At 38.7% G+C, this 144,179-nt stretch overlaps 2 protein-coding genes and 1 non-coding gene across 13 annotated transcripts; 1 reads left to right on the top strand and 2 right to left on the bottom strand.

The window, feature by feature from the left end:
- Positions 1–44,806: 44,806 nt before the first annotated feature.
- On the bottom strand, positions 44,807–131,821 carry ELOVL7 (ELOVL fatty acid elongase 7). 11 transcript variants are annotated; one of them, XM_054252238.2, is made up of 11 exons: positions 131,711–131,821; positions 126,829–126,879; positions 88,329–88,430; positions 85,374–85,424; positions 74,703–74,794; positions 63,707–63,897; positions 59,333–59,413; positions 58,086–58,142; positions 55,775–55,880; positions 50,496–50,632; positions 44,807–47,448 (listed from the first exon to the last, which is right to left on the bottom strand). In XM_054252238.2, exons 5-11 carry the CDS (start codon positions 74,764–74,766, stop codon positions 47,239–47,241), a joined length of 846 nt encoding a protein of 281 aa, XP_054108213.1. In that variant the 5' UTR covers positions 74,767–74,794; positions 85,374–85,424; positions 88,329–88,430; positions 126,829–126,879; positions 131,711–131,821; the 3' UTR covers positions 44,807–47,238. The 11 variants fall into 11 exon arrangements, with proteins under 11 accessions (XP_054108213.1, XP_054108214.1, XP_035147424.1 ...); XM_054252239.2 differs by lacking the exon at positions 88,329–88,430; XM_035291533.3 differs by lacking the exon at positions 126,829–126,879.
- Positions 131,234–137,151, top strand: LOC144581656 (uncharacterized). The gene is made up of 4 exons (XM_078365989.1): positions 131,234–131,428; positions 131,463–132,213; positions 136,261–136,326; positions 137,090–137,151. The coding sequence occupies exons 1-2, from the start codon at positions 131,234–131,236 to the stop codon at positions 132,201–132,203; spliced, it is 936 nt and encodes a 311-aa protein (XP_078222115.1). The 3' UTR covers positions 132,204–132,213; positions 136,261–136,326; positions 137,090–137,151.
- Positions 135,664–135,770, bottom strand: LOC118151772 (U6 spliceosomal RNA). The gene has a single exon (XR_004740183.1). It is a non-coding gene; the product is annotated as a U6 spliceosomal RNA (small nuclear RNA).
- Positions 137,152–144,179: the final 7,028 nt, after the last annotated feature.

The raw sequence follows: 144,179 nt of genomic DNA, 5'->3' as shown, positions 1-144,179 counted from the left end.
GTCTCCTGAATACAGCACACTGATGGGTCTTTAGTCTTTGTCCAATTTGCCAGTCTGTACCTTTTAATTGGGGCATTTAGCCCATCTACATTGGAGTTTCATATTTTTATGTGTGAATTTGATCCTGTCATTATGATGCTAGTGGGTTATTTTCCCCATTAGTTCATGCAATTGCTTCATCGTGTCAATGGTCTTTACATTTTGGTTTGTTCTTGCAGTAGCTGGTACCTGTTTTTCCTCTCCATTTTTAGTGCTTCCTTCAAGAGCTCTTGTAAAGCAGGCCTGGTGGTGACAAAATTCCTCAGCATTTGCTTGTCTGTAAATGATTTTCTTTCTTTTTCACTTATGAAGCTTAGTTTGGCTGGATATTAAATTCTGGATTGAAAATTATTTTGTTTAAGAGTGTTGTAGATTGACTCCCACTCTCTTCTAGCCTATAGGGTTTCTGCAGAGAGATCTGCTGTTAGTCTGATGGGCTTCCCTTTGTGGGTAACCCAACCTTTCTCTCTGGCTGCCTTTAACATTTTTTTCCTTCATTTTAACCTAGGTGAATTTGACAATTATGTATCTTGGGGTTGCCCTTCTCGAGGAGTATCTTTGTAGTAATCTCTGTATTTCCTGAATTTGAATGTTGGCCTCTCTGGTAGGTTGGGAAAGTTCTCCTGGATAATATCCTAAAGTATGTTTTCCAATTTGGTTCCATTCTCCCCGTCATGTTTAGGTACACTAATCAAACTTAGGTTTGCTCTTTTCACATAGTTTCATGTTTCTTGGAGGTTTTGTTCATTCCTTTTCATTCTTTTTTCTCTAGTCGTCTTCGTGCTTTATTTCATTAAGTTGATCTTCAATCTCTGATATCCTTTCTTCCACTTGATTGATTCAGCTAGTGATACTTATGTATGTTTCATGAAATTCTCGTGCTGTGTCTTTCAGCTCCATCAGGTCATTTATGTTCTTCTCTAAACTGGTTATTCTAGTTAGCAATTCCTCTAACCTCTTTTTTTTTTTTTTTTTTTTTTTTTTAGGAGAAAACGCTGTACCTCCTCCTCGTGGCCTCTAAGCTTTTATCAAGGTTCTTAGCTTCCTTGCATTGGGTTAGAATATGCTTCTTTAGCTTGGAGGAGTTTGTTAATACACACCATCTGAAGCCTACTTCTGTCAATTGTCAAACTCATTCTCTGTCCAGTTTTGTTCCCTTGCTGGTGAGGAGTTGTGATTTTTTGGAGGAGAAGAGGCATTCCAGTTTTTAGAATTTTCAGCCTTTTTGTGCTATTTGTTCCTCATCTTTGTGTATCTAACTACCTTTAGTCTTTGATGTTGGTGACCTTCAAATGGGGTTTCTGTGTGGATGTCCTTTTTGTTGATGTTGACACTATTCCTTTCCATTTGTTAGTTTTCCTTCTAACAGTCAGGCCCCTCTGCTACAGGTCTGCATGAGTTTGCTGGGGGTCTACTACAGATCCTGATTTGCCTGGGTATCACCAGCAGAGGCTGCACAACCATAAAGATTGTGCCTACTCCTTCCTCTGGAAGCTTCATCCCAGAGGGAACCTGCCAGATGCCAGCCAGAGCTCTCCTCTATGAGGTGTTTGTCAACCCCTGCTGGGAGGTGTCTCCCATCAGGAGGCATAGGAGTTAGGGACCCACTTGAGGAGGCATTCTGTCCCTTAGCAGAGCTCAAGTGCTGTGCTGGGAGATCTGCTGCTCTCTTCAGAGCGAGCGGGCATGAATGTTTAAGTCTGCTGTAGCTGTCCCCCCAGCTGCCACTTTCCCCATGTGCTCTGTCTCAGGGAGATGGGAGTTTTATCTATCAGCCCCTTACTGGGACTGCTGCCTTTCTTTCAGAGATGGCCTTCCCAGAGAGAAGGAATCTAGAGAGGCAGGCTGGCTACAGTGGCTTTGTGGTGCTTTGGTGGGCTCCACCCAGTTCAAACTTCCTGGCGGCTTTATTAGGGCAAAGCCACCTACTCAAACCTCAGTAATATCGGGTGTCCCTCCCCTCACCAAGCTCAAGTGTCCCAGGTCGACTTCAGACTGCTATGCTGGCAGGGAGAATTTCAAGCCAGTGAATTTTAGCTTGCTGGGCTCTGTGGGGGTGGGATCTGCTGAGCAAGACCGCTTTGCTCCCTGGTTTCAGCCCCCTTTCCAAGGGAATGAATGGTTCTGTCTCACTGACATTCCAGGAACCACTGGGGTATGAAAAAGAAACTACTACCGCTAACTTAGTGTCTGACCAAATGGCTGCCCCAGTTTTGTACTTGACATCCAGGGCCCTTGTAGTGTAGGCACCTGAGGGAATCTCCTGGTCAGTGGGTCACAAAGACTGTCAGAAAAGCATAGTATCTAGGCCAGATAGCTCTGTCCCTCATGGTACTGTCCCTCACAGCTTCCCTTGGTTAGGGGTGAGGTGATGCCCTACCCTGCTTCTGCTTGCCCTCTGTGAGTTGTACCTACTGTCTAACTAGTCTTAATGAGATGAACCAGGTATCTCAGTTGGAAATGCAGAAATCCCCCACCTTCTGTTTTGGTCTCACTGGAAGCTGCAAACAAGAGCTGTTCCTATTTGGCCATCTTGCTCCAATTATTTGCCCTCATTATTTTTATTCAACATTGTATTAGAGGTTCTAGCTAGTGCAGTGAGGCAAGAAAAGAAAGAAAAGTTCTTCAGGTTGAAAAGAATAATTCAAATTGTCTTTATTTGCAGAAAATGTTATAGTCTATGTAGAAAATCTTATGAAGTTTACAAAATAGTTACTAGAATTAATAAGAAAGCTTTGCAAGATTTCAGGATATAAAATCAATAAACAGAAATCAGTTGAACTTCTATATGCTATCAATGAACAAAAATTTGAATTTTTAAAAATGCCATTTATAATAGCATCCAAAATCATAGGGTTAAATATCTAGAGGTAAACCTTATTAAAGATGTGTAAGACTCACACACTGAAACTATAAAACACTTCAAACATTAATGACACAAATTAGTAGGGAGATATATAATGTCCATGGATCAGAAAACTCATATAACAATGATGTCTTGCTCTAAAAACTGACTTATAGATTTTATGCAATCTCAAAACAGCAAGCTAATATCAAAATTTATAAGGAAATGCAAAGGACCTAGAAGAGCCACTTGAAAATGAAGAACAAATTTGGAGGACTAACACTATCTGATTTCAAACTACAGTAATCAAGAGAATGTGTGGCATTGGTGTAAAGATAGACAAATAGACTAATGGAAACTAAAAGAGTCCAGATATTAAAGTATTATACTCCCAACATTTATTTGTAAATGACTTCCTTGAACTTAAAACACATTTATTCTATATAAACTGGAAATATTATAAATTATAGAAAGATTGCCAACACTCCCAACAAAAGCCTATTGAGCTTACAATACCCCAAATTTATTGTTCTACTAGTATTACCATTGAATGTCACCACTACACTTAAATATGTTAACAAATTCTCCCATTCTTGGGTCTAACTGGCAAGCTCTATATCTCCTTCACAAAGCCCACCTGCTAGGAAATTGGAGGAGGAATTCCACTGTGTACTACTGGCATCATTCCTGTAGCCAAGGATAGAAACTATAGCAGGGTAGCGGCTGGATGATTGTAGGGGTAATGGCTCTGATATGCTTTGGCTCTGTGTCCCCACCAAAATCTCATGTTGAATTTTAATCCTCAATGTTGGGGGAGGGACCTGGTGGGCAGTGACTGGATCATGGGGGTAGATTTTATCCTTGTTCTTGTGATAGTGAGTGAGTTTGCACGAGATCTGGTTGTTTGAAAGTGTGTAGCATGTCCCCCTTTGCTTTCTCTCCTGTTTGCCATGTAACACTGTGCCTGCTTTCCCTTTGCCTTCTGCCATGATTGTAAGTTTCCTGAAGCCTCCCCAGAAACAGAAGCCTAGATAGCCCACAGAACTGTGAGCCAATTAAACCTCTTTTCTTTATAAATTACCCAGTTTCAGTTTCAGGTAGATCTTTATAGCAGTGTGAGAATGGACTAACACAGGCTCTCTATTGTAAGAGTCTATAGAGTATTTTTCTTTTTAAATCTGCATTCTATCTCAACTTGGGAGCCCCAGGTGGATTTCTTTTCTTTCTTAACTAGTGTTGAGAATGAATACCTATTCTGCTGTTAACCATATTACCACATGGAGAGATTTCCTTAGAGCAGTAGTTCTCAAGCTTGTCTGCACATTACAATCATCTGGGGAATTTCAAAACTACCGATGCCTGTATTAGACCTCCATGGATTGTAATTTAATGGTTCTGGGGTTGGGGGCATAGGATTCCCAAGTGATTCAAATGTGCAATCTAGCTTAAGAACCATTGCCCTTGAGGAGCATTTCTGGCCTTGTAACTTGTCTGAAGAGGGAGTTTAGAAAGTAAAATTGGGAAGCATGTTTCAGACACTTCTGGGTTATCTGCAGGATCTGCCTACATGTAAAGTCTACTAATTCTGTACTGCCATTCTGAGCCATTAATTTTATAAGAACAGGCTTTATGCCAGGGGCATAGGGAACAGTAAGAGGGAGAAATCTATTCTTGCCCAGGAGTGACTATTACAAGATAATTATATATAACTTAGGCATCAGGAAATCTCAGCAAGTTCATTTACTCATAAATGTAAAGCCATCTAACCACTTACCTAACCAACTTTTTATCTGAAAAAAATTCAAAGGCACAGAAAAGCTCAAATAATCCAATGATGCCTATGTACTCTCCACCTAGATTCATTAATTGTTAACACTTTGTTCCAGTTGCCAATTCTCTCTGTCTTACTCATGCTCCCATGCTCCCTCTGTGGGGTGGTTTTTTTTTTTTTTTTTCTGAACATATACAACTGACACTTGAATGACATGGGTTTGAACTATGTAGGTCCATTTTGGTGAAATTTTTCAATAAAAGTTATACCAATTGTGCCTGCCTTTCCTGCCTCCTCTTCCACCGTCTCCAACTTTTTCACTTTTGCCACCAGAGACAGCAAAACCAACTTCTTCTCTTCCTCCTCCTCTTCAGCCTATTCTATGTGAAAACAATTATAATGAAGACCTTTATGATGATCCATTTCTACTTAATAAATAGTAAATATATTTCCTCTTCCTTATGAGTTTCTTGATAACATTTCTCTAGCTTAATTCATCATAAGAACACAATATATAATACATATAAAATATAAAATATGAAAGCTGCTAGTAGTTGAGTTTCTGGAGAGTCAAATGTTATATGTGGATTTTTGACTGCACAGGGGATTAGGGGATTTTTTTGACTGCATAGGGGATTAGCACTCCTAACCCCCATATTGTTCAAGGGTGAACTATATATCTCTACAGGTATCTCCTAAGAACAAGGGAATCTTCTACTTAAACACAATACCACTTTTACAGTTTAACACTGGTAAAATAATATTATCTAATATATTGTTCATATTTAAATTTCTCCAATTTACCTCAAAAATTTCTTTATAGCTATTTTAAAGACCACATACTGCATTTGGTTTGTTTCTTTACTCTCCATAATGTAGAATAGTCTCTCTCCTTTTTACTATACATTGACACATTTGAAAAGTCCAGACCACTTTTATCATAGAATGCCCTATAATGATTGTTCCTTATGATTCAATTCATGTTGAACATTGAGCAAGATAGTATGTTGATGATTTTATGCACTTTCAATTGCATTACATGCAGAACAATGTGGTGTCAGTTTGACCCATTATCTGATGCTAAATTTAATCACTTGGATAGGATAGTGCCCACCAGATGTCCCCATTGTAAAGATAGCTTTTTCCTTTATACTTAATATGTGGGGTGATATTGTGAGACTATACAAATACCCTGTTCCCCAACAAACTTTCACTCATTTTTTTTAAAAGACAATCCTCACATGTATAAGTTAGTACATTGGTGGTTTCAAATAGTGATTTTCTAATTCCACCATTCCTCCTACATTTTTAACAGGTATTTTTCTGTTAAGAAAAGTTTTTCTCATGATTAGAAATGACAAAGGGAATATTACTACTGACCTCACAGAAATAAAAAACACCTCCAGAGATTATTAGAAATAACTCTATGCATACAAACTAGAAAACCTATAAGAAATAGATAGATTGCTGAAAACATACAGCCTCCCAAGACTGAATCGGGAAGAAACTGAAACTCTGAACAGACCAATAATGAGTTCTGAAATTGAATAACAAATAAAAAGTCTACAATCGGAAAAAATCCCTGGACCATATAGATTCACAATCGAATTCTACCAGATGCACAGAGAAGAGCTAGTACCATTGCTACTGAAACTATTCCAAAAAATTGAGGCAGAGGGGCTCCTCCCTGACACATTCTATGAGGCCAGCATCATTCTAATACCAAAACCTGGCAGAGACACAGCAAAAAAAAAAAAAAAAAAAAAAAGAAAGAAAGAAAAGAAAAGAAAAAAGAAAAAAATATTCAGGCCAATATCCTTGATAAACATAGATACAAAAATCTTCAACAAAATACTAGCAAACTGAATCCAGTAGCACATCAAAAAGCTAATCTGCTATGATCAAGAAGGCTTTATCCCTGGGATACAAGGTTGGTTTAACATATTCAAATCAATAAATGTGAATCACATAAACAGAACTGAAAACAAAACCACATGATCATCTCAGTAGATGTAGAAAAGGCTTTTAATAAAATTCAACACCACTTCATGTTAAAAACATGAACAAACTAGGCATTGAAGGAACATACCTCAAAATAATAAAAGCCATCTATGACAAACCCACAGTCAACATTATACTGGATGGACACAAGCTGGAAGTATTCCCCTTGAGAAGCAAAACAAGACAAAGATACCCACTCCCACTGCACCTATTTAACATAGTACTGGAACTCCTAGCCAGAGCAATCAGGCAAGAGAAAGATATGAAAGGGATCCAAATAGGAAGACAGAATGTGAAACTATCTCTATTTGCAGACAACAGAATATAACAGAAAACTCCATGGTCTTTGCCCAAAACCTCCTATATCTGATTAACTTCTTCTAAGTTTCAAGATACAAAATCAATGTAAAAAATTAGTAGCATTTTCATACACCAACAACTTCCAAGCTGAGAGCCACATTAAGAATACAATGTATTTTCCAACAGCCACAAAAATAAAATACCTAAGAATACAGCTCACCAGGGAGGTGAATAATCTCCACAACAAGAATTATGAAACATCATTGAAAGAAATCCGAGACCAACAAACAAATGGAAAAACATTCCACGCTCATGGATAGGAAGAATCAATATTGTTAAAATGATCATACTGCCCAAAGCAATTTATAGATTCAATGCTATTCCTATCAAACTATCAATGACATCTTTCATAAAATTAGAAAAAAGTATTCTAAAATCCCCATGAAACCAAAAATGAGCTTGAATCACCAATGCAATCCTAAGCAAGAAGAACAAAGCACTTCCCAACCTCAAACTTTACTAACAGGCTACAGTAACCAAAATAGCATGATACTGGTACAAAAACAGACATGTAGACCAATGGAACAGAATAGAGAGCCCAGAAACAAAGCCGCACACCTATAACCATCTGATCTTTAATGGTTTTGTCAATAAAGTCAACAAATACAAGCCACAGGGAAAGGACTTCTTCAAAAATGGTGCTGGGATAACTGTCCAGCCATATGCAAAAGATTGAAACTGGACCCCTTCCTTTTGCCATATACAAAAATCAACTCAAGATGGATTAACAATTTAAATGTAAAACCTAAAACTATAAAAACCCTAGAAGAAAACCTAGAAAATACCATTCTGGACATAGGCCCTGGCAAAGATTTTACCACAAAGATGCCAAAAGCAATTGCAACAAAAAGAAAAATTGACAAGTGGGATCTAATTAAACTAAAGAGTTCTGGAGAGAGAGAGAGAGAGAGAGAGAGAGAGAGAGAGAGAGAAAGAAAGAGGAAGGAAAGAAAGAAGGAAATAAGGAAGGAAGGAGAGAAAGAGTGAGAGAGGAAGGAAGGAAAGAGAGAGAAAGAGGGAAGGAGGGAGGAAGGAAAGAAGGAAGGAAGGAAGGAAGGAAGGAAGGAAGGAAGGAAGGAAGGAAGGAAGGAAGGAAGGAAGATTATCCACAGAGTAAACAGACAACCTACAGAATGGGAGAAAATATTTGCAAACTATGCAACCAACAAAGGTCAAATATCCAGAATCCATAAATAACTTAAATCAACAAGCAAAAAACCCCATTAAAAAGTGGGCAAGGGAAATGAACAGACACTTTTCTAAACAACACATATGCATAACTAACAAGCATATGAAAACATGTTCCGCATCACTATTCATTAGGGAAATGCACATCAAAATCACAAGGAGATGCCATCTTACCAGTCAGAATGGCTATTATTAAAAAGTCAAAAAAGTAACAGATGGTGGAGAAGTTGCAGAGTAAAGGGAATGCTTATACACAACACAACTGGTAGGAGTGTAAATTAGGGCAGCCACTGTGGAAAGAAGTTTGGTGATTTCTTAGAGAACTTAAAACAGAACTACAATTCAACCCTGCAATCCCATTAGTGGGTATATACTCAGAGGAATATAAATCACTCTGCCATAAAAACACATACATGCATGCACATGTTCATCACAGCACTGTTCGCAATAGCAAAGACATGGAACATAAATGCCTATCAATTGTAGACTAGATAAAGAAAATGTGATACATATACACCATGGAATACTATGCAGCCATAAAATAGAATGAGATCATGTCCTTTGCAGCAACATAGATGGAGGTTGAGGCCATTATCCTAAGTGAACTAGCACAGGAACAGAAAACCAATACCACATGTTCTCACTTACAAGTGGGAGCTAAACACTGAGTACATGTAGCCCCAATGAAGGGAACAATAAACACTGGGGCCTACTTGAGGGTAGAGGGTGAGCAGAGGGTGGGGATTGAAAAATGATCTATCAGGTACTAGACTTACTACCTGGATGATGAAATAATCTGTACATCAAACCTTGAGACACGCAATCTACCTATCTAACAAAACTGTGCATATACCCCTGAACCTAAAAGTTAGGGGAAAAAAAAGAGTTTTTCTCCCTCACTGCCTGTTTTGAGTATAATTATAGACTCAGGAATTCTGTTTACTTAATGAATTATAATTCATTATTGTCATTTTTCTTTTTCAAGCGAGCTCTTGTATCATTTTGATATATCCCCATTCATCTTTGAGTAGTGCCTTTATTTTTGCTACAAGATGTTTCAAGCTCATCTTGTATATTGCCTGCTCCAGACCTGGAATTAACCATTTCTTTAAGAAATGCTTCATTCTTTTTAACAGGAAATGGTGTTTCTTCCTCTTCGTTAGGGACAGTGAAGTTCTTATCAGTATCTGCCTGGGTCCTGCATGTATCTCCAAGTTCATTACAAACTCCAGCAGAGGAAAAATAAAGCATTATTGATTCACACCTTTTAAAATAAGGCATGAATTGATTCACACCTTTTCTCTTATATTTCTGTACTGATCCAACAAACATTTTTTGAATTCTTACACTGTGCAAGGTTATGCTAAGCATAGGAGACAGAATTGTAAGCAAGACACAGACAATTCTTGTCTTCATGGAGCTTACAGTTTTAATGGGGAGGACAAATTTGAATCAGATGATCATAATTTGATTTTTTTAATCAAATTTTGATCAAATTTTTGATTTAACTCAAAACAGAGTAAATGCTCCAAAAATAGACTGAGTTCTAGGTATGTAACAAGGAATCTGATATATTCCTGGGTAGTGAGGAAGAGGCTTCCCTAAAAATATAAACTGAGATCTAATGTCTGAAAACTAAGTAGAAGTTACTGAGGCCAAGGGTAAGGGTTTATGTATTTGTTAGTGGAGAGATAGAGCCTGAAGGAAGGCAGTCAAGCAAGCAGGTTGCAGACACAGTCAAATAAACTTGGATTTTTTTTTTTAAGAGACTGCCTGGTTAGTGCTGGGATTACAGGTGTCGGCCACTAAAACTTGAGCATTTGAGAAACCAAAAGAATATATAGATCTTAATACAGCAGCTATGGCTAAAAGGCTTGGCAGATGCTGACTCCATAAAGCTTTGAAGGTAAGTTGAGGGTTTTCATCTTTTTCTTTCTCTCTTTTCTTTTTTTTGAGGTGGAGTTTCACTCTTGTTGCCCAGGCTGGAGTGCAATGGTTCCATCTCAGCTGACTGCAACCTCCGCCTCCTGGGTTCAAGAGATTCTCCTGCCTCAGTCTCTCAAGTAACTGGGATTACAGGCATGCGCCACCACGCCTGGCTATTTTTTTTTTTTTTTTTTTTTTTTAGTAGAGACAAGGTTTCACCATGTTAGTCAGGCTTGTCTCAAACTTCTGACCTCAGGTGATCCACTCACTTTGGCCTCCCAAAGTGCTGGGATTACAGAGTGCTCTACTGCATCCAGTCAAGGGTTTTAGTCTTTATTCTCAATGTAATAGAAAGCTATGAAAGGGCTTAAGCAGGATAGAGGCATACCTAGATCTGTATTTTAAAATAAATATGGTCTAATACCAAAAAGATTAGCTGGAGCAAGACAGGATTATAGCATTCCAGCTGGAAGATTCTTTGCAATAGTGCAGAGGGAGCTGACAAGTAACGTGTTCTAGAGTGGTAGCCATGAAATATCTCTGTCAGTTCCTCCCACTGAACAAGCACACACCCTTTTTTTAGGGGGTGGGGTCCCTCTAAGGATTTCCAGAAAATGGGAAATCTAGTTAATGGGCTTCTTCCTAACCTCTCTGTCCACCCCTACTCTCTCTGTTCCTCATTTTTCTTTTATGACTAGTAGAAAAATACAAAAGTGAGACTGGAATTGATGAATTGATGATGAGATTGTAGGAACACAAAGCCAGTAAACAAATAGACCCCAAAAATATTCAAAAGTAGGGTGGGAGTCTCTGAGGAAAGGAACAGAAATGGAACAGGAGCTGGCAATTTATTTGGATCTTTGGAGGGGAGAATGAGAGGGTAAATGAGAGGGTAAAGGAAGGAAGTGCCTAGCGGAGAGCATACTTTCATTCCCCCCTTACCCCAAAGGATCTGCTCCTTTTCCACCATAAGATACGGCACCATTAAAAATCTGCTCATCCCAGCACTGGAAATAGTTTGAAATTGAGAGCAGTGGTAATGGTTAAGGGTTACCACCAAAAGGATATTGAGGAAGATTATGAATTTCAGGAGTGATAGCTGGGAGGGGAGCCAGAGAGTAACTGAAATGATTCTTCCAAATTATATAAAATTCTTATGCTATGTGAAAATGTTCTAAAAGATTTTTAAAAACGCAAATGTTTTCCAGCATCTTTTACAATGCTAGCATAACTCTGACATCAAATCTGATAGTCATAGTAAATGCAAAGAGGAAGGGATAACATATAAAAGTTATGAGCTTAACTATTTTTAAATGAACAGTTTGATAGTGTGAAGTGCATTCACATTGTTGTGCAACCAATTTCCAGAACTCTTCAATTTGCAGTGTTGGAACTCTGGAATCTGTGCCCACGGAACCACTCCCCACTCCGCCTTCCCCCAGCCCCTGACAACCACCATTCTACTTCCTGTCTCTGTGAATTTCAATATACTAGGTACCTCATGTAAGTGGAATCGCATAGCATTTGTCTTTTTGTAACTGGCTTATTTCATCCAGGCTGGAGTGCAATGACATGATCTTGGCTCACTACAACCTTTGCCTTCCGGGTTCAAGCAATTCTCCTGCCTCAGCCTCCCGAGTAGCTGGGATTACAGGTGCCCATTACAACAACTGGCTTTTTTTTTTTTTTGTATTTTTGGTAGAGACAGGGTTTCACCATGTTGGCCAGGCTGGTCTCAACCTCCTGACCTCAGGTGATCTACCCACCTCAGCCTCCCAAAGTGCTCGGATTACAGGCATGAGCCACTGTCCCTGGCCCAGATTTGTGTTCCTTTTTAAGGCTGAATAGTATGATATTACATGCCTATACCATATTTTGTTTATCCATTTATCTTTCAATGTATTGCTTCTACCTTTTGGTTATTGTGAATAATGGTGCTATGAACCATTATTGTGTACAAATATCTCTTCAAGACCCTGCTCAGTTCTTTTGGGTATATACCCAAAGTGGAAATGCCATATCAAATGGTAATTCTATTTTTAATTTTTTGAGGGACAACCATATGTTTTTCATAGCAGCTGAACCATTTTATAATCCCACCAACAGTGCACAAGTGTTTCAGTTTCTCCACATCTTCTCCAATACTTGTTATTTTCTGGGTTTTGTTTGTTTGTTTAATAGTAGCCATCCTGGTCAGGTGTGGTGGTTTACGCCTGTAATCCCAGCACTTTGGGAGGCCAAGGTGGGGGATCACCTGAGGTCAGGAGTTCAAGACTAGCCTGGCCAACATGGTGAAACCCTATCTCCACTAAAAACAGAAAAATTAGCTAGGTATGGTGGTGCGTGCCTGTAGTCCCAGTTACCTGGGAGTCTGAGGCAGGAGAGTCACTTGAACCCAGAGGCAGACTATAGTGAGCTGAGATCATGCCACTGCATTCCTGCCTAGGCAATGGAGTAAGACTCCATCTAGAAAAAATATATACATATATAGTAGCCATCCTAATGGATGTGTGTCTATATAATTTTAACTATGAAAAGATATTCATTTTGTGGAAATTTGACATATAGTAAAAATAGGCCAGGCATGGTGGCTCATGCCTGTAATCCCAGCAATTTGGGAGGTCAAGGCGGGTGGATCACCTGAGTTCAGGAGTTCCAGACCAGCCAGGCCAACATGGTGAAACCCAATCTGTACAAAAAAATACAAAAATTAGCCGAGAGGTAGTGGTGCACGCCTGTAATCCCAGCTACTCAGGAGGCTGAAGCAGGAGAATCACTTGAACCTGGGAAGTGGACATTGCCGTGAGCCAAGATCACACCATTGTACTCCAGTCTGGATGACAGAGTGAGACTCTGTCTCAAAAAAATAAAATAAAAAAGTAAAAATGAGTGTTTTAAAACGTTTTTAAATGTTACATTTTAAAATAATAAAAGCAAAATTTGCTAAGTAAATATAAAGAGACATTATTTTTAAAAATACAAAACCTTTAAGAAAACTGAGCAAACAACAAGCAAATGAAGAATGCCAGGGATGAAATAGGAGAAGCTAAGAAATATATGAAAGAGCTGGTATTGGGTGATAGGGAGCCAGGGCTGGAGGCCTCTCTGGCTCTCTGATTGCTTCTAAGGTAGTCATGAGAGTGAAGAGGTCTCCTGCCCCTACTGCAGCAGGGAGGTGTCAAGGGCACTTTTGTTCTGCTCTGCAGGGACTATAACTCCAATTGGTTGATCTGTTTAATACAAGAAAATTGAGGCCAGACAGCCAGAGGAAATATTTCCTTTGCTAACATTGAAAACAATATATTGGGAATGCTCCAGGAAAGACATGGAGAAGAATCGAGTCCTTAAAAAGCTCTACCAACATGTGTGAGATGGCTGAACTACACATTTTTGTTTCAGAGAATGAATAATTGGGCTATTTGGGGAAAAAATGAGGATATTAAAGGACTCTGTTCAGACTGAAGTTACCTGGACACATGTTATTTAACAAGCTGATAACGCAGCACATCACCTGGGGAGTTCTGAAGTTTCAGTAGTGCTACATGAAATCTAAAACTGTACAGTGGTTTGAAAATATGGCCTCAGAACACTTTGATATACCTCCCATTAAGAGGTGGGCTCTATGTCTCCTCCTGTGAATCTGGATGAGCCTGTGACTCAGCCAAAAATATATGGCAGAAGTGATGACATGTGATTTCCAGTTAGGTCCTAGAAAGCCAGGCAGCTTCCCCTAATTTTGTTGGATCACTCTCTGTTCAGAAGTTCCTCACCCTTGGAAACAAGCCACTGTGGTGTGAGGAGCCAAGCTGTGGAAAGGCCAACTACTGGTGCCCCACTGACTATCTCAACAGAGCCCAGCCTTCAAGTCATCTCAGCCCAAGTACCAGATGTAAATCAAGCAGCTGTCAGAGGGTTTCAGGTCTCAGTCTTTTAAGACACTCCCAGCCTCTCGAGTCTTCCCAACTGAGGCCCAACATATCAAAGAGCAGAGATGAGCCACATATGCTATGTCCTGTCTGCATTTCTGATCTATGGAATCTCAGAGCACAACAAATGGTATCTCCCATTTTGTTTCTTATTGAGCTTATTTGGATTTTCTCTCTTCTTTTATTGATTAATATTGCTAATGGTCTATCAATTTTATTGATCTTTTCAAAGAAACAGCTTTTTGTTTAATTTATCTTTTGTATTGTTTTTGTTTATTTGTTTCAATTTCATTTAGTTCTGCTCTGATCTTATTTCCTTTCTTCTGCTGGGTTTGGGTTTTGTTTGTTCTTGTTTCTCTAGTTTCTTGAGGTGTGACCTTAGATTGTCTGTTTGTGCTCTTTCAGGCTTTTTGATATAGGTATTTAGGGCTATGAACTTTCCTCTTAGCACTGCCATTGCTGTATCCCAGTGGTTTTGATAGGTTGTGTCACTACTGCCATTCAGGTTCAAGAATTTTAAAATTTCCATCTTAATTTCATTTTTTGCCCAATGATCAAAGAATTTTTTAATTTCCAGCTTGATTTCATTTTTTACTCAATGATCATTCAGGAGCAGGTTATTTAATTTCCATGTATTTGCATGGTTTTGAAGGTTCCTTTTGGAGTTGATTTCCAGTTTTTTTCGACTGTGGTCTGAGAGAGTGCTTGATATAATTTCAGTTTTCTTAAATTTATTGAGGCTTGTTTTGTGGGCTATCATATGGTCTATCTTAAAGAAAGTTCTATGTGCTGTTGAATAGAATGTATGTTCTGCAGTTATTGGATGGAATGTTCCGTATGTATCTGTTAAGTTCATTTGTTCCAGGGTATAGTTTAAATCCATTGTTTCTTTGTTAACTTTCTGTCTTAATGACCTATCTATTGCTGTCAGTGGAGTATCAAAGTCCCCCACCATTATTATGTTGCTGTTTATCTCATTTCTTAGATCTGTTAGTAACTGTTTTACAAATTTGAGAGCTCCAGTGTTATGTGCATGTAGGTTTAGGATTGTGGTATTTTCCTGTTGGACACGGCCTTTTATCATTATATAATGTCTTTCTTGTTTTTTATAACTACTACTGCTGCTGTAAAGTTTGTTTTGTCTGATATAAGAATAGCTACCTCTGCTTGCTTTTGTTGTCCATTTGCATGAAATATCTTTTTCCAGTCCATTACCTTAGTTTATGTGAGTCCTTGTGTGTTAGGTCTGTTGAAGGCAGCAGATGGTTGGTTGGTGAATTCTTTCTTTCTTTTTTTCTTTTTTTTTTAAGTGCTGATACCATTTAATTAGATTGTTTACAAATATAACATGATGGCTATAAATGTAGATTAGGTCTTTTCACATAGTCCCATATTTCTTGGAGAGTTTGTTCATTCCTTTATACCCTTTTTTCTCTAATCTTGCCTTCTCATTTTATTTCATTGAGTTGATCTTCGACATCTGATATCCTTTCTGCTGCTTGGTCAATTCGGCTGTTGAAACTTGTGCATGCTTCATGAAGTTCTCATGTTGTGTTTTTCAGCTCCATCAATTCACTTCTATTCCTCTCTAAGTTGTCCATTCTCATTAGCATTTCGTCAAATCTTTTTTCAAGGTTCTTATTTTCTTTGCATTGGGTTAGAACATGTTTTTTAGCTCACAGAATTTCTTTCTTTTTTTTTTTTTTTTTTGAGATGGAGTTTTGCTCTTGTAACCCAGGCTGGAGTGCAATGGCGCAATCTCAGCTCACCGCAACCTCTGCCTCCTGGGTTCAGGCAATTCTCCTGTCTCAGCCTCCTGAGTAACTGGGATTACAGGCACATGCCACCATGCCCAGCTAATTTTTTGTATTTTTAGTAGAGATGGGGTTTCACCATGTTGACCAGGATGGTCTCGATATCTTGACATTGTAATCCACCCATCTTGGCCTCCCAACAGAATTTCTTTCTTTTTTTTTTTTTTTTTTTTACAGGGTTTCTTTTTTTTTTTTTAATATTTATTTATTTATTTTTTTTTATTGCATTTTAGGTTTTGGGGTACATGTGCAGAGCATGCCATACAGTTGCATAGGTACACACATGGCAGTGTGTTTTGTTTGCTTTCTCCCCTTCACCCACATTTGGCATTTCTCCCCAGGCAATCCCTCCCCACCTCCCCCTCCCACTGGCCCTCCCCTTTTCCCCCCTATAGACCCCAGTGTTTGGTACTCCCCTCTCTGTGTCCATATGTTCTCATTTTTCATCACCCACCTATGAGTGAGAATATGCGGTGTTTCATTTTCTGTTCTTGTGTCAGTTTGCTGAGAATGATGTTCTCCAGATTCATCCATGTCCCTACAAACGACACGAACTCATCATTTCTGATTGCTGCATAATATTCCATGGTGTATATGTGCCACATTTTTCCAATCCAGTCTATCATCGATGGGCATTTGGGTTAATTCCAGGTCTTTGCTATTGTAAACAGTGCTGCAATGAACATTCATGTGCATGTGTCCTTGTAGTAGAACGATTTATAGTCCTTTGGATATATACCCAGTAATGGGATTGCTGGGTCAAATGGAATTTCTATTTCTAAGGCCTTGAGGAATCGCCACACCGTCTTCCACAATGGTTGGACTAATTTACACTCCCACCAACAGTGTAAAAGTGTTCCTTTTTCTCCACATCCTCTCCAGCATCTGTTGTCTCCAGATTTTTTAATGATCGCCATTCTAACTGGCGTGAGATGGTATCTCAATGTGGTTTTGATTTGCATCTCTCTGATGACCAGTGACGATGAGCATTTTTTCATAAGATTGTTGGCGTCATATGTCTTCTTTTGTAAAGTGTCTGTTCATATCCTTTGCCCACTTTTGAATGGGCTTGTTTGTTTTTTTCCTGTAAATCTGTTTGAGTTCTTTGTAAATTCTGGATATCAGCCCTTTGTCAGATGGGTAAACTGCAAAAATTTTTTCCCATTCTGTTGGTTGCTGATTCACACTAGAGACTGTTTCTTTTGCTTTGCAGAAGCTGTGGAGTTTCATTAGGTCCCATTTGTCTATTTTGGCTTTTGTTGCCAATGCTTTTGGTGTTTTGTTCATGAAGTCCTTGCCTACTCCTATGTCCTGTATGGTTTTGCCTAGATTTCCTTCTAGGGTTTTTATGGTGCCAGGTCTTATGTTTAAGTCTTTAACCCATCTGGAGTTAATTTTGGTGTAAGGTGTCAGGAAGGGGTCCAGTTTCTGCTTTCTACACATGGCTAGCCAGTTTTCCCAGCACCATTTGTTGAACAGGGAATCCTTTCCCCATTGCTTGTTTTTGTCAGGTTTATCAAAGATTGTATGGTGTAGCTATGTTGTGTTGCCTCTGATGCCTCTGTTCTGTTCCATTGACCTATATCTCTGTTTTGGTACAAGTACCATGACCATGCTGTTTTGATTACTGTAGCCTTGTAGTATAGTTTGAAATCCGGTAGTGTGATGCCCTCCGCTGTGTTCTTTTTGCTTAGAATTGACTTGGCTATGCGGGCTCTCTTTTGGTTCCATATGAAGTTCATGGTGGTTTTTTCCAGTTCTGTGAAGAAAGTCAATGGTAGCTTGATGGGTATAGCATTGATTCTGTAAATTACTTTGGGCAGTATAGCCATTTTCACGATATTAATTCTTCCTAACCATGAACATGGAATGTTTCTCCATCTGTTTGTGTCCTCTCTGATTTCGTTGAGCAGTGGTTTGTAGTTCTCCTTGAAGAGGTCCCTTACGTTCCTTGTGAGTTGTATTCCAAGGTATTTTATTCTTTTTGTAGCAATTGTGAATGGCAGTTCGTTCTTGATTTGGCTCTCTTTAAGTCTGTTATTGGTGTAGAGGAAGGCTTGTGATTTTTGCACATTGATTTTATATCCTGAGACTTTGCTGAAGTTGCTTATCAGTTTCAGGAGTTTTTGGGCTGAGGCGATGGGGTCTTCTAGGTATACTATCATGTCGTCTGCAAATAGAGACAATTTGGCTTCCACCTTTCCTATTTGAATACCCTTTATTTCTTTTTCTTGCCTGATTGCTGTGGCTAGAACTCCCAGTACTATATTGAATAGGAGTGGTGACAGAGGGCATCCTTGTCTAGTGCCGGATTTCAAAGGGAATGCTTCCAGTTTTTGCCCATTCAGTATGATATTGGCTGTTGGTTTGTCATAAATAGCTTTTATTACTTTGAGATACGTTCCATCGATACCGAGTTTATTGAGGGTTTTTAGCATAAAGGGCTGTTGAATTTTGTCAAATGCCTTCTCTGCATCAATTGAGATAATCATGTGGTTTTTGTTTTTGGTTCTGTTTATGTGGTGAATTACGTTTATAGACTTGCATACGTTGAACCAGCCTTGCATCCCCGGGATGAATCCTACTTGATCATGATGAATAAGTTTTTTGATTTGCTGTTGCAATCGGCTTGCCAATATTTTATTGAAGATTTTTGCATCTATGTTCATCATGGATATTGGCCTGAAGTTTTCTTTTCTTGTTGGGTCTCTGCCGGGTTTTGGAATCAGGATGATATTGGTCTCGTAGAATGATTTGGGTAGGATTCCTTCTTTTTGGATTATTTGGAATAGTTTCAGAAGAAATGGTACCAGCTCCTCTTTGTGTGTCTGGTAGAATTCAGCTGTGAACCCGTCTGGACCTGGGCTTTTTTTGTGTGGTAGGCTCTTAATTGCTGCCTCGACTTCTGCCCTTGTTATTGGTCTATTCATAGTTTCAGCTTCCTCCTGGTTTAGGCTTGGGAGGACACAGGAGTCCAGGAATTTATCCATTTCTTCCAGGTTTACTAGTTGATGTGCATAGAGTTGTTTGTAATATTCTCTGATGATGGTTTGAATTTCTGTGGAATCTGTGGTGATTTACCCTTTATCATTTTTTATTGCATCTGTTTGGTTGTTCTCTCTTTTCTTTTTAATCAATCTGGCTAGTGGTCTATTTTGTTGATCTTTTCAAAAAACCAGCTCTTGGATTTATTGATTTTTTGAAGGGTTTTTCATGTCTCAATCTCCTTCAGTTCAGCTCTGATCTTAGTTATTTCTTGTCTTCTGCTGGGTTTTGAGTTTTTTTGATCAGGCTCCTCTAGCTCTTTCAATTTTGACGATAGGGTGTCAATTTTGGATCTCTCCATTCTTCTCATATGGGCACTTATTGCTATATACTTTCCTCTAGAGACTGCTTTAAATGTGTCCCAGAGGTTCTGGCATGTTGTGTCTTCGTTCTCATTGGTTTCGAAGAACTTCTTTATTTCTGCCTTCATTTCGTTGCTTATCCAGTCAACATTCAGGAGCCAGTTGTTCAGTTTGCATGAAGCTGTGCGGTTCTGGGTTGGTTTTTGAATTCTGAGTTTTAACTTGATTGCACTATGGTCTGAGAGGCTGTTAGTTATGATTTCAGTTGTTTTGCATTTGCTGAGCAGTGCTTTACTTCCAATTATGTGGTCAATTTTAGAGTAGGTATGATGTGGTGCTGAGAAGAATGTATATTCTGTGGATTTGGGGTGGAGAGTTCTGTAAATGTCTATCAGGTTTGCTTGCTCCAGGTCTGAGTTCAAGCCCTGGATATCCTTGTTGATTTTCTGTCTGGTTGATCTGTCTAATATTGACAGTGGAGTGTTAAAGTCTCCCACTATTATTGTGTGGGAGTCTAAGTCTCTTTGTAAGTCGTTAAGAACTTGCCTTATGTATCTGGGTGCTCCTGCATTGGGTCCATATATGTTTAGGATTGTTAGCTCTTCTTGGTGTATCAATTCTTTTACCATTATGTAATGGCCTTCTTTGTCTCTTTTGATCTTTGTTGCTTTAAAGTCTATTTTATCAGAGATGAGGATTGCAACTCCTGCTTTCTTTTGCTCTCCATTTGCTTGGTAAATCTTCCTCCATCCCTTTATTTTGAGCCTTTGTGTATCCTTGCATGTGAGATGGGTTTCCTGGATACAGCACACTGCTGGGTTTTGGCTTTTTATCCAATTTGCCAGTCTGTGTCTTTTGATTGGTGCATTTAGTCCATTTACATTTAGGGTTAATATTGTTATGTGTGAATTTGATATTGCCATTTTGATGCTAGCTGGCTGTATTGCCCGTTAGTTGTTGTAGATTCTCCCTATGTTGATGGTCTTTAGCATTTAGTGTGATTTTGGAATGGCTGGTACTGGTTGTTCCTTTCTATGTGTAGTGCCTCTTTCAGGAGCTCTTGTAAAGTAGGGCTGATGGTGACAAAATCTCTGAGTACTTGCTTGTTCGCAAAGGATTTTATTTTTCCTTCACTTCTGAAGCTCAGTTTGGCTGGATATGAAATTCTGGGTTGAAAGTTCTTTTCTTTAAGAATGTTGAATATTGGCCCCCACTCTCTTCTGGCTTGTAGAGTTTCTGCCAAGAGATCTGCTGTGAGTCTGATGGGCTTCCCTTTGTGGGTGACCCGACCTTTCTCTCTGGCTGCCCTTAGTATTTTCTCCTTTATTTCAACCTTGTTGAATCTGAAGATTATGTGCCTTGGGGTTGCTCTTCTTGCAGAATATCTTTGTGGTGTTCTCTGTATTTCCTGCAATAGAGTGTTGGCCTGTCTTGCTAGGTGGGGGAAATTTTCCTGGATAATGTCCTGAAGAGTATTTTCCAGCTTGGATTCATTCTCTTCATCACATTCTGGTACGCCTATCAAACGTAGGTTAGGTCTCTTCACATAGTCCCACATTTCTTGGATACTCTGTTCATTCCTTTTTGCGCTTTTTTCTCTGATCTTGGTTTCTCGTTTTATTTCATTGAGTTGATCCTCGCCTTCTGACATTCTTTCTTCTGCTTGGTCAATTCGACTATTGAAACTTGTGCATGTTTCGCGAAGTTCTCGTATTGTGTTTTTCAGCTCCTTTAATTCATTCATATTCCTCTCTAAGGTATCCATTCTTGTTATCATTTCCTCAAATCTTTTTTCAAGGTTCTTAGTTTCTTTGCATTGATTTAAAACATGTTCTTTTAGCTCACAAAAGTTTCTCATTATCCACCTTCTGAAGTCTAATTCCGTCATTTCATTACAGTCATTCTCCATCCAGCTTTGTTCCCTTGCTGGTGAGGAGTTTTGGTCCTTTCTAGGCAGCGAGGTGTTCTGGTTTCGGGTGTTTTCCTCCTTTTTGTGCTGGTTTCTTCCCATCTTTGTGAATTTATCCACCTGTCGTCTGTGTAGTTGCTGACTGTTCGATTGGGTCTCTGAGTGGACACCCAGATTGTCGATGATGGAGTATTTCTGTTACTTGGTTTTCCTTCTACCAGTCTAGCCCCTTCGCTGTATGACTGCTGAGGTCCACTCCAGGCCCTGCTTGTCGTGGGTGCACCTCTAGTGGCTGCGGAACAGCGAGAGATGCTACCAGTTTCTTTTTCTGCTATCTTTGTCCCAGGATGATGTCTGCCAAATGTCAGTCTTATGGGTATAGAGGGGTCAGGGAGTTGTTTGAGGAGACAGTCTGTACTTTGTAGGAGCTCAAGTGCTGAGCTGTGAGCTCTGTTATTCATTCAGGGCTGCTAGGCTGCTATGTTTAGTTCTGCTGCAACCTAACTCGTAAGAAAACCCCTTTTTTTCTCAGATGCTCTGTCTGGGGGCGGGTTTGGGCTTTCCTTGTGAGTGACCGCCTCACTGTCCTGCCCAGCTAGGAGGCAGTCTAGTCACTTTTTGCCTGCTGAGGCTCCGCCCTGCTGGTGTGAGGTTCGCCCTTTTGCTGCAGGCTCTGCCCCTCTGCTGTGGTCTCTGCCCTGTTGCCACGGGCTACGCCCTGCAGCGGAGTCTCTCTGTTGTACCGGGTTGCCTTGGCAATGGCAGGCTGCGTCAGCAATGGGCATGTACCTCAGTAGGGGTGATTGCCTCAGTAATGGCTGACGCCCCTCCCCCGTAGAGCTGCGCTTTAAGAAAACCTTTTCACCGGGAGAGTTTGGAATCTCCATTTTGTTTGTCGCCCTGCGCTCCCCCAAACGCTGAGTCCCTGGGATTCCCTGGGCTGGGTCACAGTTCAAGACCCATTCAGTCTCAAGTTTAGCCCTCTCAGGTCTCAGTTTGCCGGTTCAACAGGGCACCCGTAACAGTGCGCTTTTGTATGGAGCACTGTGGAGCACCTCTGCGCTCCGGCACGGGCCAGAGCCGCACCAGCTGCCGGCTGCCCCAGCCGAGACCTCTGCCTGGCATCCCACGTCTCTTTTATACCTGGGAATTTCCCCGTTCTGTGGGCAACTAAGATCCGTCCGGAAATGCTTTCTTGACTCACCCTCTATGCGCATCCAGTGAGAGCTTCAATCCTGGGTTGTTCTCACAGCGCCATCTTGAGTCCTCCCCCCCAACAGAATTTCTTATTACCCACCTTCTGAAGCCTGATTCTGTCATTTCATCACACTCATTCTCCATCCAGCCTTGTTCCCTTGCTGGTGAGGAGTTGTGATCCCTTGTAGGAGGAGAGGTGTTCTGGTTTCGGGTTTTTTTCATCCTTTTTGCACTGGTTTCTATCCATCTTTGTGGATTTAGCCACCTGTTGTCTTTTTAGTTGCTGACTTTCAGATTGGGTCTCAGAGTGAACGTCCAGTTTGTTGATGATGAAGTTACTTCTGTTTCTTAGTTTTCCTTCTAACAGTCTGACTCCTCTGCTGTAGGACTGCTGAGGTCCACTCCAGGCCCTGCTTGCCTGGGGATCACCTGCAACAGCTGCCGAACAATAAGGATTGCTACCAGTTTTTTCTTCTGCTAACTTTGTCCCAGAAGGATACCTGCCAAATGTCAGTCTGATCTCTCCTTTATGAGGTGACTCTTTGAATATATGGGGGTCAGGGAGCTGCTTGAGGAGACAGTCTGTCCTTTATAGGAGCTCAAGTGCTGAGCTGTGAGCTCCATCGTTCATTCAGAGCTGCTGGGCAGGTACGTTTAAGTCTGCTGCAGCAGAACTCATAACCCCCCTTTTTTTCCCAGTTGTTCTATCCCAGGGAGTTAGGGCTTTATTTATGAGTTTCCATTGTGTTGCTGCCTTTTTTTCAGGACCGCCCTGCCCAGCTTGCTGTGAAACTCTCAACCCAGAGTGTTTCCAATTGCTGTTTTTTTTGTGGGGGTGGGACCAGCTGAGCCTGATCACCTGGCACACTGCCTCAGAGCTTTTTTTTTTAGTTGAACAGTCGACTCTCTCCCAGGTGTTCCAATTGCCTGTTGAAAAGGTACCGGGATCTGTGTGATTTCCCATGCAGTACCCCACTGTGCCGGCTGAAACAGCAGCACTGAGATTTGTGGTGCTTTTTTGCCCGGGAATCTCCTGGCCTGGCTCCCTGTTTCAGTCCCCTTTTTAATCCAGCTCTCTTCTGGAGCCAGCCACCCAGCAAGTCTACCAGGCTCTGGGCTGGTACTGGGGTTGTCTGTGGGTTTCTCAGTCGTGGATACCAGAACAGTATTTGGGGTCTCTCCTGGGTCTTGCAGGAACAATCCATTTCTTTGTAGGGTCTGTGGGTCCTCTCAAGTTTCCTGATTTATTCCTGCAGTTGTTCTGGAGCAAAAACTCATGATGCGAGCCTCAAAATGCTGCTCTGTCTGTCTGAGTCAAGGCTGTAATCTAGTCCTGCCACCCATTCGCCATGATCCCTAATGTCAAATGGATTTTAAAATGTAGTATTTATGGCCACCTATGGTGGCTCACATCTGTAATCCCAGCACTCTGAAAGGCTGTAGCAGGTGGATCACCTGAGGTCAGGAGTTCAAGACCAGCCTGGCCAACATGGCAAAACCCCATCTCTACTAAAGATACAAAAATTAGCCAGGTGTGGTGGCACACGCCTATATCCCAGTTACTTGGGAGGCTGAGGCAGGAGAATCACTTGAACCTGGGAGACAAAGGTTGCAGTGAGCCAAGATTGTGCCACTGCACTCTAGCCTTGGTGGCAGAGCAAGACCCTGTCTCAAAAAAAAAAAGTAGTATTTATATACAGTACTATTTGGCTTTAAAACACACACACACACACACACACACACACACACAATTCTAGTCTAGGCCAGGCACAGTGGCTCAAGCCTGTAATACCAATGCTCTGGGAGGGTGAGGCAGGAGATCCCTTGAGGCCAAGAGTTCAAGACCATCCTTTACAGCATAGCAAAACCTTGTCTTGACCCTCTTTAAACACATAAACCACACATTTCTGTCTTATTTTAAAAACATTTTGTTAATTATAAGAATAAGAAAAAGAGAGGCTGTGAAGATTCATTATATTATTCAATCACCAACTACAGGGAGAATATTGAAATGTAGCTCTCATAATAGTGAAGAATCCTACCCATTTGCCTATTTTAAAACCATGATAATACTGTCCCAATTTTTAATTCATGTATCACAATATAAGTTATTTATCTATGCAGCTAAGTTCTTTTTCCATCTTTTTCCATATTAGCTCATATTGTCTTGATTACAAAAGAGTGTCTATATTTGCTACCTGGCCCTTTTCAGTCATAAAAACATATCCTGAAGAGGCAGAGCAAGGTAGTGGAACAGAAGCCATCATCCTCCCAACATGAACACGAAATTTTACAACTATCTACACAAAAAAGCACCTTCATAAGAACCAAAAATCAGGTGAGTGGTCACAGTACCTGGCCCTGAAGAAAGTAGAAAAGACAGTCTTGAATCACCAACACCGCCCCTCTACCATTCCCCAGCAGCAGACGTGTGGTACAGACAGAGAATCCGTGTACTTTAGGGAGGGAAAACACAGTGATTGTGAAACTTTGCATAGGAACTCAGTGCTGTCAACATCAAGCAGAACTCAACCAATGCCCACAGCAGGAGCATTCAGACCAGCCCTAGCTAGAGGGGAATCACCCATGCCAGCAGTCAGAACATGAGTTTCAGCAAGCCTCAGCACTGCAGGTTACAGTGCTCTAGGGAACTAAATAAACTTGAAAGGCAGTTTAGGCCACAAGGACTGCAACTCCCAGGTAACTCTGAGTGCTGTGCTGGATGGGTTCAGGGCCAGTGGACTTGGGGAGCATGCAACCTAGTAGGACACCAGCCAGGGCGGTTAAGGAAGTGCTTGTACCACTCCTCTCACAAACCCAGGCACCATAGCCTACAACTCTAAAAAAAATTAAAAAAACAAAAACAAAAACAAAAAATACTTCCTTGTACTCGAGGAGAGGGGAAAGTAAAGATGATTTTGTCTTGAACTTGGATACCAGCTCAGCCATAGTCCAGTAGGGCACCAGACAGAGTTTTAAGGCCCCTATTCCAGGCATTAGATCCCAGATGATATGTCTAGACAAATCCTGGGCCAGAAGAGAGCCTGCTGCTTTGAAGGAAAAAACCCAGACCTGACAGGATTCATGACCTGCTGACTGAAGGGTGGGCCCTGAGTAGTCAGCATCAGTAACCCGGTAGTACATGCGACAGGCCTTGGATGAGACTAACATGTGTAAGCCTTATATGTGACCCAGAACATTGCCAGCTGTGATGGCCATAAGGAGAAACTCCTTCAAAGGGGACTTTGTCTTGCAGCTAGGTACTAGCTTGGCCTCCCTGAAGTGGAGCACCAAGCAGGCCTGTGGGGTCCCTGATGTTGGGTCTTGGTTCTTGTACAGCATTTCTGGACCTACCCTGGGTCAGAGGGGAGGCCATTGCCCTGAAGGATGACTCCCAGGTGAATGTCTGGAAGCATTAACCACAAGCTAACTAAAGGGTCCTTAGGCTTTAAGTGAACATTGTTGATACCCTGGCAGTACTCCCAGTGGGTCTGTGGTGGTGGGGGACACAGGGAGAGATGCCTCTGCTTATGGAAAGGGGAAGGAAGAGTGGGAAGGACTTTGTCTTGTGGTTTTTGTTCCAGCTTAGTCACAGTAGAACAGGGTTAAGTTCTAAGATTTCTGACTCCAGGGCCTGGCTTTTAGATAGCATCTTGGGACCTGCTTGGGACCCAGGGGAACTAGCTGCCCTGAAGGGAAGGACACAAGCCTGGCTGACTTCACCCTTTCTGACTGTAGAGCCCTAGGGCCTTGAGTGAACATAGGTAGTAGCCAGGTAGTAGTTACAGTGGGTCTTGTGCAAGACCTAGGGCCGTGTTGCTTTCAGATATGGCCTAGAGCAGTCCCAGCCATAGTGGCCACAGGAGTGCATGTGTCACCTCTTTACCAGCTGCAGGCAGCTGAGCACAGAAAGAGAGACTCCATTCATTTGGGAGAAAGTAAGGGAAGAAAACAAGAGTGTCTGCTTCATAATTCAGAAAATTTTTCCAGATTTTATCCAAGACCACCAAGGTAGTATCTCTATGACACTGCAAGAACCACAGATGCAGTGACCAAAAACTTAGATTACAACACCCAAGTCCTTTCAAATACCTGGAAAGCCTTCCCTCCAAAAATGAGAACAAACAAGCCCAGTCTGTGAAGACTACAATAAATACTGAACTCTTCAATGCCCAGACACTGACAAACATCTGCAAACATCAAAAATCATCCAGGAAAACATCACCTCACCAAATAAACTGAATAATATGCTGGAAACCAATCCTGGAGAGATAGAGACTTGTGACCTTTAGACAGATAATTCAAAAAGGCTCTTTGAGGCAACTCAAAGAAATTGAAGATAACACAGAAGAGGAATTCATAATCTTATCAGATAAATTTAACAAAGAGATTGAAATAATTTAAAAGAATCAAGCAGAAATACTGGAGTTGAAAAATACAATTGACACACTGAAGAATGCATCAAAATATCTTAATATAACTGATCAAGCAGAAAAAATAATTACTGAGCTTGATGACAAGCTGTTTGAAAACACACATTCACAGGAGGCAGAAGAAAAGAGGATAGAAATGAATAAAGCACACCTATAAGATATATAAAATAGCATCAATAGGACAAATTTAAGAGTTATTGGCATTAAAGAGGAGGTAGAGAGAGAGAGAGAGGAGTAGAAAATTTAGTCAAAGGAATAATAACAGAAAACTTCCCAAACCTGGAGAAAGATACAAATATTCAAGTACAAAAAGATGGAATCCAAAGAGTACCTCAAGTCATTGAATAATCAAACTCCCAAAGGTCAAGGATAAAGAAAGGACCCTAAAAGCAACAAGAGAAAAGAAACAAATAACATACAATAGAGCTCCAAAATATCTGGCAGCCGATGCCTCAGTAGAAACCTTACAGGCCAGGAGAGAGTGGCATGACATATTTAAAGTGCTTCATATCCAGCAAAAACATTCTTCAGGCATGAAGGAGATATAAAGACTTTCCCAGAAAAACAAAAGCTATGGGATTTCACCAATACTAGACCTGTCCTACAATAAATGCTAAAGGGAGTTCATCAATCTTCAAGAAGAGGATGTTAATGAGCAACAATTAGTCATCTGAAGGCACAAAATTCACTGGTAATAGTAACTACAGATAAAAACACAGAATACTGTAATGCTGTAATTGTGAAATGTAAACTACTCATATCTTAAATAGAAAGATGAAAAGATGAGCCAATCAAAAATAATAACTACAATAACTTTTCAAGACAGACAATGTAATAAGATATAAATGGAAACAACAAAAAGTTAAAAAGTGAGGAGATGAAGTTAACAGTAGAGTTTTTATTAGTTTTCTTTTTGCTTGTTACTTTGCTTATGAAATCAGTGCTATCATCAGTTTAAAATAATGGGTTATAAGATAGTATTTGCAAGCTTCATGGTAATCTCAAATATAAAAATATGTGATATATTTAATAATAAAAAATAAAATGAAATTAAGATATCACAGAAAATAACTTGCACTAATAGGAAGTCAGGAAGGAAGAAAAGAAGGAAAAGAAGACTACAAAACAATTAGAAAGCAAATAACAAGATGACAGAAGAAAGTCCTTAATTATCAGTAATAACACTGAATGTAAATGGAGTAAACTTTCCAATTAAAAGACATAGAGTCACTGAATGAATTAAAAAAATTAGATCCAGTGATCTGCTGCTCACAAGAAATACATTTTGCCTGTAATGACACATATAGATTGAAAATAAAGGGGTGAGAAAATTACAATCCATGCAAAGGAAAACCAAAAAAGAGCAGTAGTAGCTATAATTAGACAAAATAGATTTCAAGACAAAATCTGTAAGAACATATAAAGGAGGTCATTATAGAATGATAAAGGGGTCAATTCAGCAAAAGGATATCCCAATTATAAATATATGTGCACTCAACACTGGAGCACCCAGATTCATGAAGCAAGTATTATGAGAGCCAAAGAAATAGACTTTCGCTTTAGACCCCAATATAATACACTTCCACTTTCAGGATTGGACAGATCTTCCAAACAGAAGATCAATGAATAAATGTTGCACTTAATCTGCACTATAGAACAAAGGGACCTAATAGATATTTACAGAACATTTCATCCAATGACTGCAAATACACATTATTTTCCTCAGCACATGGATCATTCTCAAGAATAGACCATATGTTATATCCTAAAATAAATCTTAAAATATTCAGGAAAACAAATAACATCAAGCATCTTCTCTGACACATATGTTATATCCTAAAATAAATCTTAAAATATTCAGGAAAACAAATAACATCAAGCATCTTCTCTGACCACAATGAAATAAAACTAGAAATAAATAACAAGAGGAAATTTGGAAATTATATAAATACATGGAAATTAAAGAATATACTCCTGAATGATAAATGAAGAAATTAAGAAATAAATTTAAAAATTTATTGAAATAAATGATAATGGAAACATGGCATATCAAAACCTATGGGATATTGTGAAAGTAGTACTAACAGAGAAGTTTATAGCTATAAATGCCTACATCAAAAAAGAAGAAAAACTTCAAATAACAATCTCATGGTTCTTAAAGAACTAGAAAAGCAAGAGTAAACCAAACCTAAAATTAGAAAAAAAATCATAAATATCAAAGCAGAGATAGATGAAATTGAAATGAAGAAAACAATACAAAAGATCAATGAAACAAAAATTTGGTTTTTTGAAAAGATAAACAAAATTGACAAACCTTTAGCCTAAGTAAGAAAGAAAAAGAGAAGACCCAAACCAATAAATTCAGATATTTAAAAAGAGACATTACAATGGACACTGAAGAAATTCAAAGAATCTTTAGTGGCTACTGTGAGGAACTCTATGCCAAAAAATTGGAAAATCTTGAAGAAATGGATAAGTTTCTAGACATATACAATTTACCAAGCCTGAGTCATGAAGAAGTCCAAAGCCTCAACAGAATAATAGCAAGAAATAAGATCAAAGCCATTAAAAAATGTCTCCCAGAAAAGAAAAGTCTGGGACCCAATGGCTTTACTACTGAATTCTACTAAACATTTAAAGAAGACCAATACCAATTCTCCTCAAACTATTCTGAATAATAGAAGAAGAGGGAATACTTCCAAACTCATTCTACAAGGCCAGTATTAACCTTTTAGCAAAATCAAAGACACATAAAAAAAGGAAAACTATAAGCCAATGTCACTGATTAACATTGATACAAACATCCTCAACAAAATTCTAGCAAACCAAATCAACAACACATTAAAAAGATCATTCATCATGAACAAGTGGGATGATCCGGAGATGCAAGGATAGCTTGATATATGCAAATCAATTAATGTGATAGGTCATATCAACAGAATAAAGACAAAACCATATGATGATTTCAATTGATGCTGAAAAAGCATTTGATAAAATTCAATATTCCTTCATGATAAAAACCTTCACCAAAAGAAAAATAGTTATAGAAGGAATATACCTTATCATAGTAAAGCTCATATACAACAGACCTAAAGATAGTATCATACTGAATGGGGAAAAATTGAAAGCTCTTCTTCTATGATCTGAAACAGACGGATGCCTACTTTTTCCTCTGTTAATTCAACATAGTACTAGAAGTCCTAGCTAGAGCAATCAGAAAACAGCAAGAAACACAAGGCAACCAAATTAGAAAGGAAGAAGTCAAATTATACTTGTTTGCAGGTAGTTATAATCTTATAGTTGGAAAAACCTCAAGATAGCACCGAAAAATGTTTGAACTGAAGAAAAGTTGCAGGATTCAGTAAAGTTGCAGGATACAAAATTAACACACAAAAGTCAGTCGCATTTCTATATGCCAACAGCAAACAATCTGAAAAAGAAAAAAAGAACTAATCCCATTTAATCACCACAAATAAAATAAATACCTAGAAATTAACAAAAGAAGTGAAAGATCTTTTTGCCTCAAAACTATAAAACATTCATGCAAGAAATTGAAGAGGACATGAGAAAATAAAAAAGATATGCCATGTTCATGGATTGAAAGAATGAATGCAGTTTAAATGTCCATAATGTCCAAACAAATTCTTCACATAAACAGAAAAGACAATTCTAAAATTTGTATGGAACCACAAAAGACCCAGAATAGCCACAGCTATCCTAAGCAAAAAGAACAAAACTGGAGGAGTTACATTACCTGACTTCAGAATATACTACAAAGATATAGTAACCAAAACAACATGATACTAGCATTAAAACAGACACAGAGTGGTGAACAGAACAGAGAACCCAGAAATAAAGCCATACATCTAGAGTGAACTCATTTAAAAAAAAAAAAAAGATTTTGTTGCATTTTAGGTTTTGGGGTACATATGAAGAACATGCCAGATTGTTGCATAGGTACATACATGGCAATGTGGTTTGCTGCCTTCCTCCCCATCACCTCTATCTGGCATCTCTCCCCATGTTATCGTTCACCAACTCCCCACCCCCACTGTCCTTCCGCTAGTTCCCCCCCAACAGGCCCCAGTATGTGATGCTCCCCTCCCTGTGTCCATGTGTTCTTATTGTTCAACACCAACCTATGAGTGAGTACATGAGGTGTTTGATTTTCTGTTCTTGTGTCAGTTTGCTGAGAATGATGGTCTCCAGGTTTATCCATGTCTCTACAAAGGACACAAACTCATCTATTCCATAGTGTATATATGCCACATTTTCCCTGTCCAGTCTATCATTGATGGGCATTTGGGTTGGTTGCAAGTCTTTGCTATTGTAAACAATGCCACAATGAACATTTGTGTGTATGTGTCCTTATAATAGAATGATTTATAATCCTTTGGATATGTACCCAGTAATGGGATTGCTGGGTCAAATGGAATTTCTATTTCTAGGTCCTTGAGGAATCACCACACTGTCTTCCACATTGGTTGAACTAATTTACACTCCCACCAACAGTGCAAAAGTGTTCCTATTTCTCCACATCCTCTCCAGCATCTATCGTCTCCAGATTTTTTAATGATCACCACTCTAACTGGCGTGAGATGGTATCTCAATGTAGTTTTGATTTGCATTTCTCTAATGACTAGAGATGATGAGCATTTTTTCATGTTTGTTGGCCTCATATATGTCTTCTTATAAAAAGTGTCTGTTAATATCCTTCTCCCACTTTTGAATGGGCTTGTTTGTTTTTTTTCTTGTAAATCTGTTTTAGTTTTTTGTAGATTCTGGATATTAGCCCTTTGTCAGACAGGTAGATTGCAAAAATTTTTTCCCATTCTGTTGGTTGCCAGTTCACTCTAATGATTGTTTCTTTTGTTGTGCAGAAGCTGTGGAGTTTGATTAGGTCCCATTTGTCTATTTTGGCTTCTGTTGCCAATGCTTTTGATGTTTTAGTCATGAAGTCCTTGCCTATGCCTGTGTCCTGAATGGTTTTGCCTAGGTTTTCTTCTAGGGTTTTTATGGTGTTAGGTCTTATGTTTAAGTCTTTAATCCATCTGGAGTTAATTTTAGTGTAAGGTACAGGAAGGGGTCCAGTTTCTGCTTTCTGCACATGGCTAGCCAGTTTTCCCAACACCTTTTATTGAACAGCAAATCCTTCCCCCCTTGCTTTTTTTTGTCAGGTTTGTTAAAGATCAGATGTTTGTAGACGTGTGGCGTTGTCTCCGAGGCCTCTGTTCTGTTGTTCCATTCGTCTATATCTCTGTTTGTGTACCAGTACCATGCTGTTTTGATTACTGTAGCCTTGTAGTATAGTTTGAAGTCTGGTAGTGTGATGCCTCCAGCTTTGTTCTTTTTGCTTAGAATTGACTTGGCTATGCGGGCTCTCTTTTGGTTCCATATGAAGTTTAAGGTGGTTTTTTTCCAGATCTGTGAAGAAGGTCATTGGTAGCTTGATGGGGATAGTGTTGAATCTATAAATTACTTTGAGCAGTATGGCCATTTTCATGATATTGATTCTTCCTAACCATGAGTATAGAATGTTTCTCCGTCTGTTTGTGTCCTCTCTTATTTCGTTGAGCAGTGGTTTGTAGTTCTCCTTGAAGAGGTCCTTTACATTCTTTGTTAGAATACAGTGAACTCATTTTTGACAAAGGACAAAGGTGCCAAGAACATAAATATACAGTGTGGGAAAGAAGGTCTCTTTAATAAATGTTGCTGGAAAAACTGGAAATCCATATGCAGGAAAATGAAACTAGAACCTTATCTCTCACCATATAAAAAAATTAAATCAAATTGGATCAAATAACTTAAATCTAAGACCTCAAACTATGAAACTACTAAAAGAAAACATCGGAGAAACTCCACAGGACATTCAACTGGGCAAAGATTTCTTGAGTAATACCATACAAGCACAGGCATCCAAAGCAAAAATGGACAAATACGATCACATCAAGTTAAAATGCTTCTGTATAGCAAAGGAAACAATCAATAAAATGAAGAGACAGAAAGGGAGAAAATATTTGCAAACTATCCATCTGACAAGGGATTAATAACCAGAATGAGGAGCTCAGACAGCTCTATAGGAAAAAAACTAATAATCCCATTTAATAAATAGGCAGCCAGGTGCAGTGGCTCATGCCTGTAATCCCAGCAGTTTGGGAGGCCGAGGTAAGCAGATCGCCTGAGGTGAGGAATTCAAAACCAGCCAGGCCAACATGGTGAAACCCTGTCTCTAAATATCTAAAATACAGAAAATAACTGGATGTGGTGGTGGGCACCTGTAATCTCAGCTGCTTGGAAGGGTGAGGCAGGGGTTGCAGTGAGACGAGATTGCACCGTTGCACTCCAGCCTGGGTGACAGAGTGAGACTTGTCTCAAAACAAAAACAAAAACAAAAAACAGGCAAAATACCTGAATGGACATTTCTCAAAAGAAGACATACAAATGGCAAACAGCATGAAAAGGTGCTCAACATTACTGATCATCAGAAAAATGCAAATCAAAATGACAATGAGATATCTAAAAGGCAGGCAATAACGAATGCTGGTGAGGACGTGGAGAAAAGGGACTCCTCATACATTGTTGGCCAGGATGTCGATTAGTAGAACCACTACGAAGAACAGTTTGGAGTTTCCTTTAAAAACTAAAAATTGAGCTATCACATGATCCAGAAATCTCATTGTTAGATGTATACCATAAAAGAATCAGGATATTGAAGAGGTATTTGCACTTCCATGTTTATTGCAGCACTGCTTACAATAGCTAATATTTGGAAGCAACCTGAGTGTTCATTTACAAATGAATGGATAAAAAAAATGTGGTTATATATACATAATGGAGTACTATTCAACCATAATAAAGAATGAAATTGTATCATTTGCAACAACATGGATAAAACCAGAGGTCATTATGGTAAGTGAAATAAGCTAGGCACTGAAAGACAAACTTTACATGTTCTCACTTATTTATGAGAACTAAATATTAAAACAACTGGACTCAGGAGATAGAGAGTAGAACGATGGTTACCAAAGGCTGGGAAGGGTAGTGGGAGGTGAGGAGGAGTAAGTGAAAATGATTAATGAGTACAAAAAAACAAAGAATAAAGATCTAGTATTTGATAACACAACAGAGTGACCATAGTCAATAATACTCTAATTGTGCATTTAAAAATAGCTAAAATAATATAATTTGATTGCTAGTAACACAAAGGATAAATGCTTAAGGTGAGGGATACTCCATTTAATGCGAGTATTACACACTGTATGCCTGTATCACAATATCCCATATATGTCATAAATGTATACACCCTACTATTGTACCCTCAAAAATTACAAATTAAAAAAAAATGTATCCCCTACAAGGATACATGGATACAAACTAACAAATCAAGGCACATTCTGTGTGCTGTTTTATACCAGCGGTTTTATTTTTCAGTGTTATAATCCCTGTGTGTTAGAGACACAACTTTTTACTAAAAATTCAGAGCAAAGTAACTAGAAGTATTTAAATGTAGTTACATTGTTTATTTAATAACATAATATGTAAATATTGTTGTTCTTTTTGAGTGGAAGGAAAATGGATGTCCGTGTATTGCACCTGTCAATGGAAAAGAAAACCCTAATAGATAGACTATTATCATATGTTGTTAAAGGGAATCCACTTCCTTCCAAAAGTTAGTTGTTAAAGAATTAGAACTCAATAATACAAATTGGATTAAAACAATGATAATAACGAAATAGAAGAGATACTGTTTTTACTAACAAACATTGTTTCCTTCAATTTTTTCATTCTGAAATGAATGAAAATTCATTTTCATTTTGCATAAAAATCATGCAAGCATCCAATAATGAATTAGAAAAAAAATTAAGTTAATCGAAGTGCAGGTTTCAACAGAAAACGTTACTGCCTATTAAGGAATAACAATGAAGACTTCTTTTTTTTTCTGTCACTTATTTTGTGGTTAGACCACAAAGACTTTTATACAAAGATGTCATTGTGATTGTGACTCACAGATAACAAAAGATTCTAAAAGTAGCAATTATATTCAGTTTGGAGATTTATGAGGTCCACCTGAGGAGAGGAGACCAAGAAGAGTGTGCATAATCGGACTGTAGTAGTCAGTAGTAGCCCAGAAAAAAGCAGTGGACACACGGAAGTGGGAAGAAGGACATAAAAAACAACTACACTATGTCACTCCCACCACCACCACCATCATAGCAGCAACAGATGCTGAGTGCTGAACCATTGTCCCTTTCCCTGCCTAGCCAGGGACAAGGAATTAGATGCTTCTCCTTTAACTTAACCCTTTGCTTGATTAAAAAATATATATATACTCAGTTTAATGCAACACTGCTCTCCAGTAAAAGAAGAAAATAGGTCGGGCACGGTGGCTCACGCCTATAATCCCAGCACTTTGGGAGGCCGACGCGGGTGGATCACGAGGTCAAGAGATCGAGATCATCCTGGTCAACAATGTGAAACCCCGTCTCTACCAAAAATACAAAAATTAGCTGGGCATGGTGGATTGCGCCTGTAGTCCCAGCTACTCGAGAGGTTGAGGCAGGAGAATTGCCTGAACCCAGGAGGCGGAGGTTGCGGTGAGCCGAGATCGTGCCATTGCACTCCAGTCTGGGTAACAACAGCGAAACTCCGTCTCAAAAAAAAAAAAAGAAGTAAATAATAATAAAGGAAATGTGTTTTAAATGAGGAATGGCTATGGTAGGCTACTTTGCCTATAGGTATAAAACTGATTTGTATTTTTTAAATTACAGTCATAAGCCTTCTCTCTTGGCAGCTGTGATTATTCTTTTTGGTTTTTTTTTTTTTGAGATGGAGTCTCGCTCTGTCGCCTAGGCTGGAGTGTAGTGGCGCCAACTTGGCTCACTCCACCCTTCGCCTCACGGGTTCAAGAAATTCCCTGCCTCAGTCTCTCAAGTAGCTGGGATTACAGGCACTCACGACCAAGCCCAGCTAATTTTTGTATTTTTAGTAGAGACGGGGTTTTGGCATCTTGGCCAGGCTGGTCTTGAAATACTGACCTCGTGATCCACCCGCCTTGGCCTCCCAAAGTGCTGGGATTACAGGTGTGAGCCACCGTGCCTACTCTTATAATAGTAGAAGAGTAGGGTAGAACTGTGCAAAGGATTTATCTTTGGATTACTATCCAAGATGGAATCACTTTTGTCTCCACACAAGGTTATAAAAAACAAGGAAAGTCAGAGAAAGTATCAAACCAAGAGGAGCCTATACAGTCATGAACACTAAATGTCATCTGGTATCCTTGATGGGAATTGTAGAAAGAAAAGGACATTAGTTTAAAACGAAGAAAATGTGAATAGAGCATGAACTTTAGTTGATAATAATGTATCACTATTGGTGCATTAATTGCAACAAATGTACCATAATAGGTTTATCACAGGGAAAGCCAGGTGTTAAGTATGTGGGAATTTTCACTACTATCTTCATAATTTTTCTGTAAATCTAAAATTAGTCTAAAGTTTATTTTTAATAATCTGATTCATGCACAATCCCAGGTTCTAAGGCTGGGGTAACTTACTTCTCTCGTTACTGTCATCTACTGTCTTGTGGGTCATACTGTCAGTCTTATTCAGAGCCCTTTGTCATCAGGCTAGTCTTTACTCCAAGGCTCAGCATAATCTTCAGGATCTTCAATATTCATTTGGACAACTCATCCATCATTCCTAACAATTTCTCCATCTATTCAACTCCAATCACCATCATATTTTCTATACCCAGAGTCACACAATGCTACCTGCCCAATTTGGATTTCTGACCACAGCCCAGCATCCCCATTCACCTCCATCTTCCACAGAATCCTTAATTTTTTTTAATTTATTATTTAAAAAAATTTCGTGGGTACACAGTAGGTATGTATAATATGGCATAAAAATCCCTAATTTAAGCTTGATGTGGAGTCACCTAGGATAAAGACTACACTTCCTAGATTTCCTTCTGCTGTGACCCAAATGACTAATTCTGGTCAGTGTGTCGTTTTTTGGTATATGTGTCCTTAAATGGAGAGATAAGATCCTACTTATCCCTTCCTCTTTTGTGCTGGGTGAACTGTGAATGTAATGGCTGGAGTTCCAACAACTATTTGGATGATGAGATGACTGTGGGAATGGAAGCTGTACACAGTAGAACTAGAAGATAGAAAAATCCTGGGTCTCTGATACCATAGCACGACCACACCAATGTTGATTGCATGTCTCTGTAACTTTACATGAGAAGGAATTCTATTTTGCTTAAGTAACCGTTACTTTGTGTTTTTATCCTTCCTAGTTGAATTTACAAATCTCAATTCACGACCTTATTCCATCAACCCCTATTTGGCAGTATAGTACAACAGTGGAGGGCAAGAGCTTTAGAATCAAACAGATGTGCTTTGACACCCAGCTCTAGCACTTAAAAACTGCCTGATTTTGGGCAATTCACCTAAATGCTATGTGTCAGTTTCCTCATTTGTGTCTCCCTCATTATGAGGATTAGACTGCATGAAACATTTAAAATGCTTAATAAGCACCAGTCTCCTGGGAGTGCCTTACTCTGGGTTCCCTGATGCAGCATTTCATTGCTTTTGCTGGCTTTCTCAGGACCTTCCCGTCCTTGGCCTGCTGCATCTTCCTTACGGATTTCCATCTTGATCCCTTTAAGGTTTTCTCCAGGCTCATGCTACTGCTATCACAATCGTGCAAACTGGGACCACTACAAATGTATAGTCTCCAGCCTCAGCGGTGGGGCCCCACCTGAGGCTTGGAAGTCTTTGAAATTTGTCTCTGTCACTAGGCATGTCTCTTCTCCACTGCATTTATACAATGTTTTCAGTTTCCTCCTCAAACCATCCCCCGAGTGTTTCTGCTACTTTAAAGGAAAAGAATTTCTCCTCTCAATCCCACACTCCAATCTATCTACTATCCTTTTCAACTCAGCTCTTTGAAAAAGCAGTCATCACTATCGCCTAAGAGAAGACTTGATGGAGGGATGTCTCTCAGCTCAACATGCCCCCAACAACTCACCATTCACTCCGCCAACCACATCCCAATCAGTCCTGCTCCCGGTCCTGCACTCTTGAAGCCAAAACACTGGGCTCGCCTTTCACATTTCCCTCAAGCTCAGGCCAGGGTGTTTCTTTCCTTTTCTCACCTGGAATTACTGTTGGGCATACTCTTCTCCCTCATTTTCTCTCTGGCAAACATCCTGTTGTTTTTCATGAGGCAGCTGATATTACCTTCCCTTTCAAGTCTCCACTTAAGTCCTACTCACACCCGAGATAGAACTATTTCTCCTTTCTGTCCATACATTATACAAGCTAAAAACTACCACTTTTTATTTATTTATCTATTTGTATTTTAAATTCAGGGGTACATGTGCAGGTTTGTTATATAGATAAACCTGTGCCATGGGGGTGTGGTGCACAGACTGTTTCATCACTCAGGTATTAAGCCTAGTACCCTTTTGTTATTTTTCCTGATCCTCTCCCTCCTTCCACCGTTTACCCTCAGGCCCTGGTCTCTGTTGTTCCCCTTTATGTTTCCATGTGCTCTCATCATTTAGCTTCCACTTGTAAGTGAGAACATGTGGTATTTGGTTTTCTGTTTCTGTGTTAGTTTGCTAAGGATAATAGCCTCCAGCTCCACCCAGGTTCCTGCAAAGGACATGATCTTGTTCTTTGTGATGACTGCATGTATTTCATGGTGTATCCATATTACATTTTCCTTATCCTATCTACCATTGGTGGGCATTTAGGTTGATTCCATGTCTTTACTATTGTGAACAGTGCTGGAGTGAACATACACGTCTTTATGATAGAATGATTTATATTCTTTTGGGTATATACCCTGTAGTGAAATTGCTGGGTCAAATGGTAATTCTGTTTTTAGCTCTTTGAGGAATCACCACATTGTTTTCTACAGTGGTTAAACCAATTTACATTCCCACCAACATTGTATAAGTATTCTTTTTCTTTGCAACCTTGCCAGCATCTGTTTTTTTTTTTTTTTTTTGACTTTTTAATAATAGTATTCTAACTGGTATGACATGGTAAGTCATTGTGACTTTGATTTGCATTTCTCTAATGATCAGTGATGTTAAGCTTTTTTTCATGTGCTTGCTGGCCGGATGTATGTCTTCTTCTGAAAAGCGTTCATGTCCTTTGCCCACTTTTTAATGTTTTTTTTTCCTCATAAATTTGTTTAAGCTCCTTATAGATGCTGGGTATCAGACCTTTGTTAAATGCATAGTTTGCAAAATTGTTCTCATTGTGTAAACTGTTTACACTCTTGATAGTTTCTTTTCCTGTGCTCTTTAATTATATCCCATTTGCCAATTTTTGCTTTGGTTGCAATTGTGTTTGGTGTCTTTGTCATGAAACCTTTGCTTGTTCCCATGTCCAGAGTGGTATTACCTAGGTTGTCCTTTAGGTTTTTATAGTTTGGGGTTATACATTTAAGTATTTAATCCATGGATTATGGTGTAAAGAAGGGGTCCAGTTTCTACTGTCTCTACTAAAAATACAAAAATTAGCCAGGTGTGGTGGTGGGAGCCTATAATCCCAGCTACTCGGGAGGCTAAGGCAGGAAAATTGCTTGTACCAGGGAGGTGGAGGTTGCAGTGAGCTGAGACTGCACCTCTGCACTCCAGCCTGGGTGACAGAGTGATACTCCATCTCAAAACAAACAGACAAACAAACAAAAACTACCTGTTTAACAGCAGAATATTCGACTTGACTTGTTTGCATGTTTGTTGCCCTCTATCCAAGTGAAAATCTCTGTGGGGATAGGTATTATTTGAATTTTTTAAAATATATATTTTAGCACAGTGGCTGGCATATAGTAGGAGCTTAACAAATTGTTGACTGATTGACTAAACCACTAAAAGAATGAGCAGAGGAAGAGAACCTATAACAATAGCACACACTTATTCAGTGCTTCATTCATTCATTCATTCATTCACTCCATACTGTTACTGAACTCCTATAATATGCCAGCCATTGTTCTAGGCACTTGCAGTGAGCAAAATAGACAAAATCATCTACCCTTGAAGAGGTTACTTTCTCATGAGGAAGACAGTCAATCAACAATATGAACTAAGTGCATGTATAGTGTGTTAGAAGGTAATTCTGTGCTGTATGGAAGAAAGAAAGATCAGGGTGCAGGATGCAGTACTGAAAAGGTGACATTTGAACAAAGGAGGGAATTTAAGGGTTTAGCCAAGCAGTTATTTGGGGAACAGCCCCTGAGGCAGAGAAAAATAAAGAACCGTAAGATGGAAATGTGCTTACCATGGTCTGGTGAACAGCAATGAGGCCAGTGTGGCTGGAGAAGAGGGAGCAAAGTGGGGATTGGCAGGCAGTGAGGACAGAAAAGCAAAGACAGGGTTTTTACGCTCAATGAAGCCAGAAAGCAATGGAGGGTTCAGAACAAAAGAGTTACATGATCTGGTTTATATTAAAAGATGACTTTGGCTGCTATTTGGACAAGAAGTTGTAGAAGCAAAGGCAGAAGCAGAGAGTCAGATAAGAAGCTATTGCAGGAATCCAGGTATGAGATTATAGCAGCCTAGGATTGGTTATACTTGGAGGGGAAGCCAGCAGGATTTCTTGTTGGATTTGACGTTGAGTGAGAAAGGACCTGAGGATGACTCCAAGGTTTTTAACCTGAATAACTAGAAAGAAAGCACTGCTCTAAAAGTTTTCCCTGTTTTAACTCATCTATAGCCCACAAAAACTAGATGAAGAAGTATTGTTTCCATTTTCAGTTGGCACACTAAGAGACAGAGAAGCTGTCCAGGTTACACAGCTAGTAAGAAAAACAGTCAGGGTTTGACCAGGCAGGCTGGTTCCAGAGCCTGTGCCATGCTTCCTCCCCATGACAGCATCTAGTAGGATGAAAGGCTTTTATACTGAGATAATATAAAAATATTACAATCTAGGCAAATATTATTATAATATTATAATCTAGGCAAAATTCAGTTCTGAGCAAGGAGGGTTGCCACAAGAATAAAAAGAAAGGCATAAATTCATGTATGAGATAACCCAAAATAGGCAGAAGCCACACTGAGCAGAATCTGTGCAAGTGTTAAGACAGAAGGCCAGGCAAGATAGCTCCTGTCCATAATCTCAGTGCACTGGGAGGCTGCAGTGGGAGAACGATTTGACGCTAAGAGTTCAAGACTAGTCTGGGCTACTTAACAAAACCTCATCTCTACAAAAGATTTAAGAGAATTATCCAGGCATGTTGCTACTCAGGAAGCTGAGGAAGGAAGATTACTTGAGCCCAGCTGTGTGAGGCTACTGTGAGCTATGAAGGTGCCAATATGCTTCAGCTAGGGGCAACAGAGCAAGACTGTATCTTAGAAAGAAAAAAAGAAGACAACAGCTCTGAGTTTACATCATCACATTCAAATACTCAGATGCCTACGTTGTAAGGACTATATACAGAGTGTCCTTTTGTGTGGCCTGGGCACTTAGAGATACTACCTCATACCAAGCTTTCTCCCTTTAGTAACCAGAGTGTATCCCAAACTAATTGAATCCTTTAGGTCCTAGAATACAAACAAGGTGCAGCAATGTTTTAATAATGCTGTAGTTTGAACACAGGCAAAAATGTTCACATTGGATAGGAAGAGTGTTACAGTTTGTAACTTTGTTGGGTTATACGTACATGTACAGCCTGACCTGATACTGGCTGTCAATAAAAGGTAGGAACATGTCCAGTCAGCTCCTAAGAGCCCTTTGGCCTTCTCTCTGGGGCAGCCTGGTATAAAAGACATGTTGTATGGCCTGTTACATTGTGGTTGTATCTGCTAGAAACATCTAGAGAAATTTCTATCCCCACCCCCTCCCCAATCAGCATGTAGCTTATGCTGCCTGAAGCAAGAGAACCGTAATCCTTGGTCTCATTTAATCTAGGGACCCATCTTCAATTCCACACTCAAATCTGAGTCTATTTCTCTGTGCAAAGGGCCAGTTTCTTGGTGAAAAAATAAAACAAAACAGCACTTACTTTCATCTGTAGAATTAGTCACCACAAACCAGAACTGTACAAATTAAAGATAGGGTTTAATTCTTCTAAAGAGAAAAATAAGTATTCTTATCTATTTTAGGTAGTACTTTGTATGGCAGTCTGTATTTTTCAAGTACAACATTTCTCCCATCCTACATGTTCTTATGAGGTAGCTTTTACATTCCTCCCACTGAAGGACATGGTCTGTGTCCTCTCCCCTTGAAAATGGGTGGGCTTTTTTACATGGTAAGTGATATTCCTTGACTTCTATGACTAGGTATAAAAGGCAATACAGCTTCCATTTTGTTCACTGGAATGCTTACTCCTGAAGCCTTCAGTCTGACTCCCCTGAGACTGTCATGCCGTGAGAAAGCTCAAAGTAGCCCAAGGGGAAAGACCACATGAAGAGGACTTGAGACTACATGGAGATCTCCAGGTATCCCCCACTGCCTCAACCTTCTGGTTCCTTGTTAAGTCACAGTCTGACTGCAACTGCACCAGGGATCTCAAACAAGAACGACTCTGCTTCTCAAATCACTGATCCTTCAAAGTGGTGAGAAATGTAGCTCTGATGTAGCTTTAAGTCATCAAATTTAGGGGTGATTTATTAGTCAATAATAGATAAACTATAACAGCTTGAGAAACAATGCTATTTACATAAAGATAACAAAGGCTACACAAATAGTATACTGATAGAAAAATATAAGCTAAATATGTACACTGAATACATACAATATGTAGACTATATTAAAAATTATAAATCAATCATTTTGAATGAATCTATTTTATATAATACATTATATATATGTGTATATTTATTCATCCAAAAATATCATTTAATAATTTGCTGATGCCAGACAAAGTGATGGACCTAAATAAGTATGTTCAATCACTTTTCCATTTAGACACTTGAAGAATTATATGTACTCCTGTGCAAAATAGTGGCCCATCATGGTAGTGGATTCTCAGTGGGTGAGGTTACATCAGGTGCTTACCCAAACTTCATTTCTTCCTTTCTTTCTAGTAGAATCTAATTTTCTTGGAGATGACAATATGCTCATCTAGAAAATTATAGTTCACAGCTTTCCTTGCAGCTAGAGATAGCCATGAGGCAGTTTTGACCATTGAGATATAAGTGGAAGTTGCGTGGGACTCCTGGAAAGTCCTTTGGAAGGAAACAGATCTAGACTCTATTGTATTTGGTACCCAAGGAAGCATACAAAGACATCTTCTTCCCTTGCAGTATATGGTATATGTGGATTTTTTTCTGTATCCTTGCCCCTCCCCAGAGTACTTAGCAACATGGCATGATGCTTTGGAATGACAGACAGTAACTACAGTCTGTTATACCCAATTGCTTCCTACAAGAATGAAGTACTGGAAAGTGCTGGTGACAGAGAGCTTTGAGCTCCATGTAAGGGATTCTCTTCCAGAAGCTCTCATACCCAGACTGATCATGTTACTCCTCCATCAAACATCTTCATGGGTCCTGATGAACATTATATTGCTTTATCAAAGCTAACTACTTAACATTAGGAAAATAATATTGCAAATCTGTAATATACTTTTCACTTGTCAATAGGTATGCTGATTTTGTTTTTATTAACATTTTTATGTAGGCCTGTCTTTTTAAACTGTACCGTAAACTTTTTAAGCGTATGGACCACATCCAGTACATTTTAAAGTTTTTCATGACATTTAGATGCAGTGAAAACCCTAAATACTGACTACCAGTGAAAATATGTCAATTCTATCATTTTGATTTCTAACTTAAATAACATCTATATAGAACATTATAGTACACATTGCTTTTTAAAAACTGGACAATTTCAAACATACACAAAAGCAGACAGAAGAGTATAATAAACTCCTATGAAGTGAACCCATTACCCAACTCTAACAATTATCTACACCTCCTTTTCTTTTTACTAGAGTATATTAAAGTGAAATCAGACAACCAATCATTTTACATATACATACTTCAGTATATATGTCTCACACATATAAGGACTTTAAAATATATCCATCTGCAATACAGTAATATCTAATATTAATAACTTCCATCTTTTAAAATTTAGTTCACGTTCAGTTATATCTAACTGTTCTAAGAATGTCCTTTTATGATGGTTTGTTCAAATCAGGATTCAAATGACATTTGGTTAGTATATCTTAAGTCTTTTTATCCACAGAAGTTACCTTCTCTGGTTTCCTTTTTTAAATGTCATTTATTTATTGAAGTAACCAGGTCATTTGCTCTATGGAATTTCCTACTTTCTGGACTTGGCTGATCGTATCCTCTTGGTGTCTTTTAACTCTTCCTCTATATACTGTATTTCCTGTAACTAGTAGTTTAGATATAGATGATTGATTAGATTTAAGTTCAAATTGTTTTTTGCCATGAATACCTCATAATATTACAGTGTATTAAGAGACAAAACATCTGCTTGTCTTACTTTGAATGACATTAAGATTGATCAGTGAGTTTGGGTTGTATCAGCATAAGCCGTCCCCATCAACCTTTCTTCTGTTTCCATCCCTACTGGCTCTAATAAATGGGGCACTGTTTTTTTTCACAGTTTTAGCAAACCTTCTCATTTTAGCAAACAGTGATCATTAGCTAGCCCCATTTATTAGAGCCAGTAGGGATGGAAAAACTATTCTTTTGTTAATTTTTTCCACTTAAAAAACCTTGACTAAAAAAAATACAACCAATTTTTTAAATTCTGTACAACCTAAACATATAACTCAAATTCAAATTCCTTGATAGTCTTCCCAGTCTGCTTAGTGGCAGAACTGTCACTCATTTGGCACCTATCATCTACTGCCCTGACACATAGTTTCATCTGCCAGTTGGTAAGCTCCAGGAGATCCTAATTATGTCCTAGGTGCCTTTGTATTCCAAAGATGAACACAGCACATGTACAAGAAATATGTAAAATAACTTTGATTGGTGAGTATTCAAATTAAAAGCCACCGACCCATGCAAACACATGCAGCTAGATTCCAAAATGGAAAATACACACACATATATACATGCAATAACACAAATTTATTATAATACACAGGGAAAAACAAACTTCAACAATGTCCACAGTGTTCCAGTCTTTAAAAAGTTAGCAGAAATAAACGGTAATAGAACATAATGTCATGATTTTATAATTAAGGTGGCAAAATGGCAAAGTCCTATAGATATTTAAAAATTGATATTTGTATTTATTTACAATATACATATAGGTCCTCAAGAATTCATAGAGTTTTATGTAATAAACTAGATTTGGAGCTATTTTTTGTTATTGTTGTTGTTGTTTGTTAGGTAAGCAAATCCAAACAAATTAAGTCCTGAAAAGTGGGATGAAATCCCAAAGGAACTCTATGTGACCACACAGAACTCTTTTAATAAATATGGCCCACATAAATTCTATATCCAATGAAAATCATTTTGATCCACAATCATGTTGATGTTTCCATGGAGGATACTTCTGGCAGTTATGATTTCTTTTGTAGCATTCTAGCTCTCCACTTCTATTCATATAATTGAGTATGTGTTTTATTATATGATAGCTCATAGGCAAGTTAAACATTTTAAAGACTTCAGGGAGGTTATACAAGGTTGTATGATGAAGGTCGGAAAGTATGCAAGAATTAAACTCTCCTATTTCATCTATTTTATTTTTGCCTCATTTTGGTCTCTATATCACTTGGGGTCTTTGGAAATGGTGTGATTTATAACAGCACCTGACATATACCTTCTCATTTTAGCACAGGTTAGATATGAAGAGCCAAACCTGGAAAACAGTTAAGGAGTCCTGAGACCTTGCAGGGGAATAAATTAGAGCAGCAGTTTCCTTTAGCTATGCTCTTTTGCCCTTTATTCTTTTTTAAAAAATATATAAAATTACTCCCATTTATCAACCTTTACCTTCTCCTACTGTAATCAAGTTAAATCGCAAAAGATTACTTAAAGGCAAATAACCTTATGAATCTGGTAAGTGTAAAGATAAAAGGCCATGATATTGAGTAAAACTTAGGCATTGTTGTACAATAAGTATATCTATGTGTTCAAAATTAACTGGAGCCTTAAGTACTAATTGTTTAAAGTCCTATGAACATAAATAGTACTTCAAAACTGAATATAAATAAAAGAAGAACAAAATTGGGAAAAATTCACAAATGTTCAAATATTGCTATTTCTTGGACAAAACTCTGCTGACTAATAGTTTTGGTTCTCTGACAAGAAAATGTAAAAATAACAGAATTTTAGAAAGTAGTGATTTTAAAGAAACAAAGGCTATGCCAAATGAATTTCAGTCCTTTGTTATATTGTTTATAGGTCTGGAAACAGAAATCCAGGTTGTTAATTAATTCACAATTCTGAAAAATATTTTATTGTGCAGTATATCTATAACTTTATATAATCTATAGGTATTATGTAGTCTGTCTCTCTCCCAAAGTAGAACAGCCCTTGCTTACATAATCAGTTTCCATTAGATACTCTCTGTGCCACAATTTGCCTCTAGTTGCTTCAAAGCCACTCTAACCCAATCTGGAAACTGCCTACAATGGGTAATATTATTTATGATTTAAGGTTGTACCTGCGGTGTGCTAATGATCACCGGTGTGATACTATAACAGACAACAGATTTTTCCCACTGAACTACACAGTACTTTTTTCATTGACAAATTCACCTCTTTCCAGAGATATAGTTAATTGTAAAACAGTAATAGCAAAGTGTTCATTAACCCATTAAAACAAATCATCTTATTTTCAAAATAATCAACTGAATGAAACTTGGTGTCAAGTGCATCAGGGTACTAACCCAAAGGATTGTTACTGCGAAACTGTTTGTGCAACAAAAGGGTTGTGAGGAAGTCTTAGCAGCATAACTGGTGATGGCTACTCAAAAGATCCTTTGGACATTATCATTAGTGATTTTAAACGACAAGTTATCAAAAACTCACTCAATTTTCACCTGTGTTAGCTCACTAAAATGGGAATTAACTCTAGAGCAAATATAGCATCTTCTGAATACAGTCAATAAATGACAAAGGCAGGGCCTACGGTTAGAGGTTTCCAGACCCAGCAGAGAGAATCTATTGTATCATGTGGATCTCCATCCTTGCTCAAAATATCTAATGATATTTTTCATCTTTACTGGACTTCCTTGAAGAGAACTGTATTGCTTCATATCTTCCTTTCACTGTAAAAAAATGTGTTAAACAAAACCTTTGGATTAGGTTTAAAAGCCCCTTAAAAAAAAAAAAACTTCTGGCTGCTGTAGGCTCTATCAGAAGACTGTTATCTGGGAGCTTCAGGCTCTCAAATATCAGACATCCAAATAACTTATCATAGAAATACAAGCTCTTAGTTTTGAAAAATATACAAAATGCACTGCATAGGTAAATATCTCTTGATTGTCAAGGAAGACAATATATCACTTTCAATCATAGACTTATGTTGTGCTTCAGTGATCTTTGTTTTTGCAAGTTCCATTTTTCACAGTTTTGGGCAACCTCTGACCTTTGGTGTAAGCACGGTACCAAAAATGGAGAAAGAGCAGCAGAAAGATGCAACCATAACTCATAATGACGTACAGAAAGACTGGAAACTGATACTTGCAATCCTCCATGAAAAAGAACTGGCCTATGTGGATGGTGACAATAACAAACTGGACCTAAAAAATGAAAACGTGAAAAAAAATTATCCAGATATGAAGAGTTACAATTCTTTACCTACCTATGTTTATGCACTCCCAAGGTGCAGGGAGTGCACTGTTGGACAGAGAAGTCCATCTTTAAATCTAGCCTCCCTGGGAGTGATGTGGGTGCTACAGGATCAAAAGCCAGTTGGAAGTATGGATCCACTATTCAGAACCGCAAAATGACACAACCGCAGGGTCTGTATTTAAATGTTTCCTGGTGTAGTGCAGTGCAGCAACCTTTTCACTACTCACAGAATCAACAGAGCAAGTTTTCTCTATAATTATAGTCTCTGACTTGAGTCCTTGACTATGATGAAATGACCATGGGACCACTACCTTGTGGCCTATTTTTTCAGGATGATTTCAATTTCAAATATTCTGTCCTGATATTGGACCAGATATTTTAATTTTTGGAAAATAAAAACATTTTACTTATTGCCCCTTGAATTTTGAGGTAGCCAAAGCATCTCTGAACCTTTATACCTGCCACTTGTCCTCCACTGTCATAGGTGAAAATGAGGCCGGGTGCGGTGGCTCACACCTGTAATCCCAGCACTTTGGGAGGCCGACGCGGGTGGATCACGAGGTCAAGAGATCGAGACCATCCTGGTCAACATGGTGAAACCCCGTCTCTACTAAAAATACAAAAAATTAGCTGGGCATGGTGACGCGTGCCTATAATCTCAGCTACTCGGGTGGCTGAGGCAGGAGAATTGCCTGAACCCAGGAGGCGGAGGTTGCGGTGAGCCGAGATCGCGCCATTGCACTCCAGCCTGTGTAACAAGAGCGAAACTCCGTCTCAAAAAAAAAAAAAAACAAAAAGAAAAGAAAATGTGTCTGAACTGCCAACTGAGGCAGAGAATCTATAAGGTACAAGAGAGAACTGGTGGCCCTTCTAGTAGTGCTCAAGGGCTCTGTGGGGCAGAGCATCTTACACAGTCCCAAAAGGAACCTTTTCTAGGCTAATATTCAGATTTCCTAGTTATCATGTTTTTCCTGATTAAAAGGCAACGTGTTTTATGGAAATTTCATAAAAGTGAAAATCTATATAGAATAGATAACAATTACCCACAGTCTATCTAGTTATAATCATGGGTAAGATTTTCATATAGTTTATTATCATTTTATCCTTATCATCATCAGCTTTCCTTGCATTATCTTAATGTATGTTTCTGACATTCCCATAACATAGCCATTTATTCCTCTCATTTTGCAAAAGAGAAAACAAAACTTTAGAAAGGCTAAGCAATGTCCTCGACATTCTGTGCATGTGTGTACTTGTGTATAATTGATTCCTTTGAGAATGTAATGAACAAATGTCCATCCTATTTTTTCTACATCAGTATTTTTCCACATTATTAAAAAGTCTGTACAACATTTAAGAGTATGTTAAGGGAAAAAAATCCTAAAAACAAAATTATATATGCAATACTATACAAATCAAGTAAAAGGTGTATACATATGCCTGAGAGAAAAACTGAATGAAAGCAAAATAAAAACATCAGCAGTGATTATCCCTGGGTGGTAGAATTACATGTATTTTTTTTCTCTTTGCTTAATTGGGTGTTCTCACTTATTTGCAACGAGCATATACTACTTTGAGAAAATAATATTTTTTAAAGAAGCAATAGTGAGTAATTTTCATGATTTTATAGTATTTCAAAGTATGAATTAAAATAGTCTATTTTATGATTTCCTTATGGTTGGTCATTGAGTTTGCTGCCAATTTCAGATATAACAGATAACTCTGCAAGGAAATACTCTGATTTTCATTTTGGATCCTTACACATTAAAATATCAATCTCTCGCCTGGGAGAACACATTATATGAATGTACCAAATTTCATTTAGCAAGTTCTGTAATTGAAATCTGTAACAGGATTTTAATAAAAAATTAATCTTCAACACACTATCTAAGCCAAATTCATATTTTCCCATTGGTGTTACTGGCAGACTATGACAACAATTTTTATAGACTGCACATGTGGAAATACAAGGATGGCAGAATTCTCCTTTTAACAGATGCCAATAAAATTTAAAGCAAATCATCATCTCAAACCCATAATTATTCTCCAAAAAAATTAAGTACCATATATTTTGAGAATTAATGCTTAGAATGTATTATTAGGTCTAAACTGAGTGCCTCTGCTCTTTCAAACACTGCTTATATAAGGGCAGTATTCAGATTTATGTAATACATATATGTTGGTCTAACCCTCTACATTTTTAATTCTCACAATGCTTTTTATTGATTAAAGGAAAGATGGACTTATAAATGCTAGGACTTGAAAGGTAAGCACACAGGAAGGCTCGTTGTTCCCTCAAAGCTGCATTCCTTCAAGGTCATTTAGATCTAATGGAATTTTTAATTTAGTGTTATACCTATTAAGGGTCTTACAACTTTAAAATTATTTTGATCACAAATGTATTTATTTTTGTACAAATGCATAAAATAGTATAAAGATGGCATAAAAAATATACATGCCGGTTTAACTGTCTGAGTCTCCTGGTTACTAAATATGCTTTGCTTTCAACAAAGTTTCTAACAAAGTTCAGCTAACATATTAAGAACAATGATGGTATATCATATAGGGGCCAGACACTCGACTCCTATTGTTTTGTTAACTTTGTTCTTTTTCTTTTTTGAGATGGAGTCTCACTGTGTTGCCCAGGCTAGAGTCCAAGGCGTGATCTCAGCTCATTGCAACCTCTACCTCCCAGGCTCAAGCAATTCTCCCACCTCAGCCTCCCAAGTAGCTGGGATTACAGGTGCCTGCCACCACGCCCAGCTAATTTTTGGATTTTTAGTAGAGATGGGGTTTCACCATGTTGGCCAAGCTGGTCTCGAACTCCTGACCTTAACTGATGTGCCCGTCTCAGCCTCCCAAAGTGCTGGGATTACAGGCATGAGCCACTGTGGCTGACCAACTTTGTTCTTTATTTAACTAGTATCCTATTCACAGTAAAAACAAGTGACTCTAGTTGTTTCATATCTGGTTTTAAAGAAAATTAATTACTCACAAGTTGTAATGATGTCAAATATTTTTTCCACCACAAATACTTCTGGTAGGCGGGTCCCAGAGCACAGAGTCCGTAGTAGGAATACATGACTACATGTACAGCTGTATTCAGAAAGGCATGGAATGTTCCCAAACCACCTGGAAAATAAAATTATTGTAACATGGGGCCACTGTTCCTTAAAAATGAACCACATTTTTGTCTTAAGTTAGATTTCTGTATAATTATCTTAAATTTAGGAAAAAAAATATATAAAATGTAAATCCTGTTAAACAACTATCAAATTAGAGGGGGCTGAATAGCATATTTAGTAAAACAGAAGATACAATTCTGAGAAAGTAAATTAGCATGTCTTTATTTTGTCATATCTTAGCATAAGGTGGTCTTAGGATTTGAGTTTACTTAAACTTAGTTACCTTTTAAATATAATATATTGCTAAATAATAGTAATAACATTCATATTTTAGTGAGGGTTAACATATAGAAAGTACACAAAGTACATTAATCTTAACTTGATGATTTTTCATGTATGTACACACCCATGTAACCACCAAGATCAAGATATAGAATATTTCCAATACCACTTAAGATTCCCATGTGCTTCTTCCACGAATATACCCCTCCAAAGGTAACCTTTACTCTAACTTATCACCAACTATTAATTTTGTCTGCTATTAAACTTCACATAAATGGAATTACACAGGATGTACTCTTTAGTACCTGGTACACATATTGGTAGTTTGTCTTTTTACTACTTTGTAGTATTACACCATATAAATGCATCATTAGTTACCCATTCTCCTATTGACAGACATGTGGGTTGCTTCCAATTTGGTCTATTCTGAATAAAGCTGCTAAGAATATTTTTGTACATGTGACTGTGTGGAATCAAATTAACTTTTCCTACTCTCAATAATCTTCATTAAATAATTGTGGCAGTAAAATCACTGGCTTTCATTAGCAAACTGCTATATTTACTTTAATGAATTATTGTTTTCCCAAAGTAAGTATCTATTAATTGTTCAACCATCTTTACTTACTGCTTCCAATTGATTATGCCTTCCTATCTTGGTTTTCCTCTTCTAATTTTGTCACATTTCCTACTGATCGCCTTCAATTAAGAATAGAAGCCAAGAACATGTGGGAATGTAAGAAAAGATCATTTCAATTTTCTTTAGCTGGACCAGCAATAAAGCAGAAGGGGTAACAGGTGTTTAACTGATAGTGTGGCAGGGGGAACACTGTCCCCTAGGGTCCCTTTCCTAAGAAGAACAATCTGGAAAAATACGTGTTCTTTATGTATAGCCTGAGTCAGCTTAGTAATGCTGACCTGGAATTTACATTTTTCTCTAAAACATTCTATTTTCTTAATTCCAGTATTCTTTAATTCTGGAAATAAAGCAAAATCTCATCACATTAGATTATGGTAGAAGAACTGAATTCATAAACACTATGTATTACAGAAAGTTTAAAGCAAAATACAAATTCATCGCTTCTAATATAATCTTATAAGGAAAAAATCTAATAAAATTGTTACACAGGAGAAATTATTTAAAAATAATTATTCATAATTGTAGCAATTCTAGATATGTCTAGATACTAGCACTGCTGAAGTACTCTGTTAAAATAACTTGTTTTAAATAATTACTTTTAAGTTGTTAACTATTCTTCCAAAGCCTCATTTATGCTATACTGTTCTACATAAACTTTCTCCTTCTGACTAGAGTAAACCAAATTTTAGCTAATCCCTCAATTACCATAAATTTCAAGTCAGAAGGAACGAAATTAATGAAGCTTATTAACAACTTTCCAGCTTGTATTATTTACACTTGGATTGGTCTTCGTTCCCAAAGGAAATTTGAATAAACAAATGACTGTGATGTAAGAACACCTTTTCTAAGTTAATTTAAAAATAGAATAGTTCGGCCACGCGCGATTGTAATCTCAGCACTTTGGGAGGCCCAGGCAGGCAGAACACCTGAGGTTAGGAGTTCGAGACCAGCCTGCCCAACATGGCAAAACATCGTACCTACTAAAAATACAAAAAATAAGCTGGGCATGGTGGTGGGCGCCTGTAGTCCCAGTTACTCGGGAGGCTGAGGCAGGAGAATCACTTGAACCCAGGAGGCAGAGGTTGCAGTGAACCAAGATTATGCCACTGCACTCCAGCCTGAGTGACAAGAGCAAAACGTCTCAAAAAAAAAAAAAATAGAATAGTTGTCTACTTCTGATAGTTTAGGAGTCAAGCTGCTTAAAAGGAGGATAAGCCAAATACCTCTCAAATTCATTTGTGTTTCATAATAATATTCACATAGAAAATATATTTCACCTTTGATATGGAACTAAGTCAGAGCTTTTCTAACTAAGATGCCCCTCCTATTATTTAATAGAGGAGTGTCTATTTTCTATCTGGACACTTTCACCATTAGATATCCTAAAATGAGAATCTTATACACAGGGATTTAACAAAGCACTAGTGCAGCCAAGAGTGTTTCGTAAGGTTTACTGATCAAAATAAGCTGTCAAATAAAAGTAACATGTTTACTTTCTCTAGTTATAATTATTTTTTGACAAGCCATTTTAATAAGTTTATTTACAAAACAACTATATTTTAATTAGTAATGCTTTTTGTATCTTCTTTGGAAGGCTTTCTAACAAAATATTTTCTAAGCCTGTGCTCTTCTTTATGATAATGGGTCTGTAAACATCTGAGAATGAATTACAATTAGTACCACCACATTTTACTCCTTTGGAAAAAACAAAGGAATCACCTGGGTAATTATTACTGTTCTCCATATCTCTGGAAAAAGATATATGCACAATTAATATAAAAACCTACCACAGAAATATTTTCATCCTATTCAAAAGAAAAGCTGGATTGCTATTACCCCATTGAGGAGTTCAACAGAAAAACAGGAAATTAAATACTAGATAGAGATCAGCTATACTCAAGTTTTTGCAAAGAATAGTTTAGAATGGACAGTTTCATTCTAGGAATGGAAGTCAGTGCCAAACCACATTTCTGGAAACAGCTTTTGTTGTTGCGCTTGTCACTGACAGATATCATGTCTGCTGAACAAGTGTTTACTAGAATTCCACATGTAAGACTGAGTAGAAGTACCAATGCATGGAACATATGAAGGAGAAGAAAATTATCATCTACTATTTTCATTTTGTAAAGAAGAAGGATTAAGGTGTGGACAAGAAACCCACTGTAAAGTGACTGATGTCCATAAACATAGTAGTACCACTTAAAAATTGAGGTATGTCGCTTGGACCTGAAAGGCAGAGCCAAGATCGCACCATTGCACTTCAGCCTGAACAACAACAAGAGCGAAACTCTGTCTCAAAAAAAAAAAAAAAAAAAAAAAAATGATGTATGTCATATTTAAATTCTCATTATTAAAAGCACTGCTTGCTTTTGAAATGAAAACTACACTATCAATGGACTCAAACATGGAAGTTAGCAAAATTCTCAATTCATTAAATAAAATTTATTTCTCCCATTATTGAACTATCAAGATATTCAATATACAAAAATTAGAAAATATAGAAAAAGGGAGGGAAATAAAGAAGGAGGAAAAAAAACCCCTTTTTGTTTCACTATCTCTAAATCACCACTGCTTATACTTTGGGACACTGCCTTTTGATTTTTTTCTATTCACATTTATTTTTCAGTGTGTATTCTGGCCTCATGCAAGAAACCAGAAGAAATAAATTATAAGGATATGAAAGCACCTTTTCTAGCATACTTTAAAAATAGAATAGTCATCTATTTCTGATAATTTAGGAGTCAAACTGCTTAACAAAGAAGATGAACTTTGTTAAGTCCCTGTGTATAAGATCCTCATTTTAGGACATTTAATAACTCTCAATATCATTTTTGTTTCACAGTTATACATACACAAGTAATAATAACCACTCCATTAGTGAGTGTTTAGGTATCTTCCAATTTTTCACAAACACCAATAAGTCTCAATGTATATCACTACAGAAAGAATGGAAAGGGGTAATATGCATAGAATAAGAAACAGAAACAGAGAAAGTAAGGATAAGTAAAATAATGGAGATTAAATAATACAGTTACCATTGATTTGAGAAGTGAACACCACTGGGACTATCTTGTTTTAATGTAACTTAAATGTTTTTCCTACAGACCTTATGAGAAAAAGCAGCTACATTTACTTAAAAACATCCCTCAATAATAAATGCCAATTTTGAGCAAGGAGGTACTTTACATCCTGGAAAATCCGATGCCCATAAGCCATGGTAGGGACAGCTGTTTAGTCATAATATGCAGCCCCTGTGGCTCCTCTGGGTTCTGGCATCCCCTTCCAGACACTGGCTTTTCCATGTCCTCTCATGCTCTGAGACATGTAGATTTTTGTCCTCCATGCTTAGAGAGACTAGAACTCAAATAAGAGTTCCTCAATTGTGGTTCCTCCTTTCTTTTAGTCTAGCGGAGTCAGAAAGGCCAGTAGAGGCAAACTATTCATAGAAATGTTATGAGCTATGGGCCTATTTGAAGACTTCTAAAATTTAAGAAACTGGAATAAATAAATTTCCCAACCAAATTTTCCTAAGGTAAGAATATATCCCCTTGGGGATATCACTTATTTAAAACTGCATAATAGGATAAAATTACTTCTGGTTTCTCCAGTTCTAGATGTTCAGAAGCCTAAAATGAAAAGGAAACAAACAACCTGTTTTCCAAGTGTTCAATTTAAACTATTTTGGACCTTAGAAACAGTATCAACACATCCTTTAACATGGTAGGATGCTTTAGGAATTTGGGGTAACCACAATTTGACACATCTTTAAAGAGGTTTTAGGGGTTAGAGTATGTGTCAGCTATTACAAATTTGAAAGCAAATAAGACACGAAATTTGTGATAAGCATTCTAACTTCCTTGGAACATACAGGAAATTGTTCTCTAACTATACTCCTGTAAAGCCAAAGCTTTTACCATTTTATTTATTATTTATTTAAAGATATTTAATAAACCTTTTTGGGAAAAAAGTAAAATACAAACAAAACAACTAAAGAATATGTGTAGAAGACTGTGGCCAGAAGTTATGCATATCTAAAGAGTGGGGGAAACCCAATTATTTTAAGAGTCTTATGTTTAGTTTTCAAGTAATAATTCATGAAAAAAGTATAAACAAAGTGACTTTTTGGTTTTTTGAGTTTCTTATAAATCGCATTTCAGAAAAATATTTTTGTTTATAGCATACAGAAATGTTATTGTTTATAACACATGATCCCAACCTTCCCTTGCCTACCTGCAGCAAATTTGACTCCAAACCACCAGGTCCATGGCATGATGGTATGATGAAATACATGAAGGAAAGTCACTTGGCTATTTTTCTTGCGCAGAACAAAAAAGATCTGAAATAATTTAAAGAATATCAAGTTCATATAAAATCATGTGATAGTGTATTGAGTATTACAAAAATATTAGCAAAGTGCAAAGTATTTTATAGTTTTATCTAAAAGCATTGCCTTATAGAATGCTGATAGAAGCAGCTAATTCCCCAAGGGGTAGCTCAAAAGCTAATTATTATGAAGAAATGTAGGTACCATGCTTACACATGGCAGAACCAATAAAAAGGTGAAATGAAACTTTATGTAGATTAAAAAATCAAAGATATAAAGTAAGAAATATGGCCAAAAGTTACCTAAGTAAATTTTATTGGTAAAAAAAAAAAAAATCCCAGTGGATTTTGAAGTATATGGGAAAGTAGAAGACAGGACTGAAATATTCCACATTGTGCTCTGGATAAAGAATTAGGCAAACGAAGAGGACTCGCAACAAATCAAAAGTTAGCAAATTAATATTAAAAAGGGAGAAAAAGTTGAAAAGCTAATTTGAGAATATGATGAAAAAGAAAGCAAAACTGCATAGAAAAAAACTGAGAAGGGGAAGGAAGGTAACACTCAGAGTGAACATATCCTGTGGTTTGTAAAAACCCTATAAACAAAATGGTAGAATCTGGGGGAGGGGGAAATGTTTAAAAAACATTACAAAGTGAAATTCAGAATATAAGTGTTAAGGCTTTTAAATAGAAGACTAAACAGAATAGCAAAAGAAAAGGATTAAGAGGAGTATTTGAGAAATGTAGTTTAGGGAAGGACATAGAAGCAGCACAGTTTCCTTATGGAAGCTGGAACTGAGAACATGCAAAGCAGAAACAATGAAGCTAAAATGCATTTGCCTATGCACAGGGAAGATGGCTGAGTGGTACAACAGAAAAAGCCATATACTATCAATCTGAGTTCTAGTCCCAGTCAGTAGCAGCAGTCCTCTGGGTAAGTCATTTAACTTCTTGGCTTCAATTCCTCAGAGTGAAGGTTCTGGACTAATGTTTCTCAACCATGGCTGCATATTACAATATCCAAGAAGATTTTTAAAAATAGGTATGCTTGGTCTCTCTTCCAGAACATTTGGCACCAAATCCCTGGAGGTAGGGCCTTTCTTTGTCATCATTGTTTTCCCTAATGCAATTAATTCTATTGCACAATTCGGGCTGAGAACCACTAGAACACAGGTTCGCAAAATGTGGTCCCTGGACCAATAGCATGAACATCATCTGAGAACTTGTTAGAAATGCAAATTTTGAGCTCCATATAAGACCCTAGTGAATCAGAAACTCTGGGGGTGGGGATCTAGACATCTGTGTTTTAACAAGTCTTCCAAATGATTCTAAACACATGTTAAAGCTTGAGAACCACTGTATTTTATGTTCAGACAAGCCCTTTCCAATTCTAACGTTATGTGATTAGTCATTTGAAAAGGTGAAGCATATTGAGATTCCCTCTAAGAAATATCATGGTATGCATTCCAAAGAAAACACACTTTCCAGTCTCAGAGCCAAAACTAGCTGCAAATAACCAATATACACTTGCTGCAAAGATATAACAAATATTCAGCTTTCCTAAGCTACAATGGAAACAAAGGCTCATGGCTTTCTCCTCCAAATCACAGACCCTAATCCTTGACACTTGCTTGTTCCAGGACCAGTCAACCAAGTTTAGAGTTGATCCTCACCGGGATCTGAAGTAGGAAGAGATAGTGCCCAGTAAGCACAGACTTCAGAAAAGCAGCTGAATTATTGATACCCCAGGAGTAATTCAACATTCTAGTGTAAGTTTATGAATTTTTAAGCACTTACTCTCCTAAAGGAATATAGATGACTGTGCTTTGGGATGAAAAAAACAGAACAAACAACAAAGGTAAGATGATTTTTGCTTTTTACTTCCTGAACTTGATTCATAAAACGACTGTCATCCATCTATGTAAAGATGCAGTTTTGTAGTATGCAACATAGTTACATGCTTATCTTAATCAAGTGATAGCTATATAACAGAAACCTTTTAGAGTTTGCAAAATACTGAAAAAATAAAGTTATTTTATCTATTCTCTAAAGTTACTGATAATAAAAGATTAAAAAAGATAACAGTAGGTCTACCTGAAAAGGAGAAATAAAAAGTTATCAGACAAGTGAAACTACAGCAGTTTATTGCTTTCACTGAAAGATCAAACATTTTTTTGAAAGATCAAACATTTACCAAATGTGGTGGCCATATACTCACTGTATCTAATAGCTCAATAAATTTGGAGAAGTAATAAAGCCAGCAGGTACGTGCCATCTGCAGAAGCACAAATAAATATAAATTAATTTTATTTATTTTTTATATGGAAGAAAAGCTTATTTTTTTAAATTTTGGTAAAATATGCATAACATAAAATCTGTCATGTTAACCATTTTTTAGTGCACAGTTAAGTGGCATTAAGTACCTTCACATTGTTGTTCAACCATTTGCCACCATCCATCCATAGAACTTTTTCATCTTGCAAAATTGAATCTATACCTATTTAACTACATCCCATTCCTCCTCGCCCCTAACTCTAGCTACAATTCTACTTTCTGTGTCTATAAATTTGACTACCCTAGGTACCTCATATAAGCCAAATCATGCAGTATTTGTCCTTTTGTGACCAAATTATTTCACTTAGCATAGTGTTCTCAGCGTTCATCCCTTTTGTAGCATGAGTTAGAATTCCCTTCCTTTTAAAGGCTGAATCAAATTCCATTCTATGATTATGCCACATTTTGTTTATCCATTTATCTTTTTTTTTGAGACAGAGTCTCACTCTGTCACCCAGCCTGGAGTGCAATGGCGTGATCTTGGCTCACTGTAACCTCCACCTCCTGGGTTCAAGCGATTCTTCTGCCTCAGCTTCCTGAGTAGCTGGGACTACAGACACATGCCACCACGCCCAGCTAATTTTTATATTTTTGTAGAGATGGGGTTTCACTGTGTTGCCCGGGCTGGTCTTGAACTCCAGAGCTCAATCCACTGACCTCGGCCTCCCAAAGTGATAGGATTACAAGCATAAGCTACCATGCCTGGCCTCGTTTATCTGTCCATCTATCCATGGACATTTGGGTTGCTTGTACCTTTTGGCTATTATGAATAATGCTGCTGTCAACATGGCTGTACAAATATCTCTTCAAGTCTCTGTTTTTGATTCTTTTAGGTATAAACCCAGAAGTGGAATTGATCTTATGGTAATTTTATTTTTAATTTTTGAGAAACCAGATGTGAAATTATTCTTAAATCCAAGAAATTCAAAAAGAAAACACCAATTTTCATTTTACAGAAAATTATACATGGGACTTTCTCTCATTCTTGTAATTTTTAGCTTTTTTCCCCCACAACACACAATCTGATAATTGAGTCATTTGCTTATTCTAAGTTTACATTCAATGCTACAAACAGTTGACAAAATTTTAACATTGATTTTGAATTTGAAGATTTTCCAAAGAGAAACTTACCCTCAAAGCTGTGGGTGACTGTGAATAGTCAACAATTTCACATTGAAATGAATAACCTGTACCCCAGCCAGACATCACAAACTGCAAGAGAGCACATGCATATTAAGAAAGGAAAGCATTTTCCCAATAGCCCGAACAAAGGTAGTTTTGACAGTAGCTCTTCATTACATTTTCAGCTGAGTCAGTAGTCAGTGCAGAGGAAAAGGTAGCTGGAACAAATACAAAATATGAACATTCTTGATGGCAAGAATTTTCAAAATTACAAGCCCATATATTATTTATATAAACTGTGTTCTCACTAAAATGCTCATCTCTTGGGATGATTATTCCAATATGGTGAAGAATAAAATACTTGGAGAGGTGTTTTGCTTATGCAGCAAATATTGGTAGGTGATTTATCTTAGGTTCAGCTGTATGTGTAGGAGTGAATGTGTTTGTGTACTCTTAGAGGAATACCTGGATCTGAATCAGTCTTTTCTAGCAATTTCCAGTCTTTCTACTTAGTCAATAAGTAAACATGGAAACCAGAATGCCTTAATGTACTCATGAGAGAGCTGCGACAACTGGGATTTTCCCATCATTGACTGGTGAGTATAATGTGGACTGGTAGTCCACGGCTCAGATATTATTGATAGTTTTACTGTGGATCCACAAGACAAGTAAGAGGAAAACACTCTTGTTAACAATAAAAGTGCAATCTGGCAGGCCTTAATGCCAACACACCCACAAACTGATCCAAGGCTGGTGGTGAGAAGAAAGAACCTATTGTTGATAAATCTGAACTGTAATTCAAAGATTATGCTGACATTCTTTCAGTCTGACGGTGGGAAGGGCTTCTTTTAAAACAGTATCTGAAAAGGAAAAGCCAAGGCTCTAATTTTAAATTAACACATATATGAAATGGTATGCTTAATTTTGGGTACTGACAATATGATCAGTATTTCTTTTCTCTGACTTCTTCTACTCATACATGCCAAATCCTCCCTAGAAGATCTTCTCTCTCAGTATAATGGTTATATCCTTTTCTGCCATTGAACCACATTTTAAATTTCTAGTTTTAATTACTATAAAAGGTAAAATTGCAACTTTATAATAAATTACATTCTAGAAACAAAAGTTTATATGGCATTGTCAGAATAATATTCTGATGGTGCAAAGAGAACAATTATTAGATATGATGGTATTATAAAGTACATCATTCTTTTCTGAGACTAACCCCTAGCTTGACTTATAATTTAATCACACTGTTAACTTAGTAAGTTATAAAATCTTGAAAATTAAGACTCCAAAAATCACGACATGTATTTTGTGAACAAGAAAAATATCTTTCAAAAACAAATCAATAGATTTTCCCAAAGGAATAAGGGCACATGACATAGAAATGGCTAATTCTGTTTTACAATATCCTGCTGTCAGTGAGTGTCCTCATATTCTCTTGTGCTCAGACTCACTTTGACTAATGTAATGCTCTATGGCCAGGAGCTATTTACTGGAAATGTAATGAATAATACCCCAAACAAGCACTGTGTTGAATGAAAGTTGTGTGATTGGCCTTCTGTTGGGTCTTAAGTGATCTCTGATGGTGTCTGACTGATGCCAAGTAACTAGCACTTTCAAACAATTACTATACAATAAGGCATCTGAGTTACTTGAGTCTGATGTGCCTCCCTTTCACTTTCTTCAGATTTGGCCTAATATCACCAGTGGAGGTGTTTGCTTTGTAAACCAAATGAAATCATATTCCATACAATAAACCATATGTTCAGATGTGCCATCAACAGATGGATGGCATGCTGTGTGGCTGTCAAAAGCCTTTGTGTAATAAGAGTAGAACATTTAAGAGCATTCTAACAGCCTGTGGAACTTTATATATATATATGTCTATACCCCAGACTAGTAATAAGAAAAATTAGTCCAGGCCCAGTGGGTCACACCCGTAATTCCAGCACTTTGGGAGGCTGAGGGAAGCGGATCACTACAGCCTAGGAGTTTGAAACCAGTCTGGGCAACATGGCAAAATGCAATCTCTACAAAAAATTTAAAAACTAGCCAGACATGGTGGCACATGTCTGTAGTCCCAGCTACTTGGGAGGCTAAAGTGGGAGGATCATTTGAGCCTGGGAAGTCAAGGCTGTAGTGAGCTAAGATTGTGCCACTGCACTACAGCTTGGCTGACAGAGAGAGACCCTTTTGGAAAGAGAGAGAGACAGAGAAAAAGAGAGTGAATGAAATAAAAGAAAGAGAGAGGGGGGAGGGAGGGAGGAAGGGGAAGAGAGAGAGAAAGAAAAAGAGAAAGAGAGATAGAAGGGAGAAAGAAAGACAGGACAGAAGGAAAGAAGGAAGGAAGGAGAATTCTAAAAGAAGGGAGGAAGAGAGGGAAAGGGAAGAAGGAAGAATTCAAAGAAAGAAAGGAAGAAAGAGCAAAAGAAAAGGAGAATTCTAAGAAAGAAGGAAGGGAGGGAGGGAAAGGAAAAGAAAGAAGGAAGAAAAGAAAGACAAAGAAAAAAAGAATGAAAGAAAGAGAAAGAGAGAAAGAAAAGAAAAAGAATTTCCTGAATTCAAAAATTAATAATTTATATTTGGCAGGTAATTGCTGAAACTGACCCATAAGTAACTCAAGTATTAGCAGTAAATGAGAGTCAGAAAGTCTCAAATTCAGATATTTTAAAACCTTCTTTTACACTGTATTTGATCAAGTAGGAATCAAAGCTGACTGCTGATTCTTTTGAAGTCCAAGAAATATATTTGGGGACATTATAATCAATGACAAATCAGACACAGACCCTAAGAATTTGAGAACAAGAAGGGATCTGAGAGACTAGTTGGTTCAATTCTGTCTTTATAAAATGAGAGAACTGAGGCCCAGAAAGATGAAGTAACTTGCTAAAAATCAGGCAGCCAGTCAGTGGCAGGACTAGAACTAACTAGTCTCTAATCTCCTGACTTTCAAATATGTTCTTATCCCTTACTACAACATGCTGTCCCATAAGACCATGCTAGGACCCTGTGTCTTTTTTGCTACCATCTCTATCACTCTTTCCCCCTCAGTTGCTCATACTCCTGAAGGGACAGTAAGAGTAGCCTGTGAGTTAATTTTGAAAATAAAATAGGAGAAATGGAAAGCAGCAGAGTGAATCCCAACTATAGAGAGGTCTGTGAAAAATAAGGCTGGAGTAGATTTTTTATTTTACTTTTTTAAGACAGGGTCTTGCTCCATCAGTAGACATGATCATGGCTCACTGCAGCTTTGACCTCCCAGGCACAAGTAATCCTCTCACCTCAGTCTCCCAAGTTGCTGGGACCATGGGTGTGTACTGCCACACCAGGCTATTTTTTTTTTTTTTTTTTTAAGAGACGAGGTCTCCCTGTGTTGTTGAGGCTGGTCTCAAACTCCTGGGCTTAAGCGATCCTCTTACTTCAGCCTCCCAAAGTGCTGAGATTACAGGTGTAAGCCACCACACCTGGTCAGCCAGAGTAGATTTAAAGTGATCAAATATGGTGGATCTATAACAAGAGTCAGGTCAGAAAAATGCATGTGGAGAGACTATAGTATCAGAAGACGTCAGTGGGGCCATATTGGGCCCTTGTGAGCCCTACTTATGACTAAGCACAAGCTATGCTATAGAGGAAGTTAATAAAAAAGGATGATGAAGCCAGCCAGAGTTGGAAAAGAAGCAAGGAATCTCAGAAAAGAACATACATGGGGGTGGCTGAGGCATGTTAATAGTACAGGGGAAGAGAGAGAATTCGTGAATATGTTTTAGGGTCCTGGAAGAGCCCCGTCTCTTTTATTGACAATTAAGGAACAGTAATGAATTAAAGAGTTAATGGGAAAAAAAATTAAGGAACAGGTTCCCTCACCTACTGCTTTACTAAGTCTATGGTCTCTGTCCCCACAAAGCCCAGCTAAACCAACCAAAACAGTCTACCATCCTATAGTTCATCAGAGTATCCAGAAACCAAAGGTTTCTACCATGATGATGACAACTCATTATTGAGTCAAGATGAACTCTGATGTCAGACAGACCCAGGTTCAAATATCAGCCCTCCACTTACCAGCATCACTACTTTAGTTATGAGTTTTCTCAAAACTAAAATTTATGGATTCCCTTCAATCATCCATAAAGGCAACTATGTACCAATCCATGGACTAGATGTTAATTTTTCTCATTGTCTGTGAGTTAGATTATATTGAGATCCTCAAATGAGTTTATTATTTGGTCTATACCTAACACTGTTTTGGCAAATACCTGCTCTAATGAGATCAGTTTCTAAATTCCTAAAGTTGCAAAGGTTACCCTTTAACAGAAAACACAGTGACACATAGAAAGACTCAGGTAAAATTCTCCCATTAGGAATACTGAAGACACTTGCCTCATAACACATATATACAGAAAACAGCACTATGAAAAAATTGTACGTTATCATCACTTTCTTGAGTTCAAAGGGCTTGCGATTTTCCATGAGCTTTGGTCCCAGAGAAGTGACAAAATAGACATACAGTCCTAGGAGGATGGTTTGCGGCAGAGGTGAGGACATGAGGAGCCAATCTTCAACTCTTGGATCTAAGACAAAAACAATATGTGAGCACACACCTGCTTAGTCAAAGGATAACTAACAGCAATGAACATTTCTTTAATTGAGCACCCAGATCAAGCCATTGACTGTGAGCTATTTGGGCAATGATCACTAGTATCTTTAGAGAGATGAAAAAGAAATCAACAAGAATAAGGAAGTATCCTGCAGCTAGAAACAGTGGGGCTCTCAATACCCCTAGGCCTCAACAGGCTAGGGGAAGTAGTAGTGACCAGAACCCAAAAGGAGAGAGTGACTTGGAGAAGCCCTCCTGGAGAGGAGCTGTGTTATGTACTGATTTCCTACATGATGGGATTAGTGCCCTTATAAAAGTTACCCTAGGGAGCTCTCCTGTTCTCTTTCCCCATGTAAGGATACAATGAGAAGATGGCAGTCTGCAGCCTGGAAGAGGGTCCTCACCAGAACCTGACAGTGCTGGCAACCTGATCTCAGACTTCCACCCTCAGAACTCTGAGAAATAAATTTCTATTGCTTATAAACTATCCAGTCCATGATAATTCCTTAGAGCATCCTGAGTGCACTACAACAAGTTCTGACTGCCATGTAAGGGATGTGGCCAGCCCAAGACAATTCTGTATGTATGGGGCCAGAGGAATAGATACCCCAACTCCACTCTCCTCTCCCTCTCCACTGGCTGAACCTAAGCAGAAAGCAGAGGGCAGGGGAGCAAGCCCAAGGATAGTCTTCATGGGTCGTTCTCCAGGGCCCAGCACAGGGTACCAAGGCTATCTGAAAGAGAGAACACCGAGCAACATCCCACCATGTGTCTATAGCTACTATTAATATCTTAGAGTTTTTCCATCCACATATTCTTTTATTTATTAAAAAAAGTTTATGTTTGCTGCTTCTTTTTTCCTTCCTCAGCAATTCTGGTACACTTCCACATATATGGTATCACAGAATCACAGAATAGAAAGGGAGCTGAGCATCCTCTAAGTAGCCCAAGTATGGGCTTTTGGAGTCTGACATGTAGGCTAAGCACTGTGATATTCTGAGCAAAAAAAATGCACTGCTCTCACATTTGCAAACAAAAATTTACCTGCTTACTGCCAGCTGCAGGCCAGCAGAGATGGATAAATAAAAAAATTACAACTCAGGACAAAATGTGCTTAAGTCTATAATTGCTAGTAGTTCAAGTGTAATTTTACTAAATGTCCTCATGAAGCCAGAGCATTATGAAGGAAAGTAAGTATGGATAAGTTTCCAGAAGGATCTGACTCAAAATTATGCCATGACTAACCTCAGGATGCTAACTACTGTCACTTTATCAATTGGAAAAGAAGAGTAGCAGCTCTTGCTTATTTAAGCTGGTAATGATGTGCCGAGTACTGACAAATTCTGAATACCCTGCAAGTGTGACCTTCCACTCAAAATTTCCTCAGTAGGACTCTACGACTGATAACTCACTTGGCCCTAATTTTAGCACTAGAATGCTTACATTTGACCGTCACTGTGCATGGCTGATTATTCTGCATTCAAATAAGCCTCCCTCAGAAACACTGACAGATGCCTCTGTCTCAATAAATAAATAAATAAATAAATAAATCTACAGAGTCAAGAGTCGGCACCAGACTGGACCCCAGGACATTTAAGAATTTAATATATGATTAAGGAAGCCATATAAACAAACAAGCAGAGAAGGAAGAGATCTTCAACAAATGTCGATAGGAAAACTGACTACTTGGGAGAAAAACGAGTTTGTTTCTTATCTTATATCCTATACAAGCATGTTCCAAACTATGCATGGAAGCAAGCTATTTAAAGACTTTCTACAAAGAGTGGCGGAGTACTAGAATGCTGGGTTAAACAAACAGGTTGCATTACTGCAGGATTTCTTAATGCTTCATGTTCACCATAAATTGCCAAGATGGGAATGGTAGTATGACACATTCTCTAAACTTATTTGGCCACAAAACATTAACTTTTTTGTAGAATGTTATTTAACATCTTATGAAACTAATGTTCTGTGGAACACAGTTTGGGAAATATAGCCATTCACTAAAATAAATTTACTAATTAAATGACTGAAGATTAGGTAGTCAGACATACAAAGCAGCAGCTAGTACCAATCCTACTGAAACTACTCCAAAAAATTGAGGAAGAGAGATTCCTCCCTAATTCATTCTATGAAACTAGTATCATCCTGACACCAAAATCTGGCAAAGACACAACAATAACAACAAAAAGAAAACTACAGGCCGATATGCCTCATGAACATATATGCAAAAAATCCTCAAAATACTAGCCAGCTGAATCCAGCAGCACATCAAAAAGTTAATTCACAAGGAACATTTGCTATGGGTCTGTATGTCACAAAGGAAGTCTCCATAAATAAAAGTTGCCATAGAACCAGGGACCAAGGGAAAAAATTAAAACTGATCAAACTTTGATAGATTTCTTCTATAAGTGGGTAGTGCAAACCTTAAATACATGAACATCATTGTATTAGTCCATTCTCGAACTGCTATGAAGAAATACCCAGACTGTGTAAATTATAAAGGAAAGAGGTTTAATTGACTCAACACAGTTCTGCATGGCTGGGAAACTTACATGTAACATCAGGAAACTTACAATCACAGCAGAAGGCACCTCTTCACGAAGTGGTTGGAGAGAAAATGAGTGCCAGCAAGGGAAATGTCAGACACTTAAAAAAACCATCAGATCTTGTGAGAAACAATCACGAGAAAAGCATGGGGAAATTGTCCCCATGATTCAATTACCTCCCACCAGGTCCCTCACATAATATGTGGAGATTACGGGAACCACAATTCAAGATGAAATTTGGGTGGGTCAAACCATATCATTCTGCCCGTGGCCCCTCCCAAATCTCATGTCCTCACATTTCAAAACACGATCATTGCCTTCCCAACAGTCCCCCAGTCTTAACACATTCCAGCATTAACTCAAAAGTCCAAGTCCAAAGTCTCATCTGAGACAAGGCAAGTCCCTTATGCCTATGAGCCTGTAAAATCAAAAGCAAATTAGTTATTTCTTATATACAATGGGCGTACAGACACTGCATAAATACACCTATTCCAAATGGCGGAAATTGTCCAAAACAAAGGAGCTACTGGCCTCATGCAAGTCCAAAATCCAATAGGCTAGTCAATAATTCTAAATGTTCCAAAATGATCTCCTTTCACTCCACATTTCACATCTAGGTCATACTGATGCAAGAAGTAGGCTCCCACGGCCTTGGGCAGCTCTGCCCCTGCTATTTTCACTGGCCAGAACTGATTGTGGTTTCTCCAGGTGTACAGTGCAACCTGCCAGTGGATCTACCATTCTGGGGTCTGGAAGATGGTGGCCCTCTTCTCACAACTCCACTAGGCAGTGCCCCAATGGGGACTCTGTATTTTCCTTCCACAGTGCCCTAGCAGAGGTTCACCATGAGGGTTCCACCCCTTGCAGCGAACTTCTGCCTTGACATCTAGGAGTTTCCATACATCCTCTGAATACTCAATTCTTGACTTCTGAGCACCCACAGGCTCAACACCATGTGGAAGTGCCACAGCTTGAGGCTTGCCCACTCTGAAGCCATGTAGTTTGGCCCCTTTTAGCCATTCCTGGAGCAGCTGGGGTGTAGGACGTCAAGTCCCTAGGCTGCACACAGCAGGGAGGGCCCTGGGCCCAGCCCAAAAAACTATTTTTTCTTCATAGGCCTCCAGGTCTGGGATGGGTGGGACTGCCACCAAGGTCTCTGACATACCCTGGAGACATTTTCCCCATTGTCTTGGTGATTAACATTCAGCTCCTGTTACTTATGCAAATTTCTGCAGCAGGCTTGAATTTCTCCCCAGAAAACTGGATTTTCTTTTCTATTGCATCATCAAGCTGCAAATTTTCCAAACTTTTATGCTCCTTCCTCTTTAATGCTTTGCCACTTAGAAATTCTTCTGCCAGATACCCTATATCATCTCTCTCAAGTTCAAAGTTTCACAGATTTCTAGGGCAGGGGCAAAATGCTGCCAGTCTCTTCCTTAAAGCATAGTAAGAATCACCTTTATTCCCAAAAAGTTCCTCATCTCTATCTGAGACCACCTCAGCCTGAAATTCATTGCCCATATCACTATCAGCATTTTGGCCAAAGCTATTCAACAAGTCTCTAGGAAGTTTCAAACTTTTCCACATTTTCCTGTCTTCTTCTGACCCCTCCAAACTGTTCCAACCTCTGCCTTTAGCCCATTTCAAAGTCAATTCCATATTTTGGGTATCCTTATAGTAGTGCCCCATTCTCTGCGATATCAATTTACTGTATTAGTCCATTCTCACACTGCTATGAAGAATAATTTACAAAGGAAGGTAATTTATAAAGGGAAGAGGCTTAATTTGGCTGGGGAGGTTTAAATTTGGTTGGGAGGCCTCAGGAAACTTACAATCATGGTGGAAGGCACCTCTTCACAGGGCAGCAGGAGAGAGAATGAGTGCCAGCAGGGGAAATGCCAGATGCTTAAAAAACCATCAGATCTCATGAGAACTCACTCATAATCACAAGAACAGCATGGGGGAACTGCCCCCATGATTCAATTACCTACCACGGGGTCTCTCCCATGACACGGAAGGACTATGGGAACTACAATTCAAGATGAGATTCATATTACTATCTAGTTTTTATTGCTAATAAAATAAAAAACTAATGAAAACAATGCTGGCCAGGCACATGGCTCACACTTGTATTCCCAGCAGTTTGGAAGGCCAAGGTGGGCGGGTCACTTGAGGTCAGGAGTTCGAGACCAGCCTGGCCACCATGGTGAAACCCCATCTCTACTAAAAATACAAAAATTAGTCGAGTGTGGTGGCATGTGCCTATAATCTCAGGTACTTGGGAGACTGAGGCATGAGAATAGCTTGAACCCAAGAGGTGGAGGTTGCGGTGGGCCAGAGATCATGCCATTGCACTCCAGCCTGTACAACAGAGTAAGACCCTGTCTCAGAAAAAAAGAAAAGAAAAGAAAACAATACCAAAAGGTCTCCGGAAGGTTGTTACATTACCAGCTTTGCATGGTAAGAGTTTAATAGACTTCTGCTTTTAGTTTTGCTTTATAAACAATTTCAAATGATTCTATTATTAATAGTCATCATACATATGGTTAGAAACTAGCTTAACTGTCAGTAAAAGAATTGCCGAATTTGAGATATATTTTATTTTATTCTTTCATTGACTTAGGAGGGGGTAAAATCAAATGACATCACTTCTCTGTTCTTCCTCTGGTAGCAGTAGAAAGGAAACAAGCCAGGAAAAGCATGCTGGGCTGGCTCAGGAAGCAGAAGGAAATAATTTTAAAATAAATAATGTTTCCTGTAATTTAATATTTTCAGCACACACCTTAAGTCCTGTACATGACTTTCAAGTTCTACAGATAAAAAATAATTATGGGAAAACTGGTTCATTTAATTGGATGTTATTTTCAAAGCAAATAATAAAATACCAAGCTTTAGAAATTATATTTCAGCAAAACTCTGGAGTCAGACAATCTGCATTCTGATCCTGGTTCTCCCATTGGCTCACTATGTCACCTTGGACAATTGACTCAGTTTCTCTGTATTTAGTTTCCTCATCTGCAAATTGGGCTTAAGGCATGTATTTCATAGAGGATTGAGTTATCATATGCAAAGAGCCTAAGTGCTTGACAAGCTTGATACTGTTATTATAGAAGATCTTAATTCTGTTAGCAGAGCCAAATTGCCTCTACAGTATTTAAAGGTCAAATTGCAGAAAACAACCTTGGTCTAATTGAATCAGAATCCCAGGACGTGGTTTCTATGCATCCACTTTTTTAAATGAAAAAAGGACCTAACATTTCTCAAAAGAAGACTTACAAATTGACAACAGATAGATGAAAATAATGCTCAACATCACTAATCATCAGGAAAATGCAAACTAAAAAAACAAAGAGATAGTACCTTACACCTGTAAGAATGTCTGTTATCAAAAAGACAAAAGATAACAAGTGCTGACAAGGACATGGAGGAAAGAGAACCCTTGTACAATGTTGGTAGGACTGTAAATTACTACAGCTACAAGGAAAACCACATGAAGGTTCTATAAAAAACTAAAAATAGAATTACCATATAATCCAGCATCCCACTAGTAGATATATATCCAAAGGAAATGAAATCAGCATATTGAAGGGGTATCTGCACTCTCATGTTCACTGCAGCATTATTCACAATAGCCACGATGTAGAATCAACCTAAGTGTCCAACAATGTGTGAATGGATAAAGAAAATGTGGTATCTGTCAATCTAAAGTTATACCTTTCTCAGTTACAGACCTGTAGATATACAGATAGAAATAATCAATTGGCTATTATTCAGACTTAAAAAAGAAAATCCTATCATTTGTGACAATATGGATGAACTTAGAAGACATTATGCTAAGCAAACTAAACCAGGCACAGAAAGACAAGACATGTTATCACTTATACAGGAGTCTAAAATAATCTAAAATAATCACATTTATATAAGCAGAATAGAATGGTGTTTACCAGAGGCCAAGGGACTAGGGGAATAGGGAGATGTTGATCAAAGGGTACAAAGTTTAAGTTCAACAGGAGAAATATCTTTTTGAGATTTATTGCACAGCATGATAGCTAGAGCTAATAATAATGTATATTTCAAAATTGTAAAAAATTAATTTCAAATGTTCTCACCATAAAAAGATAAGTATTTGAAGTGACGGATATGCTCACTAGATTAATCATTTTAAATTGGATACATATATCACAACATCACTTTGTACTCCATAAATATACATAATTGTAATTTGTCAACAGCCAACAATTTGTTAAAGCTGCTAAGGTGACCCTGATTAACTGTCACAGTTAGGAGCTAGGGGTCTGGTGTGAGACCAAGCTTCCTCCCCTGTATTTAGGGCAACAGCACCCCTCACTGGGTACTCTTCAATAGTCTTTTATATGGTTTCACTGCCTCTTGATCAAATCTGCTATATTGATCTCCATGCAATTGTCAAATTCATTTTCTAAAAATCAAGCTATCCTTAAATTCTTCCTCTGCTTAAATTAGCTCTCCCTTACTGAGCAAATAAAATTGCTTACATTAGCTCTTCCTTACTGAGCAAATAAAATGCAAACTCGTTAGGATGACACCCATGACTCTGGCCATTGTTCACTTTTCTGGCCTTCTCTCACAGCAACAGTTATACCTTTCTGAATAGAGAGTCCACTTCCATGTAAGGTAGTGGGCATGTTACAGAGAGTATCAATGCACCTGCTAGGTGACAGTTAAAGTTAATTCTGACTCCATCCATGATCCTATTTGGGATAGTGAATAGGAACTGGTGGATATCAGGGGATCTGTTCTTCCAAACAGCTTCAAAACTGTTTCAAAAACCGTACCCAAATCTACTTGATTCCTAAGTTCAAATAATGAGAGTTCAGGTAGAAAGGCACACCTCTATCTGAAAAGCAATGAAGTATTAGTACTGAAATTAACACTGAATTTATGCCTTCAGAAAAGGATGATCTCTAAAGAAACCTGAATGTTCCCTATATCATTAAATAAGTTGAAAAAGTTAGTTTTAGGCATGAGATACTCTGTCTTCCCCAGAAACAAGACTAATGGGGTGGGGGATGTTTCATGTACATTCTTTTTGGCATGAGATTTGGTTTAAGTGTCGTGAGTAAGAGCCAGGATAGAAGCAGAGGATGGAAGGCAGGCTTGACAGTCTTTACTCCAATAATTACCAAAGTTCTGATTTATCACTAGCTTAATAATTCTTTTCTAAGAGTGTCCCAGAGAGAGAGCAAAGGGAAGGTGGAATGCCGCATACATAGACTATTAATGAGCTTTTCCATCAACTACTTGTAAAAAAGTGTTCTCTTCTTAAGTAGCATGTACTGGCTCAAACAGTACACCTTTAAGATTCCAAGTACCAATAAAATGAAGAAGCTGGAAGGAAAAGCAAACGTGTATCTTAAGTGCTTTTTGAAGTACTAAAGGTTCAGAATGGCAGCAATCTTACTCATACTCCATCTTCTTGCAAAAAACGATCATGACTAAGTTTGAAAAGTCATCATTTCTAATCAAATACAAGGAAAGTTGTATTTTTAAACATTTACAACTTTTTCATTTCTCCATAATCCCAAATGCTACCATAGCATTATTTCAAAATCTCACATTTCACATCTAAGAATCCTAATAAATCCTCTTATTGCTAAGTATTAACTAAACCATTTTTTATTCTGTAGCTGTGGAATTTTTCCATATGAAATAACTATGGATAACCACCACTTCTCTAGCAATCAGAACCAATGAATATCAGTAAGTTTCCTTAGGCTACTCAGGATTAGGGCTAGAGCCAAGAATACACTTGAAATTCTTGGCCCTTGATCATAAGTTCAGACATTTCTAGGGTGAGCAAAGTAAAACTGGACTAAGATGGCCACAAATGATTCCTAATGGCTCTCAGAAATCAATACTACACTAAATAGAAGGAAAAAAATTTCCTGTTACACCTCACAGGGTTTTCATAAAGCTGTATATCTCAAAACAAAATATTTTAATCCTTTTAGACCATGGCTGGGAAAAAAATAAGAAAAAAAATTTTTAAGTGATATGCTATATGAAGAGTATTTTCAGATGAAATCTATTATCTGTAACAACCAGAACCACTATTTATGTTGGGATACTTCCGAAATAGCAGAGCACTTTCATGTATGGTATCTGGTAGCTGGTAGATGCTATTCTCACTTATGTTTTGCTAATAAGGAAACAAAAACTCACAGCTCATAAATAATGTGTGTAAGGTCACCTAGCTGGGCTACATAAATGTCAAACCTTAAATCTAGGTCTTCTCACTCCACATCCCTATACCCTCTTCTCTCCCCTCCCAAATCTTCAAATACGCATAACTTCAAATACACGTATTCTTTGCCTTCTTCCTGCCTCTCTTCCCTCATCTTCCCTGCACCATTTGCAATGCTGTTTCCACGCCTCTCTCCACTCCACATCTGATCTAATTTTACTCAGGAATTTCAATGTAGGTATACCTAATAAAAATTAAGGAGTTGATCCATGGATAAAAGTGGAAGTAGAATTCCAAATAAGTTCATATTAAAGCATTTTTAACTTCTAGGACTACATAGCTATTTATCATTGTCTACATCTATTCGGCTCTTCAGTTAGGTTATTGATTCTCTTGGATTCTAGGAGTCTCCTGGATTCTTGTATTTGGGACAAGAATTGGACAGCAAGTGACATCAAGAATTGGACAGCAAGAGATCTGCTCTTCCAAATAACTCTACTTCAAAAACTGCACCCAAATCTTGGTTCCTAAGTTCAAATAGTGAGAGTTCAGGTAGCAAGGCACACCTCTCTTTGAAAAGCAATGAAAATATTAGTATTTAAATTAATACTGACTTTATGAGAACTACTGTAAACCTTCAGAAAAGGATGACCCCTAAGGAAACTAGAATGTTCCCCGTATCATTATGTAAACTGAAAAAAGAAAAAAAAAAACAAAGAGGAAAAGATAGACATAGTCACTATGTTTTCCCTACCACAGTGAAGCTTCTCTATGAGATGCAAAGAGCCTTGGCATTACTCAAAGGAAAAACTGTAGGGAACATTTTTAGTGAAATAAATTTGGTCTTTAGCAGTTTTGGTCTTTGCAATTGAGAAAACTGCAAACCATGAAACAGTGGATCTTTGCTGAAATCATTGTAAATCTGAATATAATTTCAACTGCTGTAGGTGCCAAGAGGTGATGCATTTCCTTTCTGAATTTGGTAGACTTGTAATTTCTTGTTCATGGGTAAGAACCAATATAAAGTAGCGATGGTGGTGAGTATGTATAGCTCAGTATCTCAAAAATAACTCAAATGTTAAATGCCAGAATACTACAACTAATAATCAGAACACATAGGTTCTAGTCTTTTATGCCATCAACTATCCATGACATTGAGGTCACATTTTTTCAACTGTAAAATGAGGCATTAGCTTCAATGATATCTAAGATCCATCTCAGCTCTAAGATGCTCTGATTGTCTGTTTTTGAAATTTTACATTTGTTCTGCTTTTAAAAGTTTAAAAAATGGTTATAAAAGCAATGCATGTTTGTTGTGATTTAAAAATAGTAGACAAATATAGGTAAGTGAAAATTACCAATGATCCTACTACCCAGAGATAACTGCTAAACCCCATGAAAGAAATGTATGGGGTATTTTATAACCTGCTTTCATTTAACATATTTTAAACTTCTTGCTATGGCACTAAATGGTCTTCTAAAACATTGACTTTTAAAATAAGTGGGCAAGGACACAAGGCAGGCATATCAGAATCACTCGGGGGTGTCCTAGCCAGTCATTCCCTGGTTTTTCTGTTCCCTGTTCTCTCTGATAGGTGCCTGGGGGCTGCAACTCTTTCATTCAAGGATCATGATGGACAGAGCCACTGTTGGCAGTAACTAGAATTTCCCTCAGGAGCACCAGGGAAGAATGAAGCCGAGGAGCACTGTCCCTCCAAAATCACTTTTAATGGCTACTAAATTGGAACAGGCCATCATTTATTGATCAGTTCCCTTCACTGGATATTTAGGCTATTTTCATCACTGTAAACATTGTAATGAATATCTGTATAGCTCCATCTTTGTATATATTTGTAAAGAAACCCGCATATTTCCTCTTGGTTAACTAGTAATAAGGGACTGTTAAGTTGCAAAGTCTCTCATTCTATTCCAATGAAATCCTATTAAATACTATAATCTGACATAAAAAGGAAGGATGAACCTCAATTAGGAAATGTGGTTACTTACCAGCATCTTTGATCCAATTATCATAAAGACGCACAGTCCTCGATGTAAGATCACTGAAAGCCATTTTCCACAGGACTTTCTTTTAATGGGTTCTTCAGTAAAATAAAATAGAAATGAGTTATGTTCTATAAATGTAAATAAAGTCAAGCTTATAGTAATACAATACTTAAAATGCTAAAAATTTAATATGAATAGCTGGCAAAACAACAAGCTTCTACTAAGGGCAAATGCATTAGTAAATTACTTTAAAACCTGATGCAGTTGCAAACATTTTAGATTTTCCATTCTTCTAGAGACATCACTAATTTCACTGAAAAAGATGAACATTCTATGTGTAAGGTTCAAAAACAGTAAATGACTCTAAGAACTTTCCTAGGAGCAGCTCCCTTTTGTGGTGACAACATTGATCATAAATGGACTGTACTTGAAGTGGCAAAGCTAAAGCAGAAACCCAGGAGAAGAAAGTCAAGAGATACAGAAACTTTCAGAGAAGGTAAACTGAACCTAGACCTAGAGCTCATCTTTAGGCCTCATAAAGTCATCTATATGCAAATTTTTATAATTTAAGTAGAATAGAGACAAAAAGAGGGAAAGAAAGGTCTGTAAGAGCCAAGGAAAAGCTGCTTAGTTTATCTAGACAGATAGGCAAGAATAACTGGAGAAAAAAAAAATCTTCTGAAAAGAAGACCAGTGGGGAGAAACCAACCTTATTATGTATTAAAAGTTGTTATAAATCTGCAATAATTAAGACAGTGTGGCACTGGGACATGGAAAGATAAATGAATGTAATAGAACAGAATGTTCAGAAACACACTAAATACAATTGAAAATTCAGAACTATATTTCAGCAAGTAAATATTTCAGTAACTAAAATCTACCTAAGATGTGTATTTTACCATATTTTAATACCTCTAAAATCAGGGCTTACCTTATGAATGAATGGCATATCATAAAATTACTGATATTTTTGATTCAAAGCCACATGGTAGGAAGATGAAAAAGTTCTAGAGATGATGTTGGTGATGGTTGCACAACAATGTAAATGTACTTAATGCCATGGAACATCACACTTAAAAATTATTAAAGTCATAACCATTTAAATTAAAATAGACATAACAGTAAAAATAATAGGTATATTTTACCACAGTTAAAAAAAAATCGGCCAGGCACAGTGGATCATGCCTGTAATCCCAGCACGTTGGGAGACCAAGGCAGGCAGATCACCTGAGGTCAGCAGCTGGAGACCAGCCTGGCCAACACGGTGAAACCCATCTCTACTAAAAATATAAAAATTAGCCAGGTGTGGTGATGGGCATCTGTAATTCCAGCTACTCAGGAGGCTGAGGCAGGAGAACAGCTTGAACCCAGGAGGCAGAGGTTGCAGTGAGCAGACTGCACCACTGCACTCCAATCAGGTCCAGCCTAGGTGACAGAGTGAGGCTTGGTTTAAAAAAAAAAAAAAAAAAATCCTCTAGGGTTGCCACAAGAAAATTTAGACTTTCCTCTAGGATTCAAAGTAAAGCCATTTTATTTACATAAGTATAAATGAAATTATATATATATATGGCATATGGTATATGATAAAGGTGCCATCTCAAATCAGTGGACACCAAATTACCAGACATTATTCACTAAATGGTGTGGTATACCTGGATAGCCATCTGAGAAAAAAAGGTTCAATCCAATTATTATATTATAAACTAAGATAAACTAAAAATCAATCAAAGATTTAAGTAAGAAAAACAGAACAATGCAATCACTAGATGACACAGTAGAGGACTTTTATAACATTGTTAGTGGGAAAGGCCCTTCTCACTAAGTCCTAAAATTCAGAAGAAATAAGAGAAGGCTAATATTACTTTTGAGGTTTGGGGACAAAAGAAAAAAAAGAGAAGGCTAACAAATTTAATCATAAATGACAAACAGAAAAAAATATGTTCAATTCGTATCATACATAAAGGCTACTCTCCATAATAGATGCAGAGTTCCTAGAAATCGATAAAAGACCTGTAAGTTAAGAGGAAATAGACAAAGTCCACAGAAAAGGAAATACAAGTAGCACTTAAACATATGAAAAGTTGCTTAACTAACCATATTTAAATAATCTGCAATATTTTTTAATCTATTGAATCCAAACATTTTTTATCAAATGGGCCAAAATCCAAACATGCATTAACTGTGTTGACAGGAATGTGGGAAACTCTCTCTTCTTGCATTACTGGTAGAAGTACAAATTAGTGTAACTCTTATTGAGGACAATTTGGCATTATTGGTCAAAATTATAAATGCACACTTTTAACACAGCATTTCTACTTCTAGAAATTTATCCTGTAGAAATACATCAGAGTGGCATATATTCAAGTTTATTCATTGCAGCAGTAAGAGCAAAAGCCTGGAAATAACCCAAATGTCTACTAATAGAGAGCTGGCTAATAAATAATAATAGATTTAAAACCATGAAATATTATGCCATTGTAAATAAGAATGAAGAACCTTTCCATGTGCTGATATGGAAATATTTCTAAGATAAATCTCTATTTTAAAAAAAGCAAAGAACAGTGGCTCACAACTGTAATCCCAGCTTTGGGAGGCTGAGGTGGGCAGATCATCTGAGGTAAGGAGTTCAAGCCTGGCCAACATGGTGAAATGGTATCACTACTAAAAATATAAAAATTAGCTGGGCATGGTGGCAGGTGCCTGTAATTCCAGCTACTTGGGAGGCTGAGGTAGAAGAATTGCTTGAACCTGGGAGGCGGAGGTTGCAGTGAGCAGAGATCATGCCATTGCACTCCAGCCTGGGCAACAAGAGCAAGTCTCCAACAAAAAAGGAAAGGAAGGAAAGGAAGGAAGGGAAGGAAAGGAAGGAAGGAAGGGAAGGAAAGGAAGGAAGGGGAAACAAGCAAAGGAAGTACAGAATTTAAAAATGATAACCTTATATATAAAAGGAGAAAAGACATAGGAATACAATTTTATATTTACTCATAGTTGTATAAAGGGAACTCATAAGAGGTAGACATGGAAAAGGAAATGGGATACTAACTGGGCTGAAGGAATAGAAGAAAGATTTTATACTGTTGTTTTTTGGCTCATATGGACATTTACCTACCTAAAATAAAGAATAAAATCAGCTGTACCTTTACTGGAACATTCCTATTTAAAAATTCATACACAAATACACATGCACACAAAAAAGAAATTTGGTCTGAATTCTTTCAGAGTCCATCCCCTCCAGAAGATTTCTCCAAGTCCAGGGGAGCCTGTAGGCCTGGCCTCTGTTTTAATATACTACCTTCTCGGCAGAGTCCAGACTCAAGATTGGCTGTGGTAATGCCAGGGTCTTGCCAGTCAGCCTGGACTCTTCTTTTCCTAAAAGATCATGTCTCACCTCTGTGGCAAAAGTGTAATGTGGGGTTGGGAGCAGGGGCTCTGGGCTCACAATGACCCCACCACTTAATAGCTGTGTGGCTCCAACAAAATTACAGCTCAATTTTCTAATCTGTAAAATGGGAATGCCATTCAGTACCCGCCAACATAAAACAAACTAACTCATAAAGTTGTTTTGAGGACCATATAAAATAATATATATATTTGTAAAGTTTGTAGCACAGAATCTGATTTTTTAAAATGAGCATTCAACCAAAATCATCCATTTGTTTTAGTTTTTTGTTTTGTGTGTGGGTGTATGTTTTGTTTAGTTTTGTTTTTGTTTTTGTTTTTGTTTTTTGAGACAGGTCTGGCTCTGTCACCCAGGCTGGAGTGCACTTGCAAGATCTCAGCTCACTACAGTCTCAACTGCTCAGGCTCAAGTAATCCTCCTGCCTCAGCCTCCCAAGTAGCTGGGACTACCAGAGCATGCCATCACGCCCGGCTAATTGTTTTATTTTTTTGTAGAGATAGATTTCACCATGTTGCTCAGGCTGGTCTCGAACTCCTTGGACTCAAGCAGTTGAGCTGCCTCTGTGTCCCAGAGTACTGGGATTATAGGTATGAGTGACCACACTCAGCCAAAAGCAGCCATTTATCATTTAGAGAGAAGTTGTGCCACTTTATGGGTACATACAGACACAAAGATTAGACACTGGGGACTTCAAAATGGGGGATGAGGAAGAGGAAAAGAGAGAGGGGATGCAGTCTGTAAAACTTGCTATGGGTACTTTGTTCACTCCATGGGTGACAAGATTAATAGAAGCCCAAATCTTAGCATCACACATATACCCTTGTAAGAAACCTGCACATGTACCCCCTGAATCTAAAATACATTTTAAGTTGTGCCAATTTAATTGGAAATCATCTAGCCATCTCATTACCTGGTACAGTTAAATGGCAGTTTACAGAACAAACCTAGGAAAAACTCTGCTACTTTTATTTTTATTTATTTATTTTTTTTGAGATGAAGTTTCGCTCTTGGTACCCAGGCTGGAGTGCAATGGTGCTATCTGGGCTCACCACAACCTCCGCCTCCTGAGTTCAGGCAATTCTCCTGCCTCAGCCTCCTGAGTGGCTGGGATTACAGGCATGCGCCACCATGCTCAGCTAATTTTTTGTATTTTAGTAGAGACAGGGTTTCACCATGTTGACCAGGATGGTCTCGACCTCTTGACCTCATGATCTACCCGCCTCGGCCTCCCAAAGTGCTGGGATTATAGGCGTGAGCCACCGCGCCCAGCCTACTACTTTTATTTTAAGAGCTAGCATATAACAGATTATATGATTCTTCCCTTTGTGTCTTCCAATTCTCTAAACGTGTGTGTTTTAGACCACAAAAAAAGCTACATTTCCCCCTTACCTTAACCATTGCTATAGTGAAATAATGCTGTTTAAGTTATTTAGAATCAGAGTGAAATATTCTAGTTTTACAAGGTATGTGGCAGGGTTACATTTCAAAATATTATTCTGTTTCTGTGTGATTTTTTTTCCCCCTCTTCTTTCACTAGCTTCACATAGGCCATTTTCCCCTCCCCACCCTCACCAAAGCACAAAGACTCAAAAAAAACCACACTCTGATGCAGGTCAGAAATATTCACAGGCAGCCAAGAAAGCTGGTTTCTTCAATCCCAAAAACTACACAAGACTGAGATGAAGGAAGAGGGAAAGGCAGTCAGAGGAAGGACCCAAACTGGATGAGGCAGGAGTAGATGTCATCAAAGCCAGCTGAAGATGAAGGACTACAGAGGTACGAAAAAGATCCATTAACCAAACCTTTTTGGTGTGTGGACTCCTCTCTCATTAATCCACTGCTTGTTGATAACCTGCTGGCCATAGTCCTTAACATTTATAGGCCCACCAGAAGAGAAGGAACATTCACAATTGCACAGGGATGGGGCAGGACAGAAAAACATAATCTCCTTACATTATTGGAACTGAACACAAACTACTGAGTGTCTCCTTATGAGCTGAGAGTGATGGACTGGATGCCAATGTGACATTGTAGGGACTGACTGGTCTAGAAAACTATTAACAGCTGAATTATACTCTGAGTATAGCGATATCCCTAGACTACAGCCAGACATATCTTTGCCTTCTTTTACCATGACTCATCATGGGCACTTGATTGCTATACAATGGGCACATAATGATAGGAAGCAAGCCTGGCATGGTGGCATGTGCCTGTAGTTCCAGCTACATGTGAAGCTGAGGTGGGAGGATTGCTTGAGCCTGGGAGTTCAAGTCTAGCTTGGGCAACACAGCAAGAACCCATCTCTAAAAAAAAGTTGGGGGAGCAGTTTACTCCACGTGGTATAGGTGTATAGGTGGCAGAGATAACCTCTATTTAACAGCAGAACCAGGACCTGAAAAGACAATTTAGAATATCTGATGACAAAGAAATTCAGCACTGGCAATGCCTTAAAAATTAAGGCTCTTGTATAAATGAAGCTCACCACAGAGAAAGAAGACCCTAAAAAATTATCTACAAACCTATCCCCTTGATGCATCCTTGCTTCAAATGATAACCCCATCCCAGGTCTGACCATGGCTGGCCTAAGTTTAGTGGAGGTACCCCATAGCCCAAATATGGCCCACACAAACTTTTCATGGAACAGAGTTGGTTAATTGCTTAAACTATTATCAGAAGACTGAAGAGATACTATCAAGGGTTTGAGGAGTAGGAGGTCCTCCATGATGGGTTACAGGGGCTTTGGTGTTCAGATTGTTCTTGGACAGGCACCCGCTATACTCTCAATATAGTAAAGAGGTTGGTGTTACACCACAGAGGTTCAGAAACTGATCTCATATTTGTGTAACACGATCACTGGTTTGCAATTTCTCAAAGGAAGAGTGGTAATTCGTGAATAGGACAATACCATTACAATTTTTTTTTACCTAGAAGCCATGTGAAGAAAAATGGACTCACAAGACTGAACTCCAGCATCTTCAAAGTGCTAGCTTAACACTGACCTAAGCCAGCAGGCACCAAATAACAGCATGACATGTTGCTGCTTACAGCAAAATCAAGTAGAGGAACTAGATTTGGGTTTTAGGGTAGCATCCACAGAGCCCTGGAAACATTAAAGTTCAAGAGCTTTAATCTGGCAGACTCCTGATACCCAAGAAATGAAACAGAGACTTAAAACCCTAAACCAGGGTAATAACTTATCCTGCTGCTAAGGGATATGGACCTCCTACAAAGTAAGCAGCAGAGGACAGAAATGAGAGATCCTTGTCCTTTTTTGGGAGGACTCTCAGAGGACTTGTCTGAAACGATCTACTTGCAAGACTATAATAAAGAGGTGCTAACCACATACAATATCCAAGTCCTGGGGCCCATGATGGTGAAAAAGAAAGTAGACTAATAAAAGTAGTGTTTGTACTATAACATTACCTGATTATATTTTTAGCAGTTGTTAGAGGTCAGACAGCTCTCAGCAACAAAGACATTGAGAGGTTGAAAGGAAGGTAATCATGAGAAAGCAGTGGCCCAGAATTTGGGGCTACCTTAGATTATAAGGCAGTAGAAAAATCACCACACCTCCATTAAGGGTGTAAGAAACAAGAGAGGAACTTTAGACGAATAGAGGCTTACAGTCAGAGCTCGGCCTGCCTCCCATGGCCTGAAAAATGTGTGGCAGGAGTGGAGTAAACTGGAGCTCACTCATGAGTCGTGGTGCTGGTGTTTCACACCTGCAGCTGCCCCATGAATACTGCTTCTTGATTTTTATAGTATCACATGATAGGGACCGGGAAGTTCAGACGTGAGTCAGAAGGAGCAGTGGGATCACAGCCCACAAGGTGGTGAAAGCCTCCCTGAGGGGAATGTATTGCAGTCTCTCTCTGGGTTATGATCTAGAAAATTGAGGCCCCGTCTCTGCTCCTACCATCTTAGGCAGGAAAAGTCCCTGAAATAAGAAATAAACTTCTTAGAAAGAATTCAAAGGTTGCTAGGGAAACTTCCACCTAGATATTAATCCACACATTTCCTAGTAGTCCCCTCCTCATCTGTTATCTCACTGGAACTGGTTTCCCATTCGTGTGCCCACCCTTTACACTTTAGCAGAAACAACATCTCAAAGAGGCCATGAGGCTAAAGGAAAGTGACCAGAAGCTCTCAAGTATATTAAAACATGAGGGATGACTATAAAGTGATAATTTGTTTAAAGCAGGGTTTCTTATTGATATTTGGGGGCAGACAATTCTTAGTTGTGAAGCATTGTCCTGAGTATCGTAGGATGTTTAGAACCAACATGGGCTTTCATCCACAAGTGCCGGGAACAAGTTGAGAAGATCAAAAACATCTCCAGAAATTCCCAAATGTCCCCTGGGGGACAAAATCCTCCCAAGTTGAGAACTATTGTTCTAAAGGAAGCTACCAACATTCATTCAAATAACAGTTTGCTTCAGAGTAATCACTTTGGCAATTACACATTTGTTTCAGTGATACAGTCATTAAAACAATTTTTGAGCTTTTCTTTAAGAATCAACTTTAGAGTTTCTTAGAATTTCATTTAAATGGTTTTAAAGGAGGAAAAATCTTTGCCTACTCCTTCTGTACAACAAGTTCATAACTAATCAGAAGTTGAGGTGGTTTAGAGGCAAATGGATCAAACAGGGCTGTATTTTTATCAGTGGGGTGGGAAAGGGTAGGGAGTAGAGCTAGGTTTAATGATAAAGTAATTTACTACTGACATTTTCAGCTTATGGTTTATAAAACAAGAACAAATTAAAAAAAAACATGGGAAATGTATGGCAGTATTAGTGGAATAGATAGATAGTAGTCTGAGGTAAATATTTTTGAAGAAATGAGTCATTTAGATGTAGCAGAATCGTTTATCTGCTGGAATTATCGCCAATTACAACTCCAATTAAAAGGATGCAAATCTAAAATGTGGAACAGCCTCAGTGAAAAATTATTTCAAATGACAAATTTTCAAATTTGTTAATTATAACATATACACCATGTGTGTATGTGGCAATATATACATAATACACACACACGTTACAGAAGGAAAAAATACATGTCCATGCTACTGACTACACAGGATTTTGTGTTTTGTTTAGATGGTTCATATATATATATATATTAACCTATGTTTCTCCTTGGTATTTTAAAGGGTAAGCCCTGTGCCAGGTAGGATAATGGGGGGCAAGAGAGGTCAGGCCCTGTTGCCTGGGCAGAGCTGGGACGGGTGGTCAATGGGACTTTGGGCAGCCAGTGAAAGTTTCTTTTGTTCCAGTCCAGTGCAAGAGCAGTATAAGGACTTCCGAGCACTCCCAATAGGTATGGAAGTGTGAAAGGAAAATATCTTGGGCCCCCAAAATCACTAAAAGGGAAAAAGCAGCTGGGAACTGCTTAGGGCAAACCTGCCTCCCATTCTATTCAGAGTTATCCTCTGCTTGCTCAGATCAATGTATACCTAATTTCCTCTTTTGTAAAGGTTAATCAGAAACTCAAAAGAATGCAACCCTTTGTCTCTCACCTATCTGCGACCTGGAAGCCCTCCCAGCTTTGGGTCTTCCAGACTTTGCTTTGAGTTGTCCCTGCCTTTTCAGATGGAACCAATGTAATTCTTACATATATTGATTGATGTCTGATGTGTCTCTTAAAAGCTGAAAACCAAGCTGGGCCCTGACTACCTTGGGCACATGTTGTCAGGACTTCCTGAGGCTGTGTAACAGGTGCATGTCCTCAACCTCGGCAAATAAAGTTTCTAAATTAACTGAGAAATTATTTCATTTCATTTTCAGAAAATCTTTCAGACTTTCTGGGTTTACAGAAGTGTTGCAGAAGAACCATAGAAAATTGTTATAAGTAAAATTTCAATGCCGCAAAAGAAATGGCATTCAAAGATAAATCGTCTCAGAAAATTTACTTCTATAAAAGGGTGCAGCTCACAGATGGAACAATGGCAAGAGCACACCTGGATAAGGAGGGGAAGGGGTACTTATGCCTGACGGGAGTTGCCCCTACTGCTGTGTTGTTCCCCTATTGGCTAGGGTTAGACCACACAAGCTAGACTAATCCCAACTGGCTATTTTAAAGAGAGCAGGGGTCCAAGCTGGAGTGGCAGGGTGGGTGGTTTGGCGAGAAGGACAGTTACAGGCAGGTCAGAGCAGGTAGCCAGGGCTGATCTGGGTCAAAGAAGGTGACTGGAGCAGGTGACTGAAGTAGGTGACCGGGATGAGTCAGGACAGGGTAGGGGGCCAGGGGAACAGATGTGAACCACTGATTAGAACCGGTGGAGAAGGTTGTTTACTGGAACTACAAGGAAGTTAAACTTTAAAATAGAGAATTAAAGAATAAGAGAGCTGAACAACTGACATACTGATTTTTTGAAGGGGAACTTGGGGTTCACTATATCTAACAAAATGAAGGAGTCATAAAAGTAAAAACACCACATATCTCTTCAGATCTGCAAGCACAAGTGGCCAAAGACCTGATGGGACCCTGGATATCTCAGAGGATGGCAACATAGACAGAGAATATGGAGGATTAAAAGGCTCCTCCTCCCAATTACCCTTATACTACATAAGCTTCTTGTAACTTGCTGAGGGCGGAGGGGAGGTACTCAGAGATTAAAGTTGACTAAAATAGTTTTCTACCACCCCAAAGAATAAAAGTTTGAAATAAAAATGAAGCTGTTAAAAAATTATTATTTTCTTACGTCAGACCAAATAGACTTTAAGTCAAAAACCGTCACAAGAGATAAGATCATTATATACTGACAAAGGGGTCAATTCATCAAGACAATATATTGTAAATACATATGTAACCACCAAAAATAATGCAGATTAATAGATCTGAAAGGAGAGACAGAACATGATACAATAATGGTGGAGCACTTTAATATCCTACTTTCAACATCACATAAATCATGATATAAAATAATTAAGGAAACATTGAACTTGAAGTATGTGTTAGATTAAATGAATCTAACAGACATGTGGAGAGCATTCTATCCAACAACAGCAGAATACATATTCTTCCGAAGTGTACACAGAACATTCTCCATGACAGGTGATTTATTAAGCCACAAAACAAGTGTTACCAAATCTGAAATCATATCAAGCATTACTTCTTATCACAATGATGTGAAACTACAAATCAATAACAGGAGGAAAACTGGAAAATTCACAAACACATGGAAAGTAAGCAACATGCACCTGAACAACTCATGGTCAAAAAAGAAATCAAAAGGAAAATTTTAAAAAATTGAGACAAATGAAAACACAACTTACCAAAACTTAGGGAATGCCACAAAAGCAGTTCTAAAAGGGAAATTTAAATGCCTATAATAGAAAAGAAAAAAAAAATTCAAATAAATAATTAATATGACATCTCAAGAAACTACAAAAAGAAAAACAAAGTCAACACAAGTAAGAAAATATATAGATTAGAGTAGAAATAAACGACATAGGGACTAGAAAAACAAAAAGATAGATAAAACTAAGAGTTGGTTTTCTGAAAAGCTCAACAAAATTGACAAACTTTTAGCTGCACAAAGAAAAAGAAGGAAGACTAATAAATAAAATTAGAAATTGAAAGAAGAGACATAGCAATGAAAACAGAGAAATCCAAAACATCCTAAGAACTACTATGAAAAAATGATACACCAACATATCCCAGAATAAATGGATACACTCCTATATACACAGAACCTTCCAAGATTGAATTATGAAGCTGGAGAAAATCTGAACAGACCAACAGTGGGTAAGGAGGTCAAGTTAGTAATCAAAAACCTCCCATAAAAGCAGGACCTGATAACTTCACTGCTGAATTCCACCAAACATTTAAAGAATAACTAATAGTAATTCTCGTCAAATTCTTCCAAAAAACTGAAGAGGAGGGAATACTTCTGAACTCATTTCATAAAGTCAGCATTACCCAGATACTAAAGCCAGACAAGGACACTACAAGGAAAGAAAACTTCAGGCCAATAACCTTGATGTACATAGAGGCAAAAATCCTCAAGAAAATACCAGCAAATCAAATTCAACAGCACATAAAAAGGATCATACACTATGATCAAGCAGGATTTATTTCTAAGATACAAGGATGGTTCAACAAAAGCAGATCAATAAATGTGATATACCATATTCCATAGAATGAAAAACAAAAACCGCATAATCATTCCAATAGATGCAGTAAAAGCATTTGACAAAATTCAACATCCTTTAATAATAAAAACTCAATCAATTTGGTTTAGAAGAAACCTCAAAACAATAAAGGCCATATATAAAAAGCTAACATAATACTCAGCAGTAAAGAGTTGAAAGCTTTCATTCTAAGGTCAAGATAAGGATCCCCACCCTCATCACTTTTTTTGTTTTAAAAAATAGAAATTTATTTCTTACAGTTCTGGAGGCTGGTAGTTCACGATCAAGGTGCCAGCAAGATAAGGTCTCATTCTGAGGTCTCTTCTCTTGGCATGCAGGTGGCAATCATCTCACTGTGTGTTTGAATGTCCTCTTTGTTGTGCCCTCCCCACTTTTATTCAACATAGTAAAGTCTTTCCTCCATATTCATGGGTTCTGTATCCACGAACTCAGAGGGCCAGTTGTACATATTTTCAATCCACGCTGGTGGATGTGGAACCCCCAGTTATGGAAGGTCAACTGTACTACACCATTACACATTCTAATTTAAAAAAATTTTTTATTTTTATTTTTTTGAGACATTATCTTGTTTTGTCACGCAGGCTAGAGTGCAGTGGCATGTCACCGCAACCTTGCTCTCTTGGGCTAAGGCAATTCTCCCATCATAACCTCTCAAGTAGCTGGGACTACAGGCATATGCCACAATGCCTGGCTAATTTTTTATTTTTTGTAGAGACAGGTGTCTTACTGTGTTGCCTGGGCTGGTCTCAAACTCCTGGGCTCAGGTGATCCTCCCACCTTGACCTCCTGAAGAGCTTAGATTGTACGCATGAGACACTGTGCCTGGCCTGGACTAGAGAATCTCAGATTTTGGTATAGGGTCTGTACTGGAGGATCTAGCCACAGCAATTAGGCAAAAATAAAAAAATAAAAAGGCATCCAAATCAGAAAGGAAGACGTTAAAGTATCTGCTTGCAGCCAACAGGATTTTATAACTAGAAAACCCTAAAGAGTGCTGGGTGTGATGGCTCACACCTGTAATCCCAGTGCTTTGGGAGGCCGAGGTGAGGGCATCACATGAGCCCAGGAGTTCAAGACCAGCATGAGCAACAAAGTGAGACCCCATCTCTACAATAAAAATCAAAAAATTAGCCAGGCATGGTGGCACACACCTGTGGTTCCAGCTCTGCAGAAGGCTAATGCAGGAGGATGGCTTGAGACCGGGAGTCAAGGCTGCAATAAGTCATGATCACACCACTGCACTCTAGCCTGGGTGACAGAGCAAGATCTTGTCTCAAAAAAAAGAAAAAAAAATGAAACTAGAACAAAGCAGGTAGAAGGAAGGATAAGCAGCTTGCTGAGTCTGTTCACTCTTTCTTCTCTTACAGGATGCTTGCTCCATCTCCTCCTGTCCTTGAATGTCAGATTCCAGGTTCTTTGGCCTTTGGACTCTGGGAACTTGCACCAGTGGCCTCTCAGGGATTCTCAGGTCTTTGGCCTCAGACTGAGGGCTGCACTGTTGGCTTTCTGGGTTTTGAGGCTTTTGAACTTGGACTAAGCCATACTACTAGCTTCTGTCTCTTTCTTCAGCTTGTAGATGGCCTCTTGTGAGATGTTGCTTTGTAATTGTGTGTGCCAATTCTCCCTAACAGACTATCTTTTATATATACATCCATCCTATTGGTTCATTCCCTCTGGAGGACTCTAATACAGACTTGTGAGTTTGTCAAGTGAGATCTGAAACCATTTACTTTAGGTATGTGATTCAGTCAGTACAATTTTTCTTTTACATCCTTATGTCAGTGGTTCTTAGACCTGGTTGAAAATTAGAATCACCCAAAGAGAGATTTGGATTCAGTTGATGTTTGGAAAAATTCTGATGGGCAAGGTTTGGGAATCTTTTCTTAATGCTTCATAAATCATTCTCAGACATGACGACACCCATGACAACATGAAAAACAGGCATAAAATACATGACAAAGGATTCAGTAAGAGAAGGTCATTAGGGAAAGATAAGGCATCTGGGTCAAGAAGGGCAGGAATAGGAGGTGCAATCAATGCTGGAAAATATTTATCTGAGATTTCAAAAGAACTCACAAGAGATGTGAAATATGGGGACAGATCTTTGAAACAGCACATATATCCAGGATGTAAACTAATCTCTTATATCAGGGATGACTGCTTGAAGTTCTTAAGTATCTGTGAAAGAGAAAATCATTACTATATCTTAGGTATCAGTAAATCACAGAAAATTAGACTATAAGCCTTGTAATTTTGGCAAACAAAACCGATGGAGAAATGTCTAAGACTCTAAACACCTAGCTTTCTATTTTTTCAATGGAAATGTTACAGAATCAAGGAAGGTGCTTTCATCTGCAAGTAACAGAAAACTCAAAATGACTTAACCAGTAAGGGGATATGTTTTCTCATAGTACAAGAAGTCCAAAGGTAGGGCAGTTCTCCTGAGTTGGCAAATTCTCTTTTGTCATTTTTATGGAAAAAGATAACAGCAACCATTCTAAATAGCACATTCTCATATACCTTTATTTAGAGCAGTAAAAGAGCATTTTTTGTATGTCTCTTTTTAGATGCTTCAAAATTCTTCTCAATGCTCCTCCAGAGGCCCTTAAATACCCCTTCCAAGAACTGCATCACATGCCAACATTTAAACCAAGCATTGAAAAAAAAAACTGGGACTTGGCCAGGAGCAGTGACTCACACCTGCAATCCCAGCACTTCAGGAGGCCAAGGCAGGCGGATCACAAGGTCAAGAGATCAAGACCATCACGACCAACACGATGAAGCTCCATCTCTACTAAAAATACAAAAATTAGCTGGGCATGGTGATGTGCGCCTGTAGTTCTAGCTACGCAGGAGGCTAAGGCAGGAGAATCGCTTGAACCTGAAAGGTGGAGGCTGCAGTGAGCTGAGATTGCACCACTACACTCCAGCCTGGTGACAGAGTAAGACTCTGTCTCAAAAAAAAAAAAAGGAAAAAAAAAGAGAGACTGCAGTGATTTCTTTGTTCATCTACATTGTATTTACTCTCCCATTCCACTCTACAAGTCACACGGGGAAGCACATGACTTCAGGGAGAAAGGAGTATCCCAAAATAAGGAAACAGTGGTTAGCACACATGGAAGAAGGAAGGTTGAGAGACAATGTTGGCTGTAGCCGTAATACAGAGATTACTGTGCAGAGCCATTTCAACTATAAACTGAATCGGACAGTCTGAGCCTCTCCAGGTGATCTCTACCTTTCCTACTCATAGGTGCTCAGGATAAACTAATCTTGATTTTTGTTTAAACAAAGCATGATTAATAAGTAAATATGTTAAGTATGCCTGATAAGTTAAACATACTTTGCAACACCATATAAGACTCGATAGTGACTTATATATCTGTTATTTAGAATTATCTCATGCCATTGTCTCTTTGATACAGATAGCACACTATAAACCTACAAACCCAGAGAGCATAGGATTGGGCTACTACTCATAATTGTTGTTATATCATTTCCATGAACTCATGTTGTTCTGATGAATATACAACATATTTAAATAAAATAGATGCTTCCCATCCCCCAATAACAATGACATAATAGAACATATTACCACTTTTTCTATATGAATTATCTCATGCCTGTCTTTCAATCAGGTTTAAGAGTAGTCACTTCCATGTCAAAGAACCTTCAAATAAATATCTTTACCATTCTTTCCACTCTCTACTACTCCATTATTTCATCTCAATTTTTACTTCCTCATTTTCCATTCATAAAGGGATTTATTAAGAATTAGATGCCTTTAGAAAAGATAACATATTTGCATGACCCACCAGACTGCATTTCTGTTTGGCGCAAGCTCTTCAGTATAATCAAGATTCTTGAGTTTGAGTAGAGGCAAACAAACTAGATGTTCTCTTAACAACCTCAACATGTTAATATGACAACTTGTAAGAAATGAAGGAGTCATAGAAGCCAATTGATACAGCAACAGGCCCCACTAGGAAATAAAATGCATGTAAAAACTTTAGCATGAGGGCTAAACATTGTGCTACTTATTGCGCTTATTTTTACTCTTATTGGTAACAGAGGGTCTCTCAATCTAAGCAAAGCAATCAGTATCCTTCCAAAGTCTCTGGTCCTGACTCAGCATTCTATAATTGGAGAAACAGGGCAAACTTAGAAAAGAGTCAGAGAATCTTTAGGGAAAATAAAGGACTCACTGAAGTCGCCATCAAGTATAAGCTCAGTGTGAGGTAGTGGGGAATAGGAGGATAAAGACAAGAGCCCTGCTCTCAGGCAGCCTCAACATGTGCAAAGAGTCTAGACTCTGGGATGAATAAATGTGAGTAAAGCAAAGCATCCTAAAAACTGTACAGATGATAGTGACTACTGGGACACACTGGAGGAGTTTCTCTGTCAGAAGAGGTGATATTAAACTGCCCAAAGGCAGTTTAATTCCTGTTTGTAATCTAAGTCCTAGGATTTTAAGAGTCCTAGTCTTGAATAGCGCAGGTCCTTAACAAATATATGCTGAACGAAATTTAAAATGTTGTAAACTTAGAAAAATAAGGGAAGGCAAGAGGGACAGACCAAATGTTCCATTTCTTAGGTCTTCCTCCCCACTTTTTTCAAAACAAATACAAAATACTCCTCTCATTCATACTCTCTTCAAACACAAAGTAACTTTTGAGGATCTATTATTGTACAAGAAAGTGCTAAGCAGGACATACTATTTTTAAAATATGGCTCCTAATTCAAACAACCAAACCTGGTAGGTAAAGGCACCTACTCAGATTTCTACCATGCAAAGCAGAATGCAGGGGCATTCAAACAGTTCACAGAGACTGCAAAAGTCTTTAGGAATGAAGAGTCATATCTGTATCCACATGTGACCTAGAAGAAAGGCATAATGGAGGAGAGGATACAGGAGCTGAGCCTTGAGAATAAAATTTCAATAGGGCAAAAATGTGCACAGCCGGGAGAAAGGAGAGGCCTGCATCGCAAGTAGAGAAAATTCATTTGCTTATTCAACCAATATTCTGAGATATCTGTTATATGCCAAACACTTTTTTAGGTGATGATACAATAGAAAACAAAACAAAAATCCTGGCTTCATGAAATTATAAAAAGGTGCAGATATGTTTCCAAAATGTTTGTTATAACAACTTGGTAATGTACAGGGCTAAGGATGGAAACAATAGGAAGATCAAGACAGCAAAAGTAGATACAGCTATAGCACATGATTGTGGAGGAACCAAAGGCCAGCCAGGCTAAACAGTTTTTTTAGAGTTAGTTCTGTTGACCATGAGGAGTCATTACAGTTTTCTCAACTGAGAAATGTCTTAATCAAAGTGGTGCTTTGCAAAGATTGACTGAGTGGTGGAGTCCAGGGCTGGGTAACTCAGGGTGTGGTTTAAAAGCAGGGAGAGCAATTACACAGTATTGCATCCTACTGGGAAGGATCCTGCATAAGCCAGTATTGCATCCTACCGGGAAGAATCCAGCATAAGTATCACTTCCTCTGACATGTCATTCTTGATTCAGCCAGTCAGGGCTAGGTGTGTCACTAAGATGTCCTCAAAAGAATCTCTCATCTATGAGAGCACCTCCTGTATATAGTATCGCAAATGTCTGTTTATTAATTCTTATCTTTTCTACTTATTAAGAGGAAAGAGACTGAGCCTCATCACCTCTGTATTCCCAGGGCCTAGACCAATGCCTGGCATGTAGCAGAAAATATGTGTGGTATGAGTAAATAACCAAGTGTGATGGATTCAATTGTGTCTTCCCAACATTTATATGTTCAAGTTCTAACCTCCAGTTTTTCAGGATGTGATCTTATTTGGAGAAAGAGTCTTTCCAGAAGTAATCAAGTTACAATGAGGTCATTAAGATGGTCCCTAATCCACAATGACTGGGGTCTTTATTAAAAGGGGAAGTTTGGACACAGACATGCACACAGGGAGAACACCCACATATAAGCCAAGGGGAGACACCTGGAACAGATCCTTTCCTCATAGTCCTCAGAGAGAACCAACCCTACCAGCACTTGGATTTCAGATTTCTCATCTTCAGAACTATGAGGTAATAAATATCTGTTGCTTAAACTACCCAGTTTATGGCACTTTATTACAGCAGTCCTAGCAAACTAATACCAAGTGAAGATGTTCACTCAACTTGAAACAAAATCCAGAATCAGAGCCCAGGATTAAGGCCAGCGTTACCTATAAAGAGAGACAATCATTAACATGGGAGCAGACTAAATCTCTGTGAGAACCTGTATAGGAGGAGATATGGCAAAGGGCAGCACTCAGGGGACACCCATGTTTAGGAATCAGGAAGAGCAGCTGAGACAAACTTAAAGAAGCAACAGCCAGAAAGGCGCAGAAGGAAGCTGCCTGGTAGGAGCTTCAAATATTGGGAAAAATATATATTTTTAACAAAAGTAACAGAAATTTATTGTCTCACGGTTCCAGATGCCAATGCCAGAAGTCTAAAATCAAGGTGTTGGTAGGATTGGATCCTTCTGTAGGCTGAAGGATCTGTTTGTGGTCTCTCTCCTTGGCTTGTGAACCACCATCTTTATGTTCACAGAAAGGCAGCCCCTCAGGGAACACCCATGTTGAGGAAATAGAGAGAATCCAAGGACAAACATAAAGAAGCAAGTGAGAAAGCTGCAGAAGGAAGCTTCTATTCTGGCATTGGTAGTGGCTGCAAATACAGAAAAAAGAAAAATAAATGGTCAAAAGAAAAACTGCCCACAACATTTCACAGAAGCAACCAAATAAGGAAGGGCTATATACAAATCTTCTAAACTGCAAAATGCTGTGGCCCAGGCAAGGGTTGGGAGCAGAGCGGCATCTACAATATGGCAGGGTTCCTAACCCCACACAGCCTCTTCCCCCATCCTTTTGCACTGGAGATGCACAAGAGCCTGAGAATCCTCACAAGTATCCCCACATTGATGGACTAACAATCATAATTTTTTTTCTCCAGGTGGTGAATAGAACAATAGGATAGATTCTGATGATGGAAACTCCATATACCGGTAAACAGATACAAATGCCTTAATGGGAATGAGATGCAAGCTATGAGCTGGATGAATCTTGGTATGAATATTGAACACTACTTTAAATGTGAAAATACAACTCAGGTACAACCTGCTTTAGCTGAATTATTCTTTCCTTAAGTCTCCATGTCCTCAGGCTACAGGAAAAAAGGTCTATAAATTGAAATTATCAGCCCTCAAACTATATAGCTCAGTGAGAAAAAAACAAACTGGCTCAAAAATACTGTGGGAAAGAGAAAGCAAAGCACCCAAGTTGTATCAGAGCAAGGATGGAGTTTGACTAGAGGTGCCCTAATATTCATTTGATGGAAAAAAAAAAATCACTGGAAAACTTTACAAATAGACTGGGGCGAAGGGGGGGAGGGAAGAAAGCAAAGCAAAAAAGACACAGAAGACAAAAAAAAAAAAACCAAGAACAACAAAAGGTGACTAAAAAAACAAAAGGAAATTCTCCAGAAGTATTTTGAGTTAAAAACATGTATTCATTAAATAATAAAAGAATAAAATGGAATGGGAGAATGTAGAACCCCATGCAACAAATTTAGGACCAAAGCATCATTAGCACACTAAAAAATAAATCAAACAGCCAGAAACAGAGTATTCAGAGCCAAACAATGATTTCCAGGTTTAGAAGAAAAGCTGAAGTGTTCAAATGAAAATGACAAAGCTTAAAGCAATAAAATAATAATAATAAGGAGGGCAAAGATTATTGTATATAAGGGTAATTGGTCTTTCTAAAGCACAGAATTCAACAGAAGAAAAAGTAACAATATTCAAATACATAACAAAAAATAATTTCCTACTGACTTTACAGACAGAGAAAACAAGACTGTAAGAAAATCTGATGCATAACAATCAATAGCAACACAAATCCTGCTTTAATTGATGAACTGAAAGAATAAGAAAAATTTCTTATGCATCTATGCAGAAAAATCAAATTAAAGAAATCAAAGAAAACCTAAAGAAATGGTAAGTAATACCATGTTCATCGTTTGGAAGACTTAATATTGTTATCAATTCTCCTAAATTAATCAACACAATTCCTATTAAAATCCCAAATACTTAGCATATGACCTAGCAATTTTACCCTTAATATTAACCCAAGAGAAAGAAATATTCATACCAAAACTCATACATAAATGTTTATAGTGACTTTATTAATAATTACCCAAAATAATAAACAACTGAAATGTTTTTTGACTGAAAAATGGATAAACAAACAGTAGCGTTATCTATTCAATGAATTACTACTCAGCAATAAACAGACTATTGATACAACATGGATGAATCTCAAATGTATTTCTGTTAAGTGAAATAAGCCAGACTCCAAAAAAATACATACTATAAAATTCATTTATGAAATTCTAAAGAAAGTTAAACTATAAAGATAGAGAACACATCAGAGATTTCCTGGGGTTGGAGGATGGAGGGGGGTTCATTACAAAGTGCAGCACAAGAGAATTTTGGAGGGTGATGGGAAGATTTGTATCTTAATTGTGGTGTTACTTACATGATTCTATGCATGAGTTAAAACACAGAAAACTGTGAACCAAAGGAAGTGAATTCATTGAATATAAATTTTTTAAATGTAAGCTAAAAAAAAAGAAAAAAAAACAAATTATATGTAAGAGAGAAATGTAGGCTAAATCAGACTTCTCTAAAGCAGCATTCAATGCCAAATGGATTAACACAAAGTTTTACAAGAAACAAAGCATAACTCAGGAATATTATACCTAAGATCTTGTTCAAATACAAAGGCCACAGAAATAACATTCTCAAAAATAGAAGAAACAATGTTCATCTATTAGCCTTCTTGAAAAAAGACAGCATTATAAAGTCTAGTCAATATAGAGATTAATCAAAAGAAATTTTGGAATGGAAAACCCTTTTTAAAAATACTGATTGGTGGTGAACAGATTTATTTCAAGGATGAAAATATCTTGAATTATAAATGCAGAAAAAACATTAAGACTATAGAATAGAATGTAAATACTATGAATTCCATAAAGATAGAATTATAAATAATGTTCACTGAACACTTAGTATATATTAGATTATTTAGATCAACTAACTTATTTACATTACCCAACAACTCTATCCTTACTTTACAGATGAAGAAAACTAAGACACGGTAGTTAAGTAACCTGCCTAAATTCACATAGCTAAACTGGCAGCCTGGTTCCTGAGCCCAGGTTCCACAAGGCACTATGTTACGCTGTCTCCACAAATTAAAATAATGTAACTGACAAAAATCAGAAGATGAAGGCAAAGGAAGGCAGAAGAACTGTGAAATGCTAATATCCTCAAATTTTATAGTAGTGAGTCCATTAATGTGGCCATTAAGACTGTCAAAAATACCTTTTAAATAAAAATTTTTTTTAGAACAGTTTTAGTGTTACAGCAAAATTAAGAGAAAACAGTTTTTATTTTTTAACAAAAGAATGACTCCAGCCTTTTTGTGGTTTTCACATTCTCATTTCATACAAGATTTTCAGGTCTCATTTAAGTAACCTGGCTGTGTGGGAAAATATTTATTTGAAAATTAGCAATTTCTTCAGGTTCATTTCAGTTTCTTTTTTGTCTATTAAGTTCTAGTAGAGGTAAATTTAATACTTTTTATTTACAAGTACCATATATGATCAAATTTATTAAAATGCATCTGGCTAGCTATCCAGGTATCCAGCATTTCATCTGTATACATGCCTAGAAAGGTACTGACCTAATAACAATAGTGATAATTATTTCTGGGTGTTGGAATTGGGGTGATTTACTTAAGGAAAATCAAACATTTTTCTTCATACTTTCCTCTATTGCTTAAATCCTCTAGAGTGAGTGTGTACTTACTACTTTAGGAGAACAAATGATTTTTTTCTTTAAAAAATAACAATAAGAGACTGGTGAAATGCTACCAATTTTTGAGGATAGTTGATTATGTTATATCAGTGTTAATCTCTCTACTTCTGTGTATGTCTGACAACTCTATTTTAAAATGTTTAAACATGAAAGAAAGAAAAAGAAAGTTAAGGCTGACAACCGGTATTGGTAGTATCAAGAATCTAAGGAAGAAAACTAGTTCTCCAGTGTTGAGTGAATATGGATGAAGAAAAAACCTACTGAATTTTAAAATTAGCTAATAATTTATAAACTTCTATAGTATAACACACAGCTGGGTGGCAGAAATAAAACCCAGCACCTAAGGAGTGAGGAGGCATTGAAAGTAGCTAGTCTTGATAAATATAAATTCATCCTAGAGAAAGGCTTGAACTGGAGGGACCTCTAGAGTTTGTCTAGCTGTGATGACTGAAGTTCTGAAGGATTTTCCAAGAGAGTTGAACCCAACACTCAGTTTAACTGACTTCTGGGATCACTCCCTTTCTATAACCCTGTTACTCAATATATTTATTTATAGGAAGAAAAAAGAAGAGAGTAAAGGACAAGGATGAAAATATCTTGAATATATTTGTAAGATCAAGAAAAGTTGGTGGGAGAAGAGAAGCTGAAATTGCATGAGTGTTTATGTATATCCCTAAGGGAAAGCTTTGATTTCACAGGAAATCAGAAAAAAAGTAGGAAAATAGAAGAACCATAGCTTCAAGTGAAGTTCCACTGGCAACAAATGCAAAGCAGGCAGACAAGATGAAGTCCTTATTTCAGCACCAGCACTCAACTTAAACCAGCTAGGGTTCTAAAGTGTATTTGCATTTCAGTCAGTTGGAAATTCAAAGAAAGTATTTCACTGAAACAAAAGTATAACAGGTATTTAATGCATCAAGGCCTTAAACCCGCCAAAAATGTCCCAAGTACACAACTGCCTAACTCCCCTCAAACAAACAAACAAACAAACAAACAAAAAGTCAATTTATTAAATTGCAACACATGTTGGCTACATATTGGAAAGAAAGTAATTTCATCATTAATACTGAAACTTGAACGTACATTAGGCTTTCCTGAGGCACTTGCTGAAAGATATTTCCAGGGCCTTCCTCACAGGCAATCTCATTTAGGTGGTCCTTCAACCACATTTAGGGAAACCCCGCACTATTATTTTCTGGTTTTGTTTTTTTAAGACAACGCTTGTTAACACAAATGAATGTTTGAGTGTTTTAGGTAGTTAATAAAATAAAATAGACAATTTCTTATAGTATAAAGGAAACATTTGTGGGCAGAAGAACTAAAGGAGCAGGTTCGCCCAGTTTAGGGCAGTATTCCTAGGATCCTCCTCCTGGTATACTTTAATATTTAACACATGCCTTCATTTCCCTTTCATGAGTGAGGACATGGACACTGGAATCACATACTTAAGGGAAAGGGAGATGGTGAATTCATTCATTTATTAAAGGGTTTTCATGTGAAGCTTTCTAAACCCACTGCTTAACTAAACTTCTGCTTAAAAAGCTTCTACAGAGAATTCATGTTAGAAACATTATTTTATTCAAAACTGATGATAGATAAGCCCATTACCTATAAATGATTATTCAGTGGAATCAATTACTAAACTATAGAAATATGCAATCCTACAGAACATTATATGTAACCAGTACTGATATTCCACACTTGTGTGGTAGGACAACCAGGTCAATTTTTCAGGGCTGGCATCTGATCTGATTTGTTGGACATCCATACCACACTCGTTATTAATATTTGGTTCTAACTCCTGCACATATTTCTATACTACGTAGTCATTATACTGCATTTCATTTGTATATACGTTTTACCTCGCCTAGAATTTTGTAAGTTCTTGTAGGGTAGGGTGGAGGGGCCTCTTAAGCAAATTTGTATTGTGTACAGGTACCGGCCCAGGGGAGGTAAGTCAAGGTATAAATATCCATAGTATTCATCAATCAATAAAGAAATTATCATAGCTGTACTTGGCAGTAAGAAGGCCCAGTTTTCTCAGTTTCAATTTTAACTTAGAAGCATAATAAGCTATGTTTATCTGTAAATAACTCACATGACAAGGTCAACCTCTCAACTTTCTGTTTTCTAACTATATTCTATTTGTGTTTCTGCCCTTTACTGAAAGGCTATATTTGATCTTCTCAAAAGATTTTCTTAACTGAGATTTGATTCTCAAAACCTTGAGGAATGTGTTTTCATTAAGGTCAGTTGTACCCTTTTTAAAAAAAACTTTGCAAATTAGTCGTATTTTATTCATTTGAACTATAATCATTCATACCTAAAATGAAAAAAACAGTATATATTTTATGTGTGTATATGCACACACTATATACATACTACTCTATATAGGATAGAAGATAGTATAGTCATTATCATACTGGGCATTCTAAGTGTTTCTCTTTACTGGCTTCAGTGTTTTTCTCAAGCAGTCTATCTGACTTATTTCCTGATAAGTAGCAGGCGTCTTCCTCTTTCCCACTATATTTTGTTAAACTAATAAATAATGACATATTCCTGAAAAGGGAAATGGAAAAGGTAAAAATAAAAATAAATAAATAATGACATACCAAGAATAAAATATTAGAAACTGAAAAACTGGGGCCTGTATAACTCACACAAAGGCCATCCATCTTTGTCTTCATGAATATATGGATTAATGCGTTATGGAGGGAGTGAGTAATTTACCAGGAGAGTGGGTCTTTTATAAAAGCCAGTCTAGCCAGCTCTCATGAGCCCCATAAGCATGTGATGCCCTGTATCACCTCAGGACTTTGCAGAGTCCCACCAGGAAGAAGGCCCTCACCAGATGTGGCCCCTTGGCCTTGGACTTCCAGGCTCCAGAACTGAAAGAAATAATTTTTTTCTTATAAATTACCCATTCTTTAGTATTCTTTTATAGCAACATAAAGAGTAAGACACCTAGTCTCAATCTTAATCTAAGATAAATTCTAGAAAAAAAAATAAGAACTATAATTCCAGGTGCGGTGGCTGATGCCTTTAATCCTAGCAATTTGGAAGGCCAAGGCAGGAGGATTGCTTGTGGTCAGAAGTTTGAAATCAGCCAGGACAACATAGGGAGACCTCATCTCTAAAAAAGTTTTTTCAAAAATTAGCTGAGCATAATGGCACACACCTGAGTAGTTGTCCCAGCTACTCAGGGAGACTGAGGCAAGATCACTGAAACGCAGTAGTTCAAGGTTACAGTGGCAATGATTGTGCTACTGCACTGCAGCCTAGGCAACAGAACAAGATCCTATCTCTCCAAAAAAATGAATGAATGAATGAATGAGTGAGCAAAAGAGCAATATAAAGAATAAATTTTATCTTGAGAGGAAATGAAACAGCATAATGTAATTAAGAGTTTCTTGCTGTTAAGTTTGACAACAGAGAACCAAATTTATTGCTTGGTATATATTTAATTTTCATCAGAAAATGTGTTGAAATAGAAGAATGTTTTACTGGTTGTGACCTATGTTGTTTAATAACAATAGTGAAAAGCCCTCTCTAGGCTGGAGTGGACAAGCTGCAAAATTAAAAAAAAAAAAAAGAATAGTCATATGAAAACTAAATAAGGGAAATGGATTGTTCTTGAGTAGATCTGACAAGACTGTGACTCAGCACAGCAGGGATTCTGAACCACAGCATCTCTGAAGGGATGCTTGATGGAAGGTGCGACTCTTCTCAGATAACCATCTTGCTTGGTTAAAGATTTCCTCTCTCACTGGAATTATACACAAATGTTTGGGACCTCCCTCTTGCTAAACTCAAAGGCTTCTCCTAAGTTTTTACCCTGATCTGCCTGCAGTCCCTCATTGTTGACCTCTCCTTCCTTCCCACAGCCCTGACCTTGGCTTCCAGAGTATAGCATTCATCTAACTGGCCTCAAGCCTTTCCATCACTCGGCTCTTGCTTGTTTTGTTTAACTGGTTCTTTTTTTCATACCCCTGCACTGGAGGATTTCTCCCTTCAATCCTTGGGGCTCTCTTTTTCTTTCCATCTACTTACTTCTCAAACAACAGTAATGACTCCCAGGTCTATACTCTGAACCCCAACCTTTCATCCATGCCAGAGTCCATTATTTCCAACTGCCAATAAACATTGTAATTTGGATATTCCCACATCACAGGAAGCCTAACTAATCCCAAAAGGAACTCATCTTGCGCAGCTTCTATCTTCAACCAACAGGTTTCTTTATCCATCACCTTCACAGGTATTAATGGCTTTTCTTTTGATTCAAACCATTGGAATCACCTTTGACTGTGCTCTTTAACCTCCAATCTGTGAGCTGTTACAAATTCCCCTGACTTTTCTCAAATGAAAATGTTCTGCACAATTCTCACTGCTAACAACCAGAACTTCAGTTGACACGTGTATTACTATAACTGGGCCTGGATAATTCTTGCCTCTACTCGTATATCCCTTAAATCTGTGCTTAGGGTTAATCTTATTAAGAGAAAAAATAGTCCTAAAATACCACTTTTCATCACCTTTTCCCCTTTCCCTATTCTAAATCACATCAAATCCCAAATTCTCAGATCCATTATCTGACTCCACTCTTCTCACTCAACACTCCCTACTGCCCTCCCATGTAAAAATCTCTATTTCCCTTCAGTAGGTTATTTCTCACCTGCCCCCATCCCTCCCTCCCAATCTCAGAAGTCATCAACTCTTTGTTCTTGTTTCTATCATATTTTTTTCTGTTAACAGAAACAGGGTACTATTAGGTCAGGGAACACTTGTTAAATGACTACTAACCTGGTTGTAGTACAAAACGATTTGCAAAGAGGAGAAGCAGGAGCCAAAACTGGACAGTTAGATTGGGGCTAAGAAGGTCCCTAAGAACAAGTGCATCACAGTCTTTTCTCTTAGACAGTTAGCTCTCAGGCAAAAACATTGAAACAATCATGAAATTATGATAAAGCCCAGACAAGCGAAACAAACTACGGAGGTCTCCCCTGTGACCACCATGTATGAGATTTGTAAGAACAAACACTTCCTGCCATGGGAACTTTGCCACTGTGTGCCTCAGATGAAAGCAGTTCCTCTGCTTTTATACATTCACCAAGAGGTTCAAAAGCAAGGTGGCAACAAGAACGAACTCAGCTAAGCTACTTCTCTGACAAAGGTCAGAAAGACTTCTCAGTTGCCCAAATCAGCTTGTGCCAATCTGGGATCCTCATTATCGAAGTATTTTACAATAAGAAACCTGTCTTGATTAAAGTTTTAAAAATCAGTTGTTCTGAAAAGAATATAATTTTCATAATGAGTTATTAGAAGCATCTAAATCTGTGAAATGGGTCAAAAATGTACAAGGACGAAGCAGAATCATAGGTGACAATCAGCCTTCTCATCCAGTCGCGTAGTCATCTTGGAGTATTGCTCAAAAGTTGAAGAGGTGTTAACAGATCCTGTGAGGAGATTGCAGAGTTTTCTTGAAACAAAGGGAGCTGATCCAGCATACCACAAGCAGTACAACTAGGCACATCCCCTGAAACCAACTATTGTCTCCACTTCTTGAGGCAAGGGAGTAGAGTGAGTTGCAACCCAAGTTATCTAAGATAATAACAATAACGCCCACTAACTGAAGGTTCTGGATCACAGTACTGTGCTAGGTGTTCCACTGACATTATCACATTCAATCTTGCTAGTAGCTCTATCAGAGAAATAACATTATCTTTACTTTACAGATAAGGAAACTGAAGCTCAGAGAAGTTAAGGAACTTGCTCCAGATCACATGTGTTCAAAGTTCAAGGTTCCGGTCTATGCTTGTCATGATAGCACGGAGCTTCCCAGTGAGGAGGGCAGTAAGAACAAGATGGTGAAATGAATTTGGTCAGTCAGTGAACATTTATAAACACCACAGTAAGCCCTAGGCTGGGATTCAGAAATGAACAGGACCCACTTTGTACCCACTAGGACGGCTATAACTAAAAAGTCAGACAATAACAAATTTTGGTAAAGATGTGGAAAAATTGGAACATTCACATATTGATGGTGGGATTGTGACGTGGAACCGCCACTATAAAAACAATCTGGCAGTGCTTCAAAAAGTTGAACACGGAGTTACCATATGACCTAGCAATTCTATTCCTGGGTATATTATCCAATAGAACTGAAAACATATGCCCACAGAAAAACTTCAAAAACTATGAATAAAAACTTCATAGTAGCATTATTCATGATAGTCAGAAAGTGAAAATAATCTAAATGTCCATTAAGTGATGAGCCAACAAAATATATGTGGTATACATACAATGACATATTATTCAGTAATAAAAAACAATAAAGTACTGATTCACGCTACAGCACAAATGAATCTTGAAAACATTATGCTAAGTAAGAGAGTCACAAAAGATTACACACACTTTTATTTATACACAACGTCCAGAACAGGCAAATCCATAGAGATGGAAAGTGGACTGGTAGTTGCCTAGGTCTGAAGATTGGGAGTGAGGGGGCAGTGGGAAGTGAGTGTCAATGGGTAGTTTTCTTTCTGGGGGTGATAAAATGTTCTAAAGTTGATTGTTATAGCTGTACAACTCTGTGAACATACTAAAACTCACTAAATTGTACCCCTTAAACGACTGGATTGTATACTATGTGAATTATATCCCAATAAAGCTGTTTTTCAAAAAATGGGCTAGGCTGGGCACAGTGGCTCACACCTATAATCCCAGCACTTTGGGAGGCTTAGATGGGTGGATCACTTGAGGTCAGGAGTTGAAGACCAGCCTGGCAAACATGGTGAAACCCCGTCTCTCCTAAAAAATACAAAAAAATTAGCCAAGTGTGGTAGTGGGTGCCTGTAATCCCAGCTACTTGGGAGGCTGAGGCATGAGAATCTCTTGAACCCGGGAGGTGGAGGTTGCAGTAAGCTGAGATCACTCCACTGCGCTCAAGCCTGGGTGACAGAGCAAGACTCAGTGTCAAAAATAAATAGTAAAAATAGAAAATAAAAATAAACAAAAATTTTAAAATGGACTAGAGAATGCCTTCTTGGAGTTCACAGGCAAGTACACAGTTATACTGTATAGTATTTGCTCTAAAATAGCAATAAGCCAAAGTTCTTTGGCAACAAAGTGGGAATGGCGGGCAGAAGTCAAGAAAGCTTTCCTGGAGGAAGTCACCTTTGAGCACACCATTCAAAAGATAAGTAGGAGCTAAGCTAGTGAAAATCAATGTATTATCCTGTCACACCCCAAATATAAACCAGGACTATCTAATAAGAGAAGGTTAATACAATCTATCCTAGTAGTCTCTGATTATTTAATAACGATCAGACTGACCTTTAAAACAGATGGCTTGTGGTTCACTTTATTGCTAATCTCCCTACACTACCATTTAGAAAAGTCTCAGAAAAGAATAAAGGTAGACTCAGGAATAGAAAGTTCAGGTCCTCAAGTAGGGAGAATCTCTAAAAATTCTCGTGTTAAATCATCCACCTTTGCAGATTGCAGGTTAATAGAGAGTTGAAGGTCTTTGCATTAAGATGTCTTTCAATCCTATGGACTAGGAATAAAAGACAGCCAGCCTGCTGATCATGATTAGGTAATACCCTTCACAGAAACAAGAAATAATTTAACATTTATATGGTAAATGGCTTTAGCAGGTTGTGACAGTTCTGTTAAAATTAGTGAAGGTGATATAAAATTGAATGCAAACTGTAAGGCAGTTTCCTCAAAGTCTCCAAAACAGAGTTGGTAGAGTACCTGCTACAGTTTTTCAGCACTGTCTAGAAGAGTGTTGTGAATGAAGGTTTGAAAAGACAGAATCATCTCTAGAGAGAACAGGATTAATCAAACTCTTTTTGCTTGAATTTTACCAAACAACCTTCTCATCTAAAACTGGATCTCCTCAGCAGAATTACCCACATACACATGTGCCTAATCTTGGCTTTGTCTATGTATATGATCAATTTTACATGTATGCCTTGGAATTCGAGTTTATGAACCAGTTTCTTGGGTGTGGCCAGTCTTGCATTAGCTAACCAGACCCTAACAACATACTTCTCCCACCAAACATATGAAATGACTTATGCCTTCAAGTACCCAAATTGGCCAGTATGAGTACTGTTCGCGGAGACTCCAGACAGGTACAGCTTTCAAGAGAAGTGAGCAAATTCATCTAGAAGACTTTACCTTGCTATAGTGATAATCGTGAACGGTAAGCAGAAAATATAGGGCTGGGGACTCACCTCCACCCCATCCCTGTTTACTGCTCCTAAAATCCCTATCCCATGAAAAACATCACATGAACTACATTGCAGCTAATTGCCAGGAAACTAAAAGAGGACCCTAACAAAGCATATGAGCTGCTAGCCTTAAATTGAAAGCATATACAGAATTTTAAGAGGTGGCATTTAAACATATGCTACCAAGTTAATACATAATGAACTGAAATTAGAACTACTATTATACAATAATCAGCCCACATGACTTTTCTTAACAAGTGTAATTTTAATTGGATTAAGGAATTTGTAGCATGTTTTCCCTCCAAATAACCCACATGAAAATATCTGTCATTCTTTAAATGTTTTTGTTCACCCTCTCCTATATGGGAACATAAAACTATGAAAAATGCTAGCAAGAATCATACAGTTGGGAAAGAATTTTAGAATTACCTAAATCTAAATAACCTAAATATATACTAAATCTACCACTTAAATTCTGATAATGAAATAAGCAGATGAGTATTTAATTTTCTTTAGCATCACTCAGAGTGAAATCAGAAAAACCTTGCAGAAGTTATCTACCTTTGCTTAGCCCTTTCATTAAAAAGTAGGAACTAAAAATGAACATCACATTGTAAATCTCAAATATACACAGTACTATATATATATATATACATATTTGAGACAGAGTCTTATTCTGTTACCCAGGCTAGAATGCAATGGCATGATCTCAGCTCACTGCAACCTCTACCTCCCAGGTTCAAGCAATTTTTCTGCCTCATCTTCCCAAGTAGCTGGGATTATAGGTGTGTACCACCATGCCTGGCTAATTTTTGTATTTTCTTTTTAGTGGAGACGGGGTTATACCATGTTGGCCAGACAGGTCTCAAACTTCTGGCCTCAAATGATCCACCCGCCTTGGCCTCCCAAAGTGCTGGGATCAAAGGTGGAAGCCACTGTGCCCAGCCCACAATAAAATTTATTTTTAAAATAAAATAAAAATGGTGAAAGTCTTTAGGTTTGCTAAAGCCAAGATGGAATAGTGGAGTTATGGTGAAGCTTACAAGTTATGGCGGTTTTATCTGAGGTCAATGGAGGGAAAACACATGTCAGGCAGATCTGAGGTATATCCTGGTATGGTGTGGGATAAACACTAATAATCAAAAGACCACAACCTGAGTCTGAGCTCTGCCAACTTGCTCTGTGACCATAAATCTCAGCAATTTTAATCTTTGAGTCTCTATAACCTACAGAATGGTGATAATATATGTCACTTAGAAGAGTTTTGGGAGGAGCCGGTTGTGGTGGCTCATGCCAGAAATCCCCGTAGTTTGGGAGGCCAAGTTAGGCTGATCACTTGCGGTCAGGGTTTCAAGACCAGCCTGGTCAAAATGGTGACTCTCAGTCTCTACTAAAAATATAAAACTTAGCAGAGCATGGTGGCAGGTCCCTGTAGTCCCAGCTACTCAGGAGGTTGAGGCATGAGAATTGCTTGAACCCAGGAGGCAGAGGTTGCAGTGAGCCAAGATCATGTCACTGCATTCCAGCCTGAACAACAGAGCAAGACTCTGTCTCAAAAAGAAAGAAAGAAAGAAAGAAAGAAAGAAAGAAAGAAAGAAAGAAAGAAAGAAAGAAAGAAAGAAAGAGTATTGGGAGGATTAATTGGTTAACCTTAGGCCACTACACAGTCTAAAGATTTTACCTGAATAGATTGGGATCAATAAGGCAAGGTGAACTACTGGAGGTCAAAGAATAAATGTTATTTATCTATACCCCAGCACAACCCACAATGCCACAAAGTCAGTTCTAGATAAATAGGCCAAATTACAGCATGAGAAGATTTTGAAACAAAGTCAGTACTGGTTATTTCAACATGTGGCCCTTGGAAAAATGTACAATGATAATGCCATGGCAGCTTCTCTTCCAGTAGATACTTTAAATATTTAAGAAATTAAGGCTGGGCTCAGTGGCTCACGCCTGTAATCCCAGCACTTTGGGAAGCCAAGGTGGGCGGGATCATGAGGTCAGGAGATCGAGACCATCCTGGCCAACATGGTAGACACAGTAATTAGTTCATGGTGGATACACATGCATTTTAAATAATTGGGAAAAATACAGATTATTCAACAAATTATGTGAAGATCAATAGGTAGCCAACTGGAAAAAAATGGAAATCCATATTTCATCTTATATTAAAACAAATTTCAGATAAATTTTTAAAAACTCAACATTTCTCAGTAGAGAAATGAAAAAAGATATAAAAAACAGAGGGTTTACAGAAAAGGAAATACAAATAACTCTAAAACATATTCAAAAACATGCCCAACATTAAAAATGTGACAAGTGCACATTTAAATTAGAGTGAAATATTTTACTTATCAGATTGGCCAAGACCATAAAGTCTGATATGATAACACACTTTGGTGGCTAAGGTGTGGAGAAACAGGCACTCTCATAATTGCTGATGGGAATGTGAACTGGTACAACCTCTATGGGAGTGATTTGGCAATTAGTACCAAAAAAATGGTGTGTGTGTGTGTGTGTATGGAATATATATATCTCTCTCTCTAAATAACCTAAATATACAACAAATCTACCACTTAAATTCTGATAATGAAATAAGCAGATGAGTATTTAATTTTCCTTTAGCATCGCTGAGAGTGAAATCAGAAAAACCTTGCAGAAGTTATCTACCTTTGCTTGCTTTGTATATATATATATGGTATGTGTGTGTGTGTCTATACATACACACACACACACACATATATATTTATATATATATACACCACATTTATACCATATATATACACATACATATATACCATAATACACCATATATATGTATACCATGTATATATATATATACACACACACACTTATACTTGCATGAAAGATACACACAGGAGATTTTTTTATCATAACAATCTTTTAATAGCAAAAGACCTAGAAGCAATCCAAATGTCCACCAATTTGAGGCTTGTTAAAAAAAATTAGTATATTTAAACAATGGAATACTATGCCATAAAAAAAGAACAAAGTTATAAAAGGGCCAGGCTTAGTAGCTCACCTCTGTAATCCCAGCACTTTGGGAGACTGAGGTAGGTGGATCGCTTGAGGTCAGGAGTTTGAGACCAGCCTGCCCAACATGATGAAACTCTGTCTCCACTAAAAATACAAAAATTAGCTGGGTTTGGTGACAGGCACCTGTAATCCCAGCTACTCCAGAGGCTGAGGTAGTAGAATTGCTTGAACCCGGGACGCGGAGGTTGCAGTGAGCCAAGATTGCACCACTGTGCTCAAGCCTGGGCACAGGGTGAGGCTCCGTCTCAAAAAAAAAAAAAAAAAAGCTATTAAAATAAAGGAATGAAATAGCTTTACCTATGCTGGTATGGAATAATAAGTAAAATATGTAATTAATGCCAGCCACAAGACAAATACTTCCTTGTATGTGCACAGAAAATCTCTGGAAAGAATAATAACCAACTGTAACACTGCTTACTTGAATTAAGTTAAAAATTAAAGCAACAATAAGATACACGTAGTAATGGTTCCTAAATTTTATGGCCACACATCAAAGGAAGTGAACCAAACAGTAATTAAAACAATTACTCACATTTACTGAGAACTTGGTATAGTGCTTGAAGCTATAGCATTCTAAAAACAGATAACTCACTATGCAGAGAAGAAAACATGAACACAAGACAAACTTAGCAGCAGACAGCATAGATTTAAGAAAACTTGATATAGACCTCAATATACCAAAAATGACAGAAATCAGGTGTTATCTTTGTATCTCACTTTCTTCCTCATTTTCCAACCTAGCATAGAGTCTTTTAAAGAAAAGCAGCTACTCAAATGTTTATGAATTAATAAATGAATGACTAGTTGAATAGATGGGACAGACAGATAGACAGATGGATGAGAGGGACAATGTACTGATGGTTAGAAGAAAGAGTGGAAGTTGAAGGGTCATGATCTATCTCTGTTCCCATTCCCTTCTGACTCTGCACAAATCCAGTCTCCTTTTGCTTCCCTGTACAAATGAGAGGTGCTAGAATGCATAAGTGTTTAAGAACCAGGATCATAATGCCTACATGACTTGGTGGATAATTACTATTGTAGTAGACAAAATGATGCTTTCCCCTCCACCCCTAATATGTCCATGACCTAATCCCCAGATTGTGTAACTATGTTATGTGGCAAAAGAGTTTCTACAGATTTTATAGAAAGTTATAGACCTTAAAATAGAGTTATAGACCTTAAAATAAAAGTTAAAATTAAAGTTATTGACCTTAAAATAGAGAAATTACCCTGGATTATCATGCTCAATGTAATCAAATGCATCCTTAAAAATAGAGACTGTCTCTGGCTGAAAGGAGGAGGATTTGAAGCATGAATATTCAATGCAACTTACTGGCTCTGGGATGGAGTGGCCCACATTCAAGGACTGGGGAGAGGTTCCTAGGAGCTAAGAGGGGCCCCTGACAAGCCAGCCAGGAAACAGGGACCTCAGTCCTACAGCCACAAAAAAACTAAATCCTGCCAACAACCAAAATGAGCTTGGAAATGGATTTCAAGCTTCCAAATGGAGCCTCCTAATAAAAGCCTAATTGACCAACACCCTCATTGGGCCTTGTGAAACATAGAGCAGAAAAACCAGCTGTACCTACAGAACTGTGAGATAATACATTTGTGTTATTTCAATGAACTTAAACAGTTGTGATGGCTTGTTATGGCAGCAATAGAAAACTAATATATTATCTTTCGGCTTAGTTTAAGAACCATTTGTTAAGCCTGTTCCACATGCCAGGCCCTGTGCTCTGTGTCTAGGATGGAAAAATGGGTACACATTCTCAAGGGGCTCATAAGTACTTCAGTTCTACTGGACAATTCTATGCAAGAAGTTAGCACAAGGCGCTACAGGAGCACAGAGAGGCACCTAACTGGTATGATATCTTTAGACTCCTGACTTCTCACCACTTCAACACCCTCCCCTTCTATTATGCATTCCCTCAATGAGTTGGACCACGAACCTTATCACAAGTCTGAAACTGTGAACCATTCTTAAACTCCACTGACCCCTTAAGACCTGTGGTGTATACCACCTTAATAATATTTCTCCTAAAAGTCCCTTTCTCTTTCCTTCAACCCCACTTCCTCCCCTCAACCCCTGACTGCTATTTCCTGACTTTTATCATCTCTTGGCCACACAAAAAAGGAAGTAAACTAATAAATTTGCCAACTGATAAGTCTGTCTTGTACTGCTGTTTTCTCTGCTTAGTGAATTATCTGTTTTAGTATGCTGTAGCTTTAAGCTCTGTACCAAGTTCTCAGTAAATGTGAGTAACAATTATAATGACTGCCTGGTTCACTTCCTTCTTTGTATGGCCAAGATTACTAAAATCACCTTTCACCTAACTTTCCTGAATGAACAGCCATCCATTGTACACAAGGCCACCAGAGTCATCTTCCTAAGGATTAAAGCAATCACACCATGCTCTACCTCAAAATCCTTCAAAGACTGCCTACAGTTTCTAAGAAGTCTAACTCTTTGGTGACCCTTAGCACCCTTCTAAACCCTAGTAGAGGAAAAACTATCCCTGATGGACTTCTAACCCTAATGCTTAGGCGGGATCTGGCACATGGTTGTTTCCCTAAAAGTATTCGCTGAATGAATGATCTCAATCCCATGTGACTCTCTGGCTTCATCTCTTGCCTTAACAGCAACCCTTTTCTACTATGCCCCTCTATCCTCCAACTCAGCAAGCCCAAGTGCTCCTCCTTCCTCCTCTATCTACGTTCCACTTTCTCCTCATGACTAAAAGTCCTGGTTCGGCTGGCTGGGAAGCCTAGCTCACTTTTTACAATTCTGCATTCCTCTAACAGGCTTTTCTGTTCCCCTTACAGCTAAACCATCCAGGCAAACTGTCCAGTCTCTTCTGAGCCCCTGATCTAAGCTATCTCCTCTTCTACAATGGCACCTATAGCAAAAGTTCTAGTGCAGTGGCCTGTGACTGGTGCTGACATAAATATGGCTTGTTACTAGACTGGTACCAGCTAAATCTAGATATCAAGTGTAAGCATTTAGAAATGTTTATAGCAATTTGACATTGCTGTGACATTCAAAAATGCGATGCTTGTTGAACAAGGCATAGACCCGTTCAAGTGTTGTTGAATTTGTGAGGTGAGTCACATGTGGTGCAACCTGCATATTCATCATGTGCAATAGGACCATTTACTGATCCACGACAGGGAAAAAAAAGAAACAAATTAAAAACCCAGTTGGTCCATCACCACGGATAGTCTGAGAAGCACTTCTCTAATGCCCTCAGGTGTGTTCTTACCTTCCTCCTTTCGGGAATGTGGTTTGCTGCCTGGGACAATGCAAGTGTCTAATAAATATCAGTGAATAAATAGTTGAAGATGTGAGTGATAAGAAGGCTCCGTGAAAGATGTGAGACTGAGCTATTTCTTGGTAAATAGTAGGAATTGGGTACCTTGGGGTGGTAGGATGGGCAAATGCACTGAGAAAGGAGTGCAAGTGAGGAAGAGTGTCAAAGACATCGCATAGGCAATAGGAAGCGTTGAAAAGGTGAAATATTATTCAGAAGCTCAATATGTTAAAGAGCTGAACCACACAGGTCACCAGAGTGCTGCCACACTGACAACCCCAAGCCTGTACCATAAGCAGCCCCTCAGTGCAAGCTCAGAGATGTAAGAGAGCAGAGCAGCCAGAGACTGTCGCTTGAAAATGAGATGGTAGAGTTAATTATATCTTCTTGGCATAGTTCTAGGTGATAACGCCCAGAGACTGGTCATGAAAGCAGGTGGTTACAGTGCTGTAAAGGTTAACACAGTTCACAGTTGAGTCAGACAAGGAACTTTAAGGCTGCTCACAAGTTGGCATCTGAAGAGACTTGAAAGTCTCCCAGAGCAACAGCAGGAGTCAGGATGGAGAAACGTCAAAGTCCCCAAGGCATGTGGGATTGAAGCCGAGAACAACAGTCAAAGAGGATTAAGAAAGGCAGAGGGAACAAAGCCCAAGAGTGAGATGTTCAAAAAAGGTGAGTTTTGTTTCATTTTCCTATGGAAGCAAAAAAGTAACAGATTCAAATGTGGCAATGGATAGATAAGGGAATCCTGGCCAGTCTGCCCAGATCTTTGAATATGGAAGAAAGTCTCCATTTCTCTCTACATCAAATTAATGGATAAATGCTGAAATGCGGACAACCCTAGCTTATAAATATATTGTAGAATCCAACTACTTTACTTTGATGGTGGCCCAACCCAGTGTTCTGTCTTATCTGGATTACTGCAGTAGCTTCTTAGCTGGTCTCCTTGACTTCATCTTTGTCCCTCTTTAATGTCTTCCTCACATTAAAAACAACAAAACAAAAACCAAAGGCATGCCCCTTCTATGTTTAAAATGCACCAATATCTTCCCACCTCACTTGCAGTATAAGTCAAAGTTCTTATAATAGGTTCTACAGCCTTACATGATCTGCCCCGACTACTCTCTGACTCTGACCTTCCATTCTTCTCATTTTTTTTTTTTTTTTTTTTTTTTTTTGTGAGACAGAGTCTCACTCTGTCACCCAGGCTGGAGTGCAGTGGAGTGATCTCAGTTCACTGCAACCTCCGCATCCTGGGTTCAAATGATTCTCCTACCTCAGCCTCCCAAGTAGCTGGGATCACAGGCATGCACTACCACGCCTGGCTAATTTTTGTATTTTTAGTAGAGATGGGGTTTCACCATGTTAGCCAGGCTGGTCTCAAATTCCTGACCTCAGGTGACCCATCTGCCTCAGCCTCCCAAAGTGCTGGGATTACAGGCGTCAGTCACCATGCCTGGCTTCACTTCTCTTACTTAGCTTAGCTTCAGCCACATCATTGATCACACCTTGAACACACCAAGAATGCCCTGCCTCAAGGCATTTGAAACCACTGTCCCCACAATATGTAGTTCTTTTCCTCCAGATATCTGCCACGGCTCACACCTTCATGTTCCCCAGATCCCTGCTAAAATGTCATCTTCATCACTCACCAACATGCATTTCCCTTACTTTGCTTTATTTTTCTCCATGGTACTTTTCACTATTATATATACATTTATACCTATTTCACCAATATTCTAAATTTACTTTATGGGCTGACCGTCTCTGCCCCTCTCTGCCCCCAAGAATGCTCTATAATATAAGCTACTTGAGGGCAGGGATCTTCTTCTGTTTTGTGCACTGCTGTCTCTCTGGCATCTGAAATAGTGCTTGGCATGTAACAGACACTGAAATATTTGTTGAATGAATGGATGGATGAACCTTCTCCTATGTGCATGAAGTTGAGGGAAAGAGCTGTGATTCAGTTATGTTTGGAAAATGATGGGCCTGGGGATATAAGGGATCTGGAACACAATGGAACACCAGTCTCAAAGAATAAAAGGATAGAGCTGAAAATACGGTTAATAGTAAAAGGAGCCAACAGAAAGGCTATAATACACAGTAAAGGGTTTCTCCTTTAGTCAGTAACCAAAAATTACAAGAATGAGACAAAGGGTGGGAATCAATAGCCTTAAATACTGTGCCTTGAGACAAGCAAGAATTGGCAGTCACAGGTTCAGTTCAAGTAGGGACAGGAATAGAGCATGCAGCTCCCATCAGGGGAGGGAATGACCAGCAGTGGACAGGCAGGGCATGTGGACTGATGATTCCTATAGAGAGCAAAAAGCATAATGGTCTTTCCTATCACAAATCTGAACATAGGGGAAGTATTACAGTATACATACACCAAATAGTACATATCTATAAAATGTACAGGTCAGCCCAGAAAGGGAAGAAAAATAAATGGTACTCAAGGAGTAGGGTGGTTAAGAAAACACACAGTAAGATCAAATTAATTAATCCTGTTTTCTCTTTATGAGTACAGTTATCCAACCTTATATAATAATGTAGTGTTTCATAAAAGTATTTTAGGCTGGGCATGGTGACTCACACCTGTAATCCCAGCACATTAGGAGGCCAAGGCAGGTGGATCACAAGATCAGGAGTTCAAGGCCAGTTTTGCCAAGATGGTGAAACTCGGTCTCTACTAAAAATGCAAAAATTAGCCAGGTGTGGTAGTGGGTGCCTGTAATCCCAGCTACTTGGGAGGCTGAAGGAGGGAATTGCTTGAGCCCAGGAGGTGGAGCTTGTAGTGAGCAGAGGTCGTGCCATTGCACTCCAGCCTGGGCGACAGAGTGAGACTCCATCTCAAAAAAAGGAAAAAGAAGAGTATTTTAGATAACTGAAATGCTTATCTCTAGGTGTAATCAATGATACACCTTCCCAGATACACCTGTATCTGTGATTCTGATTCTTTTAACTGTAAAACGTTTATTTTTTTAAGATTTCAATCATCTTATAACTGAACTTTTCAGGATGATTCACGAATACTATTAAGAACAACAGTATCATAGCAGTGTCCTCTGGGACTGCCCCTGTTTATGGCTATGGATCTTTGCCCTGCACTAAAAGTTCCAAATTGCAAGGCATTCCTAATGCCAGTGTCTGTTTTTAAATAAATTTCCTGTTGCCTCCCTATCAGTTTGTTAGCCACTGCCCTTCTTACTGTTTGTTACCAGCATTCCTGTTTCTACAAAATCTCACTCATTCTAATTTGTGGACCTTAATATGCTGTGGGATGCGAAATGAGAAAACTAAAGATGTTAGAATGTTTAAATAGTGCTAAATGGATGGAGATTAAAAACCAGAGGGTTTCCCTCTGGGTAGAGCACAGATGTACTCGAAAGACATTGTTTTCTCTGCTTGGGGATAATTTCTCTGCTTACTCATTTCTGGAAACATTTGGGTACTGAAATTTCATGATAAATGGCCTCTGGGTTAGCAGACTATACCTGTATCCATACCACTTTCTTCAGTACAGTTAGACTAAAACAATTGTTATTAAGGTGTCTCAATTCTCTTTAACAAATTAAACATGAGCACAGATTTAGAAAATGGAGGATCGTCATTTATTCCATGTCTGCAAAAAAAAAAAAAAAAAACAACTCCAACTGAGAACAAAATTTACAAATTGGAAGAAAACGCTTTCCCAGGGAAGTGTAATTACACATCTAAGCTGGCAGACAAATAGATTTAATGTATAATATGTGTAAAATACATTTGCAATACAGTACTACTAAAAATAACACTACTTAATTTTTAGGTTATGTAATTTTGATATGAAGGAGAAGATGCCAGAAACAACTTAGAAAGACTAATTTTTCCTTCTAGTATCCATCTGGATAAGATATATGTTGTTTAATTCAATATTACCTCAATGTAGGTTCCTCCAACTACAGCCTTCCAAACAACAGCTAAACATCAACAAACAAATTGTAGATGACTACCCCATGAAAGCTGTCATGTCAAATATTTACAAATATCTATAGGTAAATACAAAGATATTTTCTTTCTAGACAATTTTATACAAGATACTCAAATACTATGGGTTTTCTTCCTGGTTAGTTGGGAGTAGGAGAGAAATCCTAGTTCCTCTGGCTGGCTTTATCTACTATAATGACATTTCATACACTTGACATTAGAAATAACCCGATAGCTTCTAAGCCTTTAAATGCTCCATCATGAAAGAATTGCCCAGAAGAGTGACAAGTCTCAAATTCTACAAATGAGCATGTAATTAACTTAACCTGCAATGATTAATAGGGAATAGAAATAAAGGAATTTCCATGATCACAACCAAAACATGTCCTTGACCTAGTTTCCCTAGGTGACCAATTTTGGAACCACAACCCACCTGAGTTACAGGCCCCAACCTTGGCCTCCTATCCTTCCTGCACACCCAGACTCTCCCCTTCTTCACCTTTCTTTCACTCTCTCTGCCATTCTCACTCCTTTCCATCCACAGAGGCACACCCCATCTAGGATCTGTGCAAGACCAAGTCCTCAAGTTCCCCCATTTTACACCCCTAGTTCCCTCTATACCAACAGTGTGTCGAGGCAGCCATCTGAATACCCAGCTCAAAGCACCTCTCACCAGGTCCTATGTCTTTTCAGAATCCTTCAGCAATTTGTTAGTGGAGTCTGCAACCAAGCTGGAATTCCAGCTTATGGGCTTCATTACCCATCACCCTCACCTCGCACTCTGATTCCTGGTGAACTAATCTTTCAGCTAAGTAAACTTTTTTGCTGCTCCCTGCATTCTCTCTGTTATACTCTCATATGGCAAACATTATAATAGGAATAAATTATGCAGAGACTTTGAGGATTTAGCACTTTTCATTAAAAATTAACATTTATTGTTAAGGGCATAAAAATTATTTCTACTACTGAAATTCTAAGAATAAATGGATTAGTTCTCTTTTATTAATTTAACAAAACATATGCCTAATATCTCATTTTTACTCTATTTCAGGTAAAGTATAGCTTTAGAAAAATATATTAACTGTATCATAGTATGGAATGTTATGGAAACATGTCAAACTACTGACTTTTATGTATCTTGTTCATAATTTTTCCCTGTGCTAAGCCCAAAAATACATAGAGATTTTTTAAAAAAATCATTAAGCAGCTGGGCGCGGTGGCTCACACCTGTAATCCCAGCACTTTGGGAGGCCAAGGCGGGCAGATCACAAGGTCAAGAGATCGAGATCATCCTGGCCAACATGGCAAAACCCTGTCTCTACTAAAAATATAAAAATTAGCTGGGCGTGGTGGCACTTGCCTGTAGTCCCAGGTACTCAGGAGGCTGAGGCAGAAGAATCGCTTGAACCTGGGAGGCGGAGGTTACAGTGAGCTGAGATTGTGCCACTGCACTCCAGACTGGAGACAGAGCAAGACTCCATCTCAAAAATAAAAATCATTAAGCATACGTGAGCACTGCATTTTGAATTTAAACCATGAGAATAAAGAAATAGCAAAGTTATTAAAATATAAAATGGCAGATTGTTTACTAATGTATTAATAGCTAACTACATGCAGTAGGCACAGCTAAATAAACTATTTCTAATGAAAGCTTTTCTTGTGATTATATAATTTGCTACTTAGACTGCATATCATCCTATTACCCAAGAGTCTCTCACTACTTTAGTCATCAAAGTGCTGGTTTTTAAAAATGTTCAGGTTGATTGGCTATTTAATGACATTAAGGGATTATTTTTAACTTCTTAGGTATGATATTGGTATGGTTTGTAATTTTTTAAAGTCCTTATTTTTAGAGATATATGGAAATATTTGCAGATGAAATAAGATTAGCCATGATTCTGAGTGATGAGTATATCAGTTCATTACATCATTCTACTTTCATAAATGTTTAGAAATTTCTATAGAGGTTTTTTTAAGAAATAAATAAAAACATTCATGTCGGTAAGGTTTATATTTTGTGTTTAGAGCTTACCAAAAAAAGCATACTACAGGATGGTTCTTGTTCCTCATCTAAATATTTCCCAATTCTTTTCCTCAAGAAAAACTTCAACCACCTTTTCTAAAAGGTTACAAGCAGCAGCAAAGCAGTTTACCAAAATGTTAGCAATTATTATTTCTGGTTGGTAAGATTATAAGTGTTTTCTTTGATGTCATAAGTTTTTTTATTTGTTATTTTCTGGTGTAAGTTTTCTATATTTCTAAAGTCAGCATATGTTGTTAATATAGTCAGAAAACGATCTGATTTTTCTGATTACATGGAAAATTTTTGCATGTCAAGTACAGAAAATCTGTCTATATTATAAATCCCTCTATCTTTTTTGTTTATCATAAAAAATATTAATGAATAGATGATCATGAGCCCAGTTGTCTATAAATCTACCTGTTTGTGACAGCAGGATGTAAAGAGTGAGTTTTGATTGTCACAGGGGAAAAACATACTAGAGAAGATAATTCTGGAATGATGGAAAGGCTGGTAAGATTTTGGTCTCATTCTGGCAAGGCAGACATATTGACTCATACAATTGAGTGCTCATAATGGGCTCTCTAAGGGCAGATGATTCACAGGAGTCAGGCATTTCTGGGAATGTGACATACAATATCTTACACCACTTTCATTTTACATTTGGCTTAGGCAAGGATCATGAGTGGCTACTGATATATAGCTGTATTTTTATTTTTTTGTGTTTTTATTTTAGATGGGTAGAAAGAAGAGAGAAAAAGTTTATTCTACCCTTGAATAAGAGGAAATACTTACTGCAATTTTGGCTTTTCCTTCCCACATCATCTGCTCCTTTTTCTCCTCCCCTAATCATTTCATTTTGAGAAAGCATTGTCCATTCTCTACGTGAGGCCCGGCTGACAGGTTAAGGTATTGCTCAAAAGCACAACTCAGGGCTCCTGAGACTCAGACAGTATCAGAAACTGTCAGGTCCATGCGAGAGGGGACTATGTCTCTATTTATTTATTCAACAAATATTTGGCGCTTGCTATGTGCCAAGCAGTCTTCTTGAGACTAGGGATACAGTGAGATCCCTGCTGTCACGGAGTTTACAGTCTTGTGGGAAGACACACAAGCAAATGAAGATAAACACAAATGTAAATAAGACAAATAGTGGCAAAAGTGATGAAGAAAATAAAGCACAAAAGAGTGAAGTGATAGTACCTGGGGCAGAGGGCTGCGAGAGTACAACAGTGAGAAAAGGCTAGGATACTGGGGAGGATGTGGCAGGCAGCCTAGTGGTCCTGAAGGACAACAGCAGAGGAACAGAAAGCCGACCATAAGGACAGTGATGCTGGATGGCACAGACAGATGGGCACTGGTGGTCTTCCAACCTCAAGTAAGGTACCTAGGCTTTATTTTATTCAAGGTGCAAGAGGAAACCATCAGAGGTTGTTTTTTTTTTTTTTTGGTAGTATTACTATTCATTTTTCAATGTATAGTAAAATATAAATAACTTAAAATTTACCATCTTAACCATTTTTAAAAGTATATTTCAGTATTAAATAAAATACATTCAGACTGTTGTGCAACCATCACTACCATGCATCTCTAGAACTCTGTCTTGTGGAACTGAAATTCTCATCAGAGGCTTTTAAGCAAAACAGTGACATGATCTGTCTTATGTTTTTCAAAAAATAATTTTTGCTTGGTAGAGAATTGATTGTGAGAATACAGCAAGAGTAGGAGCTTACTGGAGTAGATGGTTCAGGATGTATTTTGTTGATACAGCTGACATGATTTCTGCTAATTTAATACGGACATGAGAAAGAAAAAAAAATGAGCAGAGATGACTTTTAGATTTCATATGTCCAGTGTCTAGCACACTGCAAATAGCTAATGTTTATCACATAAATGAGTAAATACTGATTTAACATTCAAAAAGTAAAAACTTTTCTTCCTAGACAACTAAGACAACAAATGAAACTACTGCGGACACAGGAGATGATATCTTTTTTCTAGTGTCTGTCTATAATAATCGTGTCCTTACAACATGGATAAAGTCTGTACAGTTGGTTCATGTCAATGTAATCTGCCTAATTTCAATACTATCATTAAAGGCCAATCCTTTACATGTATACAATGAGTAAAATTTTACTAAACATTTTACATATATTATTTCATCCTTTTCTAAATCAATAGTTTTTAAAATTTGAGACTATGATGCTATGGGCCACCTCCCCAGAGATTACATGTACCCACAACTGTGATATTTTGGGAGTTTATGGACCTTCTGAAGTTCATCCATAGACCAACCTCAAGTTTTAAAAGGCTCTCTTCTGTCTAGTGCTAGAGTTTTTATTGTATATATCATCAGAAGAATCTTATTAGCCTAGCCCTGGAGCTTTTAAAAAAATGCTTTCAAAGAGTTTATCTACATTAACATCCACAATTAGTGAGTTATCAAGAACCAATATTAATTTTTATTTAGCAAAACTGTCAAATATTATCCATAAAGCAATTCAAGATTCTCTTTATTAGAACCTACCTGATAAATTCCTTTTGCACTTTACTTCTAGTAAAAAAGTACCTTCCATATTTATGCTTTAAAAAAAAAAACAAACGTTTAGGGTTGTGGTTACTCTTTCAATGTAAGCTCCTGGCTAACCATTAAAATTTAGTGTTCCATTTAGCACAACTGTGTTACCTAGATTTTCCCCTTCTATGCTTGGATCTTAATATATTTATTACAAACATTTTAAGTATTTCTCAGAAAAAAGCAGAAGGTGAATTATATATGATCATATTTAAAATCTGTAATATTCCTATTCCATAAGCATATTGTCTGCCTCTCCCAAACCAATACTTTTTTTTCTGAAGATAAGAAAATAAACTTTAAGGCAACATGTAGTAAGCAGCAAAATGTATAGTCAGAATCTTTGCATTCTAGGAACCCAGGTATGCCAGCCACCACTCAGGTGACCTTGAGGAAAGTCACTTAATTGGAGCTTCAGATTTTCTGGTCTCTAAAAGTGAGTTTAGAGCACTTAACACCTGCAGTGTTACAGTCAGCATTGAGCAGCAACACATATTTACCTGTTAATAAGGAAATGGCAACCCAAATTTGCTCTGTGCTCTGTCTACTGATGAAATGATAAAACCAAAGGTTGGGGATTAATAGATTTTTTTTTTTTTTTGAGAGTGCACATCAAAGCAACGTGCACTAAGTCTCCATTAACCTTACTCCTTCCCAACTCCAAAAATTCTACCGCCACAAGATACTCAGGAAATGGGGATAAACTCAAGTGCTAAGGGCAGAGAATAAGAAAAGGAAGAGGCTGTTAGACAAAGTCCACGGCTTGGGCTAGATAATTTAGTCATCTCTGCTAAAATAGTACATTTTTTTTCTTTTCCACCTTTACCCATGGTTCAGGCTTAGGTTTTAAAATACCTGGGCCTCAGTACTAGGCACAGCATTGCATTGACTTGAGCTTCAGTTTTTCAACTTGTAACACAGGGGAAGAATAATCCTCGTCCTGCCATATTCTACACGAACATCTGTAGGAGTAATTAATGTTGTTATTTGTAGATAAAGATGAAGGGGGGCAATCCAAGAGCTTCAACAATTCAGTGTTAAGTCATATTCAGAATTAAGACTAAGGAAGAAAATATGATTATCAGTTAGAAAAGCACCTGCGCTCTAGTTGGGAGAATGTGTTTCTGGTCCCAACATACTAAATAGGCTTGTGGTCTTGGCCAAACGACTTGGCCTCATGTCCTCAACTGTATAAGAGGTCAGACTGAATGACCTCTCAGATCCTTTGCAGCTTAAAACACTAACGTTTCTTTGAAAAACGATCAACATGCTCATGTCCCAGCAAAGGCTTCACTTCTCAGCTCCTGGGGTAGGACAACGCTGAGGGATGTCCAGTGGGACTGAGCCCCAGGTGTCCATAGAGGTAGTAGATTCTTCATTAACACTCCCTGTGTTGGCTGCCTCCTTTTCCTGTCTCACTTCTCCACTCCCCAACTTCTGGTACTGTCTAGGATTACCTCACAAATAAGTTGTTTACACTATAATAACAATTTTTAAAAAATCTACTTAGAAATTAAATTCAGTTTTAAAGTACCAAGTTATAAAGTAGTAAGTGCCATGAGCATTGGAGTTCAGACTAAACTAGGTCTGATTCCTGGTGCTATCTATCACTAACCATGTGCCCTTGGGCAAGGTTCTTAACTTCTATTTGCATCAGCTTCCTTGCTTATAACATGGGAACAATAGCATCTTCTAGGGCTTCTGTGAGGATTAAATAAGATAAGGCGTAAGTAGACCTTAGCACAGTGGCTGGGATATAGCCAGCGGTGCTTAATAATTGCTATTATTGTCAAGGCATGGTGGCTTACGCCTGTAATGCCAGCACTTTGGGAGGCTGAGGCGGGCAGATAACTAGATCAGGAGTTTAAGATCAGCCTGACCAACACGGTGAAACCCTGTCTCTACTAAAAATGCCAAAATTGGCTGGGTGTGGTGGCACATGCCTATAATCCCAGCTTCTCGGGAGGCTGAGGCAGAAGAATAGCTTGAACCCAGGAGGCAAGCTTGCAATGAGCCAAGATCATGCCACTACACACCAGCTGGGGCACAAAGCCAGACTCTGTCTCAAAAAAAAAAAATTGCTATTAATATAAAATATAATTTTATTTTTCTCATTTTGTAAGTTTGGCCTTTTTTCATCAACCTACTAATGCTTCAGAAAAGAATAACTATACTTTTGTAATTACTATTTGAATCTAAAATAAGTTATCATTGACCAACTTATCAGCTTAATAACATTAAGAAATTTTTCATATTTAATAAATAGCTAATGCTATATTATGTATTTTTGCTTTCAATTTTTATGTAAGCCATTTAATGCAGCTAGGACCCAGCTCTGAGTTCTACATATTGGTTCACATTATTAAAATAAACTTAAAAGTTATATAGATGCTATTAACAAAAGCCCAATTTAAAATAAGAAACATGAGCCAGGCAGAGTAGCTTATACATGTAATCCCAGCTACTTGGGAGGCTGAGATGGGAAGAATGTTTGATGCCAGAAGTTGTAATCCTAGCACTTTGGGAGGCCAAGGAGGGTGGATCTTGAGGTCAGGAGTTCAAGACCAGCCTGGCCAACATGGTGAAATCCCGTCTCTACTAAAAATACAAAAATTAGCCAGGTGTGGTGGCGGGCACCTAACGTCCTAGTTACATGGGAGACTGAGGTTGGAGGATCACTTGAGCCTGGGAGGTGGAGGTTGCAGTGAGCCAAGAGCATGCCATTGCACTCCAGCCTGGGTGATACAGTGAGATCCCATCTCAAGTATGAGTTGATTATACACCATTAGTATGGTATGCTAATCAAAAGTTCTGACTACTTACTACACTATAGCATAAACTATTACATTCAGACTAACAGGAGCAGGAATTCTGACTAGTTTGGGTTAGTTGATTTTTTTTTAATTATTCATAGCAAAGAATCAAAAATGTATTTAGATACCACAAACATTTACTTTTTCTTAAAAAATATAACTAGGCATTAATTCCCCAATTTTCCAAAGTAGTCCCAAAAGCTGGGTGCGGTGGCTAACACGTGTAATTCCGGAACTTTGGGAGGCCGAGGCAGGCAGATGGCTTGAGCTCAGGAGTTCAAGACGAGCCTGGGCAACATAACGAAACCTCATCTCTGCCAAAATACAAAAATTAGCCAGGCGTGATGGCACATGCCTGTAGTCCCAGTTACATGGGAGAGTGAGGTGGGAGGATCACTTGAGCCCGGGAGGCAAAAAAAGACAAAGCAGTCCCAAGACTATCCTCGTCCTTGAGGAAGAGCTCCTCACCAATATTTTTCTGATATAAACCATACCTAGAACTTACCTTCTACAATTTCCAGTTTTAATTTTCTAAGTGAATTGAAAACAAAATAAAACAAGTACACACTTTAAAGGCAAGCTCAGAATATTTTTCAAGTTTTTACAATTTCTGTTTTTTTATTTAAAAAGATTTTTTTTTTAGACAGGGTCTCACTCTGTCATCAAGGCTGAAGTACAATGGTGCAATCATAGCTCGCTGCAGCCTTGACCTACTGGACTTAAGGAATCCTCCCACTTCAGCCTCTGGAGTAGCTAGGACTACAGATGCATGCCACCACACCAAGTTATTTTTCAAATTTTTTGTAGAGATGGATGTCTCACTATGTTGCCCAGGCTCATCCTGAACTCCTGTCTTCAAACAATCCTCCCACCTAGGCTTCCCAATTACAAGCATGACCTGCTGCACCCAGCCATCTTTCTGATTTTTTTTTTTTTACAGTTTTCCTGACCCATTTCTTAGTGACTCACTATTATGGAACCTTTCCAAAGAATTCAACATTCCTTTCATAGTAACAATATTTTTTTTTGCACTTACGTTTCATAAGTTTACATACATCTAAATAATCTCTCACAATAACAAGTATAACTGGCACCAACATGTTTGGAATAAATGCAATAAATTGTTAAGCCAATATCCCAGCAGTTGGAGAAAGAAACAGACTACTAGAAGCCAGTGTTCATCATGCCCAGGCACCACCCCATCTGCTTATAGGGAAATGAAGAGTATAAGCTCATTGGTCAACCGTTAGATGTTGACGGGATTGTATTTGAATCAAGATGAACCATATGCAAACTGCCAACATCCAGCTGTTTATTCACCTATAAAAAAGGGCAATTGTATATGTTCAATCATATATATATATATATATTTATACATATATATACGCACACACACACAATTTTATTTTAAAATACTGACTATATTTAATGCTAAATATTATATCTACTACCATTTTTTCCCTTTTGAACAATGAATAGTGGTTCTCACAGCTTAATTTAAAAAATTCCATTCCACATTTGCCCAAGAACTCACCCTAAGCTACTGAATGATCAGTCATTAGACTCTGGATTCCTAGGAATGTCATTTCTATCTTTTCTTTCTTTAAGTTAAAGTCACACCTGTTAGAATTACAAAGAAGAGGACGAAGGATGAAGGTATCAGCTGTGCTTTCTAGCTAACTGAATGATAAGCAGCAGAGGGATTAAAATGTGGGTCAACATTGTTTGTTGGCTGGTTTATTTCTGAGACATAAGTCTTTCTGTCCCATAGGATGCAACACAGCACTGTCTGCCTGGAGAAGGCACAACAAGACAGGTAAGATGAGGGGCAGAGAAGCCCCTGAACAGACTTAAAATAGGCACCCTTAAGTAACAAGCACCCTTTAATTTTGTTCTGCCCTTGTTAGAGCATTTAATTAAAATAAACACACATATAAGTCACACATGTGCTATTAGGACAAAACCCAATAATTCAGGACAGAAAGAGGGAGAGGGGTCAGGGGACAGGACTGTATTTAGGTTAAGGGCCGCTAGTGAAACTCTCTTTGTCTAGCTCTCGCATTTCTACCACTGACCCTAAAAAGTCTAAATCCAGTTTATTTTTATGGTTGCCTTTATGCCCTCACAAAACTATTCTAAGATATCAGAGTCCTAGTGCCTCCTATATACTAAAAAGTATCAACCCACAGAGTTACCAGAGTGGGAAGAGCCTAAAGCTTGTAATCACACCTAGGTTTAAACCCTTGCTGCATATTTCTACCAGCGTAGCCTGAGCACCCTTTCTACTTTTCCCATGTTTCTGTACCTGTCTATATGACAAGCTAGACCTTGCTGGCTTCAAAGGATTCATTAGAAAATGCACGCAAAGACGGGGTTTCACCATGTTGACCAGGATGGTCTCGATCCGTTGACCTCGTGATCCACCCGCCTTGGCCTCCCAAAGTGCTGGGATTACAACATGGTGAAACCCCGTCTCTACTAAAAATTACAAAAAATTAGTTGGGCACGGTGGCGCGTGCCTGTAATCCCAGCTACTCAGGAGGCTGAGGCAGGAGAATTGCCTGAACCCAGGGGGCGGAGGTTGCGGTGAGCTGAGATCGCGCCATTGCAATCCAGCCTGGGTAACAAGAGCAAAACTCCGTCTAAAAAAAAAAAAAAAAAAAAAATAGAAAATGCACGTAAAGAGACATTGTAGGCTGGGCACGGTGGCTCATGCCTGTAATCCTAACACTTTGGGAGGCCAAGATGGGCAGATCACCTGAGATTGGGAGTTCCAGACCAGCCTGGCCAACATGGTGAAACCCCTTTTCTACTAAAAATACAAAAATTAGCCATTGGTGTTGGGCGTGGCTTCGGCGGGTAGAGGGTGGGGACTGTAATCCCAGGAGGCTGAAGCAGGAGAAATGCTTGAACCCGGGAGGCAGAGGTTGCACTGAGCCGAGATCACACCATTGCACTTCAGGCTGGGTGACACAGTGAGACTCAGTCTCGAAAAAGAGAGAGACTCATTGCAACAATTACTTATGCCTAAAAGATGCCAAATCTTTCACCTCATAATTTTCAATAAGATGTTTTAAATGTAAATGCAACATTGAGTATCCTGTAAGGACAGAGGTACAGATGATGCCCATTAAGTTAATTTTCTGTTTCAAAATTCACATGCAAGCTAAGCATAATCAAGATATCTAATGTAGGCAGGACACAGTAAACCCAGCACTTCTGGAGGCCAAGGCAGGCGGATCACCTGAGGTCGGGAGTTCAAGACCAGCTTCATCAACATGTAGAAACCCTGTCTCTTACTAAAAACAGAAAATTAGCTGGGCGTGGTGGTACATGCCTGTAAACCCAGCTACTCAGGAGGCTGGGGCAGGAGAATCACTAGAACCTGGGAGGCAGAGGTTGCGGTGAGCCGAGATCACACCATTGCACTCCAGCCTGGGCAACAAGACCAAAACTCTGTCTGTCTCTCTCTGTCTCTCTCTCTCTCTCACTCTCTCTCTCTCACACACACACACACACACACTCACACAAAGATACCTAATGTAAACAAGGAAGGTAGCTGTCCTTTCCAGATCAGATAGGGATATGCAACAATGGGAGGAGAAAAGGTTTCAGAAAGGTGAAATGGCAAGCACCAGAAGGATGCTTTTAACAGGTCCTTTTCCCTCTTATTGGCCTCCCAGGATTCCCCACTGACGTTATAACATCCAAAACCTTTATGAGGTCAAACAATCCTCTCAGTAAGCCTGGACTCTGCATGTGTAGGCAACTTCAACTCACACTGTCTTCTGTAAAGTATTTGCATTTCCCTCATCGCATCTGCCTTCTTTCTCCCTAGGTTCTGTTTCCCACTCCTCACCCCATTTCTCAGCTGCCCTAAGTCCTACTCTTCCTTCTTTCTGCTCAGAAGGACTTCCTCTTTGCCTACCTCTGCTTTGCCTCCCCAGGACCCGGTCTGTGTATTATCACAGCACAGTCTATCATAGTGAACTGTAATTTCGTTAACTTACCTTTACTTGTCTGGTATGGACCTTTAGCATCCTGCCAGCCACTTTGCCTGACACAAAGCTAACATTCAAATGTTTATTGAGTATGCAACTTCTGAAACTCCCCAGTTTTATCTAGGTTTGGCTTTATTACCAGATATTAGATAGTCCAAGAAGTAAGGCTGCTGGTGCTCATGGCTTACATGGCTGCTTATCCAGACTGATTAAGATTTGTTTTTAACTTGGGAAACTTGTAAGTTATATAGAAACTTATTTCATTTGAATAATAGTCTGCTTAAAAATATTTATGGGTTGGGTGTGGTGTCTCATGCCTGTAATCGCAGCAGTGAGGGGGGCTGAGGTGGGTGGATCACCTGAAATCAGGAGTTCAAGTCCAGCCTGACCAACGTGGAGAAACCTCGTCTCTACTAAAAATACAAAAATTAGCCCTGCATGGTGGCAAGTGCCTGTAATCCCAGCTACTTGGGAGGCTGAGGCTGGAGAATCGCTTAACCCAGGAGGCAGAGGTTGCAGCCAGTGGAGATGGCGCCACTGCACTCCAGCCCAGGCAACAAGCGTGAAACACCATCTAAAAAATATGTGTGTGTGTGTGTGTGTGTGTGTGTATAGGTATATGTATACTACCAGGCATGGTGGCTCATGCCTGCAATCCCAGCACTTTGGGAGGCCCAAGGTGAGCAGATTACCTGAGTTCAGGGGTTTGAGAACAGCTTGGCCAACATGGTGAAACCGCATCTCTACAAAAATACAAAAAAAAAAAAATTAGCCAGGCATAGTGGCATGAGCCTGTAGTCCCAGCTGCTCAGGAAGCTGAGGCAGGAGAATCGCTGAACCTGGGAGGTGGAGGTTGCAGTGAGCCAAGATTGCACCACTGCACTGGTCAACAGAGCAAGGCTCTCTCTCAAAAAAATTTTTATGATGGTATGCCAACTTCTATCATTTACAAAAAGAGTGATTTCACTTGCCAATGTAATAACATGTACTTTTAGAAATCAATTAGAAATAATGGAAATTTCAAATTTTTTAGAAGACCAATGTTATAAAATGCTCAATTGGTATTAGTTTTCAACTTTTTGTAACTGTGTATGGTCAAAATTGGATGAGTCACTGAAACACATGTAAGACATATTTCTAAAAGCGCATTTATGGCATGCTTCTTTCCATGCTATGTGATGTATCTTACTGAAATCCTGGCTATTCTCAATTTATCATGCTACCACATTCACCATGGCTCCAGAATTATGGGTTTAGTAAACAGCATCCTTCCAGTCTGTGTGCAGTGGCTAGCGTCTGGAATCCTAGCACTTTGGGAGGCTGAGGCAGGACGATCATTTCAGCCCATGAGTTCAAGACCAATGTGGGCAAAACGGTGAGACTCTATCTCTACAAAAAATACAAAAAATTAGCCAGGCCTGGTGGCATGTGCCTGTAGTCCCAGCTACTGTGGAGGTTGAAGTGGAGGACTGCTTGAGTCTGGGGATTGAGGCTGCAGTGAGCCATGACTGTGTCACTGCACTCCTGCCTGGGTGACAGAGTGAGACCCTGTCTCAGGGGAAAAAATAGCATCCTTCGTATCTTAGAACCGATAAGCAAGAGTTGTACATCATGGAAAATAAACAAATCTCAATAATTAGAAAAAAATCCTACTTTCTCAATTTGCCTAGAAATTATTTGAAGATAGAGGCCTTCTTTTATTCACATTTCAAGACCCTTTGGCAGGATGAATGTGTGCCCCAAAGAGGATATGTTGAAATCCTAACCCCCAGTACCTCACAGTGTGCTATTATTTGGAAATTTAATTTTTGCAGATGTTAAAATGAGGTCATACTGGAGTGGGGTGGGCCTAAATCCAATATGACTGGTGTCCTTATAAAATGGTTATGTGAAGACACAGACACATAGGGAGAATGCATATGAAGACCGAGACAGAGATTAGAGTAATGCCAGCACAAGGAATGCCAGGGAGTGCTGCTGTCACCAGAACCTAGCAGAAGCATGGAACAAATACTCCCCCAGAGCTTTCAGAAGGAATCAGCACTGCTGACACCCTAATTTTAGACTTGTAGCCTCCAGAACTGTGAGGCAACAAATTGCTGTTTTTACAAGCTACCCAGTTTGTGGTACTTTGTTATGGCAGCCTGAGGAAACTGATATAACATTTAATGTTCATGTTGAATTGAATTGCTGTTACTTCATAGAGAGAAAAGTTAGGCAAAATGCACTGATCCTATTTTTTAAATTTCTTTTAGAAAATCTGACCATGTGTATCAAGAACCATAAAAATGACCATACTTGCCGACAAAGTAATTCTGCTTCTGGAATAGTATCATAAGAAAACGATTCCCAATTTGTAAAATGATACAGCTGCAAAGATAAGTATTATTCCAACTTAGCTTGTTTATAATTTGCTGCTAATATACTTGTCAAACAATAGAATGTTAGTTAAGTAAATTAATTATAATTACTAGAATACAAACAATATGAGTTCTAAAAATTACAAAAGATGAAAAATGCTTACTAGGTGTTATATATGGGAAACACAGAATACTAAAAAAAATTATTTTCCTTTTTTTTTGAGACAGAGTCTTGCTTTGTCACCCAGGCTGGAGTGCAGTGGTGAGATCTCAGCTCACTGCAACCTCCGCCTCCCAGGTTCAAGGGATTCTCCTGCCTCAGCCTCCTAAGTAGCTGGGACTACAGGCATGTGCCACCACATCCAGCTAACTTTTGTATTTTTAGTAGAGATGGGGTTTTGCCATTTTGGCCAGGCTGGTTTCAAAGTCCCGACCTCAGGTGATATTCTTGTCTCAGCCTCTGAAAGTGCTGGGATTACAGGTGTGACCCACTGTGCCCATCCTGAGAATACTAAAATTCTATATAGAGTATGATGTAGAAAAATATGCATAGAAATAAAAAGTGAGAAGATAAAGGCAACATGGTTAAATATTCATTGTGGTAGAATTATGCTCAGTGGATCAGAACTCTCTTCTTGGCTCCCTGAGCTTATCCTTTTGGTACCAATTTCCAGTCTTATTTTCTCCTCCCCTCAAGCCTCCCCACGCGAAACCAATTCTTTCTTAGCAATGTCCCTCGGAAGCAGTCCAGCCTTATCTGACTATCGATCTACAGCCAGAATAATACAGTCATTCTACTGCTGAATACATCTACTGTGTTAATATGTCCATTTATGTTTTATGTACTTTTATGTATATGCTGTATTTTTCAATAAAAAGTTTTCTTTAACTTCCTGTGTTTTCATATTTTGTTTTGTCAAGATAAGGATAAATGGTTCTCTGCTGATTTGCCCTGCTTCGTTATACCTCTAAAATTAATGTTTCATCAGGACAGCTAGGTACCTGTTTGTGACAATGGAGTGAACACAGGCTTTTCTCCCTTCATCTACAATGTCTACAGTTCCCCCACATCTACCAAGGCAAACTCCTGTTAAGGAGTAAGCCTGTAACACCTGCTTAAAAATTTCCACCATCATCAAAACCTGCCTGATCTATGTTACCAAAATTTATACTGTATCATATTCTACATTTAATTTATCAAGCAACTACTAGTTATAAGGCCTAAAGATTTAATGTCCTAAGCTGCCTGCAATCTTTTTGTGGAAAGCAAACATAAAAAATGATAATGAACAGTAGAAAAGGGCATATGATATGTTCAGGGTGGGGAAGAAGGAGAGTGGTGAAGAGAGGATGGGAGTGGGTGAGACTGATAAAGGCTATAAGAGACCACGTAAAAATTGGATAGAAGATATTTCACAACTAGAGAGGAATGGCATGAGACAGGGCACCTTGGAGACCAGGATAATGGCAGGACCCTTAATGGAAATGAGTATCTAGAGTTGTTCTGGGGAAAAGCCAGGCAAGTACAAGTGAAATTTTACCATGTGCACTGAGCGGTATTACACTAAAACCGAAGATGTGGAAAGCACAGAATCTTAAGCCAGATAAGTACAGGCGAGAGATGAAGTATCGAAGTTCTGTAGATCTATTTTTCTTAAACAACAACAAAAAAGTGGGGGGGGGGTGGAGGGTGTGGGAGCCTAAACTAGTATAAAGACACATAGGAAGGAAAAGAGGGACCGGAGATTGACAGCCTGGTCAACGATGCCTGAAACAGCACGGGACTTCAGAAATTAAGGACGAGCAAAGGAACTCTAGCTTCAGTGCTGGAGACAGAGCCCCAGAGTTGGACTCTCCTACTGCTGAGATGGGTGTGGCCTTCAGCATGTTACTTAACCTCTCCGTGCCTCAGTTTCCTCATCATTAAAATGAGAATAATATTAATATCTACTTCACATGATCGCTGTGAAGATTAAAAGCTTTAACACAAGAACTGAGATCAGTGCCTGGCACTGATAAATGTCTGCAACTGGGTGAGGGATGGATTTTATTTAGTTCTCGGTGACCCTGGGGAGACCAATTTCTGATCAGCAGTACGAACGGAAACTACAAAGAAAGGGAATGAATAAGCAGGTGCGTGAGAAGGCGGAGGTATCCGTGACTGTTTGGGAGCAGGTAAGCAATAAAAGTGAGTGAATAAGGAGTAATCCGAGAGCACAGGGCTAAGTAAACGTGATTTCCGAGGGGAGATCGAAGCAAGAGGCGAGGAACTCGGGTCTCTAAACTATTCTTTAGTCAGCGAGGGACTCATTCGCGCTGTTCCCAACACAGGGAGCAGGACAGGTGTAAAGAACCGATCCTTCCCATCCCGAGTTTCCCAGGGAGCTCCAAAGAGCGCTAGGTCCGTCTGGGGCGAAGTTTGAAACAGCGCTGACTTGAGAAAGCCCATTTCCCAACGAACGATACCCTGGATGACAGAACAACAGGCTTTCCTGTTTCCATCTCCGGCACGACCTGTTCAGCGGCTCTGTACTCATCAGTCTCCTCCCGGCCAGCAGCAGCCAGCGGGACAGGATGCGGCTCCGGAGCCGGAGGGGCAGCGCCCCGCTCCCAGGGCAGCGCCCCGAATTCATCCGGCCGCGGGAGCCAAAAAAGCGCTCAAAAGGGAAGGAAGGAAACAGAAAGAGGTTCGAGAATTTGGGGGGTGGTAGCGAGGCCAGACCCCGGAGCTGGGAAAATGACCTCCGCGTCCAAGGTCGAGCAGGTCCTTCTCCCTCCTAGTCCCGCCGGCGAGCACCTCTGCCCCTCCCGCTTCGCTTCGCAGGGCCGGCGCCGCGCGGGACCCCAGTCCAGGCTCCGCTCCGCGGCGCGCCCGCCGGCCCGATCTTCCCTTCGAGATGCTGGCTTGAGGGGGCTCCCGGAGAGGGCGCAGGTGAGCACCGCGTCCCCGCGCTCCGGCGGAAAAGGGCCTCGGCCCTCCCCACGCGCAGGCGGAGGGGACACAACTTCCCAAGCGCCTCCTGAGCCCACGGAGGGCCTGGTCCGGCTCCCTGGGCCCCCGCACCCGGATGCCAATTCTCGCGCCGCGCCCAAGTTCCGTCACCCGGCCGCTCCCGACGCCGTTCCCTTGGCTCTGCCTCTCGCCCCCGTCTCTTCTCCTCCGCGCCCCGGGAAAGTTTGGCCCCTGCCCGCCGGCCCGGAGCCCCGCACTCACCGCACAGGGAGCGGAGCCGAAGCGCCGGGAGCGCGCGGGAGTGAAGGGCGGCGGCGGGCGGCGCGAGCGCGAAGCTCCTCACAGCGGTCCCTGCTGTCCCGGCCGCCGACTGGGCTGGAAAGGGGAGGAGGCCGCCGGGTGTCACCTGCCCGCTCTCCCACCCAGCCGCTGGACGCGCGCAGCACCGCCCCCTGCCCGCCGCAGCCAGGTGCCCGCCGAGGGCCGGAGGGAGGAGCCGGGGCGGCGCGCGGGGGAGCGGCCGGGAGGGAGGGCGGGGGCCACGCTCGCCCAGCCTCAGCCGCGCGCCCTGACGCTCCGGACTGGCGCCCACCGGCCGCTCCAGGCTAGCGGGGCTGGTCGTGGCACATTTTACTCTTCTTTCCGAGAGCGGATGCCATCACTTGGAGGACATCTCCAGGCCGACATGGCAGAGTGGAAATTGTCGTCATGCGTGTGTCATTTGGGAATGAGTTGTAGAAAAATCCGAAATTAGGAAAACCTAGGTGAGACTGAGGCTGAGGCTGGGGCGGAGTAAAAGGGGACTCCCTGCTCCTGAAAGGGTCTTGGGAGCGTTAATTCACATCTAAAATGGAGGCCAGACCCAGAGGAGAAGGCCCTGGGAGATGAAGGCCGACTTGGGTCTGCTCCATCCCCTCCTTATAACGAATAAGAAACTAGAGAATTGCTGCAGTCTGGGTGGGGGGCATGGGGAGAGGACTTTTAGAGCAAAGAAGAGTAGATTGTATATAATCTAACTTTGTTTCTGGTAACAGCAACTGCTGCAGGAACAAAGTCTGGCAAATTCATTTCTCGTTATCTACCGTCGGACTGGAATGGGGTGGGGATGAGCGTTCGGCGTGTGCTCCTGCGCTTGGTTTAATTATTTATTTTTTAAACGCCCCTGGCCTTGTGTCTGGTAATGATCCTTCTAATCGCTGGAATGATTTGGAGTCATGGCTTCAAGAGCTGGAAGGCAAAATAGCCCAGAGAAGTTCCCTGCTTCTGAGGCGAAACCAAAGGCTGGCATTGTGCTGTCCAGAAACCTAAAAATAAATAAATAAATAAATGACCATTTTTAGTTGCAGTCATGACCCAAGCACCTCACAAATGTGGGCTTTGTGTTGTGAGTTCTCAGCATGCAATCAAGAAACACAAAAGGGGGCGGGGAACATCAGGACAACCAGAGAGGATGGGTAGGGAGAAAAAAATCAGGGGCCAGAAGCATGTTTTCTTCACATGTAGGGATTGCCTTCAACAGCTTAATCCTACTAAATTGAACAGGAGGTTTTCATGTTTTATGTAAAACTTTGAAAGTGTCCATTGAAAGGAAAGCAAAAAAAAAAAAAAAAAAAAAAAAAAGCTTCAATTGCAAAGAATCTCGAAGTCAAAAAAACTTTTCTCCTTCCTTTTAGATAACTTTGCTTTTATGTTAAAAAGAGATCATTTAGTAGATTTAGGAAGTCTTTTGGGAATAGGAGACAATTGCTTAATGATACTTGACTTTGAGTCTGTCACTATTTACCATTTATATATACTTAGGAAATTTCAAAATGCAGAAGTTCAAATGGATTCATTTATTTAACAAATACTGGAGTGCCGCTATGTTCCAGGCTCTGATGTTTCAGTAGATAACAAATTCCCCATTCTCAGGGACTGTACATTGATTCTAGTTGGAGATGACAGACAATAAATGAATAAAGAAGTAAAAAATGTAGTGTTCAGGGTTTGATAAGTGCTATGAAGAAAAATAAAGAAGGGAAGGGAATAGGGACTTCTGGAGGTGGGGAGTTATATTAAAGGTTAAAGTGGTTAGGGAAGGCCTCAGTGGAGCAGGAATTTCAGCCAAGATTTTGAACAGGTAAGGTGATACACCTGCATGCCTATCCAGTAACAGCATTCCACTCAATGGGAATGGCAAGGCTAAAAGCCCTGCAGGCATGGCCTGGGATGTTCCATTCATAGACCAGCAAAGAGGAGAGGTCAGCTGAATTACAGTGAGCAGGGACATAAGGACAGTAAGAAATGAGGTCACAGAGTTAAGGAAGCAGTTTGAGTAGAAAAGTGACATCCTTTGACATTTGAAAAAGAGTAATTTTGGCAACTTTTTTTGAGAACAGGGCATGGGGTATGGAGGAAGAGAGAAAGGGCAGAAGTAAGACAATAGATAATCAGGAGGCTCTTGGGAAATCCAGATGAGATAATAAAGGTGGCTTTGACCAAGTTGATGCTAGTGAAAAATGGTAAGATTTTAAAAATACATTCTGAAGGTAGTATCAACAGGATTTCCTGATAATTTGATATGGGTTGTGAGAGAGAAAAAAAGGAAGTCAAGGATGATTCCACAGTGTTTGCCTTGGGTAACTGGAAGAAAAGAATTGTCATTTACTGAAAGAAAAAAGAAAAACTGTGAAAGAACAAAGTAGAGATAAGGGCAGGTCAGGAGTTGTTTGGCATTGCTTTAATTTGAGATGCCTGTTACCTATCCATGGGATAGGTAAATGGGAATGAATGTCAAGTAGGTAGTTGATTACACCAGTCTGGAGGTCAAGAAAGAGAGGTGTGGGCTAGTAATATAAATCTGGATGTAGTCACTTTCCAGATGACACTGAAAGGCATGAGAATGGCTAAGAGCACCAAGAGTGAGACTAGAGAAGAGGTTATCCCTCCTTCCCCCATTTGCTAAAATCCCATACACATGGGTTCTGTGTTTAGGCTCTTGATTCCATTCCACTGTCTATGTGTCCTGCTTTATAATTTCTTTTTCTTTTACTATTTTGTATATATTTGAAAAGCAGCTGTCTTTCTTGTTTTCTTTTTTCCAATGAAAGCTATGGCAGGATTTTTATTTTGTCTTAAAGTTATTTAGGAATAATCTGTCATCTTTACGATATTGAGGTAACCCATCCATGAACATATATCTCCATTTGTGTAAATCTTCTCTTTTAATGAAGTTTTCATTTTCTCTCTCTTGGCCTTTCACATGTTTTATTATGCTTATTGTTAGGAACCTTATAATTATTGCCAATATTATCAATGGTTGTTTTTTTGTTTTTTAATATAGACAGGGTCTCACTCTGTTGCCCAGGCTGGAGTGCAGTGACCCAATCATAGCTCACTGCAGCCTTTGACTTCTGAGCTCAAGCAGTCTTCCAGCCTCAGCATCAGAGTAGCTAGGACTACAGGCATGCACCACTACAGGGGGCTAATTTTATAACTTTTTATAGAGACAGGATCTCTATAAAATGTTGCTCAGACTGGTTTCAAACCCCTGGTTTCAAGAGAACCTCCTTCTTCAGCCTCCCAAATTGCTGGAATTACAGGTATGAGCCACTGTGCCTAGCCTGATATATGTATTTTTAAATTACATTTTCTAATTGTAAATGTAAGAATGTTAATTTTTATCCAATCATTGTAAATCCTTTGTCTTTATTAAACTCTTAGTAATTTGTAGAGTGCCTTTGGTATTTTATTGAGGCAATATTATTGTGAATTGTGAATAATTACAATTTTATTTTTTTCACTGTATTTCATTCTTTTATATATATATATTATTGCATTTTAGGTTTTGGGGTACATGTGAAGAACATGTAAGATTGTTGCATAGGTACATACATGGCAGTGTGGTTTGCTGCCTTCCTCCCCATCACCTGTATCTGGCATTTCTCCCCATGTTATCCCTCCCCAACTCCCCACTCCCTGCTGTCCCTCACCTAGTTCCCCCTGACAGACCCTAGTGTGTGATGCTCCCCTCCCTGTGTCCATGTATTCTCATTTTTCAACACTCGCCTATAAGTGAGAATATGTGGTGCTTGATTTTCTATTCTTGTGTCAGTTTGCTGAGAATGATGGTTTCCAGTTCATCCATGTCCCTACAAAGGACATGAACTCATTGTTTTTTTATGGCTGCATAGTATGCCATGGTGTATATGTGCCACATTTTCCCTGTCCAGTCTAAAAATATGGAATGCTTCACGAATTTGCATGTCATCCTTGTGCAGGGGCCATGCTAATCTTCTCTGTATCATTCCAATTTGAGTATATGTGCTGCTGAAGCGAGCACCACTGTATTTCATTCTTTACGAGAAAATTGAACCCTGTCAACTTTTTACTCTATGTCAGTATCATATGGGTTTAACTTTTACCAGTGATTCTTAAACTTTACTGAGAGTCATAGTCCTTGGAATGTTATGCAAGTTCCTGAAAATTATTTTGAGATGCTGATTTAGTAAATCTGGAGAGTGAGCCAAGGAATGTGCATCTTAACACACACTGTATATGATTCTGTTAGAGTTGCTGAGATACCTTACATGTGACCTATCTCTTCTGAAATTTATCATTGCCTTCCCAGCTGAACCAGAAACCCTAAAGGGAAGATATTTTGTCTAATCTGTCTTTATATGTGTGGTGCCTAGGATATTAGCCTACAAACAGTGGGTGCTAAGTAAATATGTAGATGGCAAAAAGAAATTTAGAAAAGTTGTGGAATGTACTTTTGTGAGTTTCATATTTAAATGCTTTAAAATGTTTTCCTATGTTTTTATTTTATATAGATTTCATAATGATATTTCTGATGTCATCAGAGGGGGAACATAATTGCAATATGAAAGGTTAATTGAGTAAGTGACTATCAACCATTCCCTCATCTTGTTTCTTTACCTCAAGGTATCTGTAGCCTGCCAGACTTAAAGTCTTCATCCTTTTTTTTTATGGATTGAAATGCAAACTGTGAGTTTCAGAAAAATCATTTTCTTTCTGGTAATCCTGTTCACATATCTAAGATATATGTAAAATTTATATCTCCAAGGCAATGTGAGATACAGAGTGAGAACATCCCTTATTATGACAATCAATATAATTATTTTCCTATAAATCACAATTATTTGAAAATACTTTTTTGACTGTGAAGAATTTTTGACTGTGAAGAATTGCCACTTATTATGATCATGAAATTAAGTTTGCTCTGACTTCAGATATCATAAAAATGCTTTCTGTGCCAACTATATTATCTGAATGTTTATTCAATCAGTTTATTTTGGTATCACAGTTTTGTGAAGGCCAAATCTAACATAGTATCTGGTTAAAATTCTCATGTCCTACATTTCATGATAATAAACTGCTTTTCAAATAGGTAAAACTATTATCATAGTTTATGTTTTATTATATGGGTAAATAATACATCATAAGGATAAACTGTATTTTAGTGATTTAATGGAAACAAGAAAACATTAAAAAAATTACAATTTAAAACTCCAGGTAACTCTCATGAGTTTTGGGAATTTGTTACTAGACACTATATGTTATTTGCAGTGCATGTTATTCATAACTATTTGTGCTAACTTTTACACAATGATAGTTAACTGATGTCTAATGTACTCATAGGTTTACATAACAATTCTGCAAATGGAGGCTCTGTCTTCCTGGAGGAGTTTCATTTATGCTAGGTTAGTGTTTCCCAAATTCGCTTAATTTTTATAATCACTGAGGCTAAATGCTAAAAAAACACAAATTTCAAGGCCCCTCCAACAGAGGGCCAGCTGTACTTTGGATGGCAATACAATAATCAATGAAAGAATTTTAATGAGTTTTATCTGTGTCTTTTCACATTGTATATTTTATTTTTATTCCCTAGATATACCTGCTTTTGGAGATATAACCTGTATAATTTATTACCAATCCTGGATGATTACTTTCTTGGATAATCATTACATTTTTTAGTGTAGTGATTGAAAGGCTTATCAATTTGGGGTAAGAAAAAAACAAAGAACATTTTTATTAATAGGCTATCACATTTTATAGGATTTTATAAAAACATTAGGATTTACATATTAGATTTTGTATATTGTATGATACTCTGTTAAAAAAATATTTGTTTTAGATGGAGTCTCACTATGTTGCCCAGGCTGGAGTGTATCAGCTATTCATTGTGTACCATCATCGTGTGCAATCATCGTGTACCACAACCTCAAATTCCCGGGCTCAAGCAATCTTCCTGTCTCAACCTCCTGAGTATATGGGGTTCAAGGCATATGCCATTATGCCCAGCTCTTAAATTTTTTATAGGTTTTGAATATTTCCAAAATACTTCTTGTCTTAGAATAATCAAGCTGCTTCCACAAAATATCATAAACTACACAGTTTATAAACAGCAGAAATATATTTCTCACAGTTCTGGAGGCTGGAAAGCCCAAGATCAAGCAGCTAGCACATTCAGTATTTGATGCAGTCCTTCTTGATTTATCGATGGCTCTTTCTTTCTTTTGTTTTTCTCCTTCTTGCGCTCCCTCCTTTTCTTTCTTTCTTGTCCAGGTCTCTCTGTCACCCAGGCTGGAGTGCAGTGGCACAGTTACAGCCCACTACAGCCTCAACTTCCTGGGCTTAAGCAATCCTCCCAACTCAACTTCCTAAGCAGTTGGGACCACAGGCATACACCACCACACCCAGCTAATTTTTGAATTTTTTATAGAGGTGGGGTTTCACCATTTAGTCCAGGCTGGTCTCCAACTCCTGGCTTCAAGCCATCCTTCTACCCTGGCCTCTCAAAGTGCTGGGATTATAGGAATAAGCCCCAGCCCTGATGGCTCTTTCTCTTTATGAAAGGGGCACTCTGGGGTCTCTTTTATAAAGGCACTAATACCATTCTTGAAGGCTCCTAACCTCATGATCTAATTATCTCTGAAAGGCCCTCCCTCCTAATATCATCACATTAGTGATTAGGTTTGAACATATGAATTTAGGAGGACAGAATCATTCAGATCATAGCACTGCTACCCTACCTAATAAAATTGTGGTAAGCAAAATGAGGCATTGGGGATTGTATATATTTATATATATTTAGATGGAGTCTTGTTCTGTCACCCAGGCTGGAGTGCAGTGGCACAGTGTGATCTCTGCTCACTGTAACCTCCACCTCCCAGGTTCAAACAACTCTCCCACCTAAACCTCCAAGTAGCTGGGATTACAGGCATGCACCACCATACTCAGCTAATTTTTGTATTTTTAGTAGAGATGGGGTTTTGCCATGTTGGCCAGTCTGGAGTGCGATGCATAGTCTCAGCTCACTGCAACCTCCACCTCCTGGATTCAAGCGATTCTCCTGCCTCAGCCTCCTTAGTAGCTGGGATTACAGGTGCATGCCACTATGCCTGGCTATTTTCTTTTGTATTTTTAGTAGAGATGGGGTTTTACCAGGTTGGTCAGGCTGGTCTTGAACTCCTGACCTTGTAATCTGCCTGCCTCAGCCTCCCAAAGTGAGGGGATTATAGGCGTGAGCCACTGCAACCAGGCCATGACTGATTTCTTAAGTGAAGAAAAGAAATTGTAAATTGCATTATATTACTAGTATTTCTTTTGGCACAGATAGATCAAGAGCTGACTCTGCAAATGGATGTGATTTTTAAAAATGATATCTTTTATCTCTCTTGTTCTTGGTTTTATATATTCATTTAATGCATTTAAAATGAGTTTTCCATCTATTTTTAAGCAATTGCGCAGATAAAGCATTCTAGGAAATGAGGGTGAAGAAGCTGTGGCATATCCCCCAAAGCAAAGTTTGTTAGTCATTTAGTTACAGCTCATTTGTTTCAGCTGTTTTTTTTTCTAGATTAGGATGATGAAAGTTAGACTTGTTCAGAAAGCTTAAGAAAAGAGTTATTGTAAGTGAAAACAGTGATGGGCATAGAAATGGTCAGCTTTTTTTTTTTTTTTTTTTTTTTTAATTAAGAGACAGGGTCTTGTTCTGTCACCCAGGCTAGAATGCAGTGTTGCAGTCATAACTCACAGCAGCCTCAAACTCCTGGACTCAGGTGATCCTCAGGCAAGTAGCTGAGACTCCAGGAATGAGCCACTGCACCAGCTTTTTTTTTTTCTAAGATATGGTCTTGCTCTGACACCTAGGCTAGAGTGCAGTGGCATGATTTCAGCTCATTGCAACCTCCGTCTCCTGAGTAGAAATGAAAAGTATGGCCACTCAGTGAATAGCAGATGATTGCTAGCTATTCCCTAGATCTGTTTCCTCTTTCTCCTGGGTACATGACTGGATTATATCTCCCAGTCTTCCTTACAGTTTAGGAGTGGCTGTGAGAGTGAATTCTGGCCAATGGAATTTGAGCAAGTGCTGCTTGTCCTTTCCAGGCCTGGCTCATTCACACTTAACGAGTGAAATCCTGTATGCTGTTTCTCTGAAGAAAGCCTTATATAAAGAATGTGGTGGAATGTGGTGAAGATGGAAAGGATTCCGAGTTCTCAAATTACCCTGTGTAGGGGAAGGATCTTATAGGAATTATAAACAAATTTATGTTGCATGAAGCCTCTGAAACTTTGTAGTTAATCTGTTACAACAGTTAGCCCGCCTCAACTGATAAAATATTCAGAGAAGATAGTACTTAGAGAAGGATTTACAGTCTTACCCTGCAGAAAGCAGGAAATGGTTAGCTCTTCCTCTGGCCTCTCTTTGATGTTTTGCTAGGTAAGGCCGGACAACCTCTTGGCATTCTTCCTTAATGGAGTAGTTTTTTTAACTTTACCTTGATTATTACAATAGCCTCTTGCTCCCTGCTTCTTTGTTGACCTCTGCCCTTAGAGTTCATTATCAAAACAGTGTCCAGACTGACCTCAGGACATTCTGCTAAATCCTCCACACTTTCCATTTGTTTGAGAGAATAAGCCAAAGTCTTGTCAATCACCTACAAGAGCCTTTGTGATCTGCCACCTCTCCTTATTATCTCTTATCTTTATCTTTTATACTCTTTCTGCTCGGTTTGATACAGCTGCACAGAATTCCTTGCTTTATCTTGGACCCAGCAGGCATGCTTTTGCCTCAGAGCTTTTGCCTTGTTCCCTCTGCCTGGAATGCTATTCTCCCAGACACCCACCTGGCTTGCTCTCTTAAATCCTACTGGCGTATGCTCAGAGAGGTATTTCCTGAGCATGCTACTTAAAACCAAAACTCCTCACATTCCCTCTCCCTCTCTTCTACATTATTTTTCTGCATGGTACTCATCACCTAACATACTATACACATTTTCTCTGAATGTTGTTTATTGTCTACCCTTCTCCACACCCCAATTAAAATGAAAGCTTCATAAGAATTTTTGACCCCCACCTTTTTTAAAAATTGCTCATCTAGAGTAGTCCTTGGCAAACAATAATAACTTTTTTTAAATTAAGTACTATTGTATAGATAAGCAAAGTATGCCAAAGGAACACTAAAGAGAAACTCCTAATTTAAACTGGTTCTGGCAGTGAAAAACTTTCTGGAGAAATTTGCTCCTCTTCCAGGACTAGGGGCTGATGGTGTTGTTGCAAGTATAAGCCAGCAGTCACTTCTTAGTCCTCATCTTAGCTGACCTACCATATCAGTTGATACAGTTGATTACGGTTTTCTTGAAATGCTGCATTCACTTGACATTAGAGATACCATATTTACCTGGCTCCTCTCCTTTTTCTGCAAATTCTTTTTCAGGCTCTTCACCAGTTTTTCCCTCATCTTCCATATCCACTCAAAATTTTGGAGTGCTCCAAGGTTCAGTTCTTAGCTGTCTTTTCTCATCTATCTTTACTCAGATCATGTAAAGGCTTAAATGCCATCTCTATAGTCATAATTCCCAAATGTGTTTTCCAGCTCGTATCTCTTTCTTGAACTCCAGATTTGTATATCTGAGTACTCACTGGGCCCCACCTTTTGATTACTAATTTGTATCTCAAGCTTAAATGTCCAAAACAGAGCTACTGGTATTTCCCCTTCTTGCAGTCTTCTCTACCTCATTCAATGGCAACTCTATTCTTGTGGTTGCTCAGGCCAGAATCCTTGGAGCCATCTTTGACTCTTCTCTTCTTCTCTGCCAACTCTTCAAAATACATCTAAAACCACTTCCCATCATCTCCACTGTCACCATCTTGGTACTGCCACCATCATCTCTTGCTTGGAATATTTCAATAGCCTCTTAACCGATTTCTTTGATTCTGCTTATTGTTCCTTAGTCTCTTTGGGCTGCTATAACAAAGTATACTAAGCTGGGTGGCTTCTAAACAACAGAAATTTATTTCTTACAATTCTGGAGTCTGAGAAGTCCAAGATCAAGGCACTAGCATATTTGGTGCCTGGTCAGGACTAGTTAACTGTTTGGTTCATAGTGGTGCCTTTGTGCTGTGTCTTCATGTGGTGGAAGGGGAAAAGGCAGCGCTCTGTCCTCATGACCTAATCACCTCCTAAAGTCCCTACCTCCTAATACATTGCTGATTAGGTTTCAACTTATGGATTTAGGGGAGACAGAAACAATCAGACATAGCACTTGCCTTCAGCCAATCCCCAGTCTGAGACCAGAGTTCCCCTGTTAACACCAAAGTCAGATTATGTCTCTCCTCTGCTCAAAACCTTCCAATGGATTCCTGTCAGCCCTGTAGTTACCTACAAGGCCCTTCTTGACCTGAGGTAATCTGTTACCACTATCCCCCTAATTATCCTTCTCCATTTGGCTTTCTTATTGATCCTTGGACATGCCATTGTGGTCTTATCTCAGGGCCTTTACTCCCTTTGTCTGCAATGCTCTTTCCTCAGATATCTGCTGGGTAGGTCCCTCACTTCCTTGAGGTCATTACTCAAAATTCACCAGTGAAGCTTTTCTTGGATACTCTATCTAAAATTTTAATGCTATTCCCTTCTCCCACTTCCCATTCCTTTTCTCTGCCTTTTTTTCCTCCTTTGTAGTTTCAGTAATATACCTTATTTTACACATTTACATTGTCTTTTTCCTCCACTTCAGTATAATAAGGCTATATAAGCACAGGTTTTAAAGACTGCATCTTTCTTACTCTATGCCCATATCTGCAGTCACAACTTTAAATTAATGCTAATAAACATCTACTCTCAAGGGAAATGTTTGAGCACAGGCAAGGATTTGGTCTGTTTTATTCACTGGCATTTCATTGGTGCTCAACTTGTGAATGAATGATTCAATAGATGAATTTGAGCTGGTAAAAGTGTTTCCTTAGTAACTAAGGGTCTTTCCAACCCTAGGATTTATTGGATTTATGAATTGTCTAGGCTATAACAATTTTTTGAATTTCTTGTTAACGTCTAAATATTTCATGGTTTCATATAAAAATATTAATTTTTCATTTCTCTTTGAATAATGAGCATTTGTAGCCTCAACAGGCCCACTCCCACATGGTGTAAGTTAGCTAGAGCTGAGTAGTCAGATAGCATAAACTGTTGATTGCTCCCAAGTCTCTGTTTTCTTTTTTGGGAACAGTAATGGAACTCTCAGTTTCTGGCTTAGGACATGGGCACCTGAAATAAAGATAGCTTCCTTTTCAGTTAGGTGTGACCAGGAGTTCAGGCCAATAGGATGTCAGTGAAAATGGTGTGTGAAACCTCTGGGAAGCGTTCCCAAAGAAAGGGAGTATGCCTTCTTCCTTCTTCCCTTTCTTGTTGGGTTAGAATGTGGATATAATGGTTAGAGCAATCACCTTGTACCACAAGGAGGAAGCTGTTGAGAAAGGGTGCAGGAGTGATCTGATAGAGCCTAGGTTCCTGATGATCTTGGAACCAGCATACCAACTGAGGACAATCTTCCTGGCTTTTATCAAAAGAAACTTAATTTATATTTTATTGTAGCTATGTTATTTTGGGTTTCCAGATAAACCTACTTCTAATTCATGAAAGCCATGACCACTAGGCAGGTGTTCTTAAGTTTGTCCTAATTCCCATTACTACCTAATGTCTTCCTAACACTGATGCGGAGCTGCCATTTACCATCAGATCACAATACGGTTTTTCTCTTTATTATAAATGGGACAGTGAGAGACTGGCACAGCCATGTGTTTCAAAAGATGAAGAGCACATGTCCTTGTGGAAGTAGAGATTGTTCCTGCATGACTAATACTGCGCACCAACTATTATGCACCAATTGTACATAATTTAGGAAGCTATTTTGAAACAAAAGACAGTAAGAAGTATGATCAGATTAGTAAAAACATGTAATGACAAAGTTAATTAAAAACTAAATGAACTGAAAGCAGAGACTAGAATTATAGCATATTCTTTTTATACAAATACAATATGTGGTAATGGTGCAAAATATATTTAATGAAAACATTTTTGTGGCATGAAACACTTGTGCCAATGATGGGTTTATAAAATTGTTGATTGCAGCAAAAATGGTGTCCTGAACAGAAACTAATATTTGCAAATAGAAGTTTAATCAGCTATAACATTTCTTAGTATGATGAAGCTGGGGTGAAGGGACTTATACAGAGTTTCATGAAAAGGTTAAATTATTTGTAGCTTTTTTTTTTAAAGCTAATAAAAGTAGAGATATAAAAGATATAAATATCACCCAGGTAGCTATAGTCATTTGTAGTATCAGAAAGGTTTTAAGTATTTGAATAACTTTTTTTTTTTTTTTGAGACAGTTGCACTCTTGTCACCTAGGCAGGAGTGCAATGGCATGATCTCGGCTCACTACAACCT

The sequence above is a fragment of the Callithrix jacchus genome, chromosome 2, assembly GCF_049354715.1.
Source record: "Callithrix jacchus isolate 240 chromosome 2, calJac240_pri, whole genome shotgun sequence".
Classification (NCBI taxonomy): Eukaryota; Metazoa; Chordata; class Mammalia; order Primates; family Cebidae; genus Callithrix; species Callithrix jacchus.
Note: the sequence above shows the minus strand (reverse complement) of the source record. Positions and strands in the feature narration are given on the sequence as shown.

Bases quoted from the DNA above. Each gene is read 5' to 3' on its own strand.
- ELOVL7 (XM_054252238.2), bottom strand. From the start codon at position 74,766: ATGGCTTTCAGTGATCTTACATCGAGGACTGTGCGTCTTTATGATAAT. The intron at 58,143-59,332 runs GTAAGTTTCTCT...GTGCTTCTGCAG, and splicing joins AGTCACCCACAGCTTTGAGG to ATGGCACGTACCTGCTGGCT. The intron at 47,449-50,495 runs GTGAGTAATTAA...TTCATTTTTTAG, and splicing joins ATTTGACATCATTACAACTT to GTCCAGTTTGTTATTGTCAC.
- LOC144581656 (XM_078365989.1), top strand. From the start codon at position 131,234: ATGACCTCCGCGTCCAAGGTCGAGCAGGTCCTTCTCCCTCCTAGTCCC. The intron at 131,429-131,462 runs GTGAGCACCGCG...CCGGCGGAAAAG, and splicing joins GGCTCCCGGAGAGGGCGCAG to GGCCTCGGCCCTCCCCACGC.